The sequence below is a fragment of the Schistocerca nitens genome, chromosome 9 (genome assembly GCF_023898315.1).
Source record: "Schistocerca nitens isolate TAMUIC-IGC-003100 chromosome 9, iqSchNite1.1, whole genome shotgun sequence".
Classification (NCBI taxonomy): Eukaryota; Metazoa; Arthropoda; class Insecta; order Orthoptera; family Acrididae; genus Schistocerca; species Schistocerca nitens.
Window position 1 is genome coordinate 533,767,549 of NC_064622.1, and position 144,179 is coordinate 533,911,727.

Consider the following 144,179-nt stretch of genomic DNA (forward strand, 5'->3'; position numbering starts at 1 on the left):
TTGGACCTTCCCATTGACGATCAAACACAGAAATTGCATCGGAATTAAATATAAGAGGCACAATGCCGACTTAAGTACAAGAAAACAGTCTTCTTACAGTCAATGTTTTGAGCGTTTCCTGTGTCACCAGTTTTACATTCCGATGAACCTCTGCAGGTTTACTGTATCCCTTGGACCTTCACAGTTACGATGAAAGACAGAAATTGCATCGGAATTAAATATAAGAGACACAATGCCGACTTAAGTACAAGAAAACAGTCTTCTTACAGTCAATGTTTTGAGCGTTTCCTGTGTCACCAGTTTTACATTCCGATGCACCTCTGCAGGTTTACTGTATCCCTTGGACCTTCCCATTGTCAATGAAACACAGAGATTGCATCGGAATTAAATATAAGAGACACAATGCCGACTTAAGTACAGGAAGACTGAGTCTTCCTACTGTCTATGTTTTGAGCGTTTCCTGTGTCACCAGTTTTACATTCCGATGTACCTCTGCAGGTTTACTATATCCCTTGGAGCTTACCATTCACGATGAAACACAGAAATTTAATCGGAAATAAATGTAAGAGACACAATGCCGACTTAAGTACAGGAAGACTAAGTCTTCCTACTGTCTATAAATTGAGCGTTTCCTGTGTCACCAGTTTTACATTCCGATGCACCTCTACAGGTTTACTGTATACCTTGGACCTTCCCATTGACGATGAAACACAGAAATTGCATCGGAATTAAATGTAAGAGACACAATGCAGACTTAAGTACAGAAAGACTAAGTCTTCCTACTGTCTATGTTTTGAGCGTTTCCTGTGTCATAAGTTTGACTTTCCGGTTCACCTCTGCATGTTTACTATATCCCTTGGACCTTCCCATTGACGATGAAACACAGAAATTGCATCGGAATTAAATATAAGAGATACAATGCCGACTTAAGTACATGGAGACTGAGTCTTCCTACTGTCTATAATTTGAGCGTTTCCTGTGTCATCAGTTTTACATTCCGATGAACCTCTGCAGGTTTACTGTATCCCTTGGACCTTCACAGTTACGATGAAACACAGTAATTGCATCGGAATTAAATATAAGAGACACAATGCAGACTTAAGTACAGGAAGACTAAGTCTTCCTACTGTCTATGTTTTGAGCGTTTCCTGTGTCACCAGTTTTACATTCCGATGCACCTCTGCAGGTTTACTGTAACCCTTGGACCTTCCCATTGACGATGAAACACAGAAAGTGCATCGCAATTAAATATAAGAGACACAATGCCGTCTTAAGTACAGGAAGGCTGAGTCTTCTTACAGTCAATGTTTTGAGCGTTTCCTGTGTCACCAGTTTTACATTCCGATGAACCTCTGCAGGTTTACTGTATCCCTTGGACCTTCACAGTTACGATGAAAGACAGAAATTGCATCGGAATTAAATATAAGAGACACAATGCCGACTTAAGTACAAGAAAACAGTCTTCTTACAGTCAATGTTTTGAGCGTTTCCTGTGTCACCAGTTTTACATTCCGATGCACCTCTGCAGGTTTACTGTATCCCTTGGACCTTCCCATTGTCGATGAAACACAGAAATTGCATCGGAATTAAATATAAGAGACACAATGCCGACTTAAGTACAGGAAGACTGAGTCTTCCTACTGTCTATGTTTTGAGCGTTTCCTGTGTCACCAGTTTTACATTCCGATGTACCTCTGCAGGTTTACTGTATCCCTTGGACCCTCCCATTGACGATGAAACACAGAAATTGCATCGGAATTAAATATAAGAGACACAATGCCGACTTAAGTACAGGAAGACTGAGACTTCCTACTGTCTATGTTTTGAGCGTTTCCTGTGTCACCAGTTTTACATTCTGATCCACCTCTGCAGGTTTATAGTATCCCTTGGACCTTCCCATTGACGATGAAACACAGAAATTGCATCGGAATTAAATATAAGAGACACAATGCCGACTTAAGTACATGGAGACTGAGTCTTCCTACTGTCTATAATTTGAGCGTTTCCTGTGTCACCAGTTTTACATTCCGATGAACCTCTGCAGGTTTACTGTATCCCTTGGACCTTCACAGTTACGATGAAACACAGTAATTGCATCGGAATTAAATATAAGAGACACAATGCAGACTTAAGTACAGGAAGACTAAGTCTTCCTACTGTCTATGTGTTTGAGCGTTTCCTGTGTCATCAGTTTGACTTTCCGATTCACCTCTGCATGTTTACTATATCCCTTGGACCTTCCCATTCACGATGAAACACAGAAATTTAATCGGAAGTAAATGTAAGAGACACAATGCCGATTTAAGTACAGGAAGACTGAGTCTTCCTACTGTCTATGTTTTGAGCGTTTCCTGTGTCACCAGTTTTACATTCCGATGCACCTCTGCAGGTTTACGGTATCCCTTGGACCTTGCCATTGACGATGAAACACAGAAATTGCATCGGAATTAAATATAAGAAACACAATGCCGACTTAAGTACAGGGAGACTGAGTCTTCCTACTGTCTATAATTTGAGCGTTTCCTGTGTCACCAGTTTTACATTACGATGAACCTCTGCAGGTTTACTGTATCCCTTGGATCTTCACAGTTACGATGAAACACAGTAATTGCATCGGAATTAAATATATGAGACACAATGCAGACTTAAGTACAGGAAGACTAAGTCTTCCTACTGTCTATGTTTTGAGCGTTTCCTGTGTCATCAGTTTGACTTTCCGATTCACCTCTGCATGTTTACTATATCCCTTGGACCTTCCCATTCACGATGAAACACAGAAATTTAATCGGAAATAAATGTAAGAGACACAATGCCGACTTAAGTACAGGAAGACTAAGTCTTCCTACTGTCTATGTTTTGAGCGTTTCCTGTCTCACTAGTTTTACTTTCCGATGCACCTCTGCAGGATTTCTGTATCCCTTGGACCTTCCCATTCACTATGAAACACAGAAATTGCATCGGAATTAAATATAAGAGACACAATGCCGACTTAAGTACAGGAAGACTAAGTCTTCCTACTGTCTATGTTTTGAGCGTTTCCTGTGTCATCAGTTTGACTTTCAGATTCACCTCTCCATTATTACTATATCCCTTGGACCTTCCCATTGACGATGAAAAACAGAAATTGCATCTGAATTAAATATATGATCCACAATGCCGACTTAAGCACAGGAAGACTAAGTCTTCCTACTGTCTATGTTTTGAGCGTTTCCTGTGTCACCAGTTTAACATTCCGATGCACCTCTGCAGGTTTACTGTATCCCTTGGACCTTCCCATTGACGGTGAAACACAGAAATTGCATCGGAATTAAATATAAGAGACACAATGCAGACTTAAGTACAGGAAGACTAAGTCTTCCTACTGTCTATGTTTTGAGCGTTTTCTGTGTCATCAGTTTTACTTTCCGATTCACCTCTGCATGTTTACTATATCCCTTGGACCTTGCCATTCACGATGAAACACAGAAATTTAATCGGAAATAAATGTAAGAGACACAATGCCGACTTAAGTACAGGAAGACTAAGTCTTCCTACTGTCTATAAATTGAGCGTTCCTGTGTCACCAGTTTTACATTCCGATGCACCTCTACAGGTTTACTGTATCCCTTGGACCTTCCCATTGACGATGAAACACAGAAATTGCATCGGAATTAAATTTAAGAGACACAATGCAGACTTAAGTACAGAAAGACTAAGTCTTCCTACTGTCTATGTTTTGAGCGTTTCCTGTGTCATAAGTTTGACTTTCCGGTTCACCTCTGCATGTTTACTATATCCCTTGGACCTTCACAGTTACGATGAAAGACAAAAATTGCATCGGAATTAAATATAAGAGACACAATACCGACTTAAGTACAAGAAAACAGTCTTCTTACAGTCAATGTTTTGAGCGTTTCCTGTGTCACCAGTTTTACATTCCGATGCACCTCTGCAGGTTTACTGTATCCCTTGGACCTTCCCATTGACGATGAAACACAGAAATTGCATCGGAATTAAATTTAAGAGACACAATGCAGACTTAAGTACAGGAAGACTAAGTCTTCCTACTGTCTATGTTTTGAGCGTTTTCTGTGTCATCAGTTTTACTTTGCGATGCACCTCTGCAGGTTTACTATATCCCTTGGACCTTCCCATTCACGATGAAACACAGAAATTTCATCGGAAAAAAATATAAGAGACACAATGCCGACTTAAGTACATGAAGACTGAGTCTTCCTACTGTCTATAATTTGAGCGTTTTTTGTGTCACCAGTTTTACCCTCCGATGCACCTCTACAGGTTTACTGTATCCCCTGGACCTTCACAGTTACGATGATACACAGAAATTGCATCGGAATGAAATATAAGAGACACAATTGCGACTTAAGTACAAGAAAACAGTCTTCTTTCAGTCAGTGTTTTGAGCGTGTCCTGTGTCACCAGTTTTACATTCCGATGCACCTCTGCATGTTTACTATATCCCTTGGACCTTCACATTCACGATGAAACACAGATATTGCATCGGAATTAAATATAAGAGACACAATGCCGACTTAAGTACAGGCAGTATGAGTCTTCCTACTGTCTATAATTTGAGCGTTTCCTGTGTCACCAGTTTTACATTCCGATGCACCTCTACAGGTTTACAGTATTCCTTGGACCTTCACAGTGACGATGAAACACAGAAATTGCATCGGAATGAGACACAATGCCGACTTAAGTACAGGAAGACTAAGTCTTCCTACTGTCTATGTTTTGAGCGTTTTCTGTGTCATCAGTTTTACTTTGCGATGCACCTCTGCAGGTTTACTATATCCCTTGGACCTTCGCATTCACGATGAAACACAGAAATTTCATCGGAAAAAAATATAAGAGACACAATGCCGACTTAAGTACATGAAGACTGAGTCTTCCTACTGTCTATAATTTGAGCGTTTTTTGTGTCACCAGTTTTACCCTCCGATGCACCTCTACAGGTTTACTGTATCCCCTGGACCTTCACAGTTACGATGATACACAGAAATTGCATCGGAATGAAATATAAGAGACACAATTGCGACTTAAGTACAAGAAAACAGTCTTCTTTCAGTCAGTGTTTTGAGCGTGTCCTGTGTCACCAGTTTTACATTCCGATGCACCTCTGCAGGTTTACTGTATCCTTTGGACCTTCCCATTGGCGATGAAACACACAAATTACATCGGAATTAAATATAAGAGACACAACGCCGACTTAAGTACAAGAAAACTGAGTCTTCTTACGGTCTATGCTTTGAGCGTTTCCTGTGTCACCAGTTTTACATTCCGATGCACCCCTGCCGGTTTACTGTATCCCTTGGACCTTCCCATTGTCGATGAAACACAGAAATTTCATCGGAAATAAATATAAGAGACACAATGCCGACTTAAGTACAGGAAGACTGTGTCTTCCTACTGTCTATGTTTTGAGCGTTTCCTGTGTCACCAGTTTTACATTCCGATGCACCTCTGCAGGTTTACTGTATCCCTTGGACCTTCCCATTGACGATGAAACACAGAAATTGCATCGGAATTAAATTTAAGAAACACAATGCAGACTTAAGTACAGGTAGACTAAGTCTTTCTACTGTCTATGTTTTGAGCGTTTTCTGTGTCATAAGTTTGACTTTCCGATTCACCTCTGCATGTTTACTATATCCCTTGGACCTTCCCATTCACGATGAAACACAGAAATTTAATCGGCAATAAATATAAGAGACACAATCCGATTTAAGTACAGGAAGACTGAGTCTTCCCAATGTCTATGTTTTGAGCGTTTCCTGTGTCACCAGTTTTACATTCCGATGCACCTCTGCAGGTTTACTGTATCCCTTGGACCTTCCCATTGACGATGAAACACAGAAATTGAATCGGAATAAAATATAAGAGACACAATGCCGACTTAAGTACAGGAAGACTGAGTCTTCCTACTGTCTATGTTTTGAGCGTTTCCTGTGTCACTAGTTTTACATTCCGATGCACCTCTGCAGGTTTACTGTATCCGTTGGACCTTCCTATTGAAGATGAAACACAGAAATTGCATCGGAATTAAATATAAGAGACACAATGCCGTCTTACGTACAGGAAGACTGAGTCTTCCTACTGTCTATAAATTGAGCGTTTCCTTTGTCACCAGTTTTACATTCTGATGCACCTCTGCAGGTTTACTGTATCCCTTTGGACCTTCCCATTGTCGATGAAACACAGAAATTGCATCGGAATTAAATATAAGAGACACAATTCCGACTTAAGTACAGGAAGACTGAGTCTTCCTACTGTCTATGATTTGAGCGTTTCCTGTGTCACCAGTTTTACATTCCGATGCACCTCTACAGGTTTACTGTATCCCTTGGACCTTCACATTGACGATGAAACACAGAAATTGCATCGGAATTAAATATGAGAGACACAATGCCGACTTAAGTACAGGAAGACTAAGTCTACCTACTGTCTATGTTTTTAGCGTTTCCTGTGTCATCAGTTTGACTTTCCGATTCACCTCTGCATGTTTACTATATCCCTTGGACCTTCCCATTCACGATGAAACACAGAAATTTAATCGGAAATAAATGTAAGAGACACAATGCCGATTTAAGTACAGGAAGACTGAGTCTTCCTACTGTCTATGTTTTGAGCGTTTCCTGTGTCACCAGTTTTACATTCCGATGCACTTCTGCAGGTTTACTGTATCCCTTGGACCTTGCCATTGACGATGAAACACAGAAATTGCATCGGAATTAAATATAAGAGACACAATGCCGACTTAAGTACAGGGAGACTGAGTCTTCCTACTGTCTATAATTTGAGCGTTTCCTGTGTCACCAGTTTTACATTACGATGAACCTCTGCAGGTTTACTGTATCCCTTGGACCTTCACAGTTACGATGAAACACAGTAATTGCATCGGAATTAAATATATGAGACACAATGCCGACTTAAGTACCGGAAGATTGAGTCTTCCTACTGTCTATGTTTTGAGCGTTTCCTGTGTCACCAGTTTTACATTCCGATGCACTTCTGCAGGTTTACTGTATCCCTTGGACCTTCCCATTGACGATGAAACACAGAAATTGCATCGGAATAAAATATAAGAGACACAATGCCGACTTAAGTACAGGAAGACTGAGTCTTCCTACTGTCTATGTTTTGATCGTTTCCTGTGTCACTAGTTTTACATTCTGATGCACCTCTGCAGGTTACTGTATCCCTTGGACATTCCCATTGTCGATGAAACACAGAAATTGCATCGGAATTAAATATAAGAGACACAATGCCGACTTAAGTACAGGAAGACTGAGTCTTCCTACTGTCTATAATTTGAGCGTTTCCTGTGTCACCAGTTTTACATTCCGATGCACCTCTACAGGTTTACTGTATTCCTTGGACCTTCCCATTGACGATGATACACAGAAATTGCATCGGAATTAAATATAAGAGACACAATGCCGACTTAAGTACAGGAAGACTAAGTCTTCCTACTGTCTATATTTTGAGCGTTTTCTGTGTCATGAGTTTTACGTTCCGATGCACCTCTGCAGGTTTACTGTATCCCTTGGACCTTCCCATTGACGATGAAACACAGAAATTGCATCGGAATTAAATATGAGAGACACAATGCCGACTTAAGTACAGGAAGACTGAGTCTTCCTACTGTCTATGTTTGAGCGTTTCCTGTGTCACCAGTTTTACATTCTGATGCACCTCTGCAGGTTTACTGTATCCCTTGGACCGTCCCATTGACGATGAAATACAGAAATTGCATCGGAATTAAATATAAGAGACACAATGCCGACTTAAGTACATGAAGACTGAGTCTTCCTACTGTCTATAATTTGAGCGTTTCCTGTGTCACCAGTTTTACATTCCGATGCACCTCTACAGGTTTACTGTATCCCCTGGACCTTCACAGTTACGATGATACACAGAAATTGCATCGGAATGAAGTATAAGAGACACAATGCCGACTTAAGTACAAGAAAACAGTCTTCTTACAGTCAATGTTTTGAGCGTGTCCTGTGTCACCAGTTTTACATTCCGATGCACCTCTGCAGGTTTACTGTATCCCTTGGACCTTCCCATTGGCATTGAAACACACAAATTACATCGAAATTAAATATAAGAGACACAATGCCGACTTAAGTACTGGAAGACTGAGTCTTCCTACTGTCTATAATTTGAGCGTTTCCTGTGTCACCAGTTTTACATTCCGATGCACCTCTACAGGTTTACTGTATTCCTTGGACCTTCACAGTTACGATGAAACACAGAAATTTAATCGGAAATAAATGTAGGAGACACAATGCCGATTTAAGTATTGGAAAACTGAGTCTTCCTACTGTCTATGTTTTGAGCGTTTCCTGTGTCACCAGTTTTACATTCCGATGCACTTCTGCAGGTTTACTGTATCCCTTGGACCTTGTCATTGACGATGAAACACAGAAATTGCATCGGAATTAAATATAAGAGACACAATGCCGACTAAAGTACAGGGAGACTGAGTCTTCCTACTGTCTATAATTTGAGCGTTTCCTGTGTCACCAGTTTTACATTACGATGAACCTCTGCAGGTTTACTGTATCCCTTGGACCTTCGCAGTTACGATGAAAGACAGAAATTGCATCGGAATTAAATATAAGAGACGCAATGCCGACTTAAGTACAAGAAAACAGTCTTCTTACAGTCAATGTTTTGAGCGTTTCCTGTGTCACCAGTTTTACATTCCGATGCACCTCTGCAGGTTTACTGTATCCCTTGGACCTTCCCATTGTCGATGAAACACAGAAATTGCATCGGAATTAAATATAAGAGACACAATGCCGACTTAAGTACAGGAAGACTGAGTCTTCCTACCGTCTATGTTTTGAGCGTTTCCTGTGTCACCAGTTTTACATTCCGATGTACCTCTGCAGGTTTACTGTATCCCTTGGACCCTCCCATTGACGATGAAACACAGAAATTGCATCGGAATTAAATATAAGAGACACAATGCCGACTTAAGTACAGGAAGACTGAGTCTTCCTACTGTCTATGTTTTGAGCGTTTCCTGTGTCACCAGTTTTACATTCTGATCCACCTCTGCAGGTTTACAGTATCCCTTGGACCTTCCCATTGACGATGAAACACAGAAATTGCATCGGAATTAAATATAAGAGACACAATGCCGACTTAAGTACATGGAGACTGAGTCTTCCTACTGTCTATGTTTTGAGCGTTTCCTGTGTCACCAGTTTTACATTCCGATGTACCTCTGCAGGTTTACTGAATCCCTTGGACCCTCCCATTGACGATGAATCACAGAAATTGCATCGGAATTAAATGTAAGAGACACAATGCAGACTTAAGTACAGAAAGACTAAGTCTTCCTACTGTCTATGTTTTGAGCGTTTCCTGTGTCATAAGTTTGACTTTCCGGTTCACCTCTGCATGTTTACTATATCCCTTGGACCTTCCCATTGACGATGAAACACAGAAATTGCATCGGAATAAAAAATATATGAGACACAATGCCGACATAAGTACAAGAAAACAGTCTTCTTACAGTCAATGTTTTGAGCGTTTCCTGTGTCACCAGTTTTACATTCCGATGAACTTCTGCAGGTTTACTGTATCCCTTGGACCTTCACAGTTACGATGAAAGACAGAAATTGCATCGGAATTAAATATAAGAGACGCAATGCCGACTTAAGTACAAGAAAACAGTCTTCTTACAGTCAATGTTTTGAGCGTTTCCTGTGTCACCAGTTTTACATTCCGATGCACCTCTGCAGGTTTACTGTATCCCTTGGACCTTCCCATTGTCGATGAAACACAGAAATTGCATCGGAATTAAATATAAGAGACACAATGCCGACTTAAGTACAGGAAGACTGAGTCTTCCTACTGTCTAAGTTTTGAGCGTTTCCTGTGTCACCAGTTTTACATTCCGATGTACCTCTGCAGGTTTACTGTATCCCTTGGACCCTCCCATTGACGATGAAACACAGAAATTGCATCGGAATTAAATATAAGAGACACAATGCCGACTTAAGTACAGGAAGACTGAGTCTTCCTACTGTCTATGTTTTGAGCGTTTCCTGTGTCACCAGTTTTACATTCTGATCCACCTCTGCAGGTTTACAGTATCCCTTGGACCTTCCCATTGACGATGAAACACAGAAATTGCATCGGAATTAAATATAAGAGACACAATGCCGACTTAAGTACATGGAGACTGAGTCTTCCTACTGTCTATAATTTGAGCGTTTCCTGTGTCATCAGTTTTACATTCCGATGAACCTCTGCAGGTTTACTGTATCCCTTGGACCTTCACAGTTACGATGAAACACAGTAATTGCATCGGAATTAAATATAAGAGACACAATGCAGTCATAAGTACAGGAAGACTAAGTCTTCTTCTGTCTATGTGTTTGAGCGTTTCCTGTGTCATCAGTTTGACTTTCCGATTCACCTCTGCATGTTTACTATATCCCTTGTACCTTCCCATTCACGATGAAACACAGAAATTTAATCGGAAGTAAATGTAAGAGACACAATGCCGATTTAAGTACAGGAAGACTGAGTCTTCCTACTGTCTATGTTTTGAGCGTTTCCTGTGTCACCAGTTTTACATTCCGATGCACCTCTGCAGGTTTACTGTATCCCTTGCACCTTGCCAGTGACGATGAAACACAGAAATTGCATCGGAATTAAATATAAGAAACACAATGCCGACTTAAGTACAGGGAGACTGAGTCTTCCTACTGTCTATAATTTGAGCGTTTCCTGTGTCACCAGTTTTACATTACGATGAACCTCTGCAGGTTTACTGTATCCCTTGGACCTTCACAGTTACGATGAAACACAGTTATTGCATCGGAATTAAATATATGAGACACAATGCAGACTTAAGTACAGGAAGACTAAGTCTTCCTACTGTCTATGTTTTGAGCGTTTCCTGTGTCATCAGTTTGACTTTCCGATTCACCTCTGCATGTTTACTATATCCCTTGGACCTTCCCATTCACGATGAAACACAGAAATTTAATCGGAAATAAATGTAAGAGACACAATGCCGACTTAAGTACAGGAAGACTAAGTCTTCCTACTGTCTATGATTTGAGCGTTTCCTGTGTCATCAGTTTGACTTTCCGATTCACCTCTGCATGTTTACTATATCCCTTGGACCTTCACATTCACGATGAAACACAGAAATTGCATCGGAATTAAATATAAGAGACACAATGCCGTCAGCGAGAGCGTATCGCTAGCTCCTGCTACTACTAAGGCGAGTACACCGTTTGCTTCTTACATATTTTACAAACAGCAGCGACTTATTTTCAGTTATCTGTGTAATTACTAGTTTATTTTTGTAATTTCTTGCGTGTTCGAGTGCTTACTAGGTAGAACCTTTTATTTCAATAACAGTGTTTTTGTACTTATTTGCTGCGCTTAGCTTTTAAATAGTTTTTCTGGGAAAACCTAGCGTAGTTTTCGCGTCTCGTATTTCAGTGAGTGTTTCTTGATTATCAGAGTAGCTCATCAGAAGATTATCTTGGGAATTTGTCACCGTATAGAGTAGGGTAAACATAGTCATGTGTAGGGACTGTGGTTGTTGTGAGCGGACGCAAGGAGAATTGGCCACTCTTCGGGGACAGGTGGAGGCTTTGTCTGTTAGGCTCATCGAGCTCGAGGCGCAGGCGTCGGCTCGTAGTGGCGTTGGGGCAACTGTGGTGAGACCTATGCCTACTTCGGTGGCCTTGGAATCACATGGAACCCCTGATGTCGCTGCGTCTTCCGGCAGTGAGCATCTTACCGGTCAGCCATCACTCCAGGGTGAATGGCGGACAGTGGTGGGCTCGCGCGTGCCTGGCCGAAAGGCGAAGGTGGGATCTGGCCGCGTGGCGGCTGCCTTACCCCTTTCCAACAGGTACGGGGTGCTTCCTAGTGGTGATGACATCGTTTCCGAGCCACCACAGGATGCCTCGCCTGTTGGGCCAGTGGCCGATTCTCCGGCAAGGTCCCGACAGTCACAGAGGGCGGGCCTATTAGTTATAGGGAGCTCCAACGTTAGGCGGGTTATGGAGCCCCTCAGGAAAATAGCGGGTAGGTCGGGGAAGAATGCCAGTGTGCACTCGGTGTGCTTGCCGGGGGGTCTCGTCCGTAATGTGGAGGAGGCCCTTCCGGCAGCTATTGAACGCACTGGGTGTGACCGGCTGCAGATAGTAGCACATGTCGGAACGAATGACGCCTGCCGCTTGGGTTCTGAGGCCATCCTTGGTTCCTTCCGGCGGCTGGCTGATTTGGTGAAGGCAACCAGCATCGCACGCGGAGTGCAAGCTGAGCTTAATATCTGCAGCATAGTGCCCAGAGTCGATCGCGGTCCTCTGGTTTGGAGCCGTGTGGAGGGTCTAAACCAGAGGCTCAGACGACTCTGCGACTATAATGGTTGCAAATTCATCGACCTCCGTTATTGGGTGGAGAACTGTAGGGCCCCCCTAGACAGGTCAGGCGTGCACTACACACCGGAAGCAGCTACTAGGGTAGCAGAGTACGTGTGGCGTGCACACGGGGGTTTTTTAGGTTAGAGGGACCCCCCCTTGGGCGAAACGATAAAATACCTGACGGCTTACCAGAGAGAACATTATCATCGTTGATAAAGAACGTCCGTCCTCAGAGACCAAAAACAGGAAAAGTTAACGTAATATTGGTAAACTGCAGGAGTATCCAGGGCAAGGTTCCTGAATTAGTATCTCTTATTGAAGGAAATAGTGCGCATATAGTATTAGGAACGGAAAGTTGGTTAAAACCGGAAGTGAACAGTAACGAAATCCTAGACACAGAATGGAATATATACCGCAAGGATAGGATAAACGCCAATGGTGGAGGAGTATTTATAGCAGTAAAGAATTCAATAATATCCAGTGAAGTTATTAGCGAATGCGAATGTGAAATAATCTGGGTTAAGTTAAGTATCAAAGGTGGGTCAGATATGATAGTCGGATGCTTCTATAGGCCACCTGCATCAGCAACCGTAGTAGTTGAGCGCCTCAGAGAGAACCTGCAGAACGTCGTGAAGAAGTTTCGTGATCATACTATTGTAATAGGGGGAGACTTCAATCTACCAGGTATAGAATGGGATAGTCACACAATCAGAACTGGAGCCAGGGACAGAGACTCTTGTGACATTATCCTGACTGCCTTGTCCGAGAATTACTTCGAGCAGATAGTTAGAGAACCAACTCGTGAAGCTAACGTTTTAGACCTCATAGCAACAAATAGACCGGAACTTTTCGACTCCGTGAATGTAGAAGAGGGTATCAGTGATCATAAGTCAGTGGTTGCATCAATGACTACAAGTGTAATAAGAAATGCCAAGAAAGGAAGGAAAATCTATTTGCTTAACAAGAGTGATAGGGCACAAATCGCAGAATATCTGAGTGACCACCATCAAACGTTCATTTCTGAGGAAGAGGATGAACAAAAATGGAAAAAATTCAGAAACATCGTCCAGTACGCCTTAGATAAGTTCGTACCGACTAAGGTCCAAAGCGAGGGGAAAGATCCACCGTGGTATAACAATCATGTACGAAAGGTACTACGGAAACAAAGAAAGCTTCACCATAGGTTTAAGAGTAGTCGAATCATAGCTGATAAGGAAAAGCTGAACGAAGCGAAAAAGAGCGTAAAGAGAGCAATGAGAGAAGCATTCAACGAATTCGAACATAAAACATTGGCAAACAATCTAAACAAGAACCCTAAAAAGTTTTGGTCATATGTAAAATCGGTAAGCGGATCTAAATCCCCTATTCAGTCACTCGTTGACCACGATGGCACCGAAACAGAGGACGACCGAAGAAAGGCAGAAATACTGAATTCAGTGTTCCGAAACTGTTTCACTGCGGAAAATCGTAACACGGTCCCTGACTTCAGCCGTCGCACGGACGCCAAAATGGAAAATATTGAAATAAACGATATCGGAATTGAAAAACAACTGCTATCACTTAGTAGCGGAAAAGCATCCGGACCAGACGAGATACCCTTAAGATTCTACAGTGATTATGCTAAAGAACTTGCCCCCTTTCTATCAGCAATTTATCGTAGATCTCTGGAAGAACGTAAAGTACCTAGCGACTGGAAGAAAGCACAGGTCGTTCCCATTTTCAAGAAGGGTCATAAATCAGATGCGAATAATTATAGGCCTATTTCACTTACGTCAATCTGTTGTAGAATAATGGAACATGTTTTGTGTTCTCGTATTATGACGTTCTTAGATAATACAAATCTCCTTCATCATAACCAACATGGATTCCGCAAACAGAGATCATGTGAAACCCAGCTCGCCCTATTTGCCCAAGAAATTCACAGTGCCGTAGACACTGGCGAGCAGATTGATGCCGTATTCCTGGACTTCAGGAAGGCATTTGATACGGTTCCGCACTTACGTTTAGTGAAAAAAATACGTGCTTACGGAATATCGGACCAGGTTTGTGATTGGATTCAGGATTTCCTAGAAGAAAGAACACAACATGTCATTCTTAACGGTTCAAAATCTGCAGATGTAGAGGTAATTTCGGGAGTACCGCAAGGAAGCGTGATAGGACCTTTATTGTTTACAATATACATAAATGACTTAGTTGACAACATCGGTAGCTCCGTGAGGCTATTTGCAGATGACACGGTTGTCTACAAGAAAGTAGCAACATCAGAAGACTCGTACGTACTCCAGGAAGACCTGCAGAGGATTAATGAATGGTGCGACAGCTGGCAGCTTTCCCTAAATGTAGATAAATGTAATATAATGCGCATACATAGGGGCAGAAATCCATTCCAGTACGATTATGCCATAGGTGGTAAATCATTGGAAGCGGTAACGACCGTAAAATACTTAGGAGTTACTATCCGGAGCGATCTGAAGTGGAATGATCACATAAAACAAATAGTGGGAAAAGCAGGCGCCAGGTTGAGATTCATAGGAAGAATTCTAAGAAAATGTGACTCATCGACGAAAGAAGTAGCTTACAAAACGCTTGTTCGTCCGATTCTTGAGTATTGCTCATCAGTATGGGACCCTTACCAGGTTGGATTAATAGAAGAGATAGACATGATCCAGCGAAAAGCAGCGCGATTCGTCATGGGGACATTTAGTCAGCGCGAGAGCGTTACGGAGATGCTGAACAAGCTCCAGTGGCAGACACTTCAAGAAAGGCGTTACGCAATGCGGAGAGGTTTATTATCGAAATTACGAGAGAGCACATTCCGGGAAGAGATGGGCAACATATTACTACCGCCCACATATATCTCGCGTAATGATCACAACGAAAAGATCCGAGAAATTAGAGCAAATACGGAGACTTACAAGCAGTCGTTCTTCCCACGCACAATTCGTGAATGGAACAGGGAAGGGGGGATCAGATAGTGGTACAATAAGTACCCTCCGCCACACACCGTAAGGTGGCTCGCGGAGTATAGATGTAGATGTAGATGTAGATGTTAAGTACAGGAAGTATGAGTCTTCCTACTGTCTATAATATGAGCGTTTCCTGTGTCACCAGTTTTACATTCCGATGCACCTCTACAGGTTTACAGTATACCTTGGACCTTCACAGTGACGATGAAACACAGAAATTGCATCGGAATTAAATATAAGAGACACAATGCCGACTTAAGTACAGGAAGACTAAGTCTTCCTACTGTCTATGTTTTGAGCGTTTTCTGTGTCATCAGTTTTACTTTGCGATGCACCTCTGCAGGTTTACTATATCCCTTGGACCTTCCCATTCATGATGAAACACAGAAATTTCATCGGAAAAAAATATAAGAGACACAATGCCGACTTAAGTACATGAAGACTGAGTCTTCCTACTGTCTATAATTTGAGCGTTTTTTGTGTCACCAGTTTTACCCTCCGATGCACCTCTACAGGTTTACTGTATCCCCTGGACCTTCACAGTTACGATGATACACAGAAATTGCATCGGAATGAAATATAAGAGACACAATTGCGACTTAAGGACAAGAAAACAGTCTTCTTTCAGTCAGTGTTTTATGCGTGTCCTGTGTCACCAGTTTTACATTCCGATGCACCTCTGCAGGTTTACTGTATCCTTTGGACCTTCCCATTGGCGATGAAACACACAAATTACATCGGAATTAAATATAAGAGACACAACGCCGACTTAAGTACAAGAAAACTGAGTCTTCTTACGGTCTATGTTTTGAGCGTTTCCTGTGTCACCAGTTTTACATTCCGATGCACCCCTGCCGGTTTACTGTATCCCTTGGACCTTCCCATTGTCGATGAAACACAGAAATTTCATCGGAAATAAATATAAGAGACACAATGCCGACTTAAGTACAGGAAGACTGTGTCTTCCTACTGTCTATGTTTTGAGCGTTTCCTGTGTCACCAGTTTTACATTCCGATGCACCTCTGCAGGTTTACTGTATCCCTTGGACCTTCCCATTGTCGATGAAACACAGAAATTGCATCGGAATTAAATTTAAGAAACACAATGCAGACTTAAGTACAGGTAGACTAAGTCTTCCTACTGTCTATGTTTTGAGCGTTTCCTGTGTCATAAGTTTGACTTTCCGATTCACCTCTGCATGTTTACTATATCCCTTGGACCTTCCCATTCACGATGAAACACAGAAATTTAATCGGAAATAAATATAAGAGACACAATCCGATTTAAGTACAGGAAGACTGAGTCTTCCCAATGTCTATGTTTTGAGCGTTTCCTGTGTCACCAGTTTTACATTCCGATGCACCTCTGCAGGTTTACTGTATCCCTTGGACCTTCCCATTGACGATGAAACACAGAAATTGAATCGGAATAAAATATAAGAGACACAATGCCGACTTAAGTACAGGAAGAGTGAGTCTTCCTACTGTCTATGTTTTGAGCGTTTCCTGTGTCACTAGTTTTACATTCCGATGCACCTCTGCACGTTTACTGTATCCGTTGGACCTTCCTATTGAAGATGAAACACAGAAATTGCATCGGAATTAAATATAAGAGACACAATGCCGTCTTATGTACAGGAAGACTGAGTCTTCCTACTGTCTATAAATTGAGCGTTTCCTTTGTCACCAGTTTTACATTCTGATGCACCTCTGCAGGTTTACTGTATCCCTTTGGACCTTCCCATTGTCGATGAAACACAGAAATTGCATCGGAATTAAATATAAGAGACACAATGCCGACTTAAGTACAGGAAGACTGAGTCTTCCTACTGTCTATGATTTGAGCGTTTCCTGTGTCACCAGTTTTACATTCCGATGCACCTCTACAGGTTTACTGTATCCCATGGACCATCACATTGACGATGAAACACAGAAATTGCATCGGAATTAAATATGAGAGACACAATGCCGACTTAAGTACAGGAAGACTAAGTCTACCTACTGTCTATGTTTTGAGCGTTTCCTGTGTCATCAGTTTTACTATCCGATGCACCTCTGCAGGTTTTCTATATCCCTTTGACCTTCCCATTCACGATGAAACACAGAAATTTCATCGGAATTAAATATAAGAGACACAATGCCGACTTAAGTACAGTCAGACTGAGTCCTCCTACTGTCTATGATTTGAGCGTTTCCTGTGTCACCAGTTTTACATTCCGATGCACCTCTGCAGGTTTAGTGTATCCCTTGGACCTTCCCATTGACGATGAAACACAGAAATTGCATCGGAATTAAATATAAGAGACACAATGCCGACTTAAGTGCAGGAAGACTGAGTCTTCCAACTGTCTATGTTTTGAGCGTTTCCTGTGTCACCAGTTTTACATTCCGATGTACCTCTGCAGGTTTACTGTTTCCCTTGGACCTTCCCATTGACGATGAAACACAGAAATTGCATCGGAATTAAATATAAGAGACACAATGCCGACTTAAGTACAGGAAGACTGAGTCTTCCTACTGTCTATGTTTTGAGCGTTTCCTGTGTCACCAGTTTTACATTCTGATCCACCTCTGCAGGTTTACTGTATCCCTTGGACCTTCCCATTGACGATGAAACACAGAAAATGCATCGGAATTAAATATAAGAGACACAATGCCGACTTAAGTACATGGAGACTGAGTCTTCCTACTGTCTATAATTTGAGCGTTTCCTGTGTCACCAGTTTTACATTCCGATGAACCTCTGCAGGTTTACTGTATCCCTTGGACCTTCACAGTTACGATGAAACACAGTAATTGCATCGGAATTAAATATAAGAGACACAATGCAGACTTAAGTACAGGAAGACTAAGTCTTCCTACTGTCTATGTTTTGAGCGTTTCCTGTGTCATCAGTTTGACTTTCCGATTCACCTCTGCATGTTTACTATATCCCTTGGACCTTCCCATTCACGATGAAACACAGAAATTTAATCGGAAATAAATGTAGGAGACACAATGCCGATTTAAGTACAGGAAGACTGAGTCTTCCTACTGTCTATGTTTTGAGCGTTTCCTGTGTCACCAGTTTTACATTCCGATGCACTTCTGCAGGTTTACTGTATCCCTTGGACCTTGCCATTGACGATGAAACACAGAAATTGCATCGGAATTAAATATAAGAGACACAATGCCGACTTAGGTACAGGGAGACTGAGTCTTCCTACTGTCTATAATTTGAGCGTTTCCTGTGTCACCAGTTTTACATTACGATGAACCTCTGCAGGTTTACTGTATCCCTTGGACCTTCACAGTTACGATGAAACACAGTAATTGCATCGGAATTAAATATATGAGACACAATGCAGACATAAGTACAGGAAGACTAAGTCTTCCTACTGTCTATGTTTTGAGCGTTTCCTGTGTCACCAGTTTTACATTCCGATGCACCTCTGCAGGTTTACTGTATCCCTTGGACCTTCCCATTGACGATGAAACACAGAAATTGCATCGGAATTAAATATAAGAGACACAATGCCGACTTAAGTACAGGAAGACTGAGTCTTCCTACTGTCTATGTTTGAGCGTTTCCTGTGTCACCAGTTTTACATTCCGATGCACCTCTGCAGGTTTATTGTATCCGTTGGACCTTCCTATTGAAGATGAAACACAGAAATTGCATCGGAATTAAATATAAGAGACACAATGCCGTCTTATGTACAGGAAGACTGAGTCTTCCTACTGTCTATAAATTGAGCGTTTCCTTTGTCACCAGTTTTACATTCTGATGCACCTCTGCAGGTTTACTGTATCCCTTGGACATTCCCATTGTCGATGAAACACAGAAATTGCATCGGAATTAAATATAAGAGACACAATGCCGACTTAAGTACAGGAAGACTGAGTCTTCCTACTGTCTATAATTTGAGCGTTTCCTGTGTCACCAGTTTTACATTCCGATGCACCTCTACAGGTTTACTGTATTCCTTGGACCTTCACAGTGACGATGATACACAGAAATTGCATCGGAATTAAATATAAGAGACACAATGCCGACTTAAGTACAGGAAGACTAAGTCTTCCTACTGTCTATGTTTTGAGCGTTTTCTGTGTCATGAGTTTTACGTTCCGATGCACCTCTGCAGGTTTACTGTATCCCTTGGACCTTCCCATTGACGATGAAACACAGAAATTGCATCGGAATTAAATATAAGAGACACAATGCCGACTTAAGTACAGGAAGACTGAGTCTTCCTACTGTCTATGTTTGAGCGTTTCCTGTGTCACCAGTTTTACATTCTGATGCACCTCTGCAGGTTTACTGTATCCCTTGGACCGTCCCATTGACGATGAAATACAGAAATTGCATCGGAATTATATATAAGAGACACAATGCCGACTTAAGTACATGAAGACTGAGTCTTCCTACGGTCTATAATTTGAGCGTTTCCTGTGTCATCAGTTTTACTTTCCGATTCACCTCTGCATGTTTACTATATCCCTTGGACCTTCGCATTCACGATGAAACACAGAAATTTAATCGGAAATAAATGTAAGAGACACAATGCCGATTTAAGTACAGGAAGACTGAGTCTTCCTACTGTCTATGTTTTGAGCGTTTCCTGTGTCACCAGTTTTACATTCCGATGCACCTCTGCAGGTTTACTGTATCCCTTGGACCTTCCCATTGACGATGAAACACAGAAATTGCATCGGAATTAAATATAAGAGACACAATGCCGACTTAAGTGCAGGAAGACTGAGTCTTCCAACTGTCTATGTTTTGAGCGTTTCCTGTGTCACCAGTTTTACATTCCGATGTACCTCTGCAGGTTTACTGTTTCCCTTGGACCTTCCCATTGACGATGAAACACAGAAATTGCATCGGAATTAAATATAAGAGACACAATGCCGACTTAAGTACAGGAAGACTGAGTCTTCCTACTGTCTATGTTTTGAGCGTTTCCTGTGTCACCAGTTTTACATTCTGATCCACCTCTGCAGGTTTACTGTATCCCTTGGACCTTCCCATTGACGATGAAACACAGAAAATGCATCGGAATTAAATATAAGAGACACAATGCCGACTTAAGTACATGGAGACTGAGTCTTCCTACTGTCTATAATTTGAGCGTTTCCTGTGTCACCAGTTTTACATTCCGATGAACCTCTGCAGGTTTACTGTATCCCTTGGACCTTCACAGTTACGATGAAACACAGTAATTGCATCGGAATTAAATATAAGAGACACAATGCAGACTTAAGTACAGGAAGACTAAGTCTTCCTACTGTCTATGTTTTGAGCGTTTCCTGTGTCATCAGTTTGACTTTCCGATTCACCTCTGCATGTTTACTATATCCCTTGGACCTTCCCATTCACGATGAAACACAGAAATTTAATCGGAAATAAATGTAGGAGACACAATGCCGATTTAAGTACAGGAAGACTGAGTCTTCCTACTGTCTATGTTTTGAGCGTTTCCTGTGTCACCAGTTTTACATTCCGATGCACTTCTGCAGGTTTACTGTATCCCTTGGACCTTGCCATTGACGATGAAACACAGAAATTGCATCGGAATTAAATATAAGAGACACAATGCCGACTTAGGTACAGGGAGACTGAGTCTTCCTACTGTCTATAATTTGAGCGTTTCCTGTGTCACCAGTTTTACATTACGATGAACCTCTGCAGGTTTACTGTATCCCTTGGACCTTCACAGTTACGATGAAACACAGTAATTGCATCGGAATTAAATATATGAGACACAATGCAGACATAAGTACAGGAAGACTAAGTCTTCCTACTGTCTATGTTTTGAGCGTTTCCTGTGTCACCAGTTTTACATTCCGATGCACCTCTGCAGGTTTACTGTATCCCTTGGACCTTCCCATTGACGATGAAACACAGAAATTGCATCGGAATTAAATATAAGAGACACAATGCCGACTTAAGTACAGGAAGACTGAGTCTTCCTACTGTCTATGTTTGAGCGTTTCCTGTGTCACCAGTTTTACATTCCGATGCACCTCTGCAGGTTTATTGTATCCGTTGGACCTTCCTATTGAAGATGAAACACAGAAATTGCATCGGAATTAAATATAAGAGACACAATGCCGTCTTATGTACAGGAAGACTGAGTCTTCCTACTGTCTATAAATTGAGCGTTTCCTTTGTCACCAGTTTTACATTCTGATGCACCTCTGCAGGTTTACTGTATCCCTTGGACATTCCCATTGTCGATGAAACACAGAAATTGCATCGGAATTAAATATAAGAGACACAATGCCGACTTAAGTACAGGAAGACTGAGTCTTCCTACTGTCTATAATTTGAGCGTTTCCTGTGTCACCAGTTTTACATTCCGATGCACCTCTACAGGTTTACTGTATTCCTTGGACCTTCACAGTGACGATGATACACAGAAATTGCATCGGAATTAAATATAAGAGACACAATGCCGACTTAAGTACAGGAAGACTAAGTCTTCCTACTGTCTATGTTTTGAGCGTTTTCTGTGTCATGAGTTTTACGTTCCGATGCACCTCTGCAGGTTTACTGTATCCCTTGGACCTTCCCATTGACGATGAAACACAGAAATTGCATCGGAATTAAATATAAGAGACACAATGCCGACTTAAGTACAGGAAGACTGAGTCTTCCTACTGTCTATGTTTGAGCGTTTCCTGTGTCACCAGTTTTACATTCTGATGCACCTCTGCAGGTTTACTGTATCCCTTGGACCGTCCCATTGACGATGAAATACAGAAATTGCATCGGAATTATATATAAGAGACACAATGCCGACTTAAGTACATGAAGACTGAGTCTTCCTACGGTCTATAATTTGAGCGTTTCCTGTGTCATCAGTTTTACTTTCCGATTCACCTCTGCATGTTTACTATATCCCTTGGACCTTCGCATTCACGATGAAACACAGAAATTTAATCGGAAATAAATGTAAGAGACACAATGCCGATTTAAGTACAGGAAGACTGAGTCTTCCTACTGTCTATGTTTTGAGCGTTTCCTGTGTCACCAGTTTTACATTCCGATGCACCTCTGCAGGTTTACTGTATCCCTTGGACCTTGCCATTGGCGATGAAACACAGAAATTGCATCGGATTAAATATAAGAGACACAATGCCGTCTTATGTACAGGAAGACTGAGTCTTCCTACTGTCTATGTTTTGAGCGTTTCCTGTGTCACCAGTTTTACATTCTGATGCACCTCTGCAGGTTTACTGTATCCCTTGGACCTTCCCATTGTCGATGAAACACAGAAATTGCATCGGAATTAAATATAAGAGACACAATGCCGACTTAAGTACAGGAAGACTGAGTCTTCCTACTGTCTATGTTTTGAGCGTTTCCTGTGTCACCAGTTTTACATTCCGATGTACCTCTGCAGGTTTACTGTATCCCTTGGACCCTCCCATTGACGATGAAACACAGAAATTGCATCGGAATTAAATATAAGAGACACAATGCCGACTTAAGTACAGGAAGACTGAGTCTTCATACTGTCTATGTTTTGAGCGTTTCCTGTGTCACCAGTTTTACATTCTGATCCACCTCTGCAGGTTTACAGTATCCCTTGGACCTTCCCATTGACGATGAAACACAGAAATTGCATCGGAATTAAATATAAGAGACACAATGCCGACTTAAGTACATGGAGACTGAGTCTTCCTACTGTCTATAATTTGAGCGTTTCCTGTGTCATCAGTTTTACATTCCGATGAACCTCTGCAGGTTTACTGTATCCCTTGGACCTTCACAGTTACGATGAAACACAGTAATTGCATCGGAATTAAATATAAGAGACACAATGCAGACTTAAGTACAGGAAGACTAAGTCTTCCTACTGTCTATGTGTTTGAGCGTTTCCTGTGTCATCAGTTTGACTTTCCGATTCACCTCTGCATGTTTACTATATCCCTTGGACCTTCCCATTCACGATGAAACACAGAAATTTAATCGGAAGTAAATGTAAGAGACACAATGCCGATTGAAGTACAGGAAGACTGAGTCTTCCTACTGTCTATGTTTTGAGCGTTTCCTGTGTCACCAGTTTTACATTACGATGAACCTCTGCAGGTTTACTGTATCCCTTGGACCTTCACAGTTACGATGAAACACAGTAATTGCATCGGAATTAAATATATGAGACACAATGCAGACTTAAGTACAGGAAGACTAAGTCTTCCTACTGTCTATGTTTTGAGCGTTTCCTGTCTCACTAGTTTTACTTTCCGATGCACCTCTGCAGGATTACTGTATCCCTTGGACCTTCCCATTCACTATGAAACACAGAAATTGCATCGGAATTAAATATAAGAGACACAATGCCGACTTAAGAACAGGAAGACTAAGTCTTCCTACTGTCTATGTTTTGAGCGTTTCCTGTGTCATCAGTTTGACTTTCAGATTCACCTCTCCATTATTACTATATCCCTTGGACCTTCCCATTGACGATGAAAAACAGAAATTGCATCTGAATTAAATATATGATCCACAATGCCGACTTAAGCACAGGAAGACTAAGTCTTCCTACTGTCTATGTTTTGAGCGTTTCCTGTGTCACCAGTTTAACATTCCGATGCACCTCTGCCGGTTTACTGTATCCCTTGGACCTTCCCATTGACGATGAAACACAGAAATTGCATCGGAATTAAATATAAGAGACACAATGCAGACTTAAGTACAGGAAGACTAAGTCTTCCTACTGTCTATGTTTTGAGCGTTTTCTGTGTCATCAGTTTTACTTTCCGATTCACCTCTGCATGTTTACTATATCCCTTGGACCTTACCATTCACGATGAAACACAGAAATTTAATCGGAAATAAATGTAAGAGACACAATGCCGACTTAAGTACAGGAAGACTAAGTCTTCCTACTGTCTATAAATTGAGCGTTTCCTGTGTCACCAGTTTTACATTCCGATGCACCTCTACAGGTTTACTGTATCCCTTGGACCTTCCCATTGACGATGAAACACAGAAATTGCATCGGAATTAAATTTAAGAGACACAATGCAGACTTAAGTACAGAAAGACTAAGTCTTCCTACTGTCTATGTTTTGAGCGTTTCCTGTGTCATAAGTTTGACTTTCCGGTTCACCTCTGCATGTTTACTATATCCCTTGGACCTTCCCATTGACGATCAAACACAGAAATTGCATCGGAATTAAATATAAGAGGCACAATGCCGACTTAAGTACAAGAAAACAGTCTTCTTACAGTCAATGTTTTGAGCGTTTCCTGTGTCACCAGTTTTACATTCCGATGAACCTCTGCAGGTTTACTGTATCCCTTGGACCTTCACAGTTACGATGAAAGACAGAAATTGCATCGGAATTAAATATAAGAGACACAATGCCGACTTAAGTACAAGAAAACAGTCTTCTTACAGTCAATGTTTTGAGCGTTTCCTGTGTCACCAGTTTTACATTCCGATGCACCTCTGCAGGTTTACTGTATCCCTTGGACCTTCCCATTGTCAATGAAACACAGAAATTGCATCGGAATTAAATATAAGAGACACAATGCCGACTTAAGTACAGGAAGACTGAGTCTTCCTACTGTCTATGTTTTGAGCGTTTCCTGTGTCACCAGTTTTACATTCCGATGTACCTCTGCAGGTTTACTATATCCCTTGGACCTTACCATTCACGATGAAACACAGAAATTTAATCGGAAATAAATGTAAGAGACACAATGCCGACTTAAGTACAGGAAGACTAAGTCTTCCTACTGTCTATAAATTGAGCGTTTCCTGTGTCACCAGTTTTACATTCCGATGCACCTCTACAGGTTTACTGTATACCTTGGACCTTCCCATTGACGATGAAACACAGAAATTGCATCGGAATTAAATTTAAGAGACACAATGCAGACTTAAGTACAGAAAGACTAAGTCTTCCTACTGTCTATGTTTTGAGCGTTTCCTGTGTCATAAGTTTGACTTTCCGGTTCACCTCTGCATGTTTACTATATCCCTTGGACCTTCCCATTGACGATGAAACACAGAAATTGCATCGGAATTAAATATAAGAGACACAATGCCGACTTAAGTACAGGAAGACTAAGTCTTCCTACTGTCAATGTTTTGAGCGTTTCCTGTGTCACCAGTTTTACATTCCGATGAACCTCTGCGGGTTTACTGTATCCCTTGGACCTTCACAGTTACGATGAAAGACAGAAATTGCATCGGAATTAAATATAAGAGACACAATGCCGACTTAAGTACAAGAAAACAGTCTTCTTACAGTCAATGTTTTGAGCGTTTCCTGTGTCACCAGTTTTACATTCCGATGCACCTCTGCAGGTTTACTGTATCCCTTGGACCTTCCCATTGTCGATGAAACACAGAAATTGCATCGGAATTAAATATAAGAGACACAATGCCGACTTAAGTACAGGAAGACTGAGTCTTCCTACTGTCTATGTTTTGAGCGTTTCCTGTGTCACCAGTTTTACATTCCGATGTACCTCTGCAGGTTTACTGTATCCCTTGGACCCTCCCATTGACGATGAAACACAGAAATTGCATCGGAATTAAATATAAGAGACACAATGCCGACTTAAGTACAGGAAGACTGAGTCTTCCTACTGTCTATGTTTTGAGCGTTTCCTGTGTCACCAGTTTTACATTCTGATCCACTTCTGCAGGTTTATAGTATCCCTTGGACCTTCCCATTGACGATGAAACACAGAAATTGCATCGGAATTAAATATAAGAGACACAATGCCGACTTAAGTACATGGAGACTGAGTCTTCCTACTGTCTATAATTTGAGCGTTTCCTGTGTCATCAGTTTTACATTCCGATGAACCTCTGCAGGTTTACTGTATCCCTTGGACCTTCACAGTTACGATGAAACACAGTAATTGCATCGGAATTAAATATAAGAGACACAATGCAGACTTAAGTACAGGAAGACTAAGTCTTCCTACTGTCTATGTGTTTGAGCGTTTCCTGTGTCATCAGTTTGACTTTCCGATTCACCTCTGCATGTTTACTATATCCCTTGGACCTTCCCATTCACGATGAAACACAGAAATTTAATCGGAAGTAAATGTAAGAGACACAATGCCGATTGAAGTACAGGAAGACTGAGTCTTCCTACTGTCTATGTTTTGAGCGTTTCCTGTGTCACCAGTTTTACATTCCGATGCACCTCTGCAGGTTTACTGTATCCCTTGGACCTTCCCATTGTCGATGAAACACAGAAATTGCATCGGAATTAAATATAAGAGACACAATGCCGACTTAAGTACAGGAAGACTGAGTCTTCCTACTGTCTATGTTTTGAGCGTTTCCTGTGTCACCAGTTTTACATTCCGATGTACCTCTGCAGGTTTACTGTATCCCTTGGACCCTCCCATTGACGATGAAACACAGAAATTGCATCGGAATTAAATATAAGAGACACAATGCCGACTTAAGTACAGGAAGACTGAGTCTTCCTACTGTCTATGTTTTGAGCGTTTCCTGTGTCACCAGTTTTACATTCTGATCCACTTCTGCAGGTTTATAGTATCCCTTGGACCTTCCCATTGACGATGAAACACAGAAATTGCATCGGAATTAAATATAAGAGACACAATGCCGACTTAAGTACATGGAGACTGAGTCTTCCTACTGTCTATAATTTGAGCGTTTCCTGTGTCATCAGTTTTACATTCCGATGAACCTCTGCAGGTTTACTGTATCCCTTGGACCTTCACAGTTACGATGAAACACAGTAATTGCATCGGAATTAAATATAAGAGACACAATGCAGACTTAAGTACAGGAAGACTAAGTCTTCCTACTGTTTATGTGTTTGAGCGTTTCCTGTGTCATCAGTTTGACTTTCCGATTCACCTCTGCATGTTTACTATATCCCTTGGACCTTCCCATTCACGATGAAACACAGAAATTTAATCGGAAGTAAATGTAAGAGACACAATGCCGATTGAAGTACAGGAAGACTGAGTCTTCCTACTGTCTATGTTTTGAGCGTTTCCTGTGTCACCAGTTTTACATTCCGATGCACCTCTGCAGGTTTACTGTATCCCTTGGACCTTGCCATTGACGATGAAACACAGAAATTGCATCGGAATTAAATATAAGAAACACAATGCCGACTTAAGTACAGGGAGACTGAGTCTTCCTACTGTCTATAATTTGAGCGTTTCCTGTGTCACCAGTTTTACATTACGATGAACCTCTGCAGGTTTACTGTATCCCTTGGATCTTCACAGTTACGATGAAACACAGTAATTGCATCGGAATTAAATATATGAGACACAATGCAGACTTAAGTACAGGAAGACTAAGTCTTCCTACTGTCTATGTTTTGAGCGTTTCCTGTGTCATCAGTTTGACTTTCCGATTCACCTCTGCATGTTTACTATATCCCTTGGACCTTCCCATTCACGATGAAACACAGAAATTTAATCGGAAATAAATGTAAGAGACACAATGCCGACTTAAGTACAGGAAGACTAAGTCTTCCTACTGTCTATGTTTTGAGCGTTTCCTGTCTCACTAGTTTTACTTTCCGATGCACCTCTGCAGGATTACTGTATCCCTTGGACCTTCCCATTCACTATGAAACACAGAAATTGCATCGGAATTAAATATAAGAGACACAATGCCGACTTAAGTACAGGAAGACTAAGTCTTCCTACTGTCTATGTTTTGAGCGTTTCCTGTGTCATCAGTTTGACTTTCAGATTCACCTCTCCATTATTACTATATCCCTTGGACCTTCCCATTGACGATGAAAAACAGAAATTGCATCTGAATTAAATATATGATCCACAATGCCGACTTAAGCACAGGAAGACTAAGTCTTCCTACTGTCTATGTTTTGAGCGTTTCCTGTGTCACCAGTTTAACATTCCGATGCACCTCTGCAGGTTTACTGTATCCCTTGGACCTTCCCATTGACGGTGAAACACAGAAATTGCATCGGAATTAAATATAAGAGACACAATGCAGACTTAAGTACAGGAAGACTAAGTCTTCCTACTGTCTATGTTTTGAGCGTTTTCTGTGTCATCAGTTTTACTTTCCGATTCACCTCTGCATGTTTACTATATCCCTTGGACCTTACCATTCACGATGAAACACAGAAATTTAATCGGAAATAAATGTAAGAGACACAATGCCGACTTAAGTACAGGAAGACTAAGTCTTCCTACTGTCTATAAATTGAGCGTTTCCTGTGTCACCAGTTTTACATTCCGATGCACCTCTACAGGTTTACTGTATCCCTTGGACCTTCCGATTGACGATGAAACACAGAAATTGCATCGGAATTAAATTTAAGAGACACAATGCAGACTTAAGTACAGAAAGACTAAGTCTTCCTACTGTCTATGTTTTGAGCGTTTCCTGTGTCATAAGTTTGACTTTCCGGTTCACCTCTGCATGTTTACTATATCCCTTGGACCTTCACAGTTACGATGAAAGACAAAAATTGCATCGGAATTAAATATAAGAGACACAATGCCGACTTAAGTACAAGAAAACAGTCTTCTTACAGTCAATGTTTTGAGCGTTTCCTGTGTCACCAGTTTTACATTCCGATGCACCTCTGCAGGTTTACTGTATCCCTTGGACCTTCCCATTGACGATGAAACACAGAAATTGCATCGGAATTAAATTTAAGAGACACAATGCAGACTTAAGTACAGGAAGACAAAGTCTCCTTCTGTCTATGTTTTGAGCGTTTCCTGTGTCATCAGTTTGACTTTCCGATTCACCTCTGCATGTTTACTATATCCCTTGGACCTTCACATTCACGATGAAACACAGATATTGCATCGGAATTAAATATAAGAGACACAATGCCGACTTAAGTACAGGAAGTATGAGTCTTCCTACTGTCTATAATTTGAGCGTCTCCTGTGTCACCAGTTTTACATTCCGATGCACCTCTACAGGTTTACAGTATTCCTTGGACCTTCACAGTGACGATGAAACACAGAAATTGCATCGGAATTAAATATAAGAGACACAATGCCGACTTAAGTACAGGAAGACTAAGTCTTCCTACTGTCTATGTTTTGAGCGTTTTCTGTGTCATCAGTTTTACTTTGCGATGCACCTCTGCAGGTTTACTATATCCCTTGGACCTTCCCATTCACGATGAAACACAGAAATTTCATCGGAAAAAAATATAAGAGACACAATGCCGACTTAAGTACATGAAGACTGAGTCTTCCTACTGTCTATAATTTGAGCGTTTTTTGTGTCACCAGTTTTACCCTCCGATGCACCTCTACAGGTTTACTGTATCCCCTGGACCTTCACAGTTACGATGATACACAGAAATTGCATCGGAATGAAATATAAGAGACACAATTGCGACTTAAGTACAAGAAAACAGTCTTCTTTCAGTCAGTGTTTTGAGCGTGTCCTGTGTCACCAGTTTTACATTCCGATGCACCTCTGCAGGTTTACTGTATCCTTTGGACCTTCCCATTGGCGATGAAACACACAAATTACATCGGAATTAAATATAAGAGACACAACGCCGACTTAAGTACAAGAAAACTGAGTCTTCTTACGGTCTATGTTTTGAGCGTTTCCTGTGTCACCAGTTTTACATTCCGATGCACCCCTGCCGGTTTACTGTATCCCTTGGACCTTCCCATTGTCGATGAAACACAGAAATTTCATCGGAAATAAATATAAGAGACACAATGCCGACTTAAGTACAGGAAGACTGTGTCTTCCTACTGTCTATGTTTTGAGCGTTTCCTGTGTCACCAGTTGTACATTCCGATGCACCTCTGCAGGTTTACTGTATCCCTTGGACCTTCCCATTGACGATGAAACACAGAAATTGCATCGGAATTAAATTTAAGAAACACAATGCAGACTTAAGTACAGGTAGACTAAGTCTTCCTACTGTCTATGTTTTGAGCGTTTCCTGTGTCATAAGTTTGACTTTCCGATTCACCTCTGCATGTTTACTATATCCCTTGGACCTTCCCATTCACGATGAAACACAGAAATTTAATCGGCAATAAATATAAGAGACACAATCCGATTTAAGTACAGGAAGACTGAGTCTTCCCAATGTCTATGTTTTGAGCGTTTCCTGTGTCACCAGTTTTACATTCCGATGCACCTCTGCAGGTTTACTGTATCCCTTGGACCTTCCCATTGACGATGAAACACAGAAATTGAATCGGAATAAAATATAAGAGACACAATGCCGACTTAAGTACAGGAAGACTGAGTCTTCCTACTGTCTATGTTTTGAGCGTTTCCTGTGTCACTAGTTTTACATTCCGATGCACCTCTGCAGGTTTACTGTATCCGTTGGACCTTCCTATTGAAGATGAAACACAGAAATTGCATCGGAATTAAATATAAGAGACACAATGCCGTCTTATGTACAGGAAGACTGAGTCTTCCTACTGTCTATAAATTGAGCGTTTCCTTTGTCACCAGTTTTACATTCTGATGCACCTCTGCAGGTTTACTGTATCCCTTTGGACCTTCCCATTGTCGATGAAACACAGAAATTGCATCGGAATTAAATATAAGAGACACAATGCCGACTTAAGTACAGGAAGACTGAGTCTTCCTACTGTCTATGATTTGAGCGTTTCCTGTGTCACCAGTTTTACATTCCGATGCACCTCTACAGGTTTACTGTATCCCTTGGACCTTCACATTGACGATGAAACACAGAAATTGCATCGGAATTAAATATGAGAGACACAATGCCGACTTAAGTACAGGAAGACTAAGTCTACCTACTGTCTATGTTTTGAGCGTTTCCTGTGTCATCAGTTTGACTTTCCGATTCACCTCTGCATGTTTACTATATCCCTTGGACCTTCCCATTCACGATGAAACACAGAAATTTAATCGGAAATAAATGTAAGAGACTCAATGCCGATTTAAGTACAGGAAGACTGAGTCTTCCTACTGTCTGTGTTTTGAGCGTTTCCTGTGTCACCAGTTTTACATTCCGATGCACTTCTGCAGGTTTACTGTATCCCTTGGACCTTGCCATTGACGATGAAACACAGAAATTGCATCGGAATTAAATATAAGAGACACAATGCCGACTTAAGTACAGGGAGACTGAGTCTTCCTACTGTCTATAATTTGAGCGTTTCCTGTGTCACCAGTTTTACATTACGATGAACCTCTGCAGGTTTACTGTATCCCTTGGACCTTCACAGTTACGATGAAACACAGTAATTGCATCGGAATTAAATATATGAGACACAATGCAGACATAAGTACAGGAAGACTAAGTCTTCCTACTGTCTATGTTTTGAGCGTTTCCTGTGTCATCAGTTTGACTTTCCGATTCACCTCTGCATGTTTACTATATCCCTTGGACCTTCCCATTCACGATGAAACACAGAAATTTAATATGAAATAAATGTAAGAGACACAATGCCGATTTAAGTACAGGAAGACTGAGTCTTCCTACTGTCTATGTTCTGAGCGTTTCCTGTGTCACCAGTTTTACATTCCGATGCACCTCTGAGAGGTTTACTGTATCCCTTGGACCTTCCCATTGACGATGAAACACAGAAATTGCATCGGAATAAAATATAAGAGACACAATGCCGACTTAAGTACAGGAAGACTGAGTCTTCCTACTGTCTATGTTTTGATCGTTTCCTGTGTCACTAGTTTTACATTCTGATGCACCTCTGGAGGTTTACTGTATCCCTTGGACATTCCCATTGTCGATGAAACACAGATATTGCATCGGAATTAAATATAAGAGACACAATGCCGACTTAAGTACAGGAAGACTGAGTCTTCCTACTGTCTATAATTTGAGCGTTTCCTGTGTCACCAGTTTTACATTCCGATGCACCTCTACAGGTTTACTGTATTCCTTGGACCTTCCCATTGACGATGATACACAGAAATTGCATCGGAATTAAATATAAGAGACACAATGCCGACTTAAGTACAGGAAGACTAAGTCTTCCTACTGTCTATGTTTTGAGCGTTTTCTGTGTCATGAGTTTTACATTCCGATGCACCTCTGCAGGTTTACTGTATCCCTTGGACCTTCCCATTGACGATGAAACACAGAAATTGCATCGGAATTAAATATAAGAGACACAATGCCGACTTAAGTACAGGAAGACTGAGTCTTCCTACTGTCTATGTTTGAGCGTTTCCTGTGTCACCAGTTTTACATTCTGATGCACCTCTGCAGGTTTACTGTATCCCTTGGACCGTCCCATTGACGATGAAATACAGAAATTGCATCGGAATTAAATATAAGAGACACAATGCCGACTTAAGTACATGAAGACTGAGTCTTCCTACTGTCTATAATTTGAGCGTTTCCTGTGTCACCAGTTTTACATTCCGATGCACCTCTACAGGTTTACTGTATCCCCTGGACCTTCACAGTTACGATGATACACAGAAATTGCATCGGAATGAAGTATAAGAGACACAATGCCGACTTAAGTACAAGAAAACAGTCTTCTTACAGTCAATGTTTTGAGCGTGTCCTGTGTCACCAGTTTTACATTCCGATGCACCTCTGCAGGTTTACTGTATCCCTTGGACCTTCCCATTGGCATTGAAACACACAAATTACATCGAAATTAAATATAAGAGACACAATGCCGACTTAAGTACAGGAAGACTGAGTCTTCCTACTGTCTATAATTTGAGCGTTTCCTGTGTCACCAGTTTTACATTCCGATGCACCTCTACAGGTTTACTGTATTCCTTGGACCTTCACAGTTACGATGAAACACAGTAATTGCATCGGAATTAAATATAAGAGACACAATGCAGACTTAAGTACAGGAAGACTAAGTCTTCCTACTGTCTATGTTTTGAGCGTTTCCTGTGTCATCAGTTTGACTTTCCGATTCACCTCTGCATGTTTACTATATCCCTTGGACCTTCCCATTCACGATGAAACACAGAAATTTAATCGGAAATAAATGTAGGAGACACAATGCCGATTTAAGTATTGGAAGACTGAGTCTTCCTACTGTCTATGTTTTGAGCGTTTCCTGTGTCACCAGTTTTACATTCCGATGCACTTCTGCAGGTTTACTGTATCCCTTGGACCTTGCCATTGACGATGAAACACAGAAATTGCATCGGAATTAAATATAAGAGACACAATGCCGACTAAAGTACAGGGAGACTGAGTCTTCCTACTGTCTATAATTTGAGCGTTTCCTGTGTCACCAGTTTTACATTACGATGAACCTCTGCAGGTTTACTGTATCCCTTGGACCTTCGCAGTTACGATGAAACACAGTAATTGCATCGGAATTAAATATATGAGACACAATGCAGACTTAAGTACAGGAAGACTAAGTCTTCCTACTGTCTATGTTTTGAGCGTTTCCTGTGTCATCAGTTTGACTTTCCGATTCACCTCTGCATGTTTACTATATCACTTGGACCTTCCCATTCACGATGAAACACAGAAATTTAATCGGAAATAAATGTAAGAGACACAATGCCGATTTAAGTACAGGAAGACTGAGTCTTCCTACTGTCTATGTTCTGAGCGTTTCCTGTGTCACCAGTTTTACATTCCGATGCACTCTGCAGGTTTATTGTATCCCTTGGACCTTCCCATTGACGATGAAACACAGAAATTGCATCGTAATTAAATATAAGAGACACAATGCCGACTTAAGTACAGGAAGACTGAGTCTTCCTACTGTCTATGATTTGAGCGTTTCCTGTGTCACCAGTTTTACATTCTGATGCACCTCTGCAGGTTTACTGTATCCCCTGGACATTCCCATTGTCGGTGAAACACAGAAATTGCATCGGAATTAAATATAAGAGACACAATGCCGACTTAAGTACATGGAGACTGAGTCTTCCTACTGTCTATAATTTGAGCGTTTCCTGTGTCACGAGTGTTACATTCCGATGCACTGTATCCCCTGGACCTTCACAGTTACGATGATACACAGAAATTGCATCGGAATGAAGTATAAGAGACACAATGCCGACTTAAGTACAAGAAAACAGTCTTCTTACAGTCAATGTTATGAGCGTGTCCTGTGTCACCAGTTTTACATTCCGATGCACCTCTGCAGGTTTACTGTATCCCTTGGACCTTCCCATTGTCGATGAAACACTGAAATTTCATCGGAAATCAATATAAGAGACACAATGCCGACTTAAGTACAGGAAGACTGTGTCTTCCTACTGTCTATGTTTTGAGCGTTTCCTGTGTCACCAGTTTTACATTCCGATGCACCTCTGCAGGTTTACTGTATCCCTTGGACCTTCCCATTGACGATGGAACACAGAAATTGCATCGGAATTAAATTTAAGAAACACAATGAAGACTTAAGTACAGGAAGACTAAGTCTTCCTACTGTCTATGTTTTGAGCGTTTCCTATGTCATAAGTTTGACTTTCCGATTCACCTCTGCATGTTTACTATATCCCTTGGACCTTCCCATTCACGATGAAACACAGAAATTTAATCGGAAATAAATATAAGAGACACAATCCGATTTAAGTACAGGAAGACTGAGTCTTCCCAATGTCTATGTTTTGAGCGTTTCCTGTGTCACCAGTTTTACATTCCGATGCACCTCTGCAGGTTTACTGTATCCCTTGGACCTTCCCATTGACGATGAAAAACAGAAATTGCATCGGAATAAAATATAAGAGACACAATGCCGACTTAAGTACAGGAAGACTGAGTCTTCCTACTGTCTATGTTTTGAGCGTTTCCTGTGTCACTAGTTTTACATTCGGATGCACCTCTGCAGGTTTACTGTATCCGTTGGACCTTCCTGTTGAAGATGAAACAGAGAAATTGCATCGGAATTAAATATAAGAGACACAATGCTGTCTTATGTACAGGAAGACTGAGTCTTCCTACTGTCTATAAATTGAGCGTTTCCTTTGTCACCAGTTTTACATTCTGATGCACCTCTGCAGGTTTACTGTATCCCTTTGGACCTTCCCATTGACGATGAAACACAGAAATTGCATCGGAATTAAATATAAGAGACACAATGCCGACTTAAGTAAGACTGAGTCTTCCTACTGTCTATGTTTGAGCGTTTCCTGTGTCACCAGTTTTACATTCTGATGCACCTCTGCAGATTTACTGTATCCCTTGGACCGTCCCATTGACGATGAAATACAGAAATTGCATCGGAATTAAATATAAGAGACACAATGCCGACTTAAGTACATGAAGACTGAGTCTTCCTACTGTCTATGTTTTGAGCGTTTCCTGTGTCACGAGTTTTACATTCCGATGCACCTCTACAGGTTTCCTGTATCCCCTGGACCTTCACAGTTACGATGATACACAGAAATTGCATCGGAATGAAGTATAAGAGACACAATGCCGACTTAAGTACAAGAAAACAGTCTTCTTACAGTCAATGTTATGAGCGTGTCCTGTGTCACCAGTTTTACATTCCGATGCACCTCTGCAGGTTCACTGTATCCCTTGGACCTTCCCATTGTCGATGAAACACTATGAAAAAATTTCATCGGAAATAAATATAAGAGACACAATGCCGACTTAAGTACAGGAAGACTGTGTCTTCCTACTGTCTATGTTTTGAGCGTTTCCTGTGTCACCAGTTTTACATTCCGATGCACCTCTGCAGGTTTACTGTATCCCTTGGACCTTCCCATTGACGATGGAACACAGAAATTGCATCGGAATTAAATTTAAGAAACACAATGCAGACTTAAGTACAGGTAGACTAAGTCTTCCTACTGTCTATGTTTTGAGCGTTTCCTGTGTCATAAGTTTGACTTTCCGATTCACCTCTGCAAGTTTACTATATCCCTTGGACCTTCCCATTCACGATGAAACACAGAAATTTAATCGGAAATAAATATAAGAGACACAATCCGATTTAAGTACAGGAAGACTGAGTCTTCCCAATGTCTATGTTTTGAGCGTTTCCTGTGTCACCAGTTTTACATTCCGATGCACCTCTGCAGGTTTACTGTATCCCTTGGACCTTCCCATTGACGATGAAACACAGAAATTGCATCGGAATAAAATATAAGAGACACAATGCCGACTTAAGTACAGGAAGACTGAGTCTTCCTACTGTCTATGTTTTGAGCGTTTCCTGTGTCACTAGTTTTACATTCCGATGCACCTCTGCAGGTTTACTGTATCCGTTGGACCTTCCTATTGAAGATGAAACACAGAAATTGCATCGGAATTAAATATAAGAGACACAATGCCGTCTCATGTACAGGAAGACTGAGTCTTCCTACTGTCTATAAATTGAGCGTTTCCTTTGTCACCAGTTTTACATTCTGATGCACCTCTGCAGGTTTACTGTATCCCTTTGGACCTTCCCATTGACGATGAAACACAGAAATTGAATCGGAATTAAATATAAGAGACACAATGCCGACTTAAGTACAGGAAGACTGAGTCTTCCTACTGTATATGTTTGAGCGTTTCCTGTGTCACCAGTTTTACATTCTGATGCACCTCTGCAGGTTTACTGTATCCCTTGGACCGTCCCATTGACGATGAAATACAGAAATTGCATCGGAATTAAATATAAGAGACACAATGCCGACTTAAGTACATGAAGACTGAGTCTTCCTACTGTCTATAATTTGAGCGTTTCCTGTGTCACGAGTTTTACATTCCGATGCACCTCTACAGGTTTACTGTATCCCTTGGACCTTCACATTGACGATGAAACACAGAAATTGCATCGGAATTAAATATGAGAGACACAATGCCGACTTAAGTACAGGAAGACTAAGTCTACCTACTGTCTATGTTTTGAGCGTTTCCTGTGTCATCAGTTTGACTTTCCGATTCACCTCTGCATGTTTACTATATCCCTTGGACCTTCCCATTCACGATGAAACACAGAAATTTAATCGGAAATAAATGTAAGAGACTCAATGCCGATTTAAGTACAGGAAGACTGAGTCTTCCTACTGTCTGTGTTTTGAGCGTTTCCTGTGTCACCAGTTTTACATTCCGATGCACTTCTGCAGGTTTACTGTATCCCTTGGACCTTGCCATTGACGATGAAACACAGAAATTGCATCGGAATTAAATATAAGAGACACAATGCCGACTTAAGTACAGGGAGACTGAGTCTTCCTACTGTCTATAATTTGAGCGTTTCCTGTGTCACCAGTTTTACATTACGATGAACCTCTGCAGGTTTACTGTATCCCTTGGACCTTCACAGTTACGATGAAACACAGTAATTGCATCGGAATTAAATATATGAGACACAATGCAGACATAAGTACAGGAAGACTAAGTCTTCCTACTGTCTATGTTTTGAGCGTTTCCTGTGTCATCAGTTTGACTTTCCGATTCACCTCTGCATGTTTACTATATCCCTTGGACCTTCCCATTCACGATGAAACACAGAAATTTAATATGAAATAAATGTAAGAGACACAATGCCGATTTAAGTACAGGAAGACTGAGTCTTCCTACTGTCTATGTTCTGAGCGTTTCCTGTGTCACCAGTTTTACATTCCGATGCACCTCTGAGAGGTTTACTGTATCCCTTGGACCTTCCCATTGACGATGAAACACAGAAATTGCATCGGAATAAAATATAAGAGACACAATGCCGACTTAAGTACAGGAAGACTGAGTCTTCCTACTGTCTATGTTTTGATCGTTTCCTGTGTCACTAGTTTTACATTCTGATGCACCTCTGGAGGTTTACTGTATCCCTTGGACATTCCCATTGTCGATGAAACACAGAAATTGCATCGGAATTAAATATAAGAGACACAATGCCGACTTAAGTACAGGAAGACTGAGTCTTCCTACTGTCTATAATTTGAGCGTTTCCTGTGTCACCAGTTTTACATTCCGATGCACCTCTACAGGTTTACTGTATTCCTTGGACCTTCCCATTGACGATGATACACAGAAATTGCATCGGAATTAAATATAAGAGACACAATGCCGACTTAAGTACAGGAAGACTAAGTCTTCCTACTGTCTATGTTTTGAGCGTTTTCTGTGTCATGAGTTTTACGTTCCGATGCACCTCTGCAGGTTTACTGTATCCCTTGGACCTTCCCATTGACGATGAAACACAGAAATTGCATCGGAATTAAATATAAGAGACACAATGCCGACTTAAGTACAGGAAGACTGAGTCTTCCTACTGTCTATGTTTGAGCGTTTCCTGTGTCACCAGTTTTACATTCTGATGCACCTCTGCAGGTTTACTGTATCCCTTGGACCGTCCCATTGACGATGAAATACAGAAATTGCATCGGAATTAAATATAAGAGACACAATGCCGACTTAAGTACATGAAGACTGAGTCTTCCTACTGTCTATAATTTGAGCGTTTCCTGTGTCACCAGTTTTACATTCCGATGCACCTCTACAGGTTTACTGTATCCCCTGGACCTTCACAGTTACGATGATACACAGAAATTGCATCGGAATGAAGTATAAGAGACACAATGCCGACTTAAGTACAAGAAAACAGTCTTCTTACAGTCAATGTTTTGAGCGTGTCCTGTGTCACCAGTTTTACATTCCGATGCACCTCTGCAGGTTTACTGTATCCCTTGGACCTTCCCATTGGCATTGAAACACACAAATTACATCGAAATTAAATATAAGAGACACAATGCCGACTTAAGTACAGGAAGACTGAGTCTTCCTACTGTCTATAATTTGAGCGTTTCCTGTGTCACCAGTTTTACATTCCGATGCACCTCTACAGGTTTACTGTATTCCTTGGACCTTCACAGTTACGATGAAACACAGTAATTGCATCGGAATTAAATATAAGAGACACAATGCAGACTTAAGTACAGGAAGACTAAGTCTTCCTACTGTCTATGTTTTGAGCGTTTCCTGTGTCATCAGTTTGACTTTCCGATTCACCTCTGCATGTTTACTATATCCCTTGGACCTTCCCATTCACGATGAAACACAGAAATTTAATCGGAAATAAATGTAGGAGACACAATGCCGATTTAAGTATTGGAAGACTGAGTCTTCCTACTGTCTATGTTTTGAGCGTTTCCTGTGTCACCAGTTTTACATTCCGATGCACTTCTGCAGGTTTACTGTATCCCTTGGACCTTGCCATTGACGATGAAACACAGAAATTGCATCGGAATTAAATATAAGAGACACAATGCCGACTAAAGTACAGGGAGACTGAGTCTTCCTACTGTCTATAATTTGAGCGTTTCCTGTGTCACCAGTTTTACATTACGATGAACCTCTGCAGGTTTACTGTATCCCTTGGACCTTCGCAGTTACGATGAAACACAGTAATTGCATCGGAATTAAATATATGAGACACAATGCAGACTTAAGTACAGGAAGACTAAGTCTTCCTACTGTCTATGTTTCCTGTGTCATCAGTTTGACTTTCCGATTCACCTCTGCATGTTTACTATATCACTTGGACCTTCCCATTCACGATGAAACACAGAAATTTAATCGGAAATAAATGTAAGAGACACAATGCCGATTTAAGTACAGGAAGACTGAGTCTTCCTACTGTCTATGTTCTGAGCGTTTCCTGTGTCACCAGTTTTACATTCCGATGCACTCTGCAGGTTTATTGTATCCCTTGGACCTTCCCATTGACGATGAAACACAGAAATTGCATCGTAATTAAATATAAGAGACACAATGCCGACTTAAGTACAGGAAGACTGAGTCTTCCTACTGTCTATGATTTGAGCGTTTCCTGTGTCACCAGTTTTACATTCTGATGCACCTCTGCAGGTTTACTGTATCCCCTGGACATTCCCATTGTCGGTGAAACACAGAAATTGCATCGGAATTAAATATAAGAGACACAATGCCGACTTAAGTACATGGAGACTGAGTCTTCCTACTGTCTATAATTTGAGCGTTTCCTGTGTCACGAGTGTTACATTCCGATGCACTGTATCCCCTGGACCTTCACAGTTACGATGATACACAGAAATTGCATCGGAATGAAGTATAAGAGACACAATGCCGACTTAAGTACAAGAAAACAGTCTTCTTACAGTCAATGTTATGAGCGTGTCCTGTGTCACCAGTTTTACATTCCGATGCACCTCTGCAGGTTTACTGTATCCCTTGGACCTTCCCATTGTCGATGAAACACTGAAATTTCATCGGAAATCAATATAAGAGACACAATGCCGACTTAAGTACAGGAAGACTGTGTCTTCCTACTGTCTATGTTTTGAGCGTTTCCTGTGTCACCAGTTTTACATTCCGATGCACCTCTGCAGGTTTACTGTATCCCTTGGACCTTCCCATTGACGATGGAACACAGAAATTGCATCGGAATTAAATTTAAGAAACACAATGAAGACTTAAGTACAGGAAGACTAAGTCTTCCTACTGTCTATGTTTTGAGCGTTTCCTATGTCATAAGTTTGACTTTCCGATTCACCTCTGCATGTTTACTATATCCCTTGGACCTTCCCATTCACGATGAAACACAGAAATTTAATCGGAAATAAATATAAGAGACACAATCCGATTTAAGTACAGGAAGACTGAGTCTTCCCAATGTCTATGTTTTGAGCGTTTCCTGTGTCACCAGTTTTACATTCCGATGCACCTCTGCAGGTTTACTGTATCCCTTGGACCTTCCCATTGACGATGAAAAACAGAAATTGCATCGGAATAAAATATAAGAGACACAATGCCGACTTAAGTACAGGAAGACTGAGTCTTCCTACTGTCTATGTTTTGAGCGTTTCCTGTGTCACTAGTTTTACATTCGGATGCACCTCTGCAGGTTTACTGTATCCGTTGGACCTTCCTGTTGAAGATGAAACACAGAAATTGCATCGGAATTAAATATAAGAGACACAATGCTGTCTTATGTACAGGAAGACTGAGTCTTCCTACTGTCTATAAATTGAGCGTTTCCTTTGTCACCAGTTTTACATTCTGATGCACCTCTGCAGGTTTACTGTATCCCTTTGGACCTTCCCATTGACGATGAAACACAGAAATTGCATCGGAATTAAATATAAGAGACACAATGCCGACTTAAGTACAGGAAGACTGAGTCTTCCTACTGTCTATGTTTGAGCGTTTCCTGTGTCACCAGTTTTACATTCTGATGCACCTCTGCAGATTTACTGTATCCCTTGGACCGTCCCATTGACGATGAAATACAGAAATTGCATCGGAATTAAATATAAGAGACACAATGCCGACTTAAGTACATGAAGACTGAGTCTTCCTACTGTCTATGTTTTGAGCGTTTCCTGTGTCACGAGTTTTACATTCCGATGCACCTCTACAGGTTTCCTGTATCCCCTGGACCTTCACAGTTACGATGATACACAGAAATTGCATCGGAATGAAGTATAAGAGACACAATGCCGACTTAAGTACAAGAAAACAGTCTTCTTACAGTCAATGTTATGAGCGTGTCCTGTGTCACCAGTTTTACATTCCGATGCACCTCTGCAGGTTCACTGTATCCCTTGGACCTTCCCATTGTCGATGAAACACTGAAATTTCATCGGAAATAAATATAAGAGACACAATGCCGACTTAAGTACAGGAAGACTGTGTCTTCCTACTGTCTATGTTTTGAGCGTTTCCTGTGTCACCAGTTTTACATTCCGATGCACCTCTGCAGGTTTACTGTATCCCTTGGACCTTCCCATTGACGATGGAACACAGAAATTGCATCGGAATTAAATTTAAGAAACACAATGCAGACTTAAGTACAGGTAGACTAAGTCTTCCTACTGTCTATGTTTTGAGCGTTTCCTGTGTCATAAGTTTGACTTTCCGATTCACCTCTGCAAGTTTACTATATCCCTTGGACCTTCCCATTCACGATGAAACACAGAAATTTAATCGGAAATAAATATAAGAGACACAATCCGATTTAAGTACAGGAAGACTGAGTCTTCCCAATGTCTATGTTTTGAGCGTTTCCTGTGTCACCAGTTTTACATTCCGATGCACCTCTGCAGGTTTACTGTATCCCTTGGACCTTCCCATTGACGATGAAACACAGAAATTGCATCGGAATAAAATATAAGAGACACAATGCCGACTTAAGTACAGGAAGACTGAGTCTTCCTACTGTCTATGTTTTGAGCGTTTCCTGTGTCACTAGTTTTACATTCCGATGCACCTCTGCAGGTTTACTGTATCCGTTGGACCTTCCTATTGAAGATGAAACACAGAAATTGCATCGGAATTAAATATAAGAGACACAATGCCGTCTCATGTACAGGAAGACTGAGTCTTCCTACTGTCTATAAATTGAGCGTTTCCTTTGTCACCAGTTTTACATTCTGATGCACCTCTGCAGGTTTACTGTATCCCTTTGGACCTTCCCATTGACGATGAAACACAGAAATTGAATCGGAATTAAATATAAGAGACACAATGCCGACTTAAGTACAGGAAGACTGAGTCTTCCTACTGTATATGTTTGAGCGTTTCCTGTGTCACCAGTTTTACATTCTGATGCACCTCTGCAGGTTTACTGTATCCCTTGGACCGTCCCATTGACGATGAAATACAGAAATTGCATCGGAATTAAATATAAGAGACACAATGCCGACTTAAGTACATGAAGACTGAGTCTTCCTACTGTCTATAATTTGAGCGTTTCCTGTGTCACCAGTTTTACATTTCGATGCACCTCTACAGGTTTACTGTATCCCCTGGACCTTCACAGTTACGATGATACACAGAAATTGCATCGGAATGAAGTATAAGAGACACAATGCCGACTTAAGTACAAGAAAACAGTCTTCTTACTGTCAATGTTTTGAGCGTGTCCTGTGTCACCAGTTTTACATTCCGATGCACCTCTGCAGGTTTACTGTATCCCTTGGACCTTCCCATTGGCATTGAAACACACAAATTACATCGAAATTAAATATAAGAGACACAATGCCGACTTAAGTACAGGAAGACTGAGTCTTCCTACTGTCTATAATTTGAGCGTTTCCTGTGTCACCAGTTTTACATTCCGATGCACCTCTACAGGTTTACTGTATCCCTTGGACCTTCACAGTTACGATGAAACACAGGAATTGCATCGGAATTAAATATAAGAGACACAATGCAGACTTAAGTACAGGAAGACTAAGTCTTCCTACTGTCTATGTTTTGAGCGTTTCCTGTGTCATCAGTTTGACTTTCCGATTCACCTCTGCATGTTTACTATATCCCTTGGACCTTCCCATTCACGATGAATTACAGAAATTTAATCGGAAATAAATGTAAGAGACACAATGCCGATTTAAGTACAGGAAGACTGAGTCTTCCTACTGTCTATGTTCTGAGCGTTTCCTGTGTCACCAGTTTTACATTCCGATGCACCTCTGCAGGTTTACTGTATCCCTTGGACCTTCCCATTGACGATGAAAAACAGAAATTGCATCGTAAGTAAATATAAGAAACACAATGCCGACTTAAGTACAGGAAGACTGAGTCTTCCTACTGTCTATGATTTGAGCGTTTCCTGTGTCACCAGTTTTACATTCTGATGCACCTCTGCAGGTTTACTGTATCCCTTGGACATTCCCATTGTCGGTGAAACACAGAAATTTCATCGGAATTAAATATAAGAGACACAATGCCGACTTAAGTACATGGAGACTGAGTCTTCCTACTGTCTATAATTTGAGCGTTTCCTGTGTCACGAGTTTTACATTCCGATGCACCTCTACAGGTTTACTGTATCCCCTGGACCTTCACAGTTACGATGATACACAGAAATTGCATCGGAATGAAGTATAAGAGACACAATGCCGACTTAAGTACAAGAAAACAGTCTTCTTACAGTCAAAGTTATGAGCGTGTCCTGTGTCACCAGTTTTACATTCCGATGCACCTCTGCAGGTTTACTGTATCCCTTGGACCTTCCCATTTTCGATGAAACACTGAAATTTCATCGGAAATAAATATAAGAGACACAATCCGATTTAAGTACAGGAAGACTGAGTCTTCCCAATGTCTATGTTTTGAGCGTTTCCTGTGTCACCAGTTTTACATTCCGATGCACCTCTGCAGGTTTACTGTTTCCCTTGGTCCTTCCCATTGACGATGAAACACAGAAATTGCATCGGAATAAAATATAAGAGACACAATGCCGACTTAAGTACAGGAAGACTGAGTCTTCCTACTGTCTATGTTTTGAGCGTTTCTTGTGTCACTAGTTTTACATTCCGATGCACCTCTGCAGGTTTACTGTATCCGTTGGACCTTCCTATTGAAGATGAAACACAGAAATTGCATCGGAATTAAATATAAGAGACACAATGCCGTCTTATGTACAGGAAGACTGAGTCTTCCTACTGTCTATAAATTGAGCGTTTCCTTTGTCACCAGTTTTACATTCTGATGCACCTCTGCAGGTTTACTGTATCCCTTTGGACCTTCCCATTGTCGATGAAACACAGAAATTGCATCGGAATTAAATATAAGAGACACAATGCCGACTTAAGTACAGGAAGACTGAGTCTTCCTATTGTCTATAATTTGAGCGTTTCCTGTGTCACCAGTTTTACATTCCGATGCACCTCTACAGGTTTACTGTAGCCCTTGGACCTTCACAGTGACGATGAAACACAGAAATTGCATCGGAATTAAATATGAGAGACACAATGCCGACTTAAGTACAGGAAGACTAAGTCTACCTACTGTCTATGTTTTGAGCGTTTCCTGTGTCATCAGTTTTACTATCCGATGCACCTCTGCAGGTTTACTATATCCCTTTGACCTTCCCATTCACGATGAAACAAAGAAATTTAATCGGAAATAAATATAAGAGACACAATGCCGATTAAGTACAGGAAGACTGAGTCCTCCTACTGTCTATGATTTGAGCGTTTCCTGTGTCACCAGTTTTACATTCCGATGCACCTCTGCAGGTTTAGTGTATCCCTTGGACCTTCCCATTGACGATGAAACACAGAAATTGCATCGGAATTAAATATAAGATACACAATGCCGACCTAAGTGCAGGAAGACTGAGTCTTCCTACTGTCTATGTTTTGAGCGTTTCCTGTGTCACCAGTTTTACATTCCGATGTACCTCTGCAGGTTTACTGTATCCCTTGGACCTTCCCATTGACGATGAAACACAGAAATTGCATCGGAATTAAATATAAGAGACACAATGCCGACATAAGTACAGGAAGACTGAGTCTTCCTACTGTCTATGTTTTGAGCGTTTCCTGTGTCACCAGTTTTACATTCTGATCCACCTCTGCAGGTTTACTGTATCCCTTGGACCTTCCCATTGACGATGAAACACAGAAAATGCATCGGAATTAAATATAAGAGACACAATGCCGACTTAAGTACATGGAGACTGAGTCTTCCTACTGTCTATAATTTGAGCGTTTCCTGTGTCACCAGTTTTACATTCCGATGAACCTCTGCAGGTTTACTGTATCCCTTGGACCTTCACAGTTACGATGAAACACAGTAATTGCATCGGAATTAAATATAAGAGACACAATGCAGACTTAAGTACAGGAAGACTAAGTCTTCCTACTGTCTATGTTTTGAGCGTTTCCTGTGTCATCAGTTTGACTTTCCGATTCACCTCTGCATGTTTACTATATCCCTTGGACCTTCCCATTCACGATGAAACACAGAAATTTAATCGGAAATAAATGTAAGAGACACAATGCCGATTTAAGTACAGGAAGACTGAGTCTTCCTACTGTCTATGTTTTGAGCGTTTCCAGTGTCACCAGTTTTACATTCCGATGCACCTCTGCAGGTTTACTGTATCCCTTGGACCTTGCCATTGACGATAAAACACAGAAATTGCATCGGAATTAAATATAAGAGACACAATGCCGACTTAAGTACAGGGAGACTGAGTCTCCCTACTGTCTATAATTTGAGCGTTTCCTGTGTCACCAGTTTTACATTACGATGAACCTCTGCAGGTTTACTGTATCCCTTGGACCTTCACAGTTACGATGAAACACAGTAATTGCATCGGAATTAAATATATGAGACACAATGCAGACTCAAGTACAGGAAGACTAAGTCTTCCTACTGTCTATGTTTTGAGCGTTTCCTGTGTCATCAGTTTGACTTTCCGATTCACCTCTGCATGTTTACTATATCCCTTGGACCTTCCCATTCCCGATGAAACACAGAAATTTAATCGGAAATAAATATAAGAGACACAATGCCTACTTAAGTACAGGAAGACTGGGTCTTCCTACTGTCTATAATTTGAGCGTTTCCTGTGTCACCAGTTTTACATTCCGATGCACCTCTGCAGGTTTACTGTATCCCTTGGACCTTCCCATTGACGATGAAATACAGAAATTGCATCGGAATTAAATATAAGAGACACAATGCCGACTTAAGTACATGAAGACTGAGTCTTCCTACTGTCTATAATTTGAGCGTTTCCTGTGTCACCAGTTTTACAATCCGATGCACCTCTACAGGTTTACTGTATCCCCTGGACCTTCACAGTTACGAGGATACACAGAAATTGCATCGGAATGAAGTATAAGAGACACAATGCCGACTTAAGTACAAGAAAACAGTCTTCTTACAGTCAATGTTTTGAGCGTGTCCTGTGTCACCAGTTTTACATTCCGATGCACCTCTGCAGGTTTACTGTATCCCTTGGACCTTCCCATTGGCATTGAAACACATAAATTACATCGAAATTAAATATAAGAGACACAATGCCGACTTAAGTACAGGAAGACTGAGTCTTCCTACTGTCTATGTTTTGAGCGTTTCCTGTGTCACCAGTTTTACATTCCGATTCACCTCTGCAGGTTTACTGTATCCATTGGACCTTCCCATTGACGATGGAACACAGAAATTGCATCGGAATTAAATATAAGAGACACAATGCCGACTTACGTACAAGAAAACTGAGTCTTCTTACGGTCTATGTTTTGAGCGTTTCCTGTGTCACCAGTTTTACATTCCGATGCACCCCTGCCGGTTTACTGTATCCCTTGGACCTTCCCATTGTCGATGAAACATAGAAATCGCATCGGAATTAAATATAAAAGACACAATGCCGACTTAAGTACAGGAACACTGAGTCTTCCTACTGTCTATGTTTTGAGCGTTTCCTGTGTCACCAGTTTTACATTCCGATGCACCTCTGCAGGTTTACTGTATCCATTGGACCTTCCCATTGTCGATGAAACACAGAAATCGCATCGGAATTAAATATAAGAGACACATTGCCGACTTAAGTACAGGAAGACTGAGGCTTCCTACTGTCTATGTTTTGAGCGTTTCCTGTCTCACTAGTTTTACATTCCGATGCACCTCTTCAGGTTTACTGTATCCCTTGGACCTTCCCATTGACTATGAAACACAGAAATTGCATCGGAATTAAATATAAGAGACACAATGCCGACTTAAGTACAGCAAGACTGAGTCTTCCTACTGTCTATGTTTTGAGCGTTTCCTGTGTCACCAGTTTTACATTCTGATGCACCTCTGCAGGTTTACTGTATCCCTTGGACCTTCCCATTGACTATGAAACACAGAAATTGCATCGGAATTAAATATAAGAGACACAATGCCGACTTAAGTAGAGCAAGACAGAGTCTTCCTACTGTCTATGTTTTGAGCGTTTCCTGTGTCATCAGTTTTACTTTCCGATGCACCTCTGCAGGTTTACTATATCCCTTGGACCTTCCCATTCACGATGAAACACAGTACTTTCATCGGAAATATATATAAGAGACACAATCCCGACTTAAGTACAGGAAGACTGAGTCTTCCTACTGTCTATGTTTTGAGCGTTTCCTGTGTCACCAGTTTTACATTCCGATGCACCTCTGCAGGTTTACTGAATCCCTTGGACCTTCCCATTCACGATGAAACACAGAAATTGCATCGGAATTAAATATAAGATCCACAATGCCGACTTAAGCACAGGAAGACTAAGTCTTCCTACTGTCTATGTTTTGAGCGTTTCCTGTGTCATCAGTTTTACTTTCCGATTACCTCTGCATGTTTACTATATCCCTTGGACCTTCGCATTCACGATGAAACACAGAAATTTAATCGGAAATAAATGTAAGAGACACAATGCCGATTTAAGTACAGGAAGACTGAGTCTTCCTACTGTCTATGTTTTGAGCGTTTCCAGTGTCACCAGTTTTACATTCCGATGCACCTCTGCAGGTTTACTGTATCCCTTGGACCTTGCCATTGGCGATGAAACACAGAAATTGCATCGGAATTAAATATAAGAGACACAAAGCCGACTTAAGTACAGGAAGACTGAGTCTTCCTACTGTCTATGTTTTGAGCGTTTCCTGTGTCACCAGTTTTACATTCCGATGCACCTCTGCAGGTTTAGTGTATCCCTTGGACCTTCCCATTGACGATGAAACACAGAAATTGCATCGGAATTAAATATAAGAGAGACAATGCCGACTTAAGTGCAGGAAGACTGAGTCTTCCTACTGTCTATGTTTTGAGCGTTTCCTGTGTCACCAGTTTTACATTCCGATGTACCTCTGCAGGTTTACTGTATCCCTTGGACCTTCCGATTGACGATGAAACACAGAAATTGCATCGGAATGAAATGTTAGAGACACAATGCCGACTTAAGTACAGGAAGACTGAGTCTTCCTACTGTCTATGTTTTGAGCGTTTCCTGTGTCACCAGTTTTACATTCTGATCCACCTCTGCAGGTTTACTGTATCCCTTGGACCTTCCCATTGACGATGAAACACTGAAATTGCATCGGAATTAAATATAAGAGACACAATGCCGACTTAAGTACATGGAGACTGAGTCTTCCTACTGTCTATAATTTGAGCGTTTCCTGTGTCACCAGTTTTACATTCCGATGAACTTCTGCAGGTTTACTGTATCCTTTGGACCTTCACAATTACGATGAAACACAGTAATTGCATCGGAACTAAATATAAGCGACACAATGCAGACTTAAGTACAGGAAGACTAAGTCTTCCTACTGTCTATGTTTTGAGCGTTTCCTGTGTCATCAGTTTGACTTTAAGATTCACCTCTGCATGTGTACTATATCTGTTGGACCTTCCCATTCACGATGAAACACAGAAATTTAATCGGAAATAAATGTAAGAGACACAATGCCGATTTAAGTACAGGAAGACTGAGTCTTCCTACTGTCTATGTTTTGAGCGTTTCCTGTGTCACCAGTTTTACATTCCGATGCACCTCTGCAGGTTTAATGTATCCCTTGGACCTTGCCATTGACGATGAAACACAGAAATTGCATCGGAATTGAATATATGAGACACAATGCCGACTTAAGTACAGGGAGACTGAGTCTTCCTACTGTCTATAATTTGAGCGTTTCCTGTGTCACCAGTTTTACATTCCGATGTACCTCTGCAGGTTTACTGTATCCCTTGGACCTTCCGATTGACGATGAAACACAGAAATTGCATCGGAATTAAATGTAAGAGACACAATGCCGACTTAAGTACAGGTAGACTGAGTCTTTCTACTGTCTATGTTTTGAGCGTTTCCTGTGTCACCAGTTTTACATTCTGATCCACCTCTGCAGGTTTACTGTATCCCTTGGACCTTCCCATTGACGATGAAACACTGAAATTGCATCGGAATTAAATATAAGAGACACAATGCCGACTTAAGTACATGGAGACTGAGTCTTCCTACTGTCTATAATTTGAGCGTTTCCTGTGTCACCAGTTTTACATTCCGATGAACCTCTGCAGGTTTACTGTATCCTTTGGACCTTCACAATTACGATGAAACACAGTAATTGCATCGGAACTAAATATAAGAGACACAGTGCAGACTTAAGTACAGGAAGACTAAGTCTTTCTACTGTCTATGTTTTGAGCGTTTCCTGTGTCATCAGTTTGACTTTCCGATTCACCTCTGCATGTTTACTATATCCCTTGGACCTTCCCATTCACGATGAAACACAGAAATTTAATCGGAAATAAATGTAAGAGACACAATGCCGATTTAAGTACAGGAAGACTGAGTCTTCCTACTGTCTATGTTTTGAGCGTTTCCTGTGTCACCAGTTTTACATTCCGATGCACCTCTGCAGGTTTACTGTATCCCTTGTACCTTCCCATTGACGATGAAACATAGAAAATGCATCGGAATTAAATATAAGAGACACAATGCCGACTTAAGTACATGGAGACTGAGTCTTCCTACTGTCTATAATTTGAGCGTTTCCTGTGTCACCAGTTTTACATTCCGATGAACCTCTGCAGGTTTACTGTATCCCTTGGACCTTCACAGTTACGATGAAACACATTAATTGCATCGGAATTAAATATAAGAGACACAATGCAGACTTAAGTACAGGAAGACTAAGTCTTCCTACTGTCTATGTTTTGAGCGTTTCCTGTGTCATCAGTTTGACTTTCCGATTCACCTCTGCATGTTTACTATATCCCTTGGACCTTCCCATTCACGATGAAACACAGAAATTTAATCGGAAATAAATGTAAGAGACACAATGCCGATTTAAGTACAGGAAGACTGAGTCTTCCTACTGTCTATGTTTTGAGCGTTTCCTGTGTCACCAGTTTTACATTCCGATGCACCTCTGCAGGTTTACTGTATCCCTTGGACCTTGCCATTGACGATGAAACACAGAAATTGCATCGGAATTAAATATAAGAGACACAATGCCGACTTAAGTACAGGGAGACTGAGTCTCCCTACTGTCTATAATTTGAGCGTTTCCTGTGTCACCAGTTTTACATTACGATGAACCTCTGCAGGTTTACTGTATCCCTTGGACATTCCCATTGTCGATGAAACACAGAAATTGCATCGGAATTAAATATAAGAGACACAATGCCGACTTAAGTACAGGAAGACTGAGTCTTCCTACTGTCTATGTTTGAGCGTTTCCTGTGTCACCAGTTTTACATTCTGATGCACCTCTGCAGGTTTACTGTATCCTTTGGACCTTCCCATTGACGATGAAATACAGAAATTGCATCGGAATTAAATATAAGAGACACAATGCCGACTTAAGTACGTGAAGACTGAGTCTTCCTACTGTCTATAATTTGAGCGTTTCCTGTGTCACCAATTTTACATTCCGATGCACCTCTACAGGTTTACTGTATCCCCTGGACCTTCACAGTTACGATGATACACAGAAATTGCATCGGAATGAAGTATAAGAGACACAATGCCGACTTGAGTACAAGTTAACAGTCTTCTTATAGTCAATGTTTTGAGCGTGTCCTGTGTCACCAGTTTTACATTCCGATGCACCTCTGCAGGTTTACTGTATCCATTGGACCTTCCCATTGTCGATGAAACACAGAAATCGCATCGGAATTAAATATAAGAGACACATTGCCGACTTAAGTACAGGAAGACTGAGGCTTCCTACTGTCTATGTTTTGAGCGTTTCCTGTCTCACTAGTTTTACATTCCGATGCACCTCTTCAGGTTTACTGTATCCCTTGGACCTTCCCATTGACTATGAAACACAGAAATTGCATCGGAATTAAATATAAGAGACACAATGCCGACTTAAGTACAGCAAGACTGAGTCTTCCTACTGTCTATGTTTTGAGCGTTTCCTGTGTCACCAGTTTTACATTCTGATGCACCTCTGCAGGTTTACTGTATCGCTTGGACTTTCCCATAGACTATGAAACACAGAAATTGCATCGGAATTAAATATAAGAGACACAATGCCGACTTAAGTAGAGCAAGACAGAGTCTTCCTACTGTCTTTGTTTTGAGCGTTTCCTGTGTCATCAGTTTTACTTTCCGATGCACCTCTGCAGGTTTACTATATCCCTTGGACCTTCCCATTCACGATGAAATACAGTACTTTCATCGGAAATATATATAAGAGACACAATCCCGACTTAAGTACAGGAAGACTGAGTCTTCCTACTGTCTATGTTTTGAGCGTTTCCTGTGTCACCAGTTTTATATTCCGATGCATCTCTGCAGGTTTACTGTATCCCTTGGACCTTCCCATTCACGATGAAACACAGAAATTGCATCGGAATTAAATATAAGAGACACAATGCCGACTTAAGTTCAGGAAGACTAAGTCTTCCTACTGTCTATGTTTTGAGCGTTTCCAGTGTCATCAGTTTGACTTTCTGATTCACCTCTGCATATTTACTATATCCCTTGGACCTTCCCATTGACGATGAAAAACAGAAATTGCATCGGAATTAAATATAAGATCCACAATGCCGACTTAAGCACAGGAAGACTAAGTCTTCCTACTGTCTATGTTTTGAGCGTTTCCTGTGTCATCAGTTTTACTTTCCGATTCACCTCTGCATGTTTACTATATCCCTTGGACCTTCGCATTCACGATGAAACACAGAAATTTAATCGGAAATAAATGTAAGAGACACAATGCCGATTTAAGTACAGGAAGACTGAGTCTTCCTACTGTCTATGTTTTGAGCGTTTCCTGTGTCACCAGTTTTACATTCCGATGTACCTCTGCAGGTTTACTGTATTCCTTGGACCTCAACAGTGACGATGAAACACAGAAATTGCATCGGAATTAAATATAAGAGACACAATCCCGACTTAAGTACAGGAAGACTGAGTCTTCCTACTGTCTATGTTTTGAGCGTTTCCTGTGTCACCATTTTTACATTCCGATGTACCTCTGCAGGTTTACTGTATCCCTTGGACCTTCCGATTGACGATGAAACACAGAAATTGCATCGGAATTAAATGAAAGAGACACAATGCCGACTTAAGTACAGGAAGACTGAGTCTTCCTACTGTCTATGTTTTGAGCGTTTCCTGTGTCACCAGTTTTACATTCTGATCCACCTCTGCAGGTTTACTGTATCCCTTGGACTTTCCCATTGACGATGAAACACTGAAATTGCATCGGAATTAAATATAAGAGGCACAATGCCGACTTAAGTACATGGAGACTGAGTCTTCCTACTGTCTATAATTTGAGCGTTTCCTGTGTCACCAGTTTTACATTCCGATGAACCTCTGCAGGTTTACTGTATCTTTTGGACCTTCACAATTACGATGAAACACAGTAATTGCATCGGAACTAAATATAAGAGACACAATGCAGACTTAAGTACAGGAAGACTAAGTCTTCCTACTGTCTATGTTTTGAGCGTTTCCTGTGTCATCAGTTTGACTTTCCGATTCACCTCTGCATGTTTACTATATCCCTTGGACCTTCCCATTCACGATGAAACACAGAAATTTAATCGGAAATAAATGTAAGAGACACAATGCCGATTTAAGTACAGGAAGACTGAGTCTTCCTACTGTCTATGTTTTGAGCTTTTCCTGTGTCACCAGTTTTACATTCCGATGCACCTCTGCAGGTTTACTGTATCCCTTGGACCTTGCCATTGACGATGAAACACAGAAATTGCATCGGAATTAAATATAAGAGACACAATGCCGACTTAAGTATAGGGAGACTGAGTCTCCCTACTGTCTATAATTTGAGCGTTTCCTGTGTCACCAGTTTTACATTACGATGAACCTCTGCAGGTTTATTGTATCCCTTGGACCTTCACAGTTACGATGAAACACAGTAATTGCATCGGAATTAAATATATGAGACACAATGCAGACTTAAGTACAGGAAGACTAAGTCTTCCTACTGTCTATGTTTTGAGCGTTTCCTGTGTCATCAGTTTGACTTTCCGATTCACCTCTGCATGTTTACTATATCCCTTGGACCTTCCCATTCCCGATGAAACACAGAAATTTAATCGGAAATAAATGTAAGAGACACAATGCCGATTTAAGTACAGGAAGACTGAGTCTTCCTACTGTCTATGTTCTGAGCGTTTCCTGTGTCACCAGTTTTACATTCCGATGCACCTCTCCAGGTTTACTGTATCCCTTGGACCTTCCCATTGACGATGAAACACAGAAATTGCATCGGAATTAAATATAAGAGACACAATGCCGTCTTAAGTACAGGAAGACTGAGTCTTCCTACTGTCTATGTTTGAGCGTTTCCTGTGTCACCAGTTTTACATTCTGATGCACCTCTGCAGGTTTACTGTATCCCTTGGACATTCCCATTGTCGAAGAAACACAGAAATTGCATCGTAATTAAATATAAGAGACACAATGCCGACTTAAGTACAGGAAGACTGAGTCTTCCTACTGTCTATAATTTGAGCGTTTCCTGTGTCACCAGTTTTACATTCCGATGCACCTCTACAGGTTTACTGTATCCCCTGGACCTTCACAGTGACGATGATACACAGAAATTGCATCGGAATTAAATATAAGAGACACAATGCCGACTTAAGTACAGGAAGACTGAGTCTTCCTACTGTCTATGTTTGAGCGTTTCCTGTGTCACCAGTTTTACATTCTGATGCACCTCTGCAGGTTTACTGTATCCCTTGGACCTTCCCATTGACGATGAAATACAGAAATTGCATCGGAATTAAAAATAAGAGACACAATGCCGACTTAAGTACATGAAGACTGAGTCTTCCTACTGTCTATAATTTGAGCGTTTCCTGTGTCACCAGTTTTACATTCCGATGCACCTCTGCAGGTTCACTGTATCCCTTGGACCTTCCCATTGGCATTGAAACACACAAATTACATCGAAATTAAATATAAGAGACACAATGCCGACTTAAGTACAGGAAGACTGAGTCTTCCTACTGTCTGTGTTTTGAGCGTTTCCTGTGTCACCAGTTTTACATTCCGATTCACCTCTGCAGGTTTACTGTATCCATTGGACCTTCCCATTCACTATGAAACACAGAAATTGCATCGGAATTAAATATAAGAGACACAATTCCGACTTATGTACAGGAAGACTAAGTCTTGCTACTGTCTATGTTTTGAGCGTTTCCTGTGTCATCAGTTTGACTTTCAGATTCACCTCTGCATTATTACTATATCCCTTGGACCTTCCCATTGACGATGAAAAACAAAAATTGCATCTGAATTAAATATATGATCCACAATGCCGACTTAGGCACAGGAAGACTAAGTCTTCCTACTGTCTATGTTTTGAGCGTTTCCTGTGTCATCAGTTTTACTTTCCGATTCACCTCTGCATGTTTACTATATCCCTTGGACCTTCGCATTCACGATGAAACACAGAAATTTAATCGGAAATAAATGTAAGAGACACAATTCCGATTTAAGTACAGGAAGACTGAGTCTTCCTACTGTCTATGTTTTGAGCGTTTCCTGTGTCACCAGTTTTACATTCCGATGCACCTCTGCAGGTTTACTGTATCCCTTGGACCTTGCCATTGGCGATGAAACACAGAAATTGCATCGGAATTAAATATAAGAGACACAATGCCGTCTTATGTACAGGAAGACTGAGTCTTCCTACTGTCTATGTTTTGAGCGTTTCCTGTGTCACCAGTTTTACATTCTGATGCACCTCTGCAGGTTTACTGTATCCCTTGGACCTTCCCATTGTCGATGAAACACAGAAATTGCATCGGAATTAAATATAAGAGACACAATGCCGACTTAAGTACAGGAAGACTGAGTCTTCCTACAGTCTATAATTTAAGCGTTTCCTGTGTCACCAGTTTTACATTCCGATGCACCTCTACAGGTTCACTGTATTCCTTGGACCATCACAGTGACGATGAAACACAGAAATTGCATCGGAATTAAATATAAGAGACACAATGCCGACTTAAGTACAGGAAGACTGAGTCCTCCTACTGTCTATGATTTGAGCGTTTCCTGTGTCACCAGTTTTACATTCCGATGCACCTCTGCAGGTTTAGTGTATCCCTTGGACCTTCCCAATGACGATGAAACACAGAAATTGCATCGGAATTAAATATAAGAGACACAATGCCGACTTAAGTGCAGGAAGACTGAGTCTTCCTACTGACTATGTTTTGAGCGTTTCCTGTGTCACCAGTTTTACATTCCGATGTACCTCTGCAGGTTTACTGTATCCCTTGGACCTTCCGATTGACGATGAAACACAGAAATTGCATCGGAATTAAATGTAAGAGACACAATGCCGACTTAAGTACAGGAAGACTGAGTCTTTCTACTGTCTATGTTTTGAGCGTTTCCTGTGTCACCAGTTTTACATTCTGATCCACCTCTGCAGGTTTACTGTATCCCTTGTACCTTCCCATTGACGATGAAACACTGAAATTGCATCGGAATTAAATATAAGAGACACAATGCCGACTTAAGTACATGGAGACTGAGTCTTCCTACTGTCTATAATTTGAGCGTTTCCTGTGTCACCAGTTTTACATTCCGATGAACCTCTGCAGGTTTACTGTATCCTTTGGACCTTCACAATTACGATGAAACACAGTAATTGCATCGGAACTAAATATAAGAGACACAGTGCAGACTTAAGTACAGGAAGACTAAGTCTTTCTACTGTCTATGTTTTGAGCGTTTCCTGTGTCATCAGTTTGACTTTCCGATTCACCTCTGCATGTTTACTATATCCCTTGGACCTTCCCATTCACGATGAAACACAGAAATTTAATCGGAAATAAATGTAAGAGACACAATGCCGATTTAAGTACAGGAAGACTGAGTCTTCCTACTGTCTATGTTTTGAGCGTTTCCTGTGTCACCAGTTTTACATTCCGATGCACCTCTGCAGGTTTACTGTATCCCTTGGACCTTGCCATTGACGATGAAACACAGAAATTGCATCGGAATTAAATATAAGAGACACAATGCCGACTTAAGTACAGGGAGACTGAGTCTTCCTACTGTCTATAATTTGAGCGTTTCCTGTGTCACCAGTTTTACATTACGATGAACCTCTGCAGGTTTACTGTATCCCTTGGACCTTCACAGGTACGATGAAACACAGTAATTGCATCGGAATTAAATATATGAGACACAATGCCGACTTAAGTACAGGAAGACTGAGTCTTCCTACTGTCTATGTTTGAGCGTTTCCTGTGTCACCAGTTTTACATTCTGATGCACCTCTGCAGGTTTACTGTATCCCTTGGACCTTCCCAATGGCATTGAAACACACAAATTACATCGAAATTAAATATAAGAGACACAATGCCGACCTAAGTACAGGAAGACTGAGTCTTCCTACTGTCTGTGTTTTGAGCGTTTCCTGTGTCACCAGTTTTACATTCCGATTCACCTCTACAGGTTTACTGTATCCATTGGACCTTCCCATTGACGATGAAACACAGAAATTTGATCGGAATTAAATATAAGACACACAATGACGACTTAAGTACAAGAACACTGAGTCTTCCTCCTGTCTATGAATTGAGCGTTTGCTGTGTCATCACTTTTACATTCCGATGCACCTCTGCAGGTTTACTGTATCCCTTGGACCTTCCCATTGACGATGAAACACAGAAATTGCATCGGAATTAAATATAAGAGACACAATGATGTCTTAAGTACAGGAAGACTGAGTCTTCCTACTGTCTATGTTTGAGCGTTTCCTGTGTCACCAGTTTTACATTCTGATGCACCTCTGCAGGTTTACTGTATCCCTTGGACATTCCCATTGTCGAAGAAACACAGAAATTGCATCGTAATTAAATATAAGAGACACAATGCCGCCTTAAGTACAGGAAGACTGAGTCTTCCTACTGTCTATAATTTGAGCGTTTCCTGTGTCACCAGTTTTACATTCCGATGCACCTCTATAGGTTTACTGTATTCCTTAGACCTTCACAGTGACGATGATACACAGAAATTGCATCGGAATTAAATATAAGAGACACAATGCCGACTTAAGTAGAGCAAGACTGAGTCTTCCTACTGTCTATGTTTTGAGCGTTTCCTGTGTCATCAGTTTTACTTTCCGATGCACCTCTGCAGGTTTACTATATCCCTTGGCCCTTCCCATTCACGATGAAACACAGAACTTTCATCGTAAATATATATAAGAGACACAATCCCGACTTAAGTACAGGAAGACTGAGTCTTCCTACTGTCTATGTTTTGAGCGTTTCCTGTGTCACCAGTTTTACATTCTGATGCACCTCTGCAGGTTTACTGTATCCCTTGGACCTTCCTATTGTCGATGAAACACAGAAATTGCATCGGAATTAAATATAAGAGACACAATGCCGACATAAGTACAGGAAGACTGAGTCTTCCTACTGTCTATGTTTTGAGCGTTTCCTGTGTCATCAGTTTTACTTTCCGATTCAACTCTGCAAGTTTACTATATCCCTTGGACCTTCGCATTGACGATGAAAAACAGAAATTGCATCTGAATTAAATATAAGATCCACAATGCCGAATTAAGCACAGGAAGACTAAGTCTTCCTACTGTCTATGTTTTGAGCGTTTCCTGTGTCATCAGTTTTACTTTCCGATTCAACTCTGCATGTTTACTATATCCCTTGGACCTTCGCATTCACGATGAAACACAGAAATTTAATCGGAAATAAATGTAAGAGACACAATGCCGATTTAAGTACAGGAAGACAGAGTCTTCCTACTGTCTATGTTTTGAGCGTTTCCTGTGTCACCAGTTTTACATTCCGATGCACCTCTGCAGGTTTACTGTATCCCTTGGACCTTGCCATTGGCGATGAAACACAGAAATTGCATCGGAATTAAATATAAGAGACATAATGCCGTCTTATGTACAGGAAGACTGAGTCTTCCTACTGTCTATGTTTTGAGAGTTTCCTGTGTCACCAGTTTTACATTCTGATGCACCTCTGCAGGTTTACTGTATCCCTTGGACCTTCCCATTGTCGATGAAACACAGAAATTGCATCGGAATTAAATATAAGAGACACAATGCCGACTTAAGTACAGGAAGACTGAGTCTTCCTACTGTCTATAATTTGAGCGTTTCCTGTGTCACCAGTTTAACATTCCGATGCACCTATACAGGTTTACTGTATTCCTTGGACCTTCACAGTGACGATGAAACACAGAAATTGCATCGGAATTAATTAAAGAGACACAATGCCGACCTAAGTACAGGAAGACTAAGTCTTCCTACTGTCTATGTTTTGAGCGTTTCCTGTCTCACTAGTTTTACTTTCCGATGCACCTCTGCAGGTTTACTGTATCCCTTGGACCTTCCCATTCACTATGAAACACAGAAATTGCATCGGAATTAAATATAAGAGACACAATGCCGACTTATGTACAGGAAGACTAAGTCTTCCTACTGTCTATGTTTTGAGCGTTTCCTGTGTCATCAGTTTGACTTTCAGATTCATCTCTGCATTATTACTATATCCCTTGGACCTTCCCATTGACGATGAAAAACAGAAATTGCATCTGAATTAAATATATGATCCACAATGCCGACTTAAGCACAGGAAGACTAAGTCTTCCTACTTGTCTATGTTTTGAGCGTTTCCTGTGTCACCAGTTTACATTCCGATGCACCTCTGCAGGTTTACTGTATCCCTTGGACCTTCCCATTGACGATGAAACACAGAAATTGCATCGGAATTAAATATAAGAGATACAATGCAGACTTAAGTACAGGAAGACTAAGTCTTCCTACTGTCTATGTTTTGAGCGTTTTCTGTGTCATCAGTTTTACTTTCCGATTCACCTCTGTATGTTTACTATATCCCTTGGACCTTACCATTCACGATGAAACACAGAAATTTAATCGGAAATAAATGTAAGAGACACAATGCCGACTTATGTACAGGAAGACTAAGTCTTCCTACTGTCTATGTTTTGAGCGTTTCCTGTGTCATCAGTTTGACTTTCAGATTCATCTCTGCATTATTACTATATCCCTTGGACCTTCCCATTGACGATGAAAAACAGAAATTGCATCTGAATTAAATATATGATCCACAATGCCGACTTAAGCACAGGAAGACTAAGTCTTCCTACTGTCTATAATTTGAGCGTTTCCTGTGTCACCAGTTTTACATTCCGATGCACCTCTGCAGGTTTACTGTATCCATTGGGCCTTCCCATTGACGATGAAACACAGAAATTGCATCGGAGTTAAATATAAGAGACACAATGCCGACTTACGTACAAGAAAACTGAGTCTTCTTACGGGGTACGTTTTGAGCGTTTCCTGTGTCACCAGTTTTACATTCCGATGCACCCCTGCCGGTTTACTGTATCCCTTGGACCTTCCCATTGTCGATGAAACATAGAAATCGCTTCGGAATTAAATATAAAAGACACAATGCCGACTTAAGTACAGGAACACAGAGTCTTCCTACTGTCTATGTTTTGAGCGTTTCCTGTGTCACCAGTTTTACATTCCGATGCAAATCTGCAGGTTTACTGTATCCATTGGACCTTCCCATTGACTATGAAACACAGAAATTGCATCGGAATTAAATGTAAGAGACACAATGCAGACTTAAGTACAGGAAGACTGAGGCTTCCTACTGTCTATGTTTTGAGCGTTTCCTGTGTCACCAGTTTTACATTCTGATGCACCTCTGCAGGTTTACTGTATCCCTTGGACCTTCCCATTGTCGATGAAACACAGAAATTGCATCGGAATTAAATATAAGAGACACAATGCCGACTTAAGTACAGGAAGACTGAGTCTTCCTACTGTCTATAATTTGAGCGTTTCCTGTGTCACCAGTTTAACATTCCGATGCACCTCTACAGGTTTACTGTATTCCTTGGACCTTCACAGTGACGATGAAACACAGAAATTGCATCGGAATTAAATATAAGAGACACAATGCCGACTTAAGTACAGGAAGACTAAGTCTTCCTACTGTCTATGTTTTGAGCGTTTCCTGTCTCACTAGTTTTACTTTCCGATGCACTTCTGCAGGTTTACTGTATCCCTTGGACCTTCCCATTCACTATGAAACACAGAAATTTGCATCGGAATTAAATATAAGAGACACAATGCCGACTTATGTACAGGAAGACTAAGTCTTCCTACTGTCTATGTTTTGAGCGTTTCCTGTGTCATCAGTTTGACTTTCAGATTCACCTCTGCATTATTACTATATCCCTTGGACCTTCCCATTGACGATGAAAAACAGAAATTGCATCTGAATAAAATATATGATCCACAATGCCGACTTAAGCACAGGAAGACTAAGTCTTCCTACTTGTCTATGTTTTGAGCGTTTCCTGTGTCACCAGTTTTACATTCCGATGCACCTCTGCAGGTTTACTGTATCCCTTGGACCTTCCCATTGACGATGAAACACAGAAATTGCATCGGAATTAAATATAAGAGACACAATGCAGACTTAAGTACAGGAAGACTAAGTCTTCCTACTGTCTATGTTTTGAGCGTTTTCTGTGTCATCAGTTTTACTTTCCGATTCACCTCTGCATGTTTACTATATCCCTTGGACCTTACCATTCACGATGAAACACAGAAATTTAATCGGAAATAAATGTAAGAGACACAATGCCGACTTAAGTACAGGAAGACTAAGTCTTCCTACTGTCTATAATTTGAGCGTTTCCTGTGTCACCAGTTTTACATTCCGATGCACCTCCACAGGTTCACTGTATTCCTTGGACCTTCACAGTGACGATGAAACACAGAAATTGCATAGGAAGTAAATATAAGAGACACAATGCCGACTTAAGTACAGGAAGACTGAGTCTTCCTACTGTCTATGATTTGAGCGATTCCTGTGTCACCAGTTTTACATTCCGATGCACCTCTGCAGGTTTAGTGTATCCCTTGGACCTTCCCATTGACGATGAAACACAGAAATTGCATCGGAATTAGATATAAGAGACACAATGCCGGCTTAAGTACAGGAAGACTGAGTCTTCCTACTGTCTATGTTTTGAGCGTTTCCTGTGTCACCAGTTTTACATTCCGATGCACCTCTGCAGGTTTACTGTATACCCTGGACCTTCACAGTTACGATGATACACAGAAATTGCATCGGAATGAAATATAAGAGACACAATGCCGACTTAAGTACAAGAAAACAATCTTCTTACAGTCAATGCTTTGAGCGTGTCCTGTGTCACCAGTTTTACATTCATATGCACCTCTCCAGGTTTACTGTATCCCTTCGAACTTCCCATTGACGATGAAACACACAAATTACATCGAAATTAAATATAAGAGACACAATGCCGACTTAAGTACAGGAAGACTGAGTCTTCCTATTGTCAATGTTTTGAGCGTTTGCTGTGTCACCAGTTTTTCATTCCGATTCACCTCTGCAGGTTTACTGTATCCATTGGACCTTGCCATTGGCGATGAAACACAGAAATTGCATCGGAATTAAATATAAGAGACACAATGCCGTCTTATGTACAGGAAGACTGAGTCTTCCTACTGTCTATGTTTTGAGCGTTTCCTGTGTCACCAGTTTTACATTCCGATGCACCTCTGCAGGTTTACTGTATCCCTTGGACCTTGCCATTGGCGATGAAACACAGAAATTGCATCGGAAATAAATATAAGAGACATAATGCCGTCTTATGTACAGGAAGACTGAGTCTTCCTACTGTCTATGTTTTGAGCGTTTCCTGTGTCACCAGTTTTACATTCTGATGCACCTCTGCAGGTTTACTGTATCCCTTGGACCTTCCCATTGTCGATGAAACACAGAAATTGCATCGGAATTAAATATAAGATACACAATGCCGACTTAAGTACAGGAAGACTGAGTCTTCCTACTGTCTATAATTTGAGCGTTTCCTGTGTCACCAGTTTAACATTCCGATGCACCTCTACAGGTTTACTGTATTCCTTGGACCTTCACAGTGACGCTGAAACACAGAAATTGCATCGGAATTAAATATAAGAGACACAATGCCGACTTAAGTACAGGAAGACTAAGTCTTCCTACTGTCTATGTTTTGAGCGTTTCCTGTCTCACTAGTTTTACTTTCCGATGCATCTCTGCAGGTTTACTGTATCCCTTGGACCTTCCCATTCACTATGAAACACAGAAATTGCATCGGAATTAAATATAAGAGACACAATGCCGACTTATGTACAGGAAGACTAAGTCTTCCTACTGTCTATGTTTTGAGCGTTTCCTGTGTCATCAGTTTGACTTTCAGATTCACCTCTGCATTATTACTATATCCCTTGGACCTTCCCATTGACGATGAAAAACAGAAATTGCATCTGAATTAAATATATGATCCACAATGCCGACTTAAGCACAGGAAGACTAAGTCTTCCTACTTGTCTATGTTTTGAGCGTTTCCTGTGTCACCAGTTTTACATTCCGATGCACCTCTGCAGGTTTACTGTATCCCTTGGACCTTCCCATTGACGATGAAACACAGAAATTGCATCGGAATTAAATATAAGAGACACAATGCAGACTTAAGTACAGGAAGATTAAGTCTTCCTACTGTCTATGTTTTGAGCGTTTTCTGTGTCATCAGTTTTACTTTCCGATTCACCTCTGCATGTTTACTATATCCCTTGGACCTTACCATTCACGATGAAACACAGAAATTTAATCGGAAATAAATGTAAGAGACACAATGCCGACTTAAGTACAGGAAGACTAAGTCTTCCTACTGTCTATAATTTGAGCGTTTCCTGTGTTACCAGTTTTACATTCCGATGCACCTCTACAGGTTTACTGTATTCCTTGGACCTTCACAGTGACGATGAATCACAGAAATTGCATCGGAAGTAAATATAAGAGACACAATGCCGACTTAAGTACAGGAAGACTGAGTCTTCCTACTGTCTATGATTTGAGCGTTTCCTGTGTCACCAGTTTTACATTCCGATGCACCTCTGCAGGTTTAGTATATCCCTTGGACCTTCCCATTGACGATGAAACACAGAAATTGCATCGGAATTAAATATAAGAGACACAATGCCGACTCAAGTACAGGAAGCTTGATACTTCCTACTGTCTATGTTTTGAGCGTTTCCTGTGTCACCAGTTTTACATTCCGATGCACCTCTGCAGGTTTACTGTATACCCTGGACCTTCACAGTTACGATGATACACAGAAATTGCATCGGAATGAAATATAAGAGACACAATGCCGACTTAAGTACAAGAAAACAATCTTCTTACAGTCAATGCTTTGAGCGTGTCCTGTGTCACCAGTTTTACATTCCGATGCACCTCTCCAGGTTTACTGTATCCCTTCGACCTTCCCATTGACGATGAAACACACAAATTACATCGAAATTAAATATAAGAGACACAATGCCGACTTAAGTACAGGAAGACTGAGTCTTCCTATTGTCAATGTTTTGAGCGTTTCCTGTGTCACCAGTTTTACATTCCGATTCACCTCTGCAGGTTTACTGTATCCATTGGACCTTGCCATTGGCGATGAAACACAGAAATTGCATCGGAATTAAATATAAGAGACACAATGCCGTCTTATGTACAGGAAGACTGATTCTTCCTACTGTCTATGTTTTGAGCGTTTCCTGTGTCACCAGTTTTACATTCTGATGCACCTCTGCAGGTTTACTGTATCCCTTGGACCTTCCCATTGTCGATGAAACACAGAAATTGCATCGGAATTAAATATAAGAGACACAATGCCGACTTAAGTACAGGAAGACTGAGTCTTCCTACTGTCTATAATTTGAGCGTTTCCTGTGTCACCAGTTTTACATTCCGATGCACCTCTACAGGTTTACTGTATTCCTTGGACCTTCACAGTGACGATGAAACACAGAAATTGCATCGGAATTAAATATAAGAGACACAATGCCGACTTAAGTACAGGGAGACTAAGTCTTCCTTCTGTCTATGTTTTGAGCGTTTCCTGTGTCACCAGTTTTACATTCCGATGCACCTCTGCAGGTTTACTGTATCCCTTGGACCTTCCCATTGACGATGAAAAACAGAAATTTCATCGGAATTAAATATAAGAGACACAATGCCGACTTAAGTACAGAAAGACTAAGTCTTCCTACTGTCTATGTTTTGAGCGTTTCCTGTGTCATCAGTTTGACTTTCAGATTCACCTCTGCATTATTACTATATCCCTTGGACCTTCCCATTGACGATGAGAAACAGAAATTGCATCTGAATTAAATATATGATCCACAATGCCGACTTAAGCACAGGAAGACTAAGTCTTCCTACTGTCTATGTTTTGAGCGTTTCCTGTGTCACCAGTTTTACATTCCGATGCACCTCTGCAGGTTTACTGTATCCCTTGGACCTTCCCATTGACGATGTAACACAGAAATTGCATCGGAATTAAATATAAGAGACACAATGCAGACTTAAGTACAGGAAGACTAAGTCTTCCTACTGTCTATGTTTTGAGCGTTTTCTGTGTCATCAGTTTTACTTTCCGATTCACCTCTGCATGTTTACTATATCCCTTGGACCTTACCATTCACGATGAAACACAGAAATTTAATCGGAAATAAATGTAAGAGACACAATGCCGACTTAAGTACAGGAAGACTAAGTCTTCCTACTGTCTATAATTTGAGCGTTTCCTGTGTCACCAGTTTTACATTCCGATGCACCTCTACAGGTTTACTGTATTCCTTGGACCTTCACAGTGACGATGAAACACAGAAATTGCATCGGAAGTAAATATAACAGACACAATGCCGACTTAAGTACAGGAAGACTGAGTCTTCCTACTGTCTATGATTTGAGCGTTTCCTCTGTCACCAGTTTTACATTCCGATGCACCTCTGCAGATTTAGTGTATCCCTTGGACCTTCCCATTGACGATGAAACACAGAAATTGCATCGGAATTAAATATAAGAGACACAATGCCGACTTAAGTACAGGAAGACTGAGACTTCCTACTGTCTATGTTTTGAGCGTTTCCTGTGTCACCAGTTTTACATTCCGATGCACCTCTGCAGGTTTACTGTATCCCTTGGACCTTGCCATTGTCGATGAAACACAGAAATTGCATCGGAATTAAATATAAGAGACACAATGCCGTCTTATGTACAGGAAGACTGAGTCTTCCTACTGTCTATGTTTTGAGCGTTTCCTGTGTCACCAGTTTTACATTCTGATGCACCTCTGCAGGTTTACTGTATCCCTTGGACCTTCCCATTGTCGATGAAACACAGAAATTGCATCGGAATTAAATATAAGAGACACAATGCCGACTTAAGTACAGGAAGACTGAGTCTTCCTACTGTCTATAATTTGAGCGTTTCCTGTGTCACCAGTTTTACATTCCGATGCACCTCTACAGGTTTACTGTATTCCTTGGACCTTCACAGTGACGATGAAACACAGAAATTGCATCGGAATTAAATATAAGAGACACAATGCCGACTTAAGTACAGGGAGACTAAGTCTTCCTTCTGTCTATGTTTTGAGCGTTTCCTGTGTCACCAGTTTTACATTCCGATGCACCTCTGCAGGTTTACTGTATCCCTTGGACCTTCCCATTGACGATGAAAAACAGAAATTGCATCGGAATTAAATATAAGAGACACAATGCCGACTTAAGTACAGAAAGACTAAGTCTTCCTACTGTCTATGTTTTGAGCGTTTCCTGTGTCATCAGTTTGACTTTCAGATTCACCTCTGCATTATTACTATATCCCTTGGACCTTCCCATTGACGATGAGAAACAGAAATTGCATCTGAATTAAATATATGATCCACAATGCCGACTTAAGCACAGGAAGACTAAGTCTTCCTACTGTCTATGTTTTGAGCGTTTCCTGTGTCACCAGTTTTACATTCCGATGCACCTCTGCAGGTTTACTGTATTCCTTGGACCTTCCCATTGACGATGTAACACAGAAATTGCATCGGAATTAAATATAAGAGACACAATGCAGACTTAAGTACAGGAAGACTAAGTCTTCCTACTGTCTATGTTTTGAGCGTTTTCTGTGTCATCAGTTTTACTTTCCGTTTCACCTCTGCATGTTTACTATATCCCTTGGACCTTACCATTCACGATGAAACACAGAAATTTAATCGGAAATAAATGTAAGAGACACAATGCCGACTTAAGTACAGGAAGACTAAGTCTACCTACTGTCTATAATTTGAGCGTTTCCTGTGTCACCAGTTTTACATTCCGATGCACCTCTACAGGTTTACTGTATTCCTTGGACCTACACAGTGACGATGAAACACAGAAATTGCATCGGAAGTAAATATAACAGACACAATGCCGACTTAAGTACAGGAAGACTGAGTCTTCCTACTGTCTATGATTTGAGCGTTTCCTCTGTCACCAGTATTACATTCCGATGCACCTCTGCAGGTTTAGTGTATCCCTTGGACCTTCCCATTGACGATGAAACACAGAAATTGCATCGGAATTAAATATAAGAGACACAATGCCGACTTAAGTACAGGAAGACTGAGACTTCCTACTGTCTATGTTTTGAGCGTTTCCTGTGTCACCAGTTTTACATTCCGATGCACCTCTGCAGGTTTACTGTATCCCTTGGACCTTGCCATTGGCGATGAAACACAGAAATTGCATCGGAATTAAATATAAGAGACATTATGCCGTCTTATGTACAGGAAGACTGAGTCTTCCTACGGTCTATGTTTTGAGCGTTTCCTGTGTCACCAGTTTTACATTCTGATGCACCTCTGCAGGTTTACTGTATCCCTTGGACCTTCCCATTGTCCATGAAACACAGAAATTGCATCGGAATTAAATATAAGAGGCACAATGCCGACTTAAGTACAGGAAGACTGAGTCTTCCTACTGTCTATAATTTGAGCGTTTCCTGTGTCACCAGATTAACATTCCGATGCACCTCTACAGGTTTACTGTATTCCTTGGACCTTCACAGTGACGATGAAACACAGTAATTGCATCGGAATTAAATATAAGAGACACAATGCCGACTTAAGTACAGGAAGACTAAGTCTTCCTACTGTCTATGTTTTGAGCGTTTCCTGTCTCACTAGTTTTACTTTCCGATGCACCTCTGCAGGTTTACTGTATCCCTTGGACCTTCCCATTCACTATGAAACACAGAAATTGCATCGGAATTAAATATAAGAGACACAATGCCGACTTATGTACAGGAAGACTAAGTCTTCCTACTGTCTATGTTTTGAGCGTTTCCTGTGTCATCAGTTTGACTTTCAGATTCACCTCTGCATTATTACTATATCCCTTGGACCTTCCCATTGACGATGAAAAACAGAAATTGCATCTGAATTAAATATATGATCCACAATGCCGACTTAAGCACAGGAAGACTAAGTCTTCCTACTTGTCTATGTTTTGTGCGTTTCCTGTGTCACCAGTTTTACATTCCGATGCACCTCTGCAGGTTTACTGTATCCCTTGGACCTTCCCATTGACGATGAAACACAGAAATTGCATCGGAATTAAATATAAGAGACACAATGCAGACTTAAGTACAGGAAGACTAAGTCTTCCAACTGTCTATGTTTTGAGGGTTTTCTGTGTCATCAGTTTTACTTTCCGATTCACCTCTGCATGTTTACTATATCCCTTAGACCTTACCATTCACGATGAAACACAGATATTTAATCGGAAATAAATGTAAGATACACAATGCCGACTTAAGTACAGGAAGACTCAGTCTTCCTACTGTCTATAATTTGAGCGTTTCCTGTGTCACCAGTTTTACATTCCGATGCACCTCTACAGGTTTACTGTATTCCTTGGACCTTCACAGTGACTATGAAACACAGAAATTGCATCGGAAGTAAATATAAGAGACACAATGCCGACTTAAGTACAGGAAGACTGAGTCTTCCTACTGTCTATGATTTGAGCGTTTCCTGTGTCACCAGTTTTACATTCCGATGCACCTCTGCAGGTTTAGTGTATCCCTTGGACCTTCCCATTGACGATGAAACACAGAAATTGCATCGGAATTAAATATAAGAGACACAATGCCGACTTAAGTACAGGAAGACTGAGACTTCCTACTGTCTATGTTTTGAGCGTATCCTCTGTCACCAGTTTTACATTCCGATGCACCTCTGCAGGTTTACTGTATACCCTGGACCTTCACAGTTACGATGATACACAGAAATCGCATCGGAGTGAAATATAAGAGACACAATGCCGACTTAAGTACAAGAAAACAATCTTCTTACAGTCAATGCTTTGAGCGTGTCCTGTGTCACCAGTTTTACATTCCGATGCACCTCTGCAGGTTTACTGTATCCCTTCGACCTTCCCATTGACGATGAAACACAATAATTACATCGAAATTAAATATAAGAGACACAATGCCGACTTAAGTACAGGAAGACTGAGTCTTCCTATTGTCTATGTTTTGAGCGTTTCCTGTGTCACCAGTTTTACATTCCGATTCACCTCTGCAGGTTTACTGTATCCATTGGACCTTGCCATTGGCGATGAAACACAGAAATTGCATCGGAATTAAATATAAGAGACACAATGCCGTCTTATGTACAGGAAGACTGAGTCTTCCTACTGTCTATGTTTTGAGAGTTTCCTGTGTCACCAGTTTTACATTCCGATGCACCTCTGCAGGTTTACTGTATCCCTTGGACCTTGCCATTGGCGATGAAACACAGAAATTGCATCGGAATTAAATATAAGAGACATAATGCCGTCTTATGTACAGGAAGACTGAGTCTTCCTACTGTCTATGTTTTGAGCGTTTCCTGTGTCACCAGTTTTACATTCTGATGCACCTCTGCAGGTTTACTGTATCCCTTGGACCTTCCCATTGTCGATGAAACACAGAAATTGCATCGGAATTAAATATAAGAGACATAATGCCGACTTAAGTAGAGCAACACCGAGTCTTCCTACTGTCTATGTTTTGAGCGTTTCCTGTGTCATCAGTTTTACTTTCCGATGCACCTCTGCAGGTTTACTATATCCCTTGGCCCTTCCCATTCACGATGAAACACAGAACTTTCATCGGAAATATATATAAGAGACACAATCCCGACTTAAGTACAGGAAGACTGAGTCTCCCTACTGTCTATGTTTTGAGCGTTTCCTGTGTCACCAGTTTTACATTCCGATGCACCTCTGCAGGTTTACTGTATCCCTTGGACCTTCCCATTGACGTGAAAAACAGAAATTGCATCTGAATTAAATATAAGATCCACAATGCCGACTTAAGCACAGGAAGACTAAGTCTTCCTACTGTCTATGTTTTGAGCGTTTCCTGTGTCATCAGTTTTACTTTCCGATTCACCTCTGCATGTTTACTATATCCCTTGGACCTTCGCTTTCACGATGAAACACAGAAATTTAATCGGAAATAAATGTAAGAGACACAATGCCGATTTAAGTACAGGAAGACTGAGTCTTCCTACTGTCTATGTTTTGAGCGTTTCCTGTGTCATCAGTTTTACTTTCCGATTCACCTCTGCATGTTTACTATCTCCCTTGGACCTTCGCATTCACGATGAAACACAGAAATTTAATCGGAAATAAATGTAAGAGACACAATGCCGATTTAAGTACAGGAAGACTGAGTCTTCCTACTGTCTATGTTTTGAGCGTTTCCTGTGTCACCAGTTTTACATTCCGATGCACCTCTGCAGGTTTACTGTACCCCTTGGACCTTGCCATTGGCGATGAAACACAGAAATTGCATCGGAATTAAATATAAGAGACATAATGCAGTCTTATGTACAGGAAGACTGAGTCTTCCTACTGTCTATGTTTTGAGCGTTTCCTGTGTCACCAGTTTTACATTCTGATGCACCTCTGCAGGTTTACTGTATCCCTTGGACCTTCCCATTGTCGATGAAACACAGAAATTGCATCGGAATTAAATATAAGGGACACAATGCCGACTTAAGTACAGGAAGACTGAGTCTTCCTACTGTCTATAATTTGAGCGTTTCCTGTGTCACCAGTTTAACATTCCGATGCACCTCTACAGGTTTACTGTATTCCTTGGACCTTCACAGTGACGATGAAACACAGAAATTGCATCGGAATTAAATATAAGAGACACAATGCCGACTTAAGTACAGGAAGACTAAGTCTTCCTACTGTCTATGTTTTGAGCGTTTCCTGTCTCACTAGTTTTACTTTCCGATGCACCTCTGCAGGTTTACTGTATCCCTTAGACCTTCCCATTCACTATGAAACACAGAAATTGCATCGGAAATAAATATAAGAGACACAATGCCGACTTATGTACAAGAAGACTAAGTCTTCCCACTGTCTATGATTTGAGCGTTTCCTGTGTCATCAATTTGACTTTCAGATTCACCTCTGCATTATTACTATATCCCTTGGACCTTCCCATTGACGATGAAAAACAGAAATTGCATCTGAATTAAACATATGATCCACAATGCCGACTTGAGCACAGGAAGACTAAGTCTTCCTACTTGTCTATGTTTTGAGCGTTTCCTGTGTCACCAGTTTTACATTCCGATGCACCTCTGCAGGTTTACTGTATCCCTTGGACCTTCCCATTGACTATGAAACACAGAAATTGCATCGGAATTAAATATAAGAGACACAATGCAGACTTAAGTACAGGAAGACTAAGTCTTCCTACTGTCTATGTTTTGAGCTTTTTCTGTGTCATCAGTTTTACTTTCCGATTCACCTCTGCATGTTTACTATAGCCCTTGGACCTTACCATTCACGATGAAACACAGAATTTTAATCGGAAATAAATGTAAGAGACACAATGCCGACTTAAGTACAGGAAGACTAAGTCTTCCTACTGTCTATAATTTGAGCGGTTCCTGTGTCACCAGTCTTACATTCCGATGCACCTCTACAGGTTTACTGTATTCCTTGGACCTTCACAGTGACGATGAAACACAGAAATTGCATCGGAAGTAAATATAAGAGACACAATGCCGACTTAAGTACAGGAAGACTGAGTCTTCCTACTGTCTATGATTTGAGCGTTTCCTGTGTCACCACTTTTACATTCCGATGCACCTCTGCAGGTTTAGTGTATCCCTTGGACCTTCCCATTGACGATGAAACACAGAAATTGCATCGGAATTAAATATAAGAGACACAATGCCGACTTAAGTACAGGAAGACTGAGACTTCCTACTGTCTATGTTTTGAGCGTTTCCTGTGTCACCAGTTTTACATTCCGGTGCACCTCTGCAGGTTTACTGTATACCCTGGACCTTCACAGTTACGATGATACACAGAAATTGCATCGGAATGAAATATAAGAGACACAATGCCGACTTAAGTTCAAGAAAACAATCTTCTTACAGTCAATTCTTTGAGCGTGTCCTGTGTCACCAGTTTTACATTCCGATGCACCTCTCCAGGTTTACTGTATCCCTGCGACCTTCCCATTGACGATGAAACACACAAATTACATCGAAATTAAATATAAGAGACACAATGCCGACTTAAGTACAGGAAGACTGAGTCTTCCTATGGTCTATGTTTTGAGCGTTTCCTGTGTCACCAGTTTTACATTCCGATTCACCTCTGCAGGTTTACTGTATCCATTGGACCTTGCCATTGGCGATGAAACACAGAAATTGCATCGGAATTAAATATAAGAGACATAATGCCGTCTTATGTACAGGAAGACTGAGTCTTCCTACTGTCTATGTTTTGAGCGTTTCCTGTGTCACCAGTTTTACATTCTGATGCACCTCTGCAGGTTTACTGTATCCCTTGGACCTTCCCATTGTCGATGAAACACAGAAATTGCATCGGAATTAAATATAAGAGACACAATGCCGACTTAAGTACAGGAAGACTGAGTCTTCCTACTGTCTATAATTTGAGCGTTTCCTGTGTCACTAGTTTAACATTCCGATGCACCTCTACAGGTTTCTGTATTCCTTGGACCTTCACAGTGACGATGAAACACAGAAATTGCATCGGAATTAAATATAAGAGACACAATGCCGACTTAAGTACAGGAAGACTAAGTCTTCCTACTGTCTATGTTTTGAGCGCTTCCTGTCTCACTAGTTTTACTTTCCGATGCACCTCTGCAGGTTTACTGTATCCCTTGGACCTTCCCATTCACTATGAAACACAGAAATTGCATCGGAATTAAATATAAGAGACACAATGCCGACTTATGTACAGGAAGACTAAGTCTTCCCACTGTCTATGATTTGAGCGTTTCCTGTGTCATCAGTTTGACTTTCAGATTCACCTCTGCATTATTACTATATCCCTTGGACCTTCCCATTGACGATGAAAAACAGAAATTGCATCTGAATTAAACATATGATCCACAATGCCGACTTAAGCACAGGAAGACTAAGTCTTCCTACTTGTCTATGTTTTGAGCGTTTCCTGTGTCACCAGTTTTACATTCCGATGCACCTCTGCAGGTTTACTGTATCCCTTGGACCTTCCCATTGACGATGAAACACAGACATTGCATCGGAATTAAATATAAGAGACACAATGCAGACTTAAGTACAGGAAGACTAAGTCTTCCTACTGTCTATGTTTTGAGCTTTTTCTGTGTCATCAGTTTTACTTTCCGATTCACCTCTGCATGTTTACTATATCCCTTGGACCTTACCATTCACGATGAAACACAGAATTTTAATCGGAAATAAATGTAAGAGACACAATGCCGACTTAAGTACAGGAAGACTAAGTCTTCCTACTGTCTATAATTTGAGCGGTTCCTGTGTCACCAGTTTTACATTCCGATGCACCTCTACAGGTTTACTGTATTCCTTGGACCTTCACAGTGACGATGAAACACAGAAATTGCATCGGAAGTAAATATAAGAGACACAATGCCGACTTAAGTACTGGAAGACTGAGTCTTCCTACTGTCTATGATTTGAGCGTTTCTTGTGTCACCACTTTTACATTCTGATGCACCTCTGCAGGTTTAGTGTATCCCTTGGACCTTCCCATTGACGATGAAACACAGAAATTGCATCGGAATTAAATATAAGAGACACAATGCCGTCTTATGTACAGGAAGACTGAGTCTTCCTACTGTCTATGTTTTGAGCGATTCCTGTGTCACCAGTTTTACATTCCGATGCACCTCTGCAGGTTTACTGTATCCCTTGGACCTTGGCATTGGCGATGAAACACAGAAATTGCATCGGAATTAAATATAAGAGACATAATGCCGTCTTATGTACAGGAAGACTGAGTCTTCCTACTGTCTATGTTTTGAGCGTTTCCTGTGTCACCAGTTTTACATTCTGATGCACCTCTGCAGGTTTACTGTATCCCTTGGACCTTCCCATTGTCGATGAAACACAGAAATTGCATCGGAATTAAATATAAGAGACACAATGCCGACTTAAGTACAGGAAGACTGAGTCTTCCTACTGTCTATAATTTGAGCGTTTCCTGTGTCACCAGTTTAACATTCCGATGCACCTCTACAGGTTTACTGTATTCCTTGGACCTTCACAGTGACGATGAAACACAGAAATTGCATCGGAATTAAATATAAGAGACACAATGCCGACTTAAGTACAGGAAGACTAAGTCTTCCTACTGTCTATGTTTTGAGCGTTTCCTGTCTCACTAGTTTTACTTTCCGATGCACCTCTGCAGGTTTACTGTATCCCTTGGACCTTCCCATTCACTATGAAACACAGAAATTGCATCGGAATTAAATATAAGAGACACAATGCCGACTTATGTACAGGAAGACTAAGTCTTCCTACTGTCTATGTTTTGAGCGTTTTCTGTGTCATCAGTTTTACTTTCCGATTCACCTCTGCATGTTTACTATATCCCTTGGACCTTACCATTGACGATGAAACACAGAAATTGCATCGTAATTAAATATAAGAGACACAATGCCGACTTAAGTACAGGAAGACTGAGACTTCCTACTGTCTATGTTTTGAGCGTTTCCTGTGTCACCAGTTTTACATTCCGATGCACCTCTGCAGGTTTACTGTATACCCTGGACCTTCACAGTTACGATGATACACAGAAATTGCATCGGAATGAAATATAAGAGACACAATGCCGACTTAAGTACAAGTAAACAATCTTCTTACAGTCAATGCTTTGAGCGTGTCCTGTGTCACCAGTTTTACATAGCGATGCACCTCTCCAGGTTTACTGTATCCCTTGGACCTTCCCATTGGCGATGAAACACACAAATTACATCGAAATTAAATATAAGAGACACAATGCCGACTTAAGTACAGGAAGACTGAGTCTTCCTATTGTCTATGTTTTGAGGGTTTCCTGTGTCACCAGTTTTACATTCCGATTCACCTCTGCAGGTTTACTGTATTCCTTGGACCTTCACAGTGACGATGAAACACAGAAATTGCATCGGAATTAAATATAAGAGACACAATGCCGACTTAAGTACAGGAAGACTAAGTCTTCCTACTGTCTATGTTTTGAGCGTTTCCTGTCTCACTAGTTTTACTTTCCGATGCACCTCTGCAGGTTTACTGTATCCCTTGGACCTTCCCATTCACTATGAAACACAGAAATTGCATCGGAATTAAATATAAGAGACACAATGCCGACTTATGTACAGGAAGACTAAGTCTTCCCACTGTCTATGATTTGAGCGTTTCCTGTGTCATCAGTTTGGATTTCAGATTCACCTCTGCATTATTACTATATCCCTTGGACCTTCCCATTGACGATGAAAAACAGAAATTGCATCTGAATTAAACATATGATCCACAATGCCGACTTAAGCACAGGAAGACTAAGTCTTCCTACTTGTCTATGTTTTGAGCGTTTCCTGTGTCACCAGTTTTACATTCCGATGCACCTCTGCAGGTTTACTGTATCCCTTGGACCTTCCCATTGACGATGAAACACAGAAATTGCATCGGAATTAAATATAAGAGACACAATGCAGACTTAAGTACAGGAAGACTAAGTCTTCCTACTGTCTATGTTTTGAGCTTTTTCTGTGTCATCAGTTTTACTTTCCGATTCACCTCTGCATGTTTACTATATCCCTTGGACCTTACCATTCACGATGAAACACAGAATTTTAATCGGAAATAAATGTAAGAGACACAATGCCGACTTAAGTACAGGAAGACTAAGTCTTCCTACTGTCTATAATTTGAGCGGTTCCTGTGTCACCAGTTTTACATTCCGATGCACCTCTACTGGTTTACTGTATTCCTTGGACCTTCACAGTGACGATGAAACACAGAAATTGCATCGGAAGTAAATATAAGAGACACAATGCCGACTTAAGTACAGGAAGACTGAGTCTTCCTACTGTCTATGATTTGAGCGTTTCCTGTGTCACCACTTTTACATTCCGATGCACCTCTGCAGGTTTAGTGTATCCCTTGGACCTTCCCATTGACGATGAAACACAGAAATTGCATCGGAATTAAATATAAGAGACACAATGCCGACTTAAGTACAGGAAGACTGAGACTTCCTACTGTCTATGTTTTGAGCGTTTCCTGTGTCACCAGTTTTACATTCCGATGCACCTCTGCAGGTTTACTGTATACCCTGGACCTTCACAGTTACGATGATACACAGAAATTGCATCGGAATGAAATATAAGAGACACAATGCCGACTTAAGTACAAGAAAACAATCTTCTTACAGTCAATGCTTTGAGCGTGTCCTGTGTCACCAGTTTTACATTCCGATGCACCTCTCCAGGTTTACTGTATCCCTGCGATCTTCCCATTGACGATGAAACACACAAATTACATCGAAATTAAATATAAGAGACACAATGCCGACTTAAGTACAGGAAGACTGAGTCTTCCTATGGTCTATGTTTTGAGCGTTTCCTGTGTCACCAGTTTTACATTCCGATTCACCTCTGCAGGTTTACTGTATCCATTGGACCTTGCCATTGGCGATGAAACACAGAAATTGCATCGGAATTAAATATAAGAGACACAATGCCGTCTTATGTACAGGAAGACTGAGTCTTCCTACTGTCTATGTTTTGAGCGTTTCCTGTGTAACCAGTTTTACATTCCGATGCACCTCTGCAGGTTTACTGTATCCCTTGGACCTTGCCATTGGCGATGAAACACAGAAATTGCATCGGAATTAAATATAAGAGACATAATGCCGTCTTATGTACAGGAAGACTGAGTCTTCCTACTGTCTATGTTTTGAGCGTTTCCTGTGTCACCAGTTTTACATTCTGATGCACCTCTGCAGGTTTACTGTATCCCTTGGACCTTCCCATTGTCGATGAAACACAGAAATTGCATCGGAATTAAATATAAGAGACACAATGCCGACTTAAGTACAGGAAGACTGAGTCTTCCTACTGTCTATAATTTGAGCGTTTCCTGTGTCACCAGTTTAACATTCCGATGCACCTCTACAGGTTTACTGTATTCCTTGGACCTTCACAGTGACGATGAAACACAGAAATTGCATCGGAATTAAATATAAGAGACACAATGCCGACTTAAGTACAGGAAGACTAAGTCTTCCTACTGTCTATGTTTTGAGCGTATCCTGTCTCACTAGTTTTCTTTCCGATGCACCTCTGCAGGTTTACTGTATCCCTTGGACCATCCCATTCACTATGAAACACAGAAATTGCATCGGAATTAAATATAAGAGACACAATGCCGACTTATGTACAGGAAGACTAAGTCTTCTTTCCGTCTATGTTTTGAGCGTTTCCTGTGTCATCAGTTTGACTTTCAGATTCACCTCTGCATTATTACTATATCCCTTGGACCTTCCCATTGACGATGAAAAACAGAAATTGCATCTGAATTAAATATATGATCCACAATGCCGACTTAAGCACAGGAAGACTAAGTCTTCCTACTGTCTATGTTTTGAGCGTTTCCTGTGTCACCAGTTTTACATTCCGATGCACCTCTGCAGGTTTACTGTATCCCTTGGACCTTCCCATTGACGATGAAACACAGAAATTGCATCGGAATTAAATATAAGAGACACAATGCAGACTTAAGTACAGGAAGACTAAGTCTTCCTACTGTCTATGTTTTGAGCGTTTTCTGTGTCATCAGTTTTACTTTCCGATTCACCTCTGCATGTTTACTATATCCCTTGGACCTTACCATTCACGATGAAACACAGAAATTTAATCGGAAATAAATGTAAGAGACACAATGCCGACTTAAGTACAGGAAGACTGAGACTTCCTACTGTCTATGATTTGAGCGTTTCCTGTGTCACCAGTTTTACATTCCGATGCACCTCTGCTGGTTTAGTGTATCCCTTGGACCTTCCCATTGACGATGAAACACAGAAATTGCATCGTAATTAAATATAAGAGACACAATGCCGACTTAAGTACAGGAAGACTGAGACTTCCTACTGTCTATGTTTTGAGCGTTTCCTGTGTCACCAGTTTTACATTCCGATGCACCTCTGCAGGTTTACTGTATACCCTGGACCTTCACAGTTACGATGATACACAGAAATTGCATCGGAATGAAATATAAGAGACACAATGCCGACTTAAGTACAAGAAAACAATCTTCTTACAGTCAATGCTTTGAGCGTGTCCTGTGTCACCAGTTTTACATAGCGATGCACCTCTCCAGGTTTACTGTATCCCTTGGACCTTCCCATTGGCGATGAAACACACAAATTACATCGAAATTAAATATAAGAGACACAATGCCGACTTAAGTACAGGAAGACTGAGTCTTCCTATTGTCTATGTTTTGAGCGTTTCCTGTGTCACCAGTTTTACATTCCGATTCACCTCTGCAGGTTTACTGTATCCATTGGACCTTCCCATTGACGATGAAACACAGAAATTGCATCGGAATTAAATATAAGAGACACAACGCCGACTTAAGTACAAGAAAACTGAGTCTTCTTACTGTCTATGTTTTGAGCGTTTCCTGTGTCACCAGTTTTACATTCCGATGCACCCCTGCCGGTTTACTGTATCCCTTGGACCTTCCCATTGTCGATGAAACACAGAAATCGCATCGGAATTAAATATAAGAGACACAATGCCGACTTAAGTACAGGAACACTGAATCTTCCTACTGTCTATGTTTTGAGCGTTTCCTGTGTCACCAGTTTTACATTCCGATTCACCTCTGCAGGTTTACTGTATCCCTTGGACCTTCCCATTGTCGATGAAACACAGAAATCGCACCGGAATTAAATATAAGAGACACAATGCCGACTTAAGTACAGGAACACTGAGTCTTCCTACTGTCTATGTTTTGAGCGTTTCCTGTGTCACCAGTTTTACATTCCGATGCACCTCTGCAGGTTTACTGTATCCATTAGGCCTTCCCATTGACGATGAAACACAGAAATCGCATCGGAATTAAATATAAGAGACACATTGCCGACTTAAGTACAGGAAGAATGAGGCTTCCTACTGCCTATGCTTTGAGCGTTTCCTGTCTCACTAGTTTTACATTACGATGCACGTCTGCAGGTTTACTATATCCCTTGCACCTTCCCATTGACTATGAAACACAGAAATTGCATCGGAATTAAATATAAGAGACACAATGCCGACATAAGTAGAGCAAGAGTGAGTCTTCCTACTGTCTATGTTTTGAGCGTTTCCTGTGTCATCAGTTTTACTTTCCGATGCAGCTCTGCAGGTTTACTATATCCCTTGGACCTTCCCATTCACGATGAAACACAGAACTTTCATCGGAAATATATATATGAGACACAATGCCGACTTAAGTACAGGAAGACTAAGTCTTCCTACTGTCTATAATTTGAGCGTTTCCTGTGTCACCAGTTTTACATTCCGATGCACCTCTACAGGTTTACTGTATTCCTTGGACCTTCACAGTGACGATGAAACACAGAAATTGCATCGGAATTAAATATAAGAGACACAATGCCGACTTAAGTACAGGAAGACTAAGTCATCCTACTGTCTATGTTTTGAGCGTTTCCTGTCTCACTAGTTTTACTTTCCGATGCACCTCTGCAGGTTTACTGTATCCCTTGGACCTTCCCATTCACTATGAAACACAGAAATTGCATCGGAATTAAATATAAGAGACACAATGCCGACTTATGTACAGGAAGACTAAGTCTTCCCACTGTCTATGATTTGAGCGTTTCCTGTGTCATCAATTTGACTTTCAGATTCACCTCTGCATTATTACTATATCCCTTGGACCTTCCCATTGACGATGAAAAACAGAAATTGCATCTGAATTAAACATATGATCCACAATGCCGACTTAAGCACAGGAAGACTAAGTCTTCCTACTTGTCTATGTTTTGAGCGTTTCCTGTGTCACCAGTTTTACATTCCGATGCACCTCTGCAGGTTTACTGTATCCCTTGGACCTTCCCATTGACGATGAAACACAGAAATTGCATCGGAATTAAATATAAGAGACACAATGCAGACTTAAGTACAGGAAGACTAAGTCTTCCTACTGTCTATGTTTTGAGCTTTTTCTGTGTCATCAGTTTTACTTTCCCATTCACCTCTGCATGTTTACTATATCCCTTGGACCTTACCATTCACGATGAAACACAGATTTTTAATCGGAAATAAATGTAAGAGACACAATGCCAACTTAAGTACAGGAAGACTAAGTCTTCCTACTGTCTATAATTTGAGCGGTTCCTGTGTCACCAGTCATACATTCCGATGCAGCTCTACAGGTTTACTGTATTCCTTGGACCTTCACAGTGACGATGAAACACAGAAATTGCATCGGAAGTAAATATAAGAGACACAATGCCGACTTAAGTACAGGAAGACTGAGTCTTCCTACTGTCTATGATTTGAGCGTTTCCTGTGTCACCACTTTTACATTCCGATGCACCTCTGCAGGTTTAGTGTATCCCTTGGACCTTCCCATTGACGATGAAACACAGAAATTGCATCGGAATTAAATATAAGAGACACAATGCCGACTTAAGTACAGGAAGACTGAGACTTCCTACTGTCTATGTTTTGAGCGTTTCCTGTGTCACCAGTTTTACATTCCGATGCACCTCTGCAGGTTTACTGTACACCCTGGACCTTCACAGTTACGATGATACACACAAATTGCATCGGAATGAAATATAAGAGACACAATGCCGACTTAAGTACAAGAAAACAATCTTCTTACAGTCAATTCTTTGAGCGTGTCCTGTGTCACCAGTTTTACATTCCGATGCACCTCTCCAGGTTTACTGTATCCCTGCGACCTTCTCATTGACGATGAAACACACAAATTACATCGAAATTAAATATAAGAGACACAATGCCGACTTAAGTACAGGAAGACTGAGTCTTCCTATGGTCTATGTTTTGAGCGTTTCCTGTGTCACCAGTTTTACATTCCGATTCACCTCTGCAGGTTTACTGTATCCATTGGACCTTGCCATTGGCGATGAAACACAGAAATTGCATCGGAATTAAATATAAGAGACATAATGCCGTCTTATGTACAGGAAGACTGAGTCTTCCTACTGTCTATGTTTTGAGCGTTTCCTGTGTCACCAGTTTTACATTCTGATGCACCTCTGCAGGTTTACTGTATCCCTTGGACCTTCCCATTGTCGATGAAACACAGAAATTGCATCGGAATTAAATATAAGAGACACAATGGCGACTTAAGTACAGGAAGACTGAGTCTTCCTACTGTCTATAATTTGAGCGTTTCCTGCGTCACCAGTTTAACATTCCGATGCACCTCTACAGGTTTACTGTATTCCTTGGACCTTCACAGTGACGATGAAACACAGAAATTGCATCGGAATTAAATATAAGAGACACAATGCCGACTTAAGTACAGGAAGACTAAGTCTTCCTACTGTCTATGTTTTGAGCGCTTCCTGTCTCACTAGTTTTACTTTCCGATGCACCTCTGCAGGTTTAGTGTATCCCTTGGACCTTCCCATTGACGATGAAACACAGAAATTGCATCGGAATTAAATATAAGAGACACAATGCCGACTTAAGTACAGGAAGACTGAGACTTCCTACTGTCTATGTTTTGAGCGTTTCCTGTGTCACCAGTTTTACATTCCGATGCACCTCTGCAGGTTTACTGTATACCCTGGACCTTCACAGTTACGATGATACACAGAAATTGCATCGGAATGAAATATAAGAGACACAATGCCGACTTAAGTACAAGAAAACAATCCTCTTACAGTCAATGCTTTGAGCGTGTCCTGTGTCACCAGTTTTACATTCCGATGCACCTCTCCAGGTTTACTGTATCCCTGCGATCTTCCCATTGACGATGAAACACAAATTACATCGAAATTAAATATAAGAGACACAATGCCGACTTAAGTACAGGAAGACTGAGTCTTCCTATGGTCTATGTTTTGAGCGTTTCCTGTGTTACCAGTTTTACATTCCGATTCACCTCTGCAGGTTTACTGTATCCATTGGACCTTGCCATTGGCGATGAAACACAGAAATTGCATCGGAATTAAATATAAGAGACACAATGCCGTCTTATGTACAGGAAGACTGAGTCTTCCTACTGTCTATGTTTTGAGCGTTTCCTGTGTAACCAGTTTTACATTCCGATGCACTTCTGCAGGTTTACTGTATCCCTTGGACCTTGCCATTGGCGATGAAACACAGAAATTGCATCGGAATTAAATATAAGAGACATAATGCCGTCTTATGTACAGGAAGACTGAGTCTTCCTACTGTCTATGTTTTGAGCGTTTCCTGTGTCACCAGTTTTACATTCTGATGCACCTCTGCAGGTTTACTGTATCCCTTGGACCTTCCCATTGTCGATGAAACACAGAAATTGCATCGGAATTAAATATAAGAGACACAATGCCGACTTAAGTACAGGAAGACTGAGTCTTCCTACTGTCTATAATTTGAGCGTTTCCTGTGTCACCAGTTTAACATTCCGATGCACCTCTACAGGTTTACTGTATTCCTTGGACCTTCACAGTGACGATGAAACACAGAAATTGCATCGGAATTAAATATAAGAGACACAATGCCGACTTAAGTACAGGAAGACTAAGTCTTCCTACTGTCTATGTTTTGAGCGTATCCTGTCTCACTAGTTTTACTTTCCGATGCACCTCTGCAGGTTTACTGTATCCCTTGGACCTTCCCATTCACTATGAAACACAGAAATTGCATCGGAATTAAATATAAGAGACACAATGCCGACTTATGTACAGGAAGACTAAGTCTTCTTTCCGTCTATGTTTTGAGCGTTTCCTGTGTCATCAGTTTGACTTTCAGATTCACCTCTGCATTATTACTATATCCCTTGGACCTTCCCATTGACGATGAAAAACAGAAACTGCATCTGAATTAAATATATGATCCACAATGCCGACTTAAGCACAGGAAGACTAAGTCTTCCTACTGTCTATGTTTTGAGCGTTTCCTGTGTCACCAGTTTTACATTCCGATGCACCTCTGCAGGTTTACTGTATCCCTTGGACCTTCCCATTGACGATGAAACACAGAAATTGCATCGGAATTAAATATAAGAGACACAATGCAGACTTAAGTACAGGAAGACTAAGTCTTCCTACTGTCTATGTTTTGAGCGTTTTCTGTGTCATCAGTTTTACTTTCCGATTCACCTCTGCATGTTTACTATATCCCTTGGACCTTACCATTCACGATGAAACACAGAAATTTAATCGGAAATAAATGTAAGAGACACAATGCCCACTTAAGTACAGGAAGACTAAGTCTTCCTACTGTCTATAATTTGAGCGTTTCCTGTGTCACCAGTTTTACATTCCGATGCACCTCTACAGGTTTACTGTATTCCTTGGACCTTCACAGTGACGATGAAACACAGAAATTGCATCGGAAGTAAATATAAGAGACACTATGCCGACTTAAGTACAGGAAGACTGAGTCTTCCTACTGTCTATGATTTGAGCGTTTCCTGTGTCACCAGTTTTACATTCCGATGCACCTCTGCTGGTTTAGTGTATCCCTTGGACCTTCCCATTGACGATGAAACACAGAAATTGCATCGTAATTAAATATAAGAGACACAATGCCGACTTAAGTACAGGAAGACTGAGACTTCCTACTGTCTATGTTTTGAGCGTTTCCTGTGTCACCAGTTTTACATTCCGATGCACCTCTGCAGGTTTACTGTATACCCTGGACCTTCACAGTTACGATGATACACAGAAATTGCATCGGAATGAAATATAAGAGACACAATGCCGACTTAAGTACAAGAAAACAATCTTCTTACAGTCAATGCTTTGAGCGTGTCCTGTGTCACCAGTTTTACATAGCGATGCACCTCTCCAGGTTTACTGTATCCCTTGGACCTTCCCATTGGCGATGAAACACACAAATTACATCGAAATTAAATATAAGAGACACAATGCCGACTTAAGTACAGGAAGACTGAGTCTTCCTATTGTCTATGTTTTGAGCGTTTCCTGTGTCACCAGTTTTACATTCCGATTCACCTCTGCAGGTTTACTGTATCCATTGGACCTTCCCATTGACGATGAAACACAGAAATTGCATCGGAATTAAATATAAGAGACACAACGCCGACTTAAGTACAAGAAAACTGAGTCTTCTTACTGTCTATGTTTTGAGCGTTTCCTGTGTCACCAGTTTTACATTCCGATGCACCCCTGCCGGTTTACTGTATCCCTTGGACCTTCCCATTGTCGATGAAACACAGAAATCGCATCGGAATTAAATATAAGAGACACAATGCCGACTTAAGTACAGGAACACTGAATCTTCCTACTGTCTATGTTTTGAACGTTTCCTGTGTCACCAGTTTTACATTCCGATTCACCTCTGCAGGTTTACTGTATCCCTTGGACCTTCCCATTGTCGATGAAACACAGAAATCGCACCGGAATTAAATATAAGAGACACAATGCCGACTTAAGTACAGGAACACTGAGTCTTCCTACTGTCTATGTTTTGAGCGTTTCCTGTGTCACCAGTTTTACATTCCGATGCACCTCTGCAGGTTTACTGTATCCATTAGGCCTTCCCATTGTCGCTGAAACACAGAAATCGCATCGGAATTAAATATAAGAGACACATTGCCGACTTAAGTACAGGAAGAATGAGGCTTCCTACTGTCTATGCTTTGAGCGTTTCCTGTCTCACTAGTTTTACATTACGATGCACGTCTGCAGGTTTACTATATCCCTTGCACCTTCCCATTGACTATGAAACACAGAAATTGCATCGGAATTAAATATAAGAGACACAATGCCGACATAAGTAGAGCAAGAGTGAGTCTTCCTACTGTCTATGTTTTGAGCGTTTCCTGTGTCATCAGTTTTACTTTCCGATGCAGCTCTGCAGGTTTACTATATCCCTTGGACCTTCCCATTCACGATGAAACACAGAACTTTCATCGGAAATATATATATGAGACACAATGCCGACTTAAGTACAGGAAGACTACGTCTTCCTACTGTCTATAATTTGAGCGTTTCCTGTGTCACCAGTTTTACATTCCGATGCACCTCTACAGGTTTACTGTATTCCTTGGACCTTCACAGTGACGATGAAACACAGAAATTCCATCGGAAGTAAATATAAGAGACACAATGCCGACTTAAGTACAGGAAGACTGTGTCTTCCTACTGTCTATGATTTGAGCGTTTCCTGTGTCACCAGTTTTACATTCCGATGCACCTCTGCAGGTTTAGTGTATCCCTTGGACCTTCCCATTGACGATGAAACACAGAAATTGCATCGGAATTAAATATAAGAGACACAATGCCGACTTAAGTACAGGAAGACTGAGACTTCCTACTGTCTATATTTTGAGCGTTTCCTGTGTCACCAGTTTTACATTCCGATGCACCTCTGCAGGTTTACTGTATACCCTGGACCTTCACAGTTACGATGATACACAGAAATTGCATCGGAATGAAATATAAGAGACACAATGCCGACTTAAGTACAAGAAAACAATCTTCTTACAGTCAATGCTTTAAGCGTGTCCTGTGTCACCAGTTTTACATTCCGATTCACCTCTGCAGGTTTACCGTATCCATTGGACCTTGCCATTGGCGATGAAACACAGAAATTGCATCGGAATTAAATATAAGAGACACAATGCCGTCTTATGTACAGGAAGACTGAGTCTTCCAACTGTCTATGTTTTGAGCGTTTCCTGTGTCACCAGTTTTATATTCTGATGCACCTCTGCAGGTTTACTGTATCCCTTGGACCTTCCCATTGACGATGAAAAACAGAAATTGCATCTGAATTAAATATATGATCCACAATGCCGACTTAAGCACAGGAAGACTAAGTCTTCCTACTGTCTATGATTTGAGCGTTTCCTGTGTCACCAGTTTTACATTCCGATGCACCTCTGCAGGTTTACTGTATGACTTGGACCTTCCCATTGACGATGAAACACAGAAATTGCATCGGAATTAAATATAAGAGACACAATACAGACTTAAGTACAGGAAGACTAAGTCTTCCTACTGTCTATGTTTTGAGCGTTTTCTGTGTCATCAGTTTTACTTTCCGATTCACCTCTGCATGTTTACTATATCCCTTGGACCTTACCATTCACGATGAAACACAGAAATTTAATCGGAAATAAATGTAAGAGACACAAAGCCGACTTAAGTACAGGAGGACTGTCTTCCTACTGTCTATAATTTGAGCGTTTCCTGTGTCACCAGTTTTACATTCCGATGCACCTCTACAGGTTTACTGTATTCCTTGGACCTTCACAGTGACGATGAAACACAGAAATTGCATCGGAAGTAAATATAAGAGACACAATGCCGACTTAAGTACAGGAAGACTCAGTCTTCCTACTGTCTATGATTTGAGCGTTTCCTGTGTCACCAGTTTTACATTCCGATGCACCTCTGCAGGTTTAGTGTATCCCTTGGACCTTCCCATTGACGATGAAACACAGACATTGCATCGGAATTAAATATAAGTGACACAATGCCGACTTAAGTACAGGAAGACTGAGACTTCCTACTGTCTATGTTTTGAGCGTTTCCTGTGTCACCAGTTTTAATTTCCGATGCACCTCTGCAAGTTTACTGTATACCCTGGACCTTCACAGTTACGATGATACACAGAAATTGCATCGGAATGAAATATAAGAGACACAATGCCGACTTAAGTACAAGAAAACAATCTTCTTACAGTCAATGCTTTGAGCGTGTCCTGTGTCACCAGTTTTACATTCCGATGCACTTCTCCAGGTTTACTGTATCCCTTGGACCTTCCCATTGGCGATGAAACACACAAATTACATCGAAATTAAATATAAGAGACACAATGCCGACTTAAGTACAGGAAGACTGAGTCTTCCTATTGTCTATGTTTTGAGCGTTTCCTGTGTCACCAGTTTTACATTCCGATTCACCTCTGCAGGTTTACTGTATCCATTGGACCTTCCCATTGACGATGAAACACAGAAATTGCATCGGAATTAAATATAAGAGACACAACGCCGACTTAAGTACAAGAAAACTGAGTCTTCTTACTGTCTATGTTTTGAGCGTTTCCTGTGTCACCAGTTTTACATTCCGATGCACCCCTGCCGGTTTACTGGTTCCCTTGGACCTTCCCATTGTCGATGAAACACAGAAATCGCATTGGAATTAAATATAAGAGACACAATGCCGACTTAAGTACAGGAACACTGAGTCTTCCTACTGTCTATGTTTTGAGCGTTTCCTGTGTCACCAGTTTTACATTCCGATTCACCTCTGCAGGTTTACTGTATCCCTTGGACCTTCCCATTGTCGATGAAACACAGAAATCGCACCGGAATTAAATATAAGAGACACAATGCCGACTTAAGTACAGGAACACTGAGTCTTCCTACTGTCTATGTTTTGAGCGTTTCCTGTGTCACCAGTTTTACATTCCGATGCACCTCTGCAGGTTTACTGTATCCATTGGGCCTTCCCATTGTCGACGAAACACAGAAATCTCATCGGAATTAATTATAAGAGACACAATGCCGACTTAAGTACAGGAAGAATGAGGCTTCCTACTGCCTATGTTTTGAGCGTTTCCTGTCTCACTAGTTTTACATTACGATGCACCTCTGCAGGTTTACTATATCCCATGCACCTTCCCATTGACTATGAAACACAGAAATTGCATCGGAATTAAATATAAGAGACACAATGCCGACTTAAGTAGAGCAAGAGTGAGTCTTCCTACTGTCTATGTTTTGAGCGTTTCCTGTGTCATCAGTTTTACTTTCCGATGCACCTCTGCAGGTTTACTATATCAGTTGGACCTTCCCATTCACGATGAAACACAGAACTTTCATCGGAAATATATATAAGAGACACAATCCCGACTTAAGTACAGGAAGACTGAGTCTTCCTACTGTCTATGTTTTGAGCGTTTCCTGTGTCACCAGTTTTACATTCCGATGCACCTCTGCAGGTTTACTGTATCCCTTGGACCTTCCCATTGACGATGAAACACAGAAATTGCATCGGAATTAAATATAAGAGACACAATGCCGACTTAAGTACAGGAAGACTAAGTCTTCCTACTGTCAATGTTTTGAGCGTTTCCTGTGTCATCAGTTTGACTTTCAGATTCACCTCTGCATATTTACTATATCCCTTGTACCTTCCCATTCACGATGAAACACAGAAATTTAATCGGAAATAAATGTAAGAGACGCAGTGCCGACTTAAGTACGGGAAGACTGAGTCTTCCTACTGTCTATAATTTGAGCGTTTAATGTGTCACCAGTTTTACATTCCGATGCACTTCTACAGGTTTACTGTATTCCTTGGAACTTCACAGTGACGATGAAACACAGAAATTGCATCGGAAATAAATATAAGAGGCACAATGCCGACTTAAGTACAGGAAGACTGAGTCTTCCTACTGTCTATGATTTGAGCGTTTCCTGTGGCACCAGTTTTACATTCCGATGCACCTCTGCGGGTTTAGTGTATCCCTTGGACCTTCCCATTGACGATGAAACACAGAAATTGCATCGGAATTAAATATAAGAGACACAATGCCGACTTAAGTACAGGAAGACTGAGTCTTCCTACTGTCTATGTTTTGAGCGTTTCCTGTGTCACCAGTTTTACATTCCGATGCACCCCTGCCGGTTTACTGTATCCCTTGGACCTTCCCATTGTCGATGAAACACAGAAATCGCATTGGAATTAAATATAAGAGACACAATGCCGACTTAAGTACAGGAACACTGAGTCTTCCTGCTGTCTATGTTTTGAGCGTTTCCTGTGTCACCAGTTTTACATTCCGATTCACCTCTGCAGGTTTACTGTATCCCTTGGACCTTCCCATTGTCGATGAAACACAGAAATCGCACCGGAAGTAAATATAAGAGACACAATGCCGACTTAAGTACAGGAACACTGAGCCTTCCTACTGTCTATGTTTTGAGCGTTTCCTGTGTCACCAGTTTTACATTCCGATGCACCTCTGCAGGTTTACTGTATCCATTGGGCCTTCCCATTGTCGACGAAACACAGAAATCGCATCGGAATTAAATATAAGAGACACAATGCCGACTTAAGTACAGGAAGAATGAGGCTTCCTACTGCCTATGTTTTGAGCGTTTCCTGTCTCACTAGGTTTACATTACGATGCACCTCTGCAGGTTTACTATATCCCTTGCACCTTCCCATTGACTATGAATCACAGAAATTGCATCGGAATTAAATATAAGAGACACAATGCCGACATAAGTAGAGCAAGAGTGAGTCTTCCTACTGTCTATGTTTTGAGCGTTTCCTGTGTCATCAGTTTTACTTTCCGATGCACCTCTGCAGGTTTACTATATCAGTTGGACCTTCCCATTCACGATGAAACACAGAACTTTCACCGGAAATATATATAAGAGACACAATCCCGACTTAAGTACAGGAAGACTGAGTCTTCCTATTGTCTATGTTTTGAGCGTTTCCTGTGTCACCAGTTTTACATTCCGATTCACCTCTGCAGGTTTACCGTATCCATTGGACCTTGCCATTGGCGATGAAACACAGAAATTGCATCGGAATTAAATATAAGAGACACGATGCCGTCTTATGTACAGGAAGACTGAGTCTTCCTACTGTCTATGTTTTGAGCGTTTCCTGTGTCACCAGTTTTACATTCTGATGCACCTCTGCTGGTTTACTGTATCTCTTGGACCTTCCCATTGTCGATGAAACACAGAAATTGCATCGGAATTAAATATAAGAGACACAATGCCGACTTAAGTACAGGAAGACTGAGTCTTCCTACTGTCTATAATTTGAGCGTTTCCTGTGTCACCAGTTTTACATTCCGATGCACCTCTACAGGTTTACTGTATTCCTTGGACCTTCACAGTGACGATGAAACACAGAAATTGCATCGGAATTAAATATAAGAGACACAATGCCAACTTAAGTACAGGAAGACTAAGTCTTCCTACTGTCTATGTTTTGAGCGTTTCCTGTCTCACTAGTATTACTTTCCGATGCACCTCTGCAGGTTTACTGTATCCCTTGGACCTTCCCATTCACTATGAAACACAGAAATTGCATCGGAATTAAATATAAGAGACACAGTGCCGACTTAAGTAGAGCAAGACTGAGTCTTCCTAATGTGTATGTTTTGAGCGTTTCCTGTGTCATCAGTTTTACTTTCCGATGCACCTCTGCAGGTTTACTATATCCCTTGAACTTTCCCATTCACGATGAAACACAGAACTTTCATCGGAAATATATATAAGAGACATAATGCCGACTTAAGTACAGGAAGACTGAGTCTTCCTACTGTCTATGTTTTGAGCGTTTCCTGTGTCACCAGTTTTACATTCCGATGCACCTCTGCAGGTTTACTGTATCCCTTGGACCTTCCCATTGACGATGAAAAACAGAAATTGCATCTGAATTAAATATATGATCCACAATGCCGACTTAAGCACAGGAAGACTAAGTCTTCCTACTGTCTATGTTTTGAGCGTTTCCTTTGTCACCAGTTTTACATTCCGATGCACCTCTGCAGGTTTACTGTATCCCTTGGACCTTCCCATTGACGATGAAACACAGAAATTGCATCGGAATTAAATATAAGAGACACAATGCAGACTTAAGTACAGGAAGACTAAGTCTTCCTACTGTCTATGTTTTGAGCGTTTTCTGTGTCATCAGTTTTACTTTCCGATTCACCTCTGCATGTTTACTATATCCCTTGGACCTTACCATTCACGATGAAACACAGAAATTTAATCGGAAATAAATGTAAGAGACACAAAGCCGACTTAAGTACAGGAGGACTGTCTTCCTACTGTCTATAATTTGAGCGTTTCCTGTGTCACCAGTTTTACATTCCGATGCACCTCTACAGGTTTACTGTATTCCTTGGACCTTCACAGTGACGATGAAACACAGAAATTGCATCGGAAGTAAATATAAGAGACACAATGCCGACTTATGTACAGGAAGACTCAGTCTTCCTACTGTCTATGATTTGAGCGTTTCCTGTGTCACCAGTTTTACATTCCGATGCACCTCTGCAGGTTTAGTGTATCCCTTGGACCTTCCCATTGACGATGAAAAACAGAAATTGCATCGGAATTAAATATAAGAGACACAATGCCGACTTAAGTACAGGAAGACTGAGACTTCCTACTGTCTATGTTTTGAGCGTTTCCTGTGTCACCAGTTTTACATTCCGAAGCACCTCTGCAAGTTTACTGTATACCCTGGACCTTCACAGTTACGATGATACACAGAAATTGCATCGGAATGAAATATAAGAGACACAATGCCGACTTAAGTACAAGAAAACAATCTTCTTACAGTCAATGCTTTGAGCGTGTCCTGTGTCACCAGTTTTACATTCCGATGCACCTCTCCAGGTTTACTGTATCCCTTGGACCTTCCCATTGGCGATGAAACACACAAATTACATCGAAATTAAATATAAGAGACACAATGCCGACTTAAGTACAGGAAGACTGAGTCTTCCTATTGTCTATGTTTTGAGCGTTTCCTGTGTCACCAGTTTTACATTCCGATTCACCTCTGCAGGTTTACTGTATCCATTGGACCTTCCCATTGACGATGAAACACAGAAATTGCATCGGAATTAAATATAAGAGACACAACGCCGACTTAAGTACAAGAAAACTGAGTCTTCTTACTGTCTATGTTTTGAGCGTTTCCTGTGTCACCAGTTTTACATTCCGATGCACCCCTGCCGGTTTACTGTATCCCTTGGACCTTCCCATTGTCGATGAAACACAGAAATCGCATTGGAATTAAATATAAGAGACACAATGCGGACTTAAGTACAGGAACACTGAGTCTTCCTACTGTCTATGTTTTGAGCGTTTCCTGTGTCACCTATTTTACATTCCGATTCACCTCTGCAGGTTTACTGTATCCCTTGGACCTTCCCATTGTCGATGAAACACAGAAATCGCACCGGAATTAAATATAAGAGACACAATGCCGACTTAAGTACAGGAACACTGAGTCTTCCTACTGTCTATGTTTTGAGCGTTTCGTGTGTCACCAGTTTTACATTCCGATGCACCTCTGCAGGTTTACTGTATCCATTGGGCCCTCCCATTGTCGACGAAACACAGAAATCTCATCGGAATTAAATATAAGAGACACAATGCCGACTTAAGTACAGGAACAATGAGGCTTCCTACTTCCTATGTTTTGAGCGTTTCCTGTCTCACTAGTTTTACATTACGATGCACCTCTGCAGGTTTACTATATCCCTTGCACCTTCCCATTGACTATGAAACACAGAAATTGCATCGGAATTAAATATAAGAGACACAATGCCGACTTAAGTAGAGCAAGAGTGAGTCTTCCTACTGTCTATGTTTTGAGCGTTTCCTGTGTCATCAGTTTTACTTTCCGATGCACCTCTGCAGGTTTACTATATCAGTTGGACCTTCCCATTCACGATGAAACACAGAACGTTCATCGGAAATATATACAAGAGACACAATCCCGACTTAAGTACAGGAAGACTGAGTCTTCCTACTGTCTATGTTTTGAGCGTTTCCTGTGTCACCAGTTTTACATTCCGATGCACCTCTGCAGGTTTACTGTATCCCTTGGACCTTCCCATTGACGATGAAACACAGAAATTGCATCGGAATTAAATATAAGAGACACAATGCCGACTTAAGTACAGGAAGACTAAGTCTTCCTACTGTCTATGTTTTGAGCGTTTCCTGTGTTATCAGTTTGACTTTCAGATTCACCTCTGCATATTTTCTATATCCCTTGGACCTTCCCATTGACGATGAAAAACAGAAATTGCATCTGAATTAAATATAAGATCCACAATGCCGACTTAAGCACAGGAAGACTAAGTCTTCCTACTGTCTATGTTTTGAGCGTTTCCTGTGTCATCAGTTTTACATTCCGATGCACCTCTGCAGGTTTACTGTATCCCCTGGACCTTCCCATTCACGATGAAACACATAAATTGCATCGGAATTAAATATAAGAGACGCAATGCAGACTTAAGTTCAGGAAGACTGAGTCTTCCTACTGTCTATAATTTGAGCGTTTAATGTGTCACCAGTTTTACATTCCGATGCACCTCTACAGGTTTACTGTATTCCTTGGAACTTCACAGTGACGATGAAACACAGAAATTGCATCGGAAATAAATATAAGAGGCACAATGCCGACTTAAGTACAGGAAGACAGTCTTCCTACTGTCTATGATTTGAGCGTTTCCTGTGGCAGCAGTTTTACATTCCGATGCACCTCTGCGGGTTTAGTGTATCCCTTGGACCTTCCCATTGACGATGAAACACAGAAATTGCATCGGAATTAAATATAAGAGACACAATGCCGACTTAAGTACAGGAAGACTGAGTCTTCCTACTGTCTATGTTTTGAGCGTTTCCTGTGTCACCAGTTTTACATTCCGATGCACCTCTGCAGGTTTACTGTATCCCTTGGACCTTCCCATTGACGATGAAAAACAGAAATTGCATCTGAATTAAATATATGATCCACAATGCCGACTTAAGCACAGGAAGACTAAGTCTTCCTACTGTCTATGTTTTGAGCGTTTCCTGTGTCACCAGTTTTACATTCCGATGCACCTCTGCAGGTTTACTGTATCCCTTGGACCTTCCCATTGACGATGAGACACAGAAATTGCATCGGAATTAAATATAAGAGACACAATGCAGACTTAAGTACTGGAAGACTAAGTATTCCTACTGTCTATGTTTTGAGCGTTTTCTGTGTCATCAGTTTTACTTTCCGATTCACCTCTGAATGTTTACTATATCCCTTGGACCTTACCATTCACGATGAAACACAGAAATTTAATCGGAAATAAATGTAAGAGACACAATGCCGACTTAAGTACAGGAAGACTGTCTTCCTACTGTCTATAATTTGAGCGTTTCCTGTGTCACCAGTTTTACATTCCGATGCACCTCTACAGGTTTACTGTATTCCTTGGACCTTCACAGTGACGATGAAACACAGAAATTGCATCGGAAGTAAATATAAGAGACACAATGCCGACTTAAGTACAGGAAGACTGAGTCTTCCTACTGTCTATGATTTGAGCGTTTCCTGTGTCACCAGTTTTACATTCCGATGCACCTCTGCAGGTTTAGTGTATCCCTTGGACCTTCCCATTGACGATAAAACACAGAAATTGCATCGGAATTAAATATAAGAGACACAATGCCGACTTAAGTACAGGAAGACTGAGACTTCCTACTGTCTATGTTTTGAGCGTTTCCTGTGTCACCAGTTTTACATTCCGATGCATCTCTGCAAGTTTACTGTATACCCTGGACCTTCACAGTTACGATGATACACAGAAATTGCATCGGAATGAAATATAAGAGACACAATGCCGACTTAAGTACAAGAAAACAATCTTCTTACAGTCAATGCTTTGAGCGTGTCCTGTGTCACCAGTTTTACATTCCGATGCACCTCTCCAGGTTTACTGTATCCCTTGGACCTTCCCATTGGCGATGAAACACACAAATTACATCGAAATTAAATATAAGAGACACAATGCCGACTTAAGTACAGGAAGACTGAGTCTTCCTATTGTCTATGTTTTGAGCGTTTCCTGTGTCACCAGTTTTACATTCCGATTCACCTCTGCAGGTTTACTGTATCTATTGGACCTTCCCATTGACGATGAAACACAGAAATTGCATCGGAATTAAATATAAGAGACACAACGCTGACTTAAGTACAAGAAAACTGAGTCTTCTTACTGTCTATGTTTTGAGCGTTTCCTGTGTCACCAGTTTTACATTCCGATGCACCCCTGCCGGTTTACTGTATCCCTTGGACCTTCCCATTGTCGATGAAACACAGAAATTGCATCGGAATTAAATATAAGAGACACAATGCCGACTTAAGTACAGGAACACTGAGTCTTCCTACTGTCTATGTTTTGAGCGTTTCCTGTGTCACCAGTTTTACATTCCGATTCACCTCTGCAGGTTTACTGTATCCCTTGGACCTTCCCATTGTCGATGAAACACAGAAATCGCACCGGAATTAAATATAAGAGACACAATGCCGACTTAAGTACAGGAACACTGAGCCTTCCTACTGTCTATGTTTTGAGCGTTTCCTGTGTCACCAGTTTTACATTCCGATGCACCTCTGCAGGTTTACTGTATCCATTGGGCCTTCCCATTGTCGACGAAATACAGAAATCGCATCGGAATTAAATATAAGAGACACAATGCCGACTTAAGTACAGGAAGAATGAGGCTTCCTACTGCCTATGTTTTGAGCGTTTCCTGTCTCACTAGTTTTACATTACGATGCACCTCTGCAGGTTTACTATATCCCTTGCACCTTCCCATTGACTATGAAACACAGAAATTGCATCGGAATTAAATATAAGAGACACAATGCCGACTTAAGTAGAGCAAGAGTGCGTCTTCCTACTGTCTATGTTTTGAGCGTTTCCTGTGTCATCAGTTTTACTTTCCGATGCACCTCTGCAGGTTTACTATATCACTTGGACCTTCCCATTCACGATGAAACACAGAACTTTCATCGGAAATATATATAAGAGACACAATCCCGACTTAAGTACAGGAAGACTGAGTCTTCCTATTGTCTATGTTTTGAGCGTTTCCTGTGTCACCAGTGTTACATTCCGATGCACCTCTGCAGGTTTACTGTATCCCTTGGACCTTCCCATTGACGATGAAACACAGAAATTGCATCGGAATTAAATATAAGAGACACAATGCCGACTTAAGTACAGGAAGACTAAGTCTTCCTACTGTCTATGTTTTGAGCGTTTCCTGTGTCATCAGTTTGACTTTCAGATTCACCTCTGCATATTTACTATATCCCTTGGACCTTCCCATTGACGATGAAAAACAGAAATTGCATCTGCATTAAATATAAGATCCACAATGCCGACTTAAGCACAGGAAGACTAAGTCTTCCTACTGTCTATGTTTTGAGCGTTTCCTGTGTCACCAGTTTTACATTCCGATGCACCTCTGCTGGTTTACTGTATCCCCTGGACCTTCCCATTCACGATGAAACACAGAAATTGCATCGGAAATAAATATAAGAGACACAATGCCGACTTAAGTACAGGAAGACTGAATCTTCCTACTGTCTATGATTTGAGCGTTTCCTGTGTCACCAGTTTTACATTCCGATGCACCTCTGCGGGTTTAGTGTATCCCTTGGACTTTCCCATTGACGATGAAACACAGAAATCGCATCGGATTTAAATATAAGAGACACAATGTCGACTTAAGTACAGGAAGACTGAGTCTTCCTACTGTCTATGTTTTGAGCGTTTCCTGTGTCACCAGTTTTACATTCCGATGTACCTCTGCAGGTTTCCTGTATCCCTTGGACCATCCCATTGACGATGAAACACAGAAATTGCATCGGAATTAAATATAAGAGACACAATGCCGACTTAAGTACAGGAAGACTGAGTCTTCCTACTGTCTATGTTTTGAGCGTTTCCTGTGTCACCAGTTTTACATTCTGATGCACCTCTGCAGGTTTACTGTATCCCTTGGACCTTCCCATTGTCGATGAAATACAGAAATTGCATCGGAATTAATTATAAGAGACACAATGCCGACTTAAGTACATGAAGACTGAATCTTCCTACTGTCTATAATTTGAGCGTTTCCTGTGTCACCAGTGTTACATTCCCATGCACCTCTACAGGTTTACTGTATTCCTTGGACCTTCCCATTGTCGATGAACACAGAAATCGCATCGGAATTAAATATAAGAGACACAATGCCGACTTCAGTACAGGAACACTGAGTCTTCCTACTGTCTATGTTTTGAGCGTTTCCTGTGTCACCAGTTTTACATTCCGATGCACCCCTGCCGGTTTACTGTATCCCTTGGACCTTCCCATTGTCGATGAAACACAGAAATCGCATTGGAATTAAATATAAGAGACACAATGCGGACTTAAGTACAGGAACACTGAGTCTTCCTACTGTCTATGTTTTGAGCGTTTCCTGTGTCACCTATTTTACATTCCGATTCACCTCTGCAGGTTTACTATATCCCTTGGACCTTCCCATTGTCGATGAAACACAGAAATCGCACCGGAATTAAATATAAGAGACACAATGCCGACTTAAGTACAGGAACACTGAGTCTTCCTACTGTCTATGTTTTGAGCGTTTCCTGTGTCACCAGTTTTACATTCCGATGCACCTCTGCAGGTTTACTGTATCCCTTGGACCTTCCCATTGACGATGAAACACAGAAATTGCATCGGAATTAAATATAAGAGACACAATGCCGACTTAAGTACAGGAAGACTAAGTCTTCCTACTGTCTATGTTTTGAGCGTTTCCTGTGTTATCAGTTTGACTTTCAGATTCACCTCTGCATATTTACTATATCCCTTGGACCTTCCCATTGACGATGAAAAACAGAAATTGCATCTGAATTAAATATAAGATCCACAATGCCGACTTAAGCACAGGAAGACTAAGTCTTCCTACTGTCTATGTTTTGAGCGTTTCCTGTGTCACCAGTTTTACATTCCGATGCACCTCTGCAGGTTTACTGTATCCCCTGGACCTTCCCATTCACGATGAAACACAGAAATTGCATCGGAATTAAATATAAGAGACACAATGCAGACTTAAGTTCAGGAAGACTAAGTCTTCCTACTGTCTATGTTTTGAGCGTTTCCTGTGTCATCAGTTTTACTTTCCGATTCACCTCTGCATGTTTACTATATCCCTTGGACCTTCCCATTCACGATGAAACACAGAAATTTAATCGGAAATAAATGTAAGAGACACAATGCCGACTTAAGTACAGGAAGACTGTCTTCCTACTGTCTATAATTTGAGCGTTTCCTGTGTCACCAGTTTTACATTCCGATGCACCTCTACAGGTTTACTGTATTCCTTGGACCTTCACAGTGACGATGAAACACAGAAATTGCATCGGAAGTAAATATAAGAGACACAATGCCGACTTAAGTACAGGAAGACTGAGTCTTCCTACTGTCTATGTTTTGAGCGTTTCCTGTGTCATCAGTTTTACTTTCCGATTCACCTCTGCATGTTTACTATATCCCTTGGACCTTCCCATTCACGATGAAACACAGGAATTTAATCGGAAATAAATGTAAGAGACGCAGTGCCGACTTCAGTACGGGAAGACTGAGTCTTCCTACTGTCTATAATTTGAGCGTTTAATGTGTCACCAGTTTTACATTCCGATGCACCTCTACAGGTTTACTGTATTCCTTGGAACTTCACAGTGACGATGAAACACAGAAATTGCATCGGAAATAAATATAAGAGGCACAATGCCGACTTAAGTACAGGAAGACTGAGTCTTCCTACTGTCTATGATTTGAGCGTTTCCTGTGGCAGCAGTTTTACATTCCGATGCACCTCTGCGGGTTTAGTGTATCCCTTGGACCTTCCCATTGACGATGAAACACAGAAATTGCATCGGAATTAAATATAAGAGACACAATGCCGACTTAAGTACAGGAAGACTGAGTCTTCCTACTGTCTATGTTTTGAGCGTTTCCTGTGTCACCAGTTTTACATTCCGATGCACCTCTGCAGGTTTACTGTATCCCTTGGACCTTCCCATTGACGATGAAAAACAGAAATTGCATCTGAATTAAATATATGATCCACAATGCCGACTTAAGCACAGGAAGACTAAGTCTTCCTACTGTCTATGTTTTGAGCGTTTCCTGTGTCACCAGTTTTACATTCCGATGCACCTCTGCAGGTTTACTGTATCCCTTGGACCTTCCCATTGACGATGAAACACAGAAATTGCATCGGAATTAAATATAAGAGACACAATGCAGACTTAAGTACTGGAAGACTAAGTCTTCCTACTGTCTATGTTTTGAGCGTTTTCTGTGTCATCAGTTTTACTTTCCGATTCACCTCTGAATGTTTACTATATCCCTTGGACCTTACCATTCACGATGAAACACAGAAATTTAATCGGAAATAAATGTAAGAGACACAATGCCGACTTAAGTACAGGAAGACTGTCTTCCTACTGTCTATAATTTGAGCGTTTCCTGTGTCACCAGTTTTACATTCCGATGCACCTCTACAGGTTTACTGTATTCCTTGGACCTTCACAGTGACGATGAAACACAGAAATTGCATCGGAAGTAAATATAAGAGACACAATGCCGACTTAAGTACAGGAAGACTGAGTCTTCCTACTGTCTATGATTTGAGCGTTTCCTGTGTCACCAGTTTTACATTCCGATGCACCTCTGCAGGTTTAGTGTATCCCTTGGACCTTCCCATTGACGATAAAACACAGAAATTGCATCGGAATTAAATATAAGAGACACAATGCCGACTTAAGTACAGGAAGACTGAGACTTCCTACTGTCTATGTTTTGAGCGTTTCCTGTGTCACCAGTTTTACATTCCGATGCACCTCTGCAAGTTTACTGTATACCCTGGACCTTCACAGTTACGATGATACACAGAAATTGCATCGGAATGAAATATAAGAGATACAATGCCGACTTAAGTACAAGAAAACAATCTTCTTACAGTCAATGCTTTGAGCGTGTCCTGTGTCACCAGTTTTACATTCCGATGCACCTCTCCAGGTTTACTGTATCCCTTGGACCTTCCCATTGGCGATGAAACACACTAATTACATCGAAATTAAATATAAGAGACACAATGCCGACTTAAGTACAGGAAGACTGAGTCTTCCTATTATCTATGTTTTGAGCGTTTCCTGTGTCACCAGTTTTACATTCCGATTCACCTCTGCTGGTTTACTGTATCTATTGGACCTTCCCATTGACGATGAAACACAGAAATTGCATCGGAATTAAATATAAGAGACACAACGCTGACTTAAGTACAAGAAAACTGAGTCTTCTTACTGTCTATGTTTTGAGCGTTTCCTGTGTCACCAGTTTTACATTCCGATGCACCCCTGCCGGTTTACTGTATCCCTTGGACCTTCCCATTGTCGATGAAACACAGAAATCGCATTGGAATTAAATATAAGAGACACAATGCCGACTTAAGTACAGGAACACTGAGTCTTCCTACTGTCTATGTTTTGAGCGTTTCCTGTGTCACCAGTTTTACATTCCGATTCACCTCTGCAGCTTTACTGTATCCCTTGGACCTTCCCATTGTCGATGAAACACAGAAATCGCACCGGAATTAAATATAAGAGACACAATGCCGACTTAAGTACAGGAACACTGAGCCTTCCTACTGTCTATGTTTTGAGCGTTTCCTGTGTCACCAGTTTTACATTCCGATGCACCTCTGCAGGTTTACTGTATCCATTGGGCCTTCCCATTGTCGACGAAACACAGAAATCGCAGCGGAATTAAATATAAGAGACACAATGCCGACTTAAGTACAGGAAGAATGAGGCTTCCTACTGCCTATGTTTTGAGCGTTTCCTGTCTCACTAGTTTTACATTACGATGCACCTCTGCAGGTTTACTATATCCCTTGCACCTTCCCATTGACTATGAAACACAGAAATTGCATCGGAATTAAATATAAGAGACACAATGCCGACTTAAGTAGAGCAAGAGTGCGTCTTCCTACTGTCTATGTTTTGAGCGTTTCCTGTGTCATCAGTTTTACTTTCCGATGCACCTCTGCAGGTTTACTATATCACTTGGACCTTCCCATTCACGATGAAACACAGAACTTTCATCGGAAATATATATAAGAGACACAATCCCGACTTAAGTACAGGAAGACTGAGTCTTCCTATTGTCTATGTTTTGAGCGTTTCCTGTGTCACCAGTGTTACATTCCGATGCACCTCTGCAGGTTTACTGTATCCCTTGGACCTTCCCATTGACGATGAAACACAGAAATTGCATCGGAATTAAATATAAGAGACACAATGCCGACTTAAGTACAGGAAGACTAAGTCTTCCTACTGTCTATGTTTTGAGCGTTTCCTGTGTCATCAGTTTGACTTTCAGATTCACCTCTGCATATTTACTATATCCCTTGGACCTTCCCATTGACGATGAAAAACAGAAATTGCATCTGAATTAAATATAAGATCCACAATGCCGACTTAAGCACAGGAAGACGAAGTCTTCCTACTGTCTATGTTTTGAGCGTTTCCTGTGTCACCAGTTTTACATTCCGATGCACCTCTGCTGGTTTACTGTATCCCCTGGACCTTCCCATTCACGATGAAACACAGAAATTGCATCGGAAATAAATATAAGAGACACAATGCCGACTTAAGTACAGGAAGACTGAATCTTCCTACTGTCTATGATTTGAGCGTTTCCTGTGTCACCAGTTTTACATTCCGATGCACCTCTGCGTGTTTAGTGTATCCCTTGGACTTTCCCATTGACGATGAAACACAGAAATCGCATCGGAATTAAATATAAGAGACACAATGTCGACTTAAGTACAGGAAGACTGAGTCTTCCTACTGTCTATGTTTTGAGCGTTTCCTGTGTCACCAGTTTTACATTCCGATGTACCTCTGCAGGTTTACTGTATCCCTTGGACCATCCCATTGACGATGAAACACAGAAATTGCATCGGAATTAAATATAACAGACACAATGCCGACTTAAGTACAGGAAGACTGAGTCTTCCTACTGTCTATGTTTTGAGCGTTTCCTGTGTCACCAGTTTTACATTCTGATGCACCTCTGCAGGTTTACTGTATCCCTTGGACCTTCCCATTGTCGATGAAATACAGAAATTGCATCGGAATTAATTATAAGAGACACAATGCCGACTTAAGTACATGAAGACTGAATCTTCCTACTGTCTATAATTTGAGCGTTTCCTGTGTCACCAGTGTTACATTCCCATGCACCTCTACAGGTTTACTGTATTCCTTGGACCTTCCCATTGTCGATGAACACAGAAATCGCATCGGAATTAAATATAAAAGACACAATGCCGACTTAAGTACAGGAACACTGAGTCTTCCTACTGTCCTTGTTTTGAGCGTTTCCTGTGTCACCAGTTTTACATTCCGATGCACCTCTGCAGGTTTACTGTATCCATTGGACCTTACCATTGTCGATGAAACACAGAAATCGCATCGGAATTAAATATAAGAGACACAATGCCGACTTAAGTACAAGAAGACTGAGGCTTCCTACTGTCTATGTTTTGAGCGTTTCCTGTCTCACTAGTTTTACATTACGATGCACCTCTTCAGGTTTACTGTATCCCTTGGACCTTCCCATTGACTATGAAACACAGAAATAGCATCGGAATTAAATATAAGAGACACAATGCCGACTTAAGTAGAGCAAGACTGAGTCTTCCTACTGTCTATGTTTTGAGCGTTTCCTGTGTCATCAGTTTTACTTTCCGATGCACCTCTGCGGATTTACTATATCCCTTGGACCTTCCCATTGACGATGATAAACAGAAATTGCATCTGAATTAAATATAAGTTCCACAATGCCGACTTAAGCAAAGGAAGACTAAGTCTTCCTACTGTCTATGTTTTGAGCGTTTCCGGTGTCATCAGTTTTACTTTCCGATTCACCTCTGCATGTTTACTATATCCCTTGGACCTTCCCATTCACGATGAAACACCGAAATTTAATCGGAAATAAATGTAAGAGACACAATGCCGATTTAAGTACAGGAAGACTGAGTCTTCCTACTGTCTATGTTTTGAGCGTTTCCTGTGTCACCAGTTTTACATTCCGATGCACCTCTGCAGGTTTACTGTGTCCCTTGGACCTTGCCATTGACGATGAAACACAGAAATTGCATCGGAATTAAATATAAGAGACACAATGCCGTCTTATGTACAGGAAGACTGAGTCTTCCTACTGTCTATGTTTTGAGCGTTTCCTGTGTCACCAGTTTTATATTCTGATGCACCTCTGCAGGTTTACTGTATCCCTTGGACCTGCCCATTGTCGATGAAACACAGAAATTGCATCGGAATTAAATATAAGAGACCCAATTCCGACTTAAGTACAGGAAGACTGAGTCTTCCTACTGTCTATAATTTGAGCGTTTCCTGTGTCACCAGTTTTACATTCCCATGCACCTCTACAGGTTTACTGTATTCCTTGGACCTTCACTGTGACGATGAAACACAGAAATTGCATCGGAATTAAATATAAGAGACACAATGCCGACTTAAGTACAGGAAGACTAAGTCTTCCTACTTTCTATGTTTTGAGCGTTTCCTGTCTCACTAGTTTTACTTTCCGATGCACCTCTGCAGGTTTACTGTATCCCTTGGACCTTCCCATTGACTATGAAACACAGACATTGCATCGGAATTAAATATGAGAGACACAATGCCGACTTAAGTAGAGCAAGACTGAGTCTTCCTACTGTCTATGCTTTGAGCGTTTCCTGTGTCATCAGTTTTACTTTCCGATGCACCTCTGCAGGTTTACTATATCCCTTGGACCTTCCCATTCACGATGAAACACAGAAATTGCATCGGAATTAAATATAAGAGACACAATGCCGACTTAAGTACAGGAAGACTAAGTCTTCCTACTGTCTATGTTTGAGCGTCTCCTGTGTCATCAGTTTGACTTTCAGATTCACCTCTGCATATTTACTATATCCCTTGGACCTTCCCATTGACGATGAAAAACAGAAATTGCATCTGAATTAAATATAAGATCCACAATGCCGACTTAAGCACAGGAAGACTAAGTCTTCCTACTGTCTATGTTTTGAGCGTTTCCTGTGTCACCAGTTTTTCATTCCGATGCACCTCTGCAGGTTTACTGTATCCCTTGGACCTTCCCATTCACGATGAAACACAGAAATTGCATCGGAATTAAATATAAGAGACACAATGCAGACATAAGTACAGGAAGACTAAGTCTTCCTACTGTCTATGTTTTGAGCGGTTCCTGTGTCATCAGTTTTACTTTCCGATTCACCTCTGCATGTTTACTATATCCCTTGGACCTTCCCATTCACGATGAAACACAGAAATTTAATCGGAAATAAATGTAAGAGACACAATGCCGACTTAAGTACAGGAAGACTGAGTCTTCCTACTGTCTATAATTTGAGCGTTTCCTGTGTCACCAGTTCTACATTCCGATGCACCTCTACAGGTTTACTGTATTCCTTGGACCTTCACAATGACGATGAAACACAGAAATTGCATCGGAAATAAATATAAGAGACACAATGCCGACTTAAGTACAGTAAGACTGAGTCTTCCTACTGTCTATGATTTGAGCGTTTCCTTTGTCACCAGTTTTACATTCCGATGCACCTCTGCAGGTTTAGTGTATCCCTTGGACCTTCCCTTTGACGATGAAACACAGAAATTGCATCGGAATTAAATATAAGAGACACAATGCCGACTTAAGTACAGGAAGACTGAGTTTTCCTACTGTCTATGTTTTGAGCGTTTCCTGTGTCACCAGTTTTACATTCCGATGTACCTCTGCAGGTTTACTGTATCCCTTGGACCATCCCATTGACGATGAAACACAGAAATTGCATCGGAATTAAATATAAGAGACACAATCCCGACTTAAGTACAGGAAGACTGAGTCTTCCTACTGTCTATGTTTTGAGCGTTTCCTGTGTCACCAGTTTTACATTCCGATGCACCCCTGCCGGTTTACTGTATCCCTTGGACCTTCCCATTGTCGATGAAACACAGAAATTGCATCGGAATTAAATATAAGAGACACAATGCCGACTTAAGTACAGGAACACTGAGTCTTCCTACTGTCTATGTTTTGAGCGTTTCCTGTGTCACCAGTTTTACATTCCGATTCACCTCTGCAGGTTTACTGTATCCCTTGGACCTTCCCATTGTCGATGAAACACAGAAATCGCACCGGAATTAAATATAAGAGACACAATGCCGACTTAAGTACAGGAACACTGAGCCTTCCTACTGTCTATGTTTTGAGCGTTTCCTGTGTCACCAGTTTTACATTCCGATGCACCTCTGCAGGTTTACTGTATCCATTGGGCCTTCCCATTGTCGACGAAATACAGAAATCGCATCGGAATTAAATATAAGAGACACAATGCCGACTTAAGTACAGGAAGAATGAGGCTTCCTACTGCCTATGTTTTGAGCGTTTCCTGTCTCACTAGTTTTACATTACGATGCACCTCTGCAGGTTTACTATATCCCTTGCACCTTCCCATTGACTATGAAACACAGAAATTGCATCGAAATTAAATATAAGAGACACAATGCAGACTTAAGTAGAGCAAGAGTGCGTCTTCCTACTGTCTATGTTTTGAGCGTTTCCTGTGTCATCAGTTTTACTTTCCGATGCACCTCTGCAGGTTTACTATATCACTTGGACCTTCCCATTCACGATGAAACACAGAACTTTCATCGGAAATATATATAAGAGACACAATCCCGACTTAAGTACAGGAAGACTGAGTCTTCCTATTGTCTATGTTTTGAGCGTTTCCTGTGTCACCAGTGTTACATTCCGATGCACCTCTGCAGGTTTACTGTATCCCTTGGACCTTCCCATTGACGATGAAACACAGAAATTGCATCGGAATTAAATATAAGAGACACAATGCCGACTTAAGTACAGGAAGACTAAGTCTTCCTACTGTCTATGTTTTGAGCGTTTCCTGTGTCATCAGTTTGACTTTCAGATTCACCTCTGCATATTTACTATATCCCTTGGACCTTCCCATTGACGATGAAAAACAGAAATTGCATCTGAATTAAATATAAGATCCACAATGCCGACTTAAGCACAGGAAGACGAAGTCTTCCTACTGTCTATGTTTTGAGCGTTTCCTGTGTCACCAGTTTTACATTCCGATGCACCTCTGCTGGTTTACTGTATCCCCTGGACCTTCCCATTCACGATGAAACACAGAAATTGCATCGGAAATAAATATAAGAGACACAATGCCGACTTAAGTACAGGAAGACTGAATCTTCCTACTGTCTATGATTTGAGCGTTTCCTGTGTCACCAGTTTTACATTCCGATGCACCTCTGCGGGTTTAGTGTATCCCTTGGACTTTCCCATTGACGATGAAACACAGAAATCGCATCGGATTTAAATATAAGAGACACAATGTCGACTTAAGTACAGGAAGACTGAGTCTTCCTACTGTCTATGTTTTGAGCGTTTCCTGTGTCACCAGTTTTACATTCCGATGTACCTCTGCAGGTTTACTGTATCCCTTGGACCATCCCATTGACGATGAAACACAGAAATTGCATCGGAAATAAATATAAGAGACACAATGCCGACTTAAGTACAGGAAGACTGAGTCTTCCTACTGTCTATGTTTTGAGCGTTTCCTGTGTCACCAGTTTTACATTCTGATGCACCTCTGCAGGTTTACTGTATCCCTTGGACCTTCCCATTGTCGATGAAATACAGAAATTGCATCGGAATTAATTATAAGAGACACAATGCCGACTTAAGTACATGAAGACTGAATCTTCCTACTGTCTATAATTTGAGCGTTTCCTGTGTCACCAGTGTTACATTCCCATGCACCTCTACAGGTTTACTGTATTCCTTGGACCTTCCCATTGTCGATGAACACAGAAATCGCATCGGAATTAAATATAAGAGACACAATGCCGACTTCAGTACAGGAACACTGAGTCTTCCTACTGTCCTTGTTTTGAGCGTTTCCTGTGTCACCAGTTTTACATTCCGATGCACCCCTGCCGGTTTACTGTATCCCTTGGACCTTCCCATTGTCGATGAAACACAGAAATCACATTGGAATTAAATATAAGAGACACAATGCGGACTTAAGTACAGGAACACTGAGTCTTCCTACTGTCTATGTTTTGAGCGTTTCCTGTGTCACCTATTTTACATTCCGATTCACCTCTGCAGGTTTACTATATCCCTTGGACCTTCCCATTGTCGATGAAACACAGAAATCGCACCGGAATTAAATATAAGAGACACAATGCCGACTTAAGTACAGGAACACTGAGTCTTCCTACTGTCTATGTTTTGAGCGTTTCCTGTGTCACCAGTTTTACATTCCGATGCACCTCTGCAGGTTTACTGTATCCCTTGGACCTTCCCATTGACGATGAAACACAGAAATTGCATCGGAATTAAATATAAGAGACACAATGCCGACTTAAGTACAGGAAGACTAAGTCTTCCTACTGTCTATGTTTTGAGCGTTTCCTGTGTTATCAGTTTGACTTTCAGATTCACCTCTGCATATTTACTATATCCCTTGGACCTTCCCATTGACGATGAAAAACAGAAATTGCATCTGAATTAAATATAAGATCCACAATGCCGACTTAAGCACAGGAAGACTAAGTCTTCCTACTGTCTATGTTTTGAGCGTTTCCTGTGTCACCAGTTTTACATTCCGATGCACCTCTGCAGGTTTACTGTATCCCCTGGACCTTCCCATTCACGATGAAACACAGAAATTGCATCGGAATTAAATATAAGAGACACAATGCAGACTTAAGTTCAGGAAGACTAAGTCTTCCTACTGTCTATGTTTTGAGCGTTTCCTGTGTCATCAGTTTTACTTTCCGATTCACCTCTGCATGTTTACTATATCCCTTGGACCTTCCCATTCACGATGAAACACAGAAATTTAATCGGAAATAAATGTAAGAGACGCAGTGCCGACTTAAGTACGGGAAGACTGAGTCTTCCTACTGTCTATAATTTGAGCGTTTAATGTGTCACCAGTTTTACATTCCGATGCACCTCTACAGGTTTACTGTATTCCTTGGAACTTCACAGTGACGATGAAACACAGAAATTGCATCGGAAATAAATATAAGAGGCACAATGCCGACTTAAGTACAGGAAGACTGAGTCTTCCTACTGTCTATGATTTGAGCGTTTCCTGTGGCAGCAGTTTTACATTCCGATGCACTTCTGCGGGTTTAGTGTATCCCTTGGACCTTCCCATTGACGATGAAACACAGAAATTGCATCGGAATTAAATATAAGAGACACAATGCCGACTTAAGTACAGGAAGACTGAGTCTTCCTACTGTCTATGTTTTGAGCGTTTCCTGTGTCACCAGTTTTACATTCCGATGCACCTCTGCAGGTTTACTGTATCCCTTGGACCTTCCCATTGACGATGAAAAACAGAAATTGCATCTGAATTAAATATATGATCCACAATGCCGACTTAAGCACAGGAAGACTAAGTCTTCCTACTGTCTATGTTTTGAGCGTTTCCTGTGTCACCAGTTTTACATTCCGATGCACCTCTGTAGGTTTACTGTATCCCTTGGACCTTCCCATTGACGATGAAACACAGAAATTGCATCGGAATTAAATATAAGAGACACAATGCAGACTTAAGTACTGGAAGACTAAGTCTTCCTACTGTCTATGTTTTGAGCGTTTTCTGTGTCATCAGTTTTACTTTCCGATTCACCTCTGAATGTTTACTATATCCCTTGGACCTTACCATTCACGATGAAACACAGAAATTTAATCGGAAATAAATGTAAGAGACACAATGCCGACTTAAGTACAGGAAGACTGTCTTCCTACTGTCTATAATTTGAGCGTTTCCTGTGTCACCAGTTTTACATTCCGATGCACCTCTACAGGTTTACTGTATTCCTTGGACCTTCACAGTGACGATGAAACACAGAAATTGCATCGGAAGTAAATATAAGAGACACAATGCCGACTTAAGTACAGGAAGACTGAGTCTTCCTACTGTCTATGTTTTGAGCGTTTCCTGTGTCATCAGTTTTACTTTCCGATTCACCTCTGCATGTTTACTATATCCCTTGGACCTTCCCATTCACGATGAAACACAGGAATTTAATCGGAAATAAATGTAAGAGACGCAGTGCCGACTTAAGTACGGGAAGACTGAGTCTTCCTACTGTCTATAATTTGAGCGTTTAATGTGTCACCAGTTTTACATTCCGATGCACCTCTACAGGTTTACTGTATTCCTTGGAACTTCACAGTGACGATGAAACACAGAAATTGCATCGGAAATAAATATAAGAGGCACAATGCCGACTTAAGTACAGGAAGACTGAGTCTTCCTACTGTCTATGATTTGAGCGTTTCCTGTGGCAGCAGTTTTACATTCCGATGCACCTCTGCGGGTTTAGTGTATCCCTTGGACCTTCCCATTGACGATGAAACACAGAAATTGCATCGGAATTAAATATAAGAGACACAATGCCGACTTAAGTACAGGAAGACTGAGTCTTCCTACTGTCTATGTTTTGAGCGTTTCCTGTGTCACCAGTTTTACATTCCGATGCACCTCTGCAGGTTTACTGTATCCCTTGGACCTTCCCATTGACGATGAAAAACAGAAATTGCATCTGAATTAAATATATGATCCACAATGCCGACTTAAGCACAGGAAGACTAAGTCTTCCTACTGTCTATGTTTTGAGCGTTTCCTGTGTCACCAGTTTTACATTCCGATGCACCTCTGCAGGTTTACTGTATCCCTTGGACCTTCCCATTGACGATGAAACACAGAAATTGCATCGGAATTAAATATAAGAGACACAATGCAGACTTAAGTACTGGAAGACTAAGTCTTCCTACTGTCTATGTTTTGAGCGTTTTCTGTGTCATCAGTTTTACTTTCCGATTCACCTCTGAATGTTTACTATATCCCTTGGACCTTACCATTCACGATGAAACACAGAAATTTAATCGGAAATAAATGTAAGAGACACAATGCCGACTTAAGTACAGGAAGACTGTCTTCCTACTGTCTATAATTTGAGCGTTTCCTGTGTCACCAGTTTTACATTCCGATGCACCTCTACAGGTTTACTGTATTCCTTGGACCTTCACAGTGACGATGAAACACAGAAATTGCATCGGAAGTAAATATAAGAGACACAATGCCGACTTAAGTACAGGAAGACTGAGTCTTCCTACTGTCTATGATTTGAGCGTTTCCTGTGTCACCAGTTTTACATTCCGATGCACCTCTGCAGGTTTAGTGTATCCCTTGGACCTTCCCATTGACGATAAAACACAGAAATTGCATCGGAATTAAATATAAGAGACACAATGCCGACTTAAGTACAGGAAGACTGAGACTTCCTACTGTCTATGTTTTGAGCGTTTCCTGTGTCACCAGTTTTGCATTCCGATGCACCTCTGCAAGTTTACTGTATACCCTGGACCTTCACAGTTACGATGATACACAGAAATTGCATCGGAATGAAATATAAGAAATACAATGCCGACTTAAGTACAAGAAAACAATCTTCTTACAGTCAATGCTTTGAGCGTGTCCTGTGTCACCAGTTTTACATTCCGATGCACCTCTCCAGGTTTACTGTATCCCTTGGACCTTCCCATTGGCGATGAAACACACTAATTACATCGAAATTAAATATAAGAGACACAATGCCGACTTAAGTACAGGAAGACTGAGTCTTCCTATTATCTATGTTTTGAGCGTTTCCTGTGTCACCAGTTTTACATTCCGATTCACCTCTGCAGGTTTACTGTATCTATTGGACCTTCCCATTGACGATGAAACACAGAAATTGCATCGGAATTAAATATAAGAGACACAACGCTGACTTAAGTACAAGAAAACTGAGTCTTCTTACTGTCTATGTTTTGAGCGTTTCCTGTGTCACCAGTTTTACATTCCGATGCACCCCTGCCGGTTTACTGTATCCCTTGGACCTTCCCATTGTCGATGAAACACAGAAATCGCATTGGAATTAAATATAAGAGACACAATGCCGACTTAAGTACAGGAACACTGAGTCTTCCTACTGTCTATGTTTTGAGCGTTTCCTGTGTCACCAGTTTTACATTCCGATTCACCTCTGCAGCTTTACTGTATCCCTTGGACCTTCCCATTGTCGATGAAACACAGAAATCGCACCGGAATTAAATATAAGAGACACAATGCCGACTTAAGTACAGGAACACTGAGCCTTCCTACTGTCTATGTTTTGAGCGTTTCCTGTGTCACCAGTTTTACATTCCGATGCACCTCTGCAGGTTTACTGTATCCATTGGGCCTTCCCATTGTCGACGAAACACAGAAATCGCAGCGGAATTAAATATAAGAGACACAATGCCGACTTAAGTACAGGAAGAATGAGGCTTCCTACTGCCTATGTTTTGAGCGTTTCCTGTCTCACTAGTTTTACATTGCGATGCACCTCTGCAGGTTTACTATATCCCTTGCACCTTCCCATTGACTATGAAACACAGAAATTGCATCGGAATTAAATATAAGAGACACAATGCCGACTTAAGTAGAGCAAGAGTGCGTCTTCCTACTGTCTATGTTTTGAGCGTTTCCTGTGTCATCAGTTTTACTTTCCGATGCACCTCTGCAGGTTTACTATATCACTTGGACCTTCCCATTCACGATGAAACACAGAACTTTCATCGGAAATATATATAAGAGACACAATCCCGACTTAAGTACAGGAAGACTGAGTCTTCCTATTGTCTATGTTTTGAGCGTTTCCTGTGTCACCAGTGTTACATTCCGATGCACCTCTGCAGGTTTACTGTATCCCTTGGACCTTCCCATTGACGATGAAACACAGAAATTGCATCGGAATTAAATATAAGAGACACAATGCCGACTTAAGTACAGGAAGACTAAGTCTTCCTACTGTCTATGTTTTGAGCGTTTCCTGTGTCATCAGTTTGACTTTCAGATTCACCTCTGCATATTTACTATATCCCTTGGACCTTCCCATTGACGATGAAAAACAGAAATTGCATCTGAATTAAATATAAGATCCACAATGCCGACTTAAGCACAGGAAGACGAAGTCTTCCTACTGTCTATGTTTTGAGCGTTTCCTGTGTCACCAGTTTTACATTCCGATGCACCTCTGCTGGTTTACTGTATCCCCTGGACCTTCCCATTCACGATGAAACACAGAAATTGCATCGGAAATAAATATAAGAGACACAATGCCGACTTAAGTACAGGAAGACTGAATCTTCCTACTGTCTATGATTTGAGCGTTTCCTGTGTCACCAGTTTTACATTCCGATGCACCTCTGCGGGTTTAGTGTATCCCTTGGACTTTCCCATTGACGATGAAACACAGAAATCGCATCGGAATTAAATATAAGAGACACAATGTCGACTTAAGTACAGGAAGACTGAGTCTTCCTACTGTCTATGTTTTGAGCGTTTCCTGTGTCACCAGTTTTACATTCCGATGTACCTCTGCAGGTTTACTGTATCCCTTGGACCATCCCATTGACGATGAAACACAGAAATTGCATCGGAATTAAATATAAGAGACACAATGCCGACTTAAGTACAGGAAGACTGAGTCTTCCTACTGTCTATGTTTTGAGCGTTTCCTGTGTCACCAGTTTTACATTCTGATGCACCTCTGCAGGTTTACTGTATCCCTTGGACCTTCCCATTGTCGATGAAATACAGAAATTGCATCGGAATTAATTATAAGAGACACAATGCCGACTTAAGTACATGAAGACTGAATCTTCCTACTGTCTATAATTTGAGCGTTTCCTGTGTCACCAGTGTTACATTCCCATGCACCTCTACAGGTTTACTGTTATCCTTGGACCTTCCCATTGTCGATGAACACAGAAATCGCATCGGAATTAAATATAAAAGACACAATGCCGACTTAAGTACAGGAACACTGAGTCTTCCTACTGTCCTTGTTTTGAGCGTTTCCTGTGTCACCAGTTTTACATTCCGATGCACCTCTGCAGGTTTACTGTATCCATTGGACCTTACCATTGTCGATGAAACACAGAAATCGCATCGGAATTAAATATAAGAGACACAATGCCGACTTAAGTACAAGAAGACTGAGGCTTCCTACTGTCTATGTTTTGAGCGTTTCCTGTCTCACTAGTTTTACATTACGATGCACCTCTTCAGGTTTACTGTATCCCTTGGACCTTCCCATTGACTATGAAACACAGAAATAGCATCGGAATTAAATATAAGAGACACAATGCCGACTTAAGTAGAGCAAGACTGAGTCTTCCTACTGTCTATGTTTTGAGCGTTTCCTGTGTCATCAGTTTTACTTTCCGATGCACCTCTGCGGATTTACTATATCCCTTGGACCTTCCCATTGACGATGATAAACAGAAATTGCATCTGAATTAAATATAAGTTCCACAATGCCGACTTAAGCAAAGGAAGACTAAGTCTTCCTACTGTCTATGTTTTGAGCGTTTCCGGTGTCATCAGTTTTACTTTCCGATTCACCTCTGCATGTTTACTATATCCCTTGGACCTTCCCATTCACGATGAAACACCGAAATTTAATCGGAAATAAATGTAAGAGACACAATGCCGATTTAAGTACAGGAAGACTGAGTCTTCCTACTGTCTATGTTTTGAGCGTTTCCTGTGTCACCAGTTTTACATTCCGATGCACCTCTGCAGGTTTACTGTGTCCCTTGGACCTTGCCATTGACGATGAAACACAGAAATTGCATCGGAATTAAATATAAGAGACACAATGCCGTCTTATGTACAGGAAGACTGAGTCTTCCTACTGTCTATGTTTTGAGCGTTTCCTGTGTCACCAGTTTTATATTCTGATGCACCTCTGCAGGTTTACTGTATCCCTTGGACCTGCCCATTGTCGATGAAACACAGAAATTGCATCGGAATTAAATATAAGAGACCCAATTCCGACTTAAGTACAGGAAGACTGAGTCTTCCTACTGTCTATAATTTGAGCGTTTCCTGTGTCACCAGTTTTACATTCCCATGCACCTCTACAGGTTTACTGTATTCCTTGGACCTTCACTGTGACGATGAAACACAGAAATTGCATCGGAATTAAATATAAGAGACACAATGCCGACTTAAGTACAGGAAGACTAAGTCTTCCTACTTTCTATGTTTTGAGCGTTTCCTGTCTCACTAGTTTTACTTTCCGATGCACCTCTGCAGGTTTACTGTATCCCTTGGACCTTCCCATTGACTATGAAACACAGACATTGCATCGGAATTAAATATGAGAGACACAATGCCGACTTAAGTAGAGCAAGACTGAGTCTTCCTACTGTCTATGCTTTGAGCGTTTCCTGTGTCATCAGTTTTACTTTCCGATGCACCTCTGCAGGTTACTATATCCCTTGGACCTTCCCATTCACGATGAAACACAGAAATTGCATCGGAATTAAATATAAGAGACACAATGCCGACTTAAGTACAGGAAGACTAAGTCTTCCTACTGTCTATGTTTGAGCGTCTCCTGTGTCATCAGTTTGACTTTCAGATTCACCTCTGCATATTTACTATATCCCTTGGACCTTCCCATTGACGATGAAAAACAGAAATTGCATCTGAATTAAATATAAGATCCACAATGCCGACTTAAGCACAGGAAGACTAAGTCTTCCTACTGTCTATGTTTTGAGCGTTTCCTGTGTCACCAGTTTTTCATTCCGATGCACCTCTGCAGGTTTACTGTATCCCTTGGACCTTCCCATTCACGATGAAACACAGAAATTGCATCGGAATTAAATATAAGAGACACAATGCAGACATAAGTACAGGAAGACTAAGTCTTCCTACTGTCTATGTTTTGAGCGGTTCCTGTGTCATCAGTTTTACTTTCCGATTCACCTCTGCATGTTTACTATATCCCTTGGACCTTCCCATTCACGATGAAACACAGAAATTTAATCGGAAATAAATGTAAGAGACACAATGCCGACTTAAGTACAGGAAGACTGAGTCTTCCTACTGTCTATAATTTGAGCGTTTCCTGTGTCACCAGTTCTACATTCCGATGCACCTCTACAGGTTTACTGTATTCCTTGGACCTTCACAATGACGATGAAACACAGAAATTGCATCGGAAATAAATATAAGAGACACAATGCCGACTTAAGTACAGTAAGACTGAGTCTTCCTACTGTCTATGATTTGAGCGTTTCCTGTGTCACCAGTTTTACATTCCGATGCACCTCTGCAGGTTTAGTGTATCCCTTGGACCTTCCCTTTGACGATGAAACACAGAAATTGCATCGGAATTAAATATAAGAGACACAATGCCGACTTAAGTACAGGAAGACTGAGTTTTCCTACTGTCTATGTTTTGAGCGTTTCCTGTGTCACCAGTTTTACATTCCGATGTACCTCTGCAGGTTTACTGTATCCCTTGGACCATCCCATTGACGATGAAACACAGAAATTGCATCGGAATTAAATATAAGAGACACAATCCCGACTTAAGTACAGGAAGACTGAGTCTTCCTACTGTCTATGTTTTGAGCGTTTCCTGTGTCACCAGTTTTACATTCCGATGCACCTCTGCAGGTTTACTGTATCCCTTGGACCTTCCCATTGACGATGAAACACAGAAATTGCATCGGAATTAAATATAAGAGACACAATGCCGACTTAAGTACAGGAAGACTAAGTCTTCCTACTGTCTATGTTTTGAGCGTTTCCTGTGTTATCAGTTTGACTTTCAGATTCACCTCTGCATATTTACTATATCCCTTGGACCTTCCCATTGACGATGAAAAACAGAAATTGCATCTGAATTAAATATAAGATCCACAATGCCGACTTAAGCACAGGAAGACTGTCTTCCTACTGTCTATGTTTTGAGCGTTTCCTGTGTCACCAGTTTTACATTCCGATGCACCTCTGCAGGTTTACTGTATCCCCTGGACCTTCCCATTCACGATGAAACACAGAAATTGCATCGGAATTAAATATAAGAGACACAATGCAGACTTAAGTTCAGGAAGACTAAGTCTTCCTACTGTCTATGTTTTGAGCGTTTCCTGTGTCATCAGTTTTACTTTCCGATTCACCTCTGCATGTTTACTATATCCCTTGGACCTTCCCATTCACGATGAAACACAGAAATTTAATCGGAAATAAATGTAAGAGACGCAGTGCCGACTTAAGTACGGGAAGACTGAGTCTTCCTACTGTCTATAATTTGAGCGTTTAATGTGTCACCAGTTTTACATTCCGATGCACCTCTACAGGTTTACTGTATTCCTTGGAACTTCACAGTGACGATGAAACACAGAAATTGCATCGGAAATAAATATAAGAGGCACAATGCCGACTTAAGTACAGGAAGACTGAGTCTTCCTACTGTCTATGATTTGAGCGTTTCCTGTGGCAGCAGTTTTACATTCCGATGCACCTCTGCGGGTTTAGTGTATCCCTTGGACTTTCCCATTGACGATGAAACACAGAAATTGCATCGGAATTAAATATAAGAGACACAATGCCGACTTAAGTACAGGAAGACTGAGTCTTCCTACTGTCTATGTTTTGAGCGTTTCCTGTGTCACCAGTTTTACATTCCGATGCACCTCTGCAGGTTTACTGTATCCCTTGGACCTTCCCATTGACGATGAAAAACAGAAATTGCATCTGAATTAAATATATGATCCACAATGCCGACTTAAGCACAGGAAGACTAAGTCTTCCTACTGTCTATGTTTTGAGCGTTTCCTGTGTCACCAGTTTTACATTCCGATGCACCTCTGCAGGTTTACTGTATCCCTTGGACCTTCCCATTGACGATGAAACACAGAAATTGCATCGGAATTAAATATAAGAGACACAATGCAGACTTAAGTACTGGAAGACTAAGTCTTCCTACTGTCTATGTTTTGAGCGTTTTCTGTGTCATCAGTTTTACTTTCCGATTCACCTCTGCATGTTTACTATATCCCTTGGACCTTACCATTCACGATGAAACACAGAAATTTAATCGGAAATAAATGTAAGAGACACAATGCCGACTTAAGTACAGGAAGACTGTCTTCCTACTGTCTATAATTTGAGCGTTTCCTGTGTCACCAGTTTTACATTCCGATGCACCTCTACAGGTTTACTGTATTCCTTGGACCTTCACAGTGACGATGAAACACAGAAATTGCATCGGAAGTAAATATAAGAGACACAATGCCGACTTAAGTACAGGAAGACTGAGTCTTCCTACTGTCTATGATTTGAGCGTTTCCTGTGTCACCAGTTTTACATTCCGATGCACCTCTGCAGGTTTAGTGTATCCCTTGGACCTTCCCATTGACGATAAAACACAGAAATTGCATCGGAATTAAATATAAGAGACACAATGCCGACTTAAGTACAGGAAGACTGAGACTTCCTACTGTCTATGTTTTGAGCGTTTCCTGTGTCACCAGTTTTACATTCCGATGCACCTCTGCAAGTTTACTGTATACCCTGGACCTTCACAGTTACGATGATACACAGAAATTGCATCGGAATGAAATATAAGAGACACAATGCCGACTTAAGTACAAGAAAACAATCTTCTTACAGTCAATGCTTTGAGCGTGTCCTGTGTCACCAGTTTTACATTCCGATGCACCTCTCCAGGTTTACTGTATCCCTTGGACCTTCCCATTGGCGATGAAACACACAAATTACATCGAAATTAAATATAAGAGACACAATGCCGACTTAAGTACAGGAAGACTGAGTCTTCCTATTGTCTATGTTTTGAGCGTTTCCTGTGTCACCAGTTTTACATTCCGATTCACCTCTGCAGGTTTACTCTATCCATTGGACCTTCCCATTGACGATGAAACACAGAAATTGCATCGGAATTAAATATAAGAGACACAACGCTGACTTAGGTACAAGAAAACTGAGTCTTCTTACTGTCTATGTTTTGAGCGTTTCCTGTGTCACCAGTTTTACATTCCGATGCACCCCTGCCGGTTTACTGTATCCCTTGGACCTTCCCATTGTCGATGAAACACAGAAATCGCATTGGAATTAAATATAAGAGACACAATGCCGACTTAAGTACAGGAACACTGAGTCTTCCAACTGTCTATGTTTTGAGCGTTTCCTGTGTCACCAGTTTTTCATTCCGATGCACCTCTACAGGTTTACTGTATCCCTTGGACCTTCCCATTCACGATGAAACACAGACATTGCATCGGAATTAAATATAAGAGACACAATGCAGACATAAGTACAGGAAGACTAAGTCTTCCTACTGTCTATGTTTTGAGCGTTTCCTGTGTCACCAGTTTTACATTCCGATGTACCTCTGCGGGTTTACTGTATCCCTTGGACCATCCCATTGACGATGAAACACAGAAATTGCATCGGAATTAAATATAAGAGACACAATCCCGACTTAAGTACAGGAAGACTGAGTCTTCCTACTGTCTATGTTTTGAGCGTTTCCTGTGTCACCAGTTTTACATTCCGATGCACCTCTGCAGGTTTACTGTATCCCTTGGACCTTCCCATTGACGATGAAACACAGAAATTGCATCGGAATTAAATATAAGAGACACAATGCCGACTTAAGTACAGGAAGACTAAGTCTTCCTACTGTCTATGTTTTGAGCGTTTCCTGTGTTATCAGTTTGACTTTCAGATTCACCTCTGCATATTTACTATATCCCTTGGACCTTCCCATTGACGATGAAAAACAGAAATTGTATCTGAATTAAATATAAGATCCACAATGCCGACTTAAGCACAGGAAAACTAAGTCTTCCTACTGTCTATGTTTTGAGCGTTTCCTGTGTCTCCAGTTTTACATTCCGATGCACCTCTGCAGGTTTACTGTATCCCCTGGACCTTCCCATTCACGATGAAACACAGAAATTGCATCGGAATTAAATATAAGAGACACAATGCAGACTTACGTTCAGGAAGACTAAGTCTTCCTACTGTCTATGTTTTGAGCGTTTCCTGTGTCATCAGTTTTACTTTCCGATTCACCTCTGCATGTTTACTATATCCCTTGGACCTTCCCATTCACGATGAAACACAGAAATTTAATCGGAAATAAATGTAAGAGACGCAGTGCCGACTTAAGTACGGGAAGACTGAGTCTTCCTACTGTCTATAATTTGAGCGTTTAATGTGTCACCAGTTTTACATTCCGATGCACCTCTACAGGTTTACTGTATTCCTTGGAACTTCACAGTGACGATGAAACACAGAAATTGCATCGGAAATAAATATAAGAGGCTCAATGCCGACTTAAGTACAGGAAGACTGAGTCTTCCTACTGTCTATGATTTGAGCGTTTCCTGTGGCAGCAGTTTTACATTCCGATGCACCTCTGCGGGTTTAGTGTATCCCTTGGACCTTCCCATTGACGATGAAACACAGAAATTGCATCGGAATTAAATATAAGAGACACAATGCCGACTTAAGTACAGGAAGACTGAGTCTTCCTACTGTCTATGTTTTGAGCGTTTCCTGTGTCACCAGTTTTACATTCCGATGCACCTCTGCAGGTTTACTGTATCCCTTGGACCTTCCCATTGACGATGAAAAACAGAAATTGCATCTGAATTAAATATATGATCCACAATGCCGACTTAAGCACAGGAAGACTAAGTCTTCCTACTGTCTATGTTTTGAGCGTTTCCTGTGTCACCAGTTTTACATTCCTATGCACTTCTGCAGGTTTACTGTATCCCTTGGACCTTCCCATTGACGATGAAACACAGAAATTGCATCGGAATTAAATATAAGAGACACAATGCAGACTTAAGTACTGGAAGACTAAGTCTTCCTACTGTCTATGTTTTGAGCGTTTTCTGTGTCATCAGTTTTACTTTCCGATTCACCTCTGCATGTTTACTATATCCCTTGGACCTTACCATTCACGATGAAACACAGAAATTTAATCGTAAATAAATGTAAGAGACACAATGCCGACTTAAGTACAGGAAGACTGTCTTCCTACTGTCTATAATTTGAGCGTTTCCTGTGTCACCAGTTTTACATTCCGATGCACCTCTACAGGTTTACTGTATTCCTTGGACCTTCACAGTGACGATGAAACACAGAAATTGCATCGGAAGTAAATATAAGAGACACAATGCCGACTTAAGTACAGGAAGACTGAGTCTTCCTACTGTCTATGATTTGAGCGTTTCCTGTGTCACCAGTTTTACATTCCGATGCACCTCTGCAGGTTTAGTGTATCCCTTGGACCTTCCCATTGACGATAAAACACAGAAATTGCATCGGAATTAAATATAAGAGACACAATGCCGACTTAAGTACAGGAAGACTGAGACTTCCTACTGTCTATGTTTTGAGCGTTTCCTGTGTCACCAGTTTTACATTCCGATGCACCTCTGCAAGTTTACTGTATACCCTGGACCTTCACAGTTACGATGATACACAGAAATTGCATCGGAATGAAATATAAGAGACACAATGCCGACTTAAGTACAAGAAAACAATCTTCTTACAGTCAATGCTTTGAGCGTGTCCTGTGTCACCAGTTTTACATTCCGATGCACCTCTCCAGGTTTACTGTATCCCTTGGACCTTCCCATTGGCGATGAAACACACAAATTACATCGAAATTAAATATAAGAGACACAATGCCGACTTAAGTACAGGAAGACTGAGTCTTCCTATTGTCTATGTTTTGAGCGTTTCCTGTGTCACCAGTTTTACATTCCGATTCACCTCTGCAGGTTTACTGTATCCATTGGACCTTCCCATTGACGATGAAACACAGAAATTGCATCGGAATTAAATATAAGAGACACAACGCTGACTTAAGTACAAGAAAACTGAGTCTTCTTACTGTCTATGTTTTGAGCGTTTCCTGTGTCACCAGTTTTACATTCCGATGCACCCCTGCCGGTTTACTGTATCCCTTGGACCTTCCCATTGTCGATGAAACACAGAAATCGCATTGGAATTAAATATAAGAGACACAATGCCGACTTAAGTACAGGAACACTGAGTCTTCCTACTGTCTATGTTTTGAGCGTTTCCTGTGTCACCAGTTTTACATTCCGATTCACCTCTGCAGGTTTACTGTATCCCTTGGACCTTCCCATTGTCGATGAAACACAGAAATCGCACCGGAATTAAATATAAGAGACACAATGCCGACTTAAGTACAGGAACACTGAGCCTTCCTACTGTCTATGTTTTGAGCGTTTCCTGTGTCACCAGTTTTACATTCCGATGCACCTCTGCAGGTTTACTGTATCCATTGGGCCTTCCCATTGTCGACGAAACACAGAAATCGCATCGGAATTAAATATAAGAGACACAATGCCGACTTAAGTACAGGAAGAATGAGGCTTCCTACTGCCTATGTTTTGAGCGTTTCCTGTCTCACTAGTTTTACATTACGATGCACCTCTGCAGGTTTACTATATCCCTTGCACCTTCCCATTGACTATGAAACACAGAAATTGCATCGGAAATAAATATAAGAGACACAATGCCGACTTAAGTAGAGCAAGAGTGCGTCTTCCTACTGTCTATGTTTTGAGCGTTTCCTGTGTCATCAGTTTTACTTTCCGATGCACCTCTGCAGGTTTACTATATCACTTGGGCCTTCCCATTCACGATGAAACACAGAACTTTCATCGGAAATATATATAAGAGACACAATCCCGACTTAAGTACAGGAAGACTGAGTCTTCCTATTGTCTATGTTTTGAGCGATTCGTGTGTCACCAGTGTTACATTCCGATGCACCTCTGCAGGTTTACTGTATCCCTTGGACGTTCCCATTGACGATGAAACACAGAAATTGCATCGGAATTAAATATAAGAGACACAATGCCGACTTAAGTACAGGAAGACTAAGTCTTCCTACTGTCTTTGTTTTGAGCGTTTCCTGTGTCATCAGTTTGACTTTCAGATTCACCTCTGCATATTTACTATATCCCTTGGACCTTCCCATTGACGATGAAAAACAGAAATTGCATCTGAATTAAATATAAGATCCACAATGCCGACTTAAGCACAGGAAGACGAAGTCTTCCTACTGTCTATGTTTTGAGCGTTTCCTGTGTCACCAGTTTTACATTCCGATGCACCTCTGCTGGTTTACTGTATCCCCTGGACCTTCCCATTCACGATGAAACACAGAAATTGCATCGGAATTAAATATAAGAGACACAATGCAGACTTAAGTACAGGAAGACTAAGTCTTCCTACTGTCTATGTTTTGAGCGTTTCCTGTGTCATCAGTTTTACTTTCTGATTCACCTCTGCATGTTTACTATATCCCTTGGACCTTCCCATTCACGATGAAACACAGAAATTTAATCGGAAATAAATGTAAGAGACGCAATGCCGACTTAAGTACGGGAAGACTGTGTCTTCCTACTGTCTATAATTTGAGCGTTTAATGTGTCACCAGTTTTACATTCCGATGCACCTCTACAGGTTTACTGTATTCCTTGGAACTTCACAGTGACGATGAAACACAGAAATTGCATCGGAAATAAATATAAGAGACACAATGCCGACTTAAGTACAGGAAGACTGAATCTTCCTACTGTCTATGATTTGAGCGTTTCCTGTGTCACCAGTTTTACATTCCGATGCACCTCTGCGGGTTTAGTGTATCCCTTGGACTTTCCCATTGACGATGAAACACAGAAATCGCATCGGAATTAAATATAAGAGACACAATGTCGACTTAAGTACAGGAAGACTGAGTCTTCCTACTGTCTATGTTTTGAGCGTTTCCTGTGTCACCAGTTTTACATTCCGATGTACTTCTGCAGGTTTACTGTATCCCTTGGACCATCCCATTGACGATGAAACACAGAAATTGCATCGGAATTAAATATAAGAGACACAATGCCGACTTAAGTACAGGAAGACTGAGTCTTCCTACTGTCTATGTTTTGAGCGTTTCCTGTGTCACCAGTTTTACATTCTGATGCACCTCTGCAGGTTTACTGTATCCCTTGGACCTTCCCATTGCCGATGAAATACAGAAATTGCATCGGAATTAATTATAAGAGACACAATGCCGACTTAAGTACATGAAGACTGAATCTTCCTACTGTCTATAATTTGAGCGTTTCCTGTGTCACCAGTGTTACATTCCCATGCACCTCTACAGGTTCACTGTATTCCTTGGACCTTCCCATTGTCAATGAACACAGAAATCGCATCGGAATTAAATATAAGAGACACAATGCCGACTTAAGTACAGGAACACTGAGTCTTCCTACTGTCCTTGTTTTGAGCGTTTCCTGTGTCACCAGTTTTACATTCCGATGCACCTCTGCAGGTTTACTGTATCCATTTGACCTTACCATTGTCGATGAAACACAGAAATCGCATCGGAATTAAATATAAGAGACACAATGCCGACTTAAGTACAAGAAGACTGAGGCTTCCTACTGTCTATGTTTTGAGCGTTTCCTGTCTCACTAGTTTTACATTACGATGCACCTCTTCAGGTTCACTGTATCCCTTGGACCTTCCCATTGACTATGAAACACAGAAATAGCATCGGAATTAAATATAAGAGACACAATGCCGACTTAAGTAGAGCAAGACTGAGTCTTCCTACTGTCTATGTTTTGAGCGTTTCCTGTGTCATCAGTTTTACTTTCCGATGCACCTCTGCGGATTTACTATATCCCTTGGACCTTCCCATTGACGATGATAAACAGAATTTGCATCTGAATTAAATATAAGTTCCACAATGCCGACTTAAGCAAAGGAAGACTAAGTCTTCCTACTGTCTATGTTTTGAGCGTTTCCGGTGTCATCAGTTTTACTTTCCGATTCACCTCTGCATGTTTACTATATCCCTTGGACCTTCCCATTCACGATTAAACACCGAAATTTAATCGGAAATAAATGTAAGAGACACAATGCCGATTTAAGTACAGGAAGACTGAGTCTTCCTACTGTCTATGTTTTGAGCGTTTCCTGTGTCACCAGTTTTACATTCCGATGCACCTCTGCAGGTTTACTGTGTCCCTTGGACCTTGCCATTGACGATGAAACACAGAAATTGCATCGGAATTAAATATAAGAGACACAATGCCGTCTTATGTACAGGAAGACTGAGTCTTCCTACTGTCTATGTTTTGAGCGTTTCCTGTGTCACCAGTTTTATATTCTGATTTACCTCTGCAGGTTTACTGTATCCCTTGGACCTGCCCATTGTCGATGAAACACAGAAATTGCATCGGAATTAAATATAAGAGACCCAATTCCGACTTAAGTACAGGAAGACTGAGTCTTCCTACTGTCTATAATTTGAGCGTTTCCTGTGTCACCAGTTTTACATTCCCATGCACCTCTACAGGTTTACTGTATTCCTTGGACCTTCACTGTGACGATGAAACACAGAAATTGCATCGGAATTAAATATAAGAGACACAATGCCGACTTAAGTACAGGAAGACTAAGTCTTCCTACTTTCTATGTTTTGAGCGTTTCCTGTCTCACTAGTTTTACTTTCCGATGCACCTCTGCAGGTTTACTGTATCCCTTGGACCTTCCCATTGACTATGAAACACAGACATTGCATCGGAATTAAATATGAGAGACACAATGCCGACTTAAGTAGAGCAAGACTGAGTCTTCCTACTGTCTATGCTTTGAGCGTTTCCTGTGTCATCAGTTTTACTTTCCGATGCACCTCTGCAGGTTTACTATATCCCTTGGACCTTCCCATTCACGATGAAACACAGAACATTCATCGGAAATATATATAAGAGACACAATGCCGACTTAAGTACAGGAAGACTGAGTCTTCCTAATGTCTATGTTTTGAGCGTTTCCTGTGTCACCAGTTTTACATTCCGATGCACCTCTGCGGGTTTAGTGTATCCCTTGGACTTTCCCATTGACGATGAAACACAGAAATCGCATCGGAATTAAATATAAGAGACACAATGTCGACTTAAGTACAGGAAGACTGAGTCTTCCTACTGTCTATGTTTTGAGCGTTTCCTGTGTCACCAGTTTTACATTCCGATGTACTTCTGCAGGTTTACTGTATCCCTTGGACCATCCCATTGACGATGAAACACAGAAATTGCATCGGAATTAAATATAAGAGACACAATGCCGACTTAAGTACAGGAAGACTGAGTCTTCCTACTGTCTATGTTTTGAGCGTTTCCTGTGTCACCAGTTTTACATTCTGATGCACCTCTGCAGGTTTACTGTATCCCTTGGACCTTCCCATTGTCGATGAAATACAGAAATTGCATCGGAATTAATTATAAGAGACACAATGCCGACTTAAGTACATGAAGACTGAATCTTCCTACTGTCTATAATTTGAGCGTTTCCTGTGTCACCAGTGTTACATTCCCATGCACCTCTACAGGTTCACTGTATTCCTTGGACCTTCCCATTGTCAATGAACACAGAAATCGCATCGGAATTAAATATAAGAGACACAATGCCGACTTAAGTACAGGAACACTGAGTCTTCCTACTGTCCTTGTTTTGAGCGTTTCCTGTGTCACCAGTTTTACATTCCGATGCACCTCTGCAGGTTTACTGTATCCATTTGACCTTACCATTGTCGATGAAACACAGAAATCGCATCGGAATTAAATATAAGAGACACAATGCCGACTTAAGTACAAGAAGACTGAGGCTTCCTACTGTCTATGTTTTGAGCGTTTCCTGTCTCACTAGTTTTACATTACGATGCACCTCTTCAGGTTCACTGTATCCCTTGGACCTTCCCATTGACTATGAAACACAGAAATAGCATCGGAATTAAATATAAGAGACACAATGCCGACTTAAGTAGAGCAAGACTGAGTCTTCCTACTGTCTATGTTTTGAGCGTTTCCTGTGTCATCAGTTTTACTTTCCGATGCACCTCTGCGGATTTACTATATCCCTTGGACCTTCCCATTGACGATGATAAACAGAATTTGCATCTGAATTAAATATAAGTTCCACAATGCCGACTTAAGCAAAGGAAGACTAAGTCTTCCTACTGTCTATGTTTTGAGCGTTTCCGGTGTCATCAGTTTTACTTTCCGATTCACCTCTGCATGTTTACTATATCCCTTGGACCTTCCCATTCACGATGAAACACCGAAATTTAATCGGAAATAAATGTAAGAGACACAATGCCGATTTAAGTACAGGAAGACTGAGTCTTCCTACTGTCTATGTTTTGAGCGTTTCCTGTGTCACCAGTTTTACATTCCGATGCACCTCTGCAGGTTTACTGTGTCCCTTGGACCTTGCCATTGACGATGAAACACAGAAATTGCATCGGAATTAAATATAAGAGACACAATGCCGTCTTATGTACAGGAAGACTGAGTCTTCCTACTGTCTATGTTTTGAGCGTTTCCTGTGTCACCAGTTTTATATTCTGATGCACCTCTGCAGGTTTACTGTATCCCTTGGACCTGCCCATTGTCGATGAAACACAGAAATTGCATCGGAATTAAATATAAGAGACCCAATTCCGACTTAAGTACAGGAAGACTGAGTCTTCCCACTGTCTATAATTTGAGCGTTTCCTGTGTCACCAGTTTTACATTCCCATGCACCTCTACAGGTTTACTGTATTCCTTGGACCTTCACTGTGACGATGAAACACAGAAATTGCATCGGAATTAAATATAAGAGACACAATGCCGACTTAAGTACAGGAAGACTAAGTCTTCCTACTTTCTATGTTTTGAGCGTTTCCTGTCTCACTAGTTTTACTTTCCGATGCACCTCTGCAGGTTTACTGTATCCCTTGGACCTTCCCATTGACTATGAAACACAGACATTGCATCGGAATTAAATATGAGAGACACAATGCCGACTTAAGTAGAGCAAGACTGAGTCTTCCTACTGTCTATGCTTTGAGCGTTTCCTGTGTCATCAGTTTTACTTTCCGATGCACCTCTGCAGGTTTACTATATCCCTTGGACCTTCCCATTCACGATGAAACACAGAACATTCATCGGAAATATATATAAGAGACACAATGCCGACTTAAGTACAGGAAGACTGAGTCTTCCTAATGTCTATGTTTTGAGCGTTTCCTGTGTCACCACTTTTACATTCCGATGCACCTCTGCAGGTTTACTGTATCCCTTGGACCTTCCCATTGACGATGAAACACAGAAATTGCATCGGAATTAAATATAAGAGACACAATGCCGACTTAAGTACAGGAAGACGAAGTCTTCCTACTGTCTATGTTTGAGCGTTTCCTGTGTCATCAGTTTGACTTTCAGATTCACCTCTGCATATTTACTATATCCCTTGGACCTTCCCATTGACGATGAAAAACAGAAATTGCATCTGAATTAAATATAAGATCCACAATGCCGACTTAAGCACAGGAAGACTAAGTCTTCCTACTGTCTATGTTTTGAGCGTTTCCTGTGTCACCAGTTTTACATTCCGATTCACCTCTGCAGGTTTACTGTATCCCTTGGACCTTCCCATTCACGATGAAACACAGAAATTGCATCGGAATTAAATATAAGAGACACAATGCAGACATAAGTACAGGAAGACTAAGTCTTCCTACTGTCTATGTTTTGAGCGTTTCCTGTGTCATCAGTTTTACTTTCCGATTCACCTCTGCATGTTTACTATATCCCTTGGACCTTCCCATTCTCGATGAAACACAGAAATTTAATCGGAAATAAATGTAAGAGACACAATGCCGACATAAGTACAGGAAGACTGAGTCTTCCTACTGTCTATAATTTGAGCGTTTCCTGTGTCACCAGTTCTACATTCCGATGCACCTCTACAGGTTTACTGTATTCCTTGGACCTTCACAATGACGATGAAACACAGAAATTGCATCGGAAATATATAAGAGACACAATGCCGACGTAAGTACAGGAAGACTGAGTCTTCCTACTGTCTATGATTTGAGCGTTTCCTGTGTCACCAGTTTTACATTCCGATGCACCTCTGCAGGTTTAGTGTATCCCTTGGACCTTCCCATTGACGATGAAACACAGAAATTGCATCGGAATTAAATATAAGAGACACAATGCCGACTTAAGTACAGGAAGACTGAGTTTTCCTACTGTCTATGTTTTGAGCGTTTCCTGTGTCACCAGTGTTACATTCCGATGTACCTCCTCAGGTTTACTGTATCCCTTGGACCATCCCATTGACGATGAAACACAGAAATTGCATCGGAATTAAATTTAAGAGACACAATGCCGACTTAAGTACAGGAAGACTGAGTCTTCCTACTGTCTATGTTTTGAGCGTTTCCTGTGTCACCAGTTTTACATTCTGATGCACCTCTGCAGGTTTACTGTATCCCTTGGACCTTCCCATTGACGATGAAATACAGAAATTACATCGGAATTAAATATAAGAGACACAATGCCGACTTAAGTACATGAAGACTGCGTCTTCCTACTGTCTATAATTTGAGCGTTTCCTGTGTCACCAGCTTTACATTCCGATGCACCTCTACAGGTTTACTGTATCCCCTGGACCTTCACAATTACGATGATACACAGAAATTGCATCGGAATGAAATATAAGAGACACAATGCCGACTTAAGTACAAGAAAACAGTCTTCTTACAGTCAATGCTTTGAGCGTGTCCTATGTCACCAGTTTTACATTCCGAAGCACCTCTCCAGGTTTACTGTATCCCTTGGACCTTCCCATTGGCGATGAAACACAGAAATCGCATCGGATTTAAATGTAAGAGACGCAATGCCGACTTAAGTACAGGAAGACTGAGTCTTCCTACTGTCTATGTTTTGAGCGTTTCCTGTGTCAGCAGTTTTACATTCAGATGCACCTCTGCCGGTTTACTGTATCCCATGGACCTTCCCATTGTCGATGAAACACAGAAATCGCATCGGAATTAAATATAGGAGACACAATGCCGACTTAAGTACAGGAAGACTGAGTCTTCCTACTGTCTATGTTTTGAGCGTTTCCTGTGTCATCAGTTTTACATTCCGATGCACCTCTGCAGGTTTACTGTATCCTTTGGACCTTCCCATTGACGATGAACAACAGATATTGCATCGCAATTAAATATAAGGTCCACAATGCCGACTTAAGTACAGGAAGACTAAGTCTTCCTACTGTCTATGTTTTGAGCGTTTCCTGTGTCATCAGTTTTAATTTCCGATGCACCTCTGCAGGTTTACTATATCCCTTGGACCTTCCCATTCCTGATGAAACACAGAAATTTCATCGGAAATAAATATAAGAGACACAATGTCGACTTAAGTACAGGAAGACTGAGTCTTCCTACTGTCTATGATTTGAGCGTTTCCTGTGTCACCAGTTTTACATTCCAATGTACCTCTGCAGGTTTACTGTATCCCTTGGACCTTCCCATTCACGATGAAACACAGAAATTTAATCGGAAATAAATATAAGAGACACAATGCCGACTTAAGTACAGGAAGACTGAGTCTTCTTACGGTCTATGTTTTGAGCGTTTCCTGTGTCACCAGTTTTACATTCCGATGCACCCCTGCCGGTTTACTGTATCCCATGGACCTTCCAATTGTCGATGAAACACAGAAATCGCATCGGATTTAAATATAAGAGACACAATGCCGACTTAAGTACAGGAAAACTGAGTCTTCCTAGAGTCTATGTTTAGAGCGTTTCCTGTGTCACCAGTTTTACATTCCGATGCACCTCTGCCGGTTTACTGTATCACTTGGACCTTCCCGTTGTCGATGAAAAACAGATATTACCTCGGAATTAAATATAAGAGAAACAATGCCGACATAAGTACAGGAAGACTAAGTCTTCCTACTGTCTATGTTTTGAGCGTTTCCTGTGTCATCAGTTTTACTTTCCGATGCACCTCTGCAGGTTTACTATATCCCTTGGACCTTCCCATTCACGATGAAACACAGAAATTTCATCGGAAATAAATATGAGAGACACAATGCCGACTTAAGTACAGGAAGACTGAGTCTTCCTACTGTCTATGTTGTGAGCGTTTCCTGTGTCACCAGTTTTACATTCCGATGCACCTCTGCGGGTTTACTGTATCCCTTGGACCTTCCCATTGACGATGAAACACAGAAATTACATCGGAATTAAATATATGATACACAATGCCGACTTAAGTACAGGAAGACTGAGTCTTCCTACTGTCTATAATTAGAGCGTTTCCTGTGTCACCAGTTTTACATTCCGATGCACCTCTACAGCTTTACTGTATCCCTTGGACCTTCACAGTGACGATGAAACACAGATATTGCATCGGAATGAAATATAAGAGACACAATGCCGACTTAAGTACAAGAAAACAGTCTTCTTACGGTTAATATTTTGAGCGTTTCCTGTGTCACCAGTTTTACATTCCGATGCATCTCTGCAGGTTTACTGTATCCCTTGGACCTTCCCATTGGTGATGAAACCCACAAATTCCATCGACATTAAATATAAGAGACACAATGCCGACTTAAGTACAGGAAGACTAAGTCTTCCTACTGTCTATGTTTTGATCGTTTCCTGTGTCATCAGTTTTACATTCCGATGCACCTCTGCAGGTTTACTGTATCCCTTGGACCATCCCATTGACGATGAAACACAGAAATTGCATAGGAATTAAATATTAGAGACACAGTGCCGACATAAGAACAGGATGACTGAGTCTTCCTACTGTCTATGTTTTGAGCGCTTCCCGTGTCACCAGTTTTACATTCCGATTAACCTCTGCAGGTTTAGTGTATCCCTTGGAACTTCACAGTGACGATGAATCACAGAAATTGCATCGGAATTAAATATAAGAGACACAGTGCCGACTTAAGTACAGAAAGACTGAGTCTTAGTACTGTCTATGCTTTGAGCGTTTCTTGTGTCACCAGTTTTACATTCCGAAGCACCTTTGGAGGTTTATTGTATCCCTTGGACCTCCCCATTGACGATGAAACACCGAAATTGCATCGGAATTAAAAATAAGAGACACAATGCTGACTTAAGTACAGGAAGACTAAGTCTCCCTACTGTCTATGTTTTGAGCGTTTCCTGTGTCATCAGTTTTACATTCCGATGCACCTCTGCAGGTTTACTGTATCCCTTGGACCTTCACAGTGACGATGAAACACAGATATTGCATCGGAATGAAATATAAGAGACACAATGCCGACTTAAGTACAAGAAAACAGTCTTCTTACGGTTAATATTTTGAGCGTTTCCTGTGTCACCAGTTTTACATTCCGATGCATCTCTGCAGGTTTACTGTATCCCTTGGACCTTCCCATTGGTGATGAAACCCACAAATTCCATCGACATTAAATATAAGAGACACAATGCCGACTTAAGTACAGGAAGACTAAGTCTTCCTACTGTCTATGTTTTGATCGTTTCCTGTGTCATCAGTTTTACATTCCGATGCACCTCTGCAGGTTTACTGTATCCCTTGGACCATCCCATTGACGATGAAACACAGAAATTGCATAGGAATTAAATATTAGAGACACAGTGCCGACATAAGAACAGGATGACTGAGTCTTCCTACTGTCTATGTTTTGAGCGCTTCCCGTGTCACCAGTTTTACATTCCGATTAACCTCTGCAGGTTTAGTGTATCCCTTGGAACTTCACAGTGACGATGAATCACAGAAATTGCATCGGAATTAAATATAAGAGACACAGTGCCGACTTAAGTACAGAAAGACTGAGTCTTAGTACTGTCTATGCTTTGAGCGTTTCTTGTGTCACCAGTTTTACATTCCGAAGCACCTTTGGAGGTTTATTGTATCCCTTGGACCTCCCCATTGACGATGAAACACCGAAATTGCATCGGAATTAAAAATAAGAGACACAATGCTGACTTAAGTACAGGAAGACTAAGTCTCCCTACTGTCTATGTTTTGAGCGTTTCCTGTGTCATCAGTTTTACATTCCGATGCACCTCTGCAGGTTTACTGTATCCCTTGGACCTTCACAGTGACGATGAATCACAGAAATTGCATCGGAATCAAATATAAGACCACAGTGCCGACTTAAGTACAGGAAGACTGAGACTTAGTACTGTCTATATTTTGAGCGTTTCCTATGTCACCAGGTTTAAATTCCGATGAACCGCTGCAGGTTTACTGTATCCCTTGGAACTTCCCATTGACGATGAAACACAGAGATTGCATAGGAATTAAATATTAGAGACACAGTGCCGACTTAAGGACAGGATGACTGAGTCTTCCTACTGTCTATGATTTGAGCGTTTCCCGTGTCACCAGTTTTACATTCCGATGCACCTCTGCGGGTTTACTGTATCCCTTGGACCTTCCAACTGACGATGAAACACAGAAATTGCATCGGAATTCAATATAAGATCCACAATGCCGACTTAAGTACAGGAAGACTAAGTCTTCCTACTGTCTATGTTTTGAGCGTTTCCTGTGTCATCAGTTTTAATTTCCGATGCACCTCTGCAGGTTTACTATATCCCTTGGACCTTCCCATTCATGATGAAACACAGAAATTTCATCGGAAATAAATATAAGAGACACAATGCCGACTTAAGTACAGGAAGACTGAGTCTTCCTATTGTCTATGATTTAAGCGTTTCCTGTGTCACCAGTTTTACATTCCAATGCACATCTGCTGGTTTACTGTATCCCTTGGACCTTCCCATTCACGATGAAACACGGAAATTTAATCGGAAATAAATATAAGAGACACAATGCCGACTTAAGTACAGGAAGACTAAGTCTTCCTACTGTCTATGTTTTGAGCTTTTCCTGTGTCATCAGCTTTACTTTCCGATGCACCTCTGCATTTTTACTGTATCCCTTGGACCTTCCCATTGACGATGAAACACAGAAATTGCATCGGAATTAAATATAAGAGACACAATGCCGACTTAAGTACGGGAAGACTGAGTCTTCCTACTGTCTATAATTAGAGCGTTTCCTGTGTCACCAGTTTTACATTCCGATCCACCTCTCCAACTTTACTGTATCCCTTGGACCTTCACAGTGACGATGAAACACAGAAATTGCATCGGAATTAAATATAAGAGACACAATGCAGACTTAAGTACAAGAAAACAGTCTTCTAACGGTTAATATTTTGAGCGTTTCCTGTGTCACCAGTTTTACATTCCGATGCATCTCTGCAGGTTTACTGTATCCCTTGGACTTTCCCATTGGCGATGAAACACACAAATTCCATCGAAATTAAATATAAGAGACACAATGCCGACTTATGTACAGGAAGACTAAGTCTTCCTACTGTCTATGATTTGAGCGTTTCCTGTGTCACCAGTTTTACATTCCGATTCACCTCTGCAGGTTTAGTGTATCCCTTGGACCTTCACAGTGACGATGAATCACAGAAATTGCATCGTAATTAAATATAAGAGACACAGTGCCGACTTAAGTACAGGAAGACTGAGTCTTAGTACGGTCTATGCTTTGAGCGTTTCTTGTGTCACCAGTTTTACATTCCGATGCACCTTTGCAGGTTTATTGTATCCCTTGGACCTTCCCATTGACGATGAAACACCGAAATTGCATCGGAATTAAAAATAAGAGACACAATGCTGACTTAAGTACAGGAAGACTAAGTCTCCCTACTGTCTATGATTTGAGCGTTTCCTGTGTCATCAGTTTTACATTCCGATGCACCTCTGCAGGTTTAGTGAATCCCTTGGACCTTGACAGTGACGATGAATCACAGATATTGCATCGGAATCAAATATAAGACCACAGTGCCGACTAAAGTACACGAAGACTGAGACTTAGTACTGTCTATATTTTGAGCGTTTCCTGTGTCACCACGTTTAAATTCCGATGAACCTCTGCAGGTTTACTGTATCCCTTGGAACTTCCCATTGACGATGAAACACAGAGATTGCATAGGAATTAAATATTAGAGACACAGTGCCGACTTAAGAACAGGATGACTGAGTCTTCCTACTGTCTATGATTTGAGCGTTTCCCGTGTCACCAGTTTTACATTCCGATGCACCTCTGCAGGTTTACTGTATCCATTGGACCTTCACAGTGACGAAGAAACAAAGAAATTGCATCGGAATTAAATATAAGAGACACAATGCCGACTTAAGTACAGGGAGACTGTGTCTTCCCACTGTCTTTGCTTTGAGCGTTTCCTGTGTTACCAGTTTTACATTCCGATGCACCTCTGCGGGTTTACTGTATCCCTTGGACCTTCCCACTGACGATGAAACACAGAAATTGCATCGGAATTCAATATAAGATCCACAATGCCGACTTAAGTACAGGAAGACTAAGTCTTCCTACTGTCTATGTTTTGAGCGTTTCCTGTGTCATCAGTTTTAATTTCCGATGCACCTCTGCAGGTTTACTATATCCCTTGGACCTTCCCTTTCATGATGAAACACAGATATTTCATCGGAAATAAATATAAGAGACACAATGCCGACTTAAGTACAGGAAGACTGAGTCTTCCTATTGTCTATGATTTGAGCGTTTCCTGTGTCACCAGTTTTACATTCCAATGCACATCTGCTGGTTTACTGTATCCCTTGGACCTTCCCATTCACGATGAAACACGGAAATTTAATCGGAAATAAATATAAGAGACACAATGCCGACTTAAGTACAGGAACACTAAGTCTTCCTACTGTCTATGTTTTGAGCTTTTCCTGTGTCATCAGTTTTACTTTCCGATGCACCTGTGCAGGTTTACTGTATCCCTTGGACCTTCCCATTGACGATGAAACATAGAAATTGCATCGGAATTAAATATAAGAGACACAATGCCGACTTAAGTACGGGAAGACTGAATCTTCCTACTGTCTATAATTAGAGCGTTTCCTGTGTCACCAGTTTTACATTCCGATCCACCTCTCCAGCTTTACTGTATCCCTTGGACCTTCACAGTGACGATGAAACACAGAACTTGCATCAGAATTAAATATAAGAGACACAATGCAGACTTAAGTACAAGAAAACTGTCTTCTTACGGTTAATATTTTGAGCTTTTCCTGTGTCATCAGTTTTACTTTCCGATGCACCTGTGCAGGTTTACTGTATCCCTTGGACTTTCCCATTGGCGGTGAAACACACAAATTTTATCGAAATTAAATATAAGAGACACAATGCCGACTTAAGTACAGGAAGACTAAGTCTTCCTACTGTCTATGATTTGAGCGTTTCCTGAGTCATCAGTTTTACATTCCGATGCTCCTCTGCAGGTTTACTGTATCCCTTGGTCCATCCCATTGACGATGAAACACAGAAATTGTATAGGAATTAAATATTAGAGACACAGTGCCGACTTAAGGACAGGATGACTGAGTCTTCCTACTGTCTATGTTTTGAGCGTTTCCCGTGTCACCAGTTTTACATTCCGATGCACCTCTGCAGGTTTAGTGTATCCCTTGGACCTTCACAGTGGCGATGAATCACAGAAATTGCATCGGAATTAAATATAAGAGACACAGTGCCGACTTAAGTACAGGAAGACTGAGTCTTAGTACTGTCTATGTTTTGAGCGTTTCCTGTGTCACCAGTTTTACATTCCGATGCACCTTTGCAGGTTTATTGTATCCCTTGGATCTTCCCATTGACGATGAAACACAGAAATTGCATCGGAATTAAAAATAAGAGACACAATGCTGACTTAAGTACAGGAAGACTAAGTCTCCCTACTGTCTATGATTTGAGCGTTTCCTGTGTCATCAGTTTTACATTCCGATGCACCTCTGCAGGTTTACTGTATCCCTTGGACCTTCACAGTGACGATGAATCACAGAAATTGCATCGGAATCAAATATAAGAGACACAGTGCCGACTTAAGTACAGGAAGACTGAGTCTTAGTACTGTCTATGTTTTGAGCGTTTCCTGTGTCATCAGTTTTACATTCCGATGCACCTCTGCAGGTTTATTGTATCCCTTGGACCTTCCCATTGAGGATGAATCACAGAAATTGCATCGGAATTAAATATAAGTGACACAATGCCGACTTAAGTACAGGAAGACTGAGTCTTCCTACTGTCTATGAATTGAGCGTTTGCTGTGTCATCAGTTTTACATTCCAATCCACCTCTGCACGTTTACTGTATCCCTTGGACCTTCCCATTGACGATGAAACACAGAAATTGCATCGGAATTAATCATAAGAGACACAATGCCGACTGAAGTACAGAAAGACTGAGTCTTCCTACTGTCTATGTTTTGAGCGTTTCATGTGTCATCAGTTTTACATTCCGATGCACCTCTGCAGGTTTACTGTGTCCCGTGGACCTTCCCATTGACAATGAAACACAGAAACAGCATCGGAATTAAATATTAGAGACACAATGCCGACTTAAGTACAGAAACACTGAGTCTTCCTACTGTCTATGTTTTGAGCGTTTCCTGTGTCACCAGTTTTACATTCTGATACACCTCTGCAGGTTTACTGTATCCCTTGGACCTTCCCATTGACGATGAAACACAGAAATTGCATCGGATTTAAATATAGGAGACACAATGCGGACTTAAGTACAGGAAGACTAAGTCTTCCTACTGTCTATGTTTTGAGCGTTTCCTGTGTCATCAGTTTTACATTCCGATGCACCTCTGCTGGTTTACTATATCCCTTGGACCTTCCCATTGACGATGAAAATCAGAAATTGCATCGGAATTATATATAAGAGACACATCGCCAACTTAAGTACAAGAAAACTGAGTCTTCTTACGGTCTACGTTTTGAGCATTTCCTGTATCACCAGTTTTACATTCCGATGCACCTCTGCAGGTTTACTGTATCCATTGGACCTTCACAGTGACGAAGAAACAAAGAAATTGCATCGGAATTAAATATAAGAGACACAATGCCGACTTAAGTACAGGGAGACTGTGTCTTCCCACTGTCTTTGCTTTGAGCGTTTCCTGTGTTACCAGTTTTACATTCCGATGCACCTCTGCGGGTTTACTGTATCCCTTGGACCTTCCCACTGACGATGAAACACAGAAATTGCATCGGAATTCAATATAAGATCCACAATGCCGACTTAAGTACAGGAAGACTAAGTCTTCCTACTGTCTATGTTTTGAGCGTTTCCTGTGTCATCAGTTTTAATTTCCGATGCACCTCTGCAGGTTTACTATATCCCTTGGACCTTCTCTTTCATGATGAAACACAGAAATTTCATCGGAAATAAATATAAGAGACGCAATGCCGACTTAAGTACAGGAAGACTGAGTCTTCCTATTGTCTATGATTTGAGCGTTTCCTGTGTCACCAGTTTTACATTCCAATGCACATCTGCTGGTTTACTGTATCCCTTGGACCTTCCCATTCACGATGAAACATAGAAATTGCATCGGAATTAAATATAAGAGACACAATGCCGACTTAAGTACGGGAAGACTGAGTCTTCCTACTGTCTATAATTAGAGTGTTTCCTGTGTCACCAGTTTTACATTCCGATCCACCTCTCCAGCTTTACTGTATCCCTTGGACCTTCACAGTGACGATGAAACACAGAAATTGCATCAGAATTAAATATAAGAGACACAATGCAGACTGAAGTACAAGAAAACAGTCTTCTTACGGTTAATATTTTGAGCGTTTCCTGTGTCACCAGTTTTACATTCCGATGCATCTCTGCAGGTTTACTGTATCCCTTGGACTTTCCCATTGGCGATGAAACACACATATTCCATCGAAATTAAATATAAGAGACACAATGCCGACTTAAGTACAGGAAGACTAAGTCTTCCTACTGTCTATGATTTGAGCGTTTCCTGTGTCATCAGTTTTACATTCCGATGCTCCTCTGCAGGTTTACTGTATCCCTTGGACCATCCCATTGACGATGAAACACAGAAATTGCATAGGAATTAAATATTAGAGACACAGTGCCGACTTAAGGACAGGATGACTGAGTCTTCCTACTGTCTATGTTTTGAGCGTTTCCCGTGTCACCAGTTTTACATTCCGATGCACCTCTGCAGGTTTAGTGTATTCCTTGGACCTTCACAGTGACGATGAATCACAGAAATTGCATCGGAATTAAATATAACAGACACAGTGCCGACTTAAGTACAGGAAGACTGAGTCTTAGTACTGTCTATGTTTTGAGCGTTTCCTGTGTCATCAGATTTACATTCCGATGCACCTCTGCAGGTTTATTGTATCCCTTGGACCTTCCCATTGAGGATGAATCACAGAAATTGCATCGGAATTAAATATAAGTGACACAATGCCGACTTAAGTACAGGAAGACTGAGTCTTCCTACTGTCTATGAATTGAGCGTTTCCTGTGTCACCAGTTTTACATTCTGATACACCTCTGCAGGTTTACTGTATCCCTTGGACCTTCCCATTGACGATGAAACACAGAAATTGCATCGGATTTAAATATAGGAGACACAATGCGGACTTAAGTACAGGAAGACTAAGTCTTCCTACTGTCTATGTTTTGAGCGTTTCCTGTGTCATCAGTTTTACATTCCGATGCACCTCTGCTGGTTTACTATATCCCTTGGACCTTCCCATTGACGATGAAAATCAGAAATTGCATCGGAATTATATATAAGAGACACATCGCCAACTTAAGTACAAGAAAACTGAGTCTTCTTACGGTCTACGTTTTGAGCATTTCCTGTGTCACCAGTTTTACATTCCGATGCACCTCTGCAGGTTTACTGTATCCCTTGGAACTTCCCATTGACGATGAAACACAGAGATTGCATAGGAATTAAATATTAGAGACACAGTGCCGACTTAAGAACAGGATGACTGAGTCTTCCTACTGTCTACGATTTGAGCGTTTCCCGTGTCACCAGTTTTACATTCCGATGCACCTCTGCAGGTTTACTGTATCCATTGGACCTTCACAGTGACGAAGAAACAAAGAAATTGCATCGGAATTAAATATAAGAGACACAATGCCGACTTAAGTACAGGGAGACTGTGTCTTCCCACTGTCTATGTTTTGAGCGTTTCCTGTGTTACCAGTTTTACATTCCGATGCACCTCTGCAGGTTTACTGCATCCCTTGGACCTTCCCATTGACGATGAAACACAGAAATTGCATCGGATTTAAATATAGGAGACACAATGTGGACTTAAGTACAGGAAGACTAAGTCTTCCTACTGTCTATGTTTTGAGCGTTTCCTGTGTCATCAGTTTGACTTTCCGATTCACCTCTGCATGTTTACTATATCCCTTGGACCTTCCCATTGACGATGAAAAACAGAAATTGCATCGGAATTAAATATAAGATCTAAAATGCCGACTTAAGTACAGGAAGACTAAGTCTTCCTACTGTCAAAGTTTTGAGCGTTTCCTGTGTCATCAGTTTTAATTTCCGATGCACCTCTGCAGGTTTACTATATCCCTTGGACCTTCCCATTCATAATGAAACTCAGATATTTCATCGGAAATAAATATAAGAGACACAATGCCGACTTAAGTACAGGAAGACTGAGTCTTCATACAGTCTATGGTTTCAGCGTTTCCTGTGTCACCAGTTTTACATTCCAATGCACCTCGGCAGGTTTACTGTATCCCTTGGACCTTCCCATTCACGATGAAACACAGAAATTTAATCGGAAATAAATATAAGAGACACAATGCCGACTTAAGTACAGGAAGACTGAGTCTTCCTACTGTCTATGTTTTGAGCGTTTCCTGTGTCACCAGTTTTACATTCCGATGCACCTCTGCCGGTTTACTGTATCCCTTGGACCTTCCCGTTGTCGATGAAACACAGAAATCCCATCGGAATTAAATATAGGAGACACAATGCGGACTTAAGTACGGGAAGACTGAGTCTTCCTACTGTCTATGTTTTGAGCGTTTCCTGTGTCATCAGTTTTACATTCCGATGCAGCTCTGCAGGTTTACTGTATCCCTTGGACCTTCCCATTGACGATGAAAAACAGATATTGCATCGGAATTAAATAAAAGAGGCACAATGCCGACTTAAGTACAGGAAGACTAAGTCTTCCTACTGTCTATGTTTTGAGCGTTCCCTGTGTTATCAGTTTTACTTTCCGATGCACCTCTGCAGGTTTACTGTATCCATTGGACCTTCACAGTGTCGAAGAAACAAAGAAATTGCATCGGAATTAAATATAAGAAACACAATGCCGACTTAAGTACAGGGAGACTGTGTCTTCCCACTGCCTATGTTTTGAGCGTTTCCTGTGTTACCAGTTTTACATTCCGATGCACCTCTGCAGGTTTACTGTATCCCTTGGACCTTCCCATTGACGATGAAACACAGAAATTGCATCGGATTTAAATATACGAGACACAATGCGGACTTAAGTACAGGAAGACTAAGTCTTCCTACTGTCTATGTTTTGAGCGTTTCCTGTGTCATCAGTTTGACTTTCCGATTCACCTCTGCATGTTTACTATATCCCTTGGACCTTCCCATTGACGATGAAAAACAGAAATTGCATCGGAATTAAATATAAGATCTAAAATGCCGACTTAAGTACAGGAAGACTAATTCTTCCTACTGTCAATGTTTTGAGCGTTTCCTGTGTCATCAGTTTTAATTTCCGATGCACCTCTGCAGGTTTACTATATCCCTTGGACCTTCCCATTCATGATGAAACTCAGATATTTCATCGGAAATAAATATAAGAGACACAATGCCGACTTAAGTACAGGAAGACTGAGTCTTCATACAGTCTATGGTTTGAGCGTTTCCTGTGTCACCAGTTTTACATTCCAATGCACCTCGGCAGGTTTACTGTATCCCTTGGACCTTCCCATTCACGATGAAACACAGAAATTTAATCGGAAATAAATATAAGAGACACAATGCCGACTTAAGTACAGGAAGACTGAGTCTTCCTACTGTCTATGTTTTGAGCGTTTCCTGTGTCACCAGTTTTACATTCCGATGCACCTCTGCCGGTTTACTGTATCCCTTGGACCTTCCCGTTGTCGATGAAACACAGAAATCCCATCGGAATTAAATATAGGAGACACAATGCAGACTTAAGTACGGGAAGACTGAGTCTTCCTACTGTCTATGTTTTGAGCGTTTCCTGTGTCATCAGTTTTACATTCCGATGCAGCTCTGCAGGTTTACTGTATCCCTTGGACCTTCCCATTGACGATGAAAAACAGATATTGCATCGGAATTATATATAAGAGGCACAATGCCGACTTAATTACAGGAAGGATGCAGTCTGACTACTGTCTATGTTTTGAGCGTTCCCTGTGTCATCAGTTTTACTTTCCGATGCACCTCTGCAGGTTTACTATATCCCTTGGACATTCCCATTCACGATGAAAGACAGAAATTTCATCGGAAATAAATATGAGAGACACAATGCCGACTTAAGTACAGGAAGACTGAGTCTTCCTACTGTCTATGTTTTGAGCGTTTCCTGTGTCACCAGTTTTACATTCCGATGCACCTCTGCGGGTTTACTGTATCCCTTGGACCTTCCCATTGACGATGAAACACATAAATTGCATCGGAATTAAATATAAGACACACAATGACGACTTAAGTACAGGAACACTGAGTCTTCCTACTGTCTATGAATTGAGCGTTTGCTGTGTCATCACTTTTACATTTCGATGCACCTCTGCACGTTTACTGTATCCGTTGGACCTTCCCATTGACGATGAAACACAGAAATTGCATCGGAATTAATCATAAGAGACACAATGCCGACTTAAGAACAGGATGACTGAGTCTTCCTACTGTCTATGATTTGAGCGTTTCCCGTGTCACCAGTTTTACATTCCGATGCACCTCTGCAGGTTTACTGTATCCATTGGACGATCACAGTGACGAAGAAACAAAGAAATGGCATCGGAATTAAATATAAGAGACACAATGCCGACTTAAGTACAGGGAGACTGTGTCTTCCCACTGTCTATGATTTGAGCGTTTCCTGTGTTACCAGTTTTACATTCCGATGCACCTCTGCAGGTTTACTGTATCCCTTGGACCTTCCCATTGACGATGAAGCACAGAAATTGCATCGGATTTAAATATACGAGACACAATGCGGACTTAAGTACAGGAAGACTAAGTCTTCCTACTGTCTATGTTTTGAGCGTTTCCTGTGTCATCAGTTTGACTTTCCGATTCACCTCTGCATGTTTACTATATCCCTTGGACCTTCCCATAGACGATGAAAAACAGAAATTGCATCGGAATTAAATATAAGATCTAAAATGCCGACTTAAGTACAGGAAGACTAAGTCTTCCTACTGTCAATGTTTTGAGCGTTTCCTGTGTCATCAGTTTTACATTCCGATGCAGCTCTGCAGGTTTACTGTATCCCTTGGACCTTCCCATTGACGATGAAAAACAGATATTGCATCGGAATTAAATATAAGAGGCACAATGCCGACTTAAGTACAGGAAGACTAAGTCTTCCTACTGTCTATGTTTTGAGCGTTCCCTGTGTCATCAGTTTTACTTTCCGATGCACCTCTGCAGGTTTACTATATCCCTTGGACCTTCCCATTCACGATGAAAGACAGAAATTTCATCGGAAATAAATATGAGAGACACAATGCCGACTTAAGTACAGGAAGACTGAGTCTTCCTACTGTCTATCTTTTGAGCGTTTCCTGTGTTACCAGTTTTACATTCCGATGCACCTCTGCAGGTTTACTGTATCCCTTGGACCTTCCCATTGACGATGAAACACAGAAATTGCATCGGATTTAAATATACGAGACACAATGCGGACTTAAGTACAGGAAGACTAAGTCTTCCTACTGTCTATGTTTTGAGCGTTTCCTGTGTCATCAGTTTGACTTTCCGATTCACCTCTGCATGTTTACTATATCCCTTGGACCTTCCCATTGACGATGAAAAACAGAAATTGCATCGGAATTAAATATAAGATCTAAAATGCCGACTTAAGTACAGGAAGACTAATTCTTCCTACTGTCAATGTTTTGAGCGTTTCCTGTGTCATCAGTTTTAATTTCCGATGCACCTCTGCAGGTTTACTATATCCCTTGGACCTTCCCATTCATGATGAAACTCAGATATTTCATCGGAAATAAATATAAGAGACACAATGCCGACTTAAGTACAGGAAGACTGAGTCTTCATACAGTCTATGGTTTGAGCGTTTCCTGTGTCACCAGTTTTACATTCCAATGCACCTCGGCAGGTTTACTGTATCCCTTGGACCTTCCCATTCACGATGAAACACAGAAATTTAATCGGAAATAAATATAAGAGACACAATGCCGACTTAAGTACAGGAAGACTGAGTCTTCCTACTGTCTATGTTTTGAGCGTTTCCTGTGTCACCAGTTTTACATTCCGATGCACCTCTGCCGGTTTACTGTATCCCTTGGACCTTCCCGTTGTCGATGAAACACAGAAATCCCATCGGAATTAAATATAGGAGACACAATGCAGACTTAAGTACGGGAAGACTGAGTCTTCCTACTGTCTATGTTTTGAGCGTTTCCTGTGTCATCAGTTTTACATTCCGATGCAGCTCTGCAGGTTTACTGTATCCCTTGGACCTTCCCATTGACGATGAAAAACAGATATTGCATCGGAATTATATATAAGAGGCACAATGCCGACTTAATTACAGGAAGGATGCAGTCTGACTACTGTCTATGTTTTGAGCGTTCCCTGTGTCATCAGTTTTACTTTCCGATGCACCTCTGCAGGTTTACTATATCCCTTGGACATTCCCATTCACGATGAAAGACAGAAATTTCATCGGAAATAAATATGAGAGACACAATGCCGACTTAAGTACAGGAAGACTGAGTCTTCCTACTGTCTATGTTTTGAGCGTTTCCTGTGTCACCAGTTTTACATTCCGATGCACCTCTGCGGGTTTACTGTATCCCTTGGACCTTCCCATTGACGATGAAACACATAAATTGCATCGGAATTAAATATAAGACACACAATGACGACTTAAGTACAGGAACACTGAGTCTTCCTACTGTCTATGAATTGAGCGTTTGCTGTGTCATCACTTTTACATTTCGATGCACCTCTGCACGTTTACTGTATCCGTTGGACCTTCCCATTGACGATGAAACACAGAAATTGCATCGGAATTAATCATAAGAGACACAATGCCGACTTAAGAACAGGATGACTGAGTCTTCCTACTGTCTATGATTTGAGCGTTTCCCGT